This window comes from Tachypleus tridentatus, unplaced genomic scaffold (genome assembly GCF_004210375.1).
Source record: "Tachypleus tridentatus isolate NWPU-2018 unplaced genomic scaffold, ASM421037v1 Hic_cluster_2, whole genome shotgun sequence".
In the NCBI taxonomy this organism is placed as follows: Eukaryota; Metazoa; Arthropoda; class Merostomata; order Xiphosura; family Limulidae; genus Tachypleus; species Tachypleus tridentatus.
The window spans coordinates 50,349,509-50,457,478 of NW_027467782.1; the positions used below are offsets into that span (position 1 = coordinate 50,349,509).

Genomic DNA, 107,970 nt, shown 5'->3' on the forward strand with positions numbered 1-107,970 from the left:
CCATTTTTCTACTTGTTTCTCCAATATAGAAGTTGTGGCAGTTATCACATTGTATTTTTTAAATAATGTTGGTCTGGTGTTTGTCAGTGTAGTTTTTACATAGTATAGACCTCAGTTTTGTGCCTGGTTTTTGAATAAATTTGGTATTAACTGGAATGTCGTATTTTGTTACTAGTTTTTGCCAAATGTTGGTTATTTGTTTGCTGATGTCAGGAATATATGGTATACAGCAGTATATGGTTTCGTGATTTTTTGATTCGTGAGATGTGTTTATTTTACTTGGTTGATTTTGCTTTCTGTCCAGGTGTTTGCGTATAATGTTTTCTACGGTTTGTGGAGGAAACTTATTGATATTTATGAAATATTGTTTTATTTTGTCTGATTCATCGTTAATTTTATCTGGTGAGCATCGGTTTTTGGCTGTGTTTATTTGGTTTCTTAGTATGTTGAGTTTTTATTTTGTTTCATGTGCTGAGTCCCAAGGAATGTATAGTCCAGTATGGGTGATTTTTCGGTGGATTTCTGTTTTGAATTGTGTGTCGGTTCTTGTAATTTTGAGGTTAAGAAATGATATTTGATTGCTTTCTTCCTGTTCATTGCGTTCTTCCTGTCTATACTATGTAAAAAACTACACTGACAAACACCACAAAAACGTTATTTATAAAATACAATGTGATAACTGCCACGACTTCTGTATTGGAGAAACAAGTAGAAAAATGGAAACCAGATTCAAAGAACATAAAAAGTCACCTTCACTCGTTTTCGAACACTGCAAGTCAAATAAACACAACATAACCATAGAAAACACACAAATGCTAAATGAAGAAACAAACATAAACAAACGCAAAATTAAAAAAGCCTTACTTATACAACAACGTAAACCCAAAATAAACCAATATAAAAGAACGCCTTTATTCCTATATTAAATGTAATAAAATAAAATTATATTAAATATTTAAACATCTAACACCGCCCACTACATTCTGACACCCAGTTACACAACCCCTTTCAAAGATGTGGTCAGCTTTCGGTCAGTTACCTCTTTCTTCATGAACCTGACGATGACAGAAGAAGGTCGAAACGTTGTTTGCTCTTCTATGTGAAATATTTTCTCAACCCAAACGAGCTGTTTTTGCATATATATTACAATACATATATATTAGTCCACCTTCTTTCCCATGTAGAGTTGGGAGTATTTTAGTAAACACAATACATATAAATTAGTCCACCTTCTTTCCAATGAGAGAGTGGGGAGCATCTTAGTAAACACAATACATATAGATTAGTTTACCTTCTTTCCCGTGGTAGAGTGGGGAGCATCTTGGTAAACACAATATATATAAATTAGTCCACCTTCTTTCCCATGATTGGGTGGGGAGCATTCTTCTCAACGCGATACATCTAAACGGGTTCACCTCTTTTACTATGATAGGGTGGGAAACATCCGAGCTAAAACATTACATCTAAAGTGGTCCACCCTCTTTCCCATGATTGGGTGGTGGGCATCCTAGCCAACACAATACATCTAAACTGGTCCACCTCCTTTCCATACCAGATCTCCAAAGAACCAGCCTGCAGGAGATGGTATGAATGGAGTTTCTCGGCCGACTGGAATATTCATTGGCTGCTACAGCTCCTTCTGAAACAAGATAAACCTTTTAAAACAGTTAAGATGTCTTCTCTGTTCGTTTGCCTTAGAGATTTTTGTCTTTAAACAATTGCCATCTTGGCTCATGAGATTTCTCATAGTTCAGCATGTGTCTTCCAACAATCTTAGAAAAACTAACTTCCTATTTTCTCGTTCTCTCTGTGGTATTTAAAATTTGTTTTGTAGATTTACTCGTTTTTAATAACAGAGATTTGCTTTGTTTCTCGAATTACATTTTTTTCTATTTATTAACGTAGAAGTCCATATCACTATTTCTCTATCCTTTGTGAGAGAAGAATGTTTACACATAAGTGAAATTTCAACAGTGGCGAGGAGATGAAAGTTACGTATTGATGACGTGACAGCCACTTTTCATATATTAGTGAACACCATTATGTAGTCTGTAACTTTATTCACATCTATTTGACGTGACAGCCACTTTTCATATATTAGTGAACACCATCATGTAGTCTGTAACTTTATTCACATCTATTTGACGTGACAGCCACTTTTCATATATTAGTGAACACCATTATGTAGCCTGCAACTTCATTCACATATATTTGACATGACAGTCACTTTTCATATATTAGTGAACACCATCATGTAGTCTGTAACTTTATTCACATCTGTTTGACATGACAGCCACTTTTCATATATTAGTGAACACCATTATGTAGCCTGCAACTTTATTCACATATATTTGACACTCTTTCATCCCTTCGATGTCAATAGGAAATTCAGCAGAAGGTCAGCTTGTTTGTTTACGTTCATCTACTTCTAAGGCTATGTGAACTTCCCACTGAGGACAGTATTCGACCATCCTCTCATTATGTGGGCTTAATTTCTCATGTATATTCCATTCCAGGTCTTTTACCCTCTTTCACAATCCCGTTTGTATAAATCTAATCCTGATGTATTATTTGTTTTCATCAGTTACTTACATCTGCATACATACTGATTTCTTTTTTACACCAACTACATTTCCAGGACTATATGTCTGGTCCTCGTAGTCTTACTGATTCACTGATTAAGAATTATAGTTATTTTTTACATGCACTATCTAGATTCACAAACTGTGGTATAAATTTTGAATTTTTGGAAAGCTGACCCATTTATTCAGTTCAACTACCCAGTACACAATTACCCTGTCTTTTCCTGAACCTTCTTTGTTTGCCTTCTTGCACTTTACGTCTTCATTTCATGTCAGAAGTACTTCATAGAGATACTGTTCCCTTTGGAATGATTCTTGTTCCATTCTGTTTTCTGCTGTGGCTTGTTCTATACAATGTTTCTTCCTCTGGTCCCACATGTCAAATAACGGATGGATTACAACCATTCTTACACATAGGATTTCTCTCCAGTTCCTTTCTTTCTAACGATCAGTTCTAAACCTGTTCAATTTCATCCACTTTGAAATCTATTCTGTTTTCTTTAGGTGTGAAGAAATTTACCAATCATCTTACAAGGTTTTACTTGATGTCCTTAAAAAGACACGAAGGGATTTAGTTATTAATCTGTGCAAAGTTTTCATTTAGAAAAGTTCTCTTCACTTCGTTGGATCATTATTCCATATTCAGGTCTATATTACAAACGCCTTTCTTCCTATTCCCATCACAGAGTTCTCTAGATGCTTGCTTTTCTTCATCCACTGATTTTATAATTTATTGTTTCAAACACTACATCTCCGTTGACTTGGTCTGTGGTTTCGTTATTACATGCAAGATAGCCTTCTGTTTTCATACGCATGGAAAGAGTCCTCCAGTTATATCTTTGATGGTAGAAACCCGTTTTAAATGAATTGACAAAATGTTCAAATCCTTACTCACTCCAACCCAATACTTTATCCTCTTGACCCAACCATTTTCACTGTTTCCTACTGTGCTCGAGAAACTCGTTGTGGCTAGATAATCTATTACCACTGTTTTGGTTCCTTCACTTTGAATCGTACCAAACCCACACCTCTTCAGAAATGTTATGTTTACTGGTTGTGATACATCATTGAACAACAATCTCATCTTAAACATATGTACCAGCATAAGCAATTCTTACACATCAGTGTACCCGACCTCTGTTCTGTTCATTGGACATGTTTGTATTCCTTACCACTGCTAGTGAATTGTTTGATTATGATCCATTCTGATAAATTCGTGGTGATTTTTTACATCAATTATAGAGCAGGTATCAGATCTTTAATTCCTTTTTAAAACACTCGACCGTCATGATTCGGCATCCATCCAATGGATTTGCTGTATAGATTCTCATGTATTTGAAGCGATTAATTTGAAAACAGATCATTTGTATCATGATCTGCCTATCAAATAGCCGCTTCACTCACAAGTTTTCTGATGCGTATGTGTTCATTTGGGTAATTACGACTTATTTTCTCTTTAATAATGAAATTTCATGAGTGGAGCAGTATAGAGGGAGCTATTAAACAATAACATCATTATTCATTAATAAGAATCACGTGAGTTCAGATTGAAGTTGCCTAAAAACTAGTGTCACGCAGATACTCAAGGCAGATGTTCACAGAAGATATAATCTCTGTGTGAAATGGTAAGCGTCTAATGGAAACACATTTTCAAGTAAGAAAATGTTAACTTTTTCCAAAACCAGATGTCTTCTGAACTAACCAGTTGGAGATAATAAAATGGGGGTTCCAATCTTCATCTCTACATTTGACACAGTAGTTTTATGATGTGTTAAAATTTTTCCTTCTTGTTTTTACTTTAACGTTTTTCATGCTGTTTATTAATTTTTATTTTGTACAGTTATTAAGTAACTAGTTTCAAAATTCACTCATTTTCAACACATTTCTCAATCGGTCTGAATTTTCTTTCTTTTCGTTTAGATTGATGCAGTCTTAATCTGTCTACTAGTGAAGTCATTTCTTTACTGGAGGTAATAGCTGTAATGGAAGTCCTTATGCCTTTGAGTCACACTCACTTTCACATCTGTTACTGAGTATAACAGAATCAATGGAACCTGGTATCCATTACTCAATACCTATAAGATCCTACAGTGTGTTCTTTCAATACCCAAGTGTTCTGATAGTTATCTAATCAGTGAAATACTCAACCTCTGTACACATTTACCACCCATCTCAGAAAGAACAGTCATAACTTTTTGGTCTCCAATACCACATCGTTTTGCTTAGATAGTAAATTAATTCTATTTAGTTAGACCAAGTTACTTATATATGTTTCCTTCTCAAGGTTTTATACGTCACTCAGTCCACACCTGCATCTGTCCTTTTGATAACACATTTATGGCCAGCTCAAACTTAATTTCCAGTCCTTATCCTTCACAAAATACCCCCTCTTAGTACTTCCCCTTAAATATCACTCATTCATCAGACTCGGTGTCAAATTATCATTCCACTATCACCACTCTCCGGTTTCAAACGTGGCTTTTGGATTAACTGTACATGTAGCTTATTTACTTTTCATTTCTATATATCATTTTTCCTATACTATACTACACTAGAGAATGTTATAACTGTACAATCTCCTGCTGGTTAGTTTGTGGTAAAACTGGTTTTAGAAAAGTACTGGACCAACCAAATAGTATTAGTTGGTTAAGACACCCTGTCATATCTTCTTCAAAGGTTGATTCCCAGGTGGTCTGGTATAGAAAGGAGACAGACTGGTCTAGATGCACTGTGTTGGCTAGGCCATGGGAAAGGTGGACCAACCATCATATCTACAATTAAGGATGCCATCCTCTTTTTGACACCCAGTTTAGTGAAACGTACTGTCAACATGGGCGAAGACTGTATCTGGTTATGAGCGTTGTCCCACATGTGTTTTCCTCTGGGTTGAGATGTTGCACTCCAATAGAGATGCATTTGGACACTTTCCGAAGGGTGCTCATCACTGTTTCCTCAACCAAGTCAGTGTGAGTTTAGGTAAGATATCGACTCACACTTCTGGTACTTCTTTTCTGGGAAGCGGCTGCGACAGTAGAAGTAGTCACGTTCCTGTTGAAACCTTGGGTAGGTGGAACTAGTGTCTGCAGAAACTGAACAGTAAAGCCATCTTATGAGAAGTGGTATCTATCGGAAATATAATTACGGTGTAAGAGAAATATTAAGTTTTCATAAATTCACAATCAACGTACAATAACTTTTTTTTAAAAAATATAGACACTACAGATGTCAAGCAAAGCTGAAAATCGACATTACCAAAACTGTATTCAAATTTTATGTGTGTAATCTAGTGTATATATAAATAACCATAAATAAACGTATTTTCTGGTCCTTCTGTTTGTAAGTTCAAAAGTAGAATTATTTGACTTTCTTTATACAAAATATTTACCATCATAACTTATCAGAGTGTTTAACCTGTAAAGGCAGATCGCAGATATAATGACACATTTAAATGAAATAACAGTAATATCTGATTCTATGTAGTCCAAAACATCAATTATGGTAAGGATATTGTTGAAACATGTTATTGAGAAGAGATTCAAAGAGACTATATCCACATGTTCAGATTATTTATTGATACGAATAATTGAAATCATGTATATGTTTTGCAATAAGATTTGATCAAAACTGTAGGTGTGCTGTATAAATATAATTATAAAAAAACAACAATTAAAGACTGAATTATTTAAACAGTGAACAGACAGTTTGTCTGATATATTTTCATTACAATGGTTCTTAACCAATATGAGGAATTTCTTTACATTTGTTAATTTCAATACAACTACGTACTGAAAATACAAAGTACTAACTAATTTACATTTTATAGTATCTTTGTATAGTTCTACTATTATTAGATAGGCTTGTTTAAAAGATTCTAACAAACAAGTTTTAAATCTTCATAACATGTTCGATCCTACCTGATTCATTCAATACTAAATTATTATTTAACAGAAACTGATCAAGAAAACATTTCTATATTTACTGAAATATTAAAATTGTTCATGTATGATGATTTAATACATTTTATATTTTTAGTAGGATGCACAGGGTTCAGAATGTTATATTAAAATAATGTTGAATAACCAAATCAACATCTTGAATATAAGGTTCCAGTGGTACAGTAACAACATTATTTGTAATTTAGTATGTAGTTGGATGTCACTAATACTTTGTCACGTTTGGGAATGTATGTGATGATCATGAAAAATAATCATGTACATGGATTGTGAAGATATGTTCACATGAAGGACTTTTCAAGATGGAGATAATCCTTAAACTTGAATTAAGAAACAAGGCAACATACATCAACATTTTCAACAACTTTCACTAACACTATATTATTGGTATACCTTCATTAACACTATATTAGTCCTGTATGACCAGATGAGTAGTCCCAATGTGAGGGTGACGGGTTCGAATCCCTGTCCCACCAAACATGCTTGTCCTTTCAGCCAAGTGACGATCAATCTCAGTCTTCATGACTAAAAGACCAGGTGAAGAGTTGGCGGCCTTTCACTGCTAAATTAGGAACGGCTAGCGGAGATAACTCTCATGTGACTTTGAACAAAGTTCAAGCTACACCAAACCAATTAACACAATATCACTGATATAATTTATTATGTAAGGGATATATTCGACTTTATTTTGATATAGTTTCGTTGAAGTGGGTGTTTACTATAAGCTACTTTATTAATACCATTTTACGATATTAACACCAATAACAGCTTCGCTTCAGTCACAGTGACACCCATGTTAATGTCTCAGAAGTCACAGTGACACTTGTAGAGGTAACTGAAAGCGGAGCTAGTTTTACTATCTGGCATTTTGTGTGTAAATATGACGAGTTTCTGTAACGTTTATTACATACAGGAAAACCTACTGTTTACAGTTTTGACTGATGATTTACATAAGGTAAAATGCTAGTAATTTGGAATGTCTATGACGAACTCCTATTTCAACCTTGCAACAATAACCACAGACTTAGCTGCCGTTCACAGAGACACAGTTATGGACATTCCAGACACAGAATACCTAGATGTTTTCTAATAGGCTGGGTGTACAGTGTCAGACTCGTTCATTTTGGTGAGGTAGTCGAAAGTAAAGAACTGGTATAAAAATTGTTAAGCTGGACCCAGATGTGTTCTATATAATCACCTGTACTTACTTAGCAGTGTTTCATGTGTGGTGATGGTTGATATCTTTCTTTACCTAAAGAGAATCAGGTTGTTCGATAACGTTTACCACATTTTTTTGTGTTAGACCTAAATTGTTTGCTTTTGAAATTTCTCGCAAAGCTACACAAAGACTATCTGAGTTAGCCGCCCCTAATTGAGTAGTTTAAGAAACGAGGAAGGCAGCTGGTCATCATCACCTACCGCCAACTCTTGGGCTACTATTTTATCAACTAGTACTGGGATTCACTCATTTTATAACGCCACCTCGACTGAAAACGCGAGCATGCTTGTTGTGACAGGGATTCGAGCCGTTTTCTTTAGATTACAGGTCGAGTACCCTAACCACCTGGCTATACCGGGACGTTAGACATGGAATCTAGATCTAATTGTTTATCTACACAACGCTTGTATTCTAACGATACGCTACATGTACATTTTTAATTTACAGACCATATACTAGTAAAGTTTTTAATGTGTGATTGGATCCAAATATTCACATTTCGCGTAAAACAAGCACCACCTTCAGGCTGCTAAATATACTTACAGTTTCTGAGATAATATAATGTGTTGATGATATATGTGTAATTAATTTGTAAAAATGACTCAAAACTTACAAAAGTTCTATCTTCATATTGGTGAACTACTAATCCTGTTTGACAATAAAATAGTAAAAACATTAGGACCAACACGGTGATTAACTTACCAGTAGTTCACATATGAACAAAAGTTTATATATTAAGGGTGTATTTCACATGCTACCCAATATATGTAATCATAACTTATGGTTGGGATAGAGTATTGTTTTAGTTGGGCTTGGTTGGGTTTGTATCACAAAATGTCTGTTTTTGAAGCATTTGTGATTATAATATTAATATTCGTGATGTACTCCGATAAAACAGTGGTGCAAATTCAGGTGTACATCTCTAAAATCAGTGGTTCGATTATCTCGGTAGACGCAGGAGATAGCCCAATGTTCATGATAATTTCATTCTCCGAAAGAAAACATTTTAATACGTTACGAATATGTTTGTAACTACGTCAGTCACAACCACTGTCCTACAGTCGTTTGTATGGGTTGTAGTTCAACTAGAGGGTCAGGACTTGACTGTAAGTAGCACGTGCATAACAGGAATATGATGGTGTTACTCACGTGCAGCAGCCACATTATTCTGCATGGAGACACCAACAAAGATAACCAAAGGTCAACCCTGTATTTTTTAACCAACTATTATTATTTCACTATTAATTTCTAAGTATTTAACTGAAAATAGGGTTTCTGTTTTTTTATTATTTTGTTATTAGGTCCAATATAGGGGAATAAACAAAGCCGACCAGGTGCATGAAGTCACGTGCATAACCTTTATAATAATCTCATACACGTTACTCTGACACCTACATATAGACTCAAGCCAGTCACATTGACATCTATAACAGTCTCAGTAATGTTGACATTCATAACGGTCTCACACTAGCCACTCTCACCCATAAAAATAGTCAAATCAGTCACACTGACGAATATAATCGTTCATCAACTGTCATTCTGACACCCAAATCGTCTCACACCAATTATACTGGCATAAATAATATAATCAACCGTAGTTCCACTGATTCTCATCGTGGTCTTACAACAGTCACATTACCTCTAATTTAAATAATAAAACATAGATGGGGTTACCGTTATACTTTTATTAACCTCGAAGTGGTACGTTAAAAATAATATTAAACACATGTTTATTGATTCCGAAACAATTCTTTTACCAATGAATCATTTTTGAACATTTGTTTTTGTTTTGCTTTAAATCCATCAAACAAAGCAAAGCATAACTAGAAACTTTCAAATTTCCTACTCTGAATACATCATGGGTTATAAACAGGTGGTTTGTTTACTGAGTTTCTTCAACAGATGCCTTCTTTAGTCGTCCCTAATTCTTGAAGCGACAGACTAAAGTGGGTCGTCACTTTTTAACGCCTTGAAAACAGGAATGGTAGAGTTCGAATACAAGAAATCCGTTTAGCTGAGCATTTTATGTCTTAAAATTTGATTGATAAATAAAGGAAGACAAACAGAGACTTAGTAAATACATTAGATATTACACTTTATTTCAATCAAATCATACAATTAGACTGATTAGTCAGAGAAACAAGTACAATGTAATGTATTTCGATTAATTTATCACTGTGTTCAAATGTTTAGAAACGTATTATTATTTATTAGCCAGATCTAAAACTTCTGAAAAGAAATATGGCAAACAATCATCTCAACTGGTATATAAAACAATCTGGAATATATAAATCTGTCGGTTTATAACCAAATAAACATGTTTACAGTTCTTCCTCTTTGTTATAAAATTATCAAATCACTTTATCTTGTTAACAGCGATGACCAACTCAGAGTTAACTGTACGTCTTAGATTCTCGCGTCTTTTATCAGTCTCCAACGAATCATATTGGGCCTGGCATGGCCTAGCGCGTTAAGGCGTGCGCTTCGCAATCCGAGGGTCGCGTGTTCGCGCCCAAGTCGCGCCAAACATGCTCGCCCTCCTAGCCGTGGGGGCGTTATAATGTGACTATTTGTTGGTAAAAGAGTAACCCCCCAAGAGTTGGCGGTGGGTGGTGATGACTAGCTGCCTTCCCTCTAGTCTTACATTGCTAAATTAGGGACGGCTAGCACAGATAGCCCTCGAGTAGCTTTGTGCGAAATTCCAAAAAACAAACAAAAAAAAACAAACGAATCATATTATGGATAAAGACTTAATGTTAGTTTGTGTCATCTGTCTTTCTTTAACATGTCTAAGGCATCTAGAAGGAAGTGTATACATGTCAGTCTCATGTTAATTGTTTATTAATGTGAATGTTTTCACTCACCATATCAAGTTATGTTTATTAAAAAATATAATCAAACATCAAGCACGCCCTATATATTCCTGTTCTCAGTTACACAACCCCCTTCGAACATATGGTCAGCTCTTGGTCAGTTACCTCTTTCTTTCTTTGTCAATCTGACGATGACTGAAGTAGGTCGAAAAGTTGTTCGCTCCTATACATAAATATTTTCTCAACACAAACCAGCTGTTTTTACATATATAATTTACTTCATGTATTGTTTGGTTTCCATTGTGTTGAATGGTAAAAAATACATATACAACAATATTAGGGGCAGGTAACTATCACAGTGAATCAGTCAATAAAATACATTGTATAACGTTATTCTTATTGACTAATCATAAAAATCACATACAGTTAAGAACCGTGATTGGTTTAGTAATTAATTTTATGTTATTGCAGGATATTTCAACTTGTATCATCTTTATGGGAATAGATACTCTGTTACCTTAAAGTTGGAAACACGACAAAATAAACGTTTACTGGAATTAAAATATTTATAAAAATATAAGGTTTTATATAGAAAGTTTAATAGTTTATACATTTTGTTTTAAAAATGGTAGATATTTATAATAGTTTTGTAAAATGTTAACTTTTGTGAAACTAAAATAGTGTTTTCTTGGAACTGATATACAAATATATAATAAACACAAACACTTGTTAGCATGCTGTTTGACAACCTTTATCTCTATGTTTATATAGTAGTGGACACAGTAACAATAGAACAGAATTTTACATGAAAAATAAAAATAGCAAGTTAAAATAATGAATTTTAAGTTCTGTAAAACTTATTTCAGTTTAACAAAACTGGGAAATCAGTTCATATAATTTCTTGTATCTTGAGACTGGTTATTTCCATTAGTATATTAACATTTAGATACTTTTCATGTTATGGTAATTATAAGAATGCATAATTGTAAACAAACGAGAATATATTATATGTTAGTCACATTACATATGTCATCTCAGGCGTTAAAGAGGTCTCTCGCCAAACACTAGCAATATAGTTAATACGTTAAAACGTATCTGATGTATTAACCAGTCAGTGAGACCCCAGCAGTACAGCGGTATGTCTGTTTCGATATATTTCATTGTTATTGTTTGTTTTGAATTTCGCGCAAAGCTACACGAGGGCTATCTGCGCTAGTTATCCCTAATTTAGCAGTGTGAAACTAGAGGGAAGGCAGGTAATCATCACCACCCACCGCCGACTATTGGCTACTCTTTTACCAAGAAATAGTGGGAATGACCATCACATTGTAACTCTCCCACAGCTGAAAGGACAACCATGTTTGGTTCGACGGAGACTCGAACCCGCATCCCTCAGATTACGAGTCGACCGCCCTTGCCACTTGGCCATGCTGGGCATGTTCACGTTTCAAAAGAACATTCTTACAGGCCTTTCCTCTGATTTCTTGACTTCTTCCCATGAAGTAAACTGCATTTCCGTTGGGTTTTTCAGTCAATTGTGAAAGAATGAACAAAAACGATCTAGTTTCGGTTTCCTTGGTTACATTTACAAAAAGTGTATATATACATATGTTTATCTTTAAAATTAATATTTATCTTACAAAAGCTACTTTTTAAATAGTTTAATTTATATTTATTTAGTGCTTTGCACAAGTCCCTTGTTGTCCCTAAACATTATATTATGACTTTTTATCTTGATATTCCATGGTAAAGAGTAGTCCAAGAGTTACCAGAGGATGATTTTAACAAGCTGCCTCATTTGTTGTGTATTAACTTCAAAATTAGGGACGGCTGAACATCCACAAATAAATAAACATATGGGTTGTGACAGTCACTCTGGACAAGTTTTACATTATCAAGGTGACTGAACAACGTGATATTTACTGTCTGGAACACAATAGTAACAAACTGAGACTGAAGGGTATCTCAATATAACCAATCTTACTGGTGATCTTCACAAGAAGTTCAAACAGAACTCTCCAGTAAAAACTACCGTCTTTTGTGACAAATAAACTATATTTTTTACTGTACTTGTTAAAACAAAATAAATATGAAAATAGGTATTTAAAAATATGTAAATATGGATTGTAAACAAAACAAGGAAACCGGAGATACTGTAAACATTATTTACTGAAACTAAAAACTCTTATTTTGGTTTCATACTTTTACCTTTCATTATATTTGGTGTTTTCAAAATGAACTTTCTTTCCTAATTCTTTTATGGCGTTTATTTGCAGATTTTTAAATTCTCAGTTTTTACTTATTTTGTATACTGGAATATGAACAAAGTATTACTGGGTAAGGTAGCAAACTTTATACATTGTAATGATAATAAACATAACTAATATCTAGTTGATACGTTTCGTGATGATTTACTGTACTATTGACTATTTGATAGCATTTGTTTGAAATATAAAATGTTAAACTGCATATGGAGATTTGTTTGAGAATATAGTGAACATTAATATCTGCCGTGTAACGACATTATGTATGTATAGTAAAGGAAAACTATATACAAGACACAACCTCCACTACGTGAGTATAACATTTTACAAGTACGACAGCAGTATTTCAAATAAAACATGTAAGACTAAAATGTCACTATAAATATTTCTTCGTGTATTTTAAAGCAATTATTCTACCATGTGTGTAATAAAATTTGATATTATGTGTATTGATATATTTACTACTTCTCTTCATATATAATATAGGGGCTGGCTACTTAAAAACACAGTTTTTTTGTTTGGAATTAAACACAAAATTACATGGGGACCATGGGTATCGAAACTCGGTTTCTAGCGTTATAAATTCGTAGATGCACCGCTGTGCCACTAGAGGTGACCGAGTGTATAATGTAGAAAGCATTTAGTATCTACATGTTACATATAAATATATTTATCTGTTATGGGCTGATAGTTCTTCTTTCACCTTATATTTAACATTTTTAAATGGGTCGTTTTGTACTGCTTTTATTTTTACATATTTTTATATATGTATAGTCTTAGTAATAAACAACAAATGGTTTAAAGTGTTTTAATTGACTTGAATATTTACTATTTAAGGTGTTTTTCGTCGTCACATTCTATACGGTTTTGTTGTGATCCATTTTATGAAACACTACTGTGGTTCATGATAAAATTTGTTTATTATGATTTTGTTGGCTCACTTTATTTATACTGGTTTCTATTTCTCTCTTAATCCAATAATATAAAATTAAAAATCTCCCATTATGCACCATATCTTCATTGTCACTCAAATCAGAAATCAGTACAATATAAAAATACAATACTAGAAACATTGCTTTACGTGTATCATTTATGCAGCTGACCAACTGTGGTACAATTAGAAGTAATGTATTGCTGTATTTTCTTTCCGTCCGTAGCTTTCTGGTTTGTCAACACATACTTAATTATTATGTTATTCTCTGTGAAGAAGACACTATATGTATTATTTTTACACTGTTCTGTCTGAAGAAGTACAGAATTTTATTCAAGTTTCATTTTTCAAATGAATTTAAGATTGTATATGTTTTAGTATGTGTGTTACTAAAATAAAGTCTCGTCCTCTAATTGGAATAAAGCTTCTTGGTGTGATAATTTTATTTTTATGTAATATTATCTGACGTACGTTATGCAGGTGCTCTACAAACTTCACCCCTACATCACTTACTAGTAAGGTTGGTATCGAACCCTGGATACCCTGTACAATGGTCAAGTGGTTTGCTTACTGAGATAACGTACTGAATATTCAATAACTAAATACAAAGTCATTGGACAGTTTCCTATTCTATGTTATGTATCTATAAATTGTATATTAGTTGTCTTCTACTCGTTATGGTACGTCAACCTATATCCATACAGGATTTTAAAATATTTAGTATTTCCGCTATTAATTTATCTTTCTTAATTACTCAGTAGATAAATCGTTTAAAATACTAAAAACAAATATCGAGTCCAATCTATCGGTTAGTTCGTCAACTGTATTTGATAAATATCAGTTTTGGAAGATTATTCACCCATCAGTTACCTTGAAAATACATCAGCGGTATATCTTTAATACCTTTGAAAACTGTACTTATATTCAACATCAATGGTTTTAAGCTCTTCATTGACAATAATTTATCTTTATTAACCATTTTATGACAACTAATTCTGATGTTCTATCGACGTGGTTCGGTTTGAATTTCACATAAAGCTAAAGGTGGGCTATCTGCGCTACCCGTCCCTAATTTTGCAGTGTAAGACTAGAGGTAAGACAGTTAGTATCTGTGTGCTCCATTCACCCACTACATCCTCACTTAAAAATAAATAAGTCGTGTAACAACACGTACTGTCAGTCGAAGTTCCAACAGTTGAGCTAAACCAACCACTCGGCCTGCCTCCTCACCGTTACGTGATTGGTGAAGTCTTGGAGGATATTGTTGGAGTAACTAACAACAGGTGGATTAAAATAAAGAAAAAAGTTGAGGTAGAGAAGTTAGTTTAAGGTTCTATAGGTAGGGTAAGTAGAAAATAAAATTAAATAAGTAACTGTGGATACTGCTGGCATAGACACCACTACTACCAGAAAAGCTGATGATAATGTGGAAGCTGTGCCAGATCCACCCACTTAACTAGGTTCGTAAGGCACTAGACACTACTACTACCAGAAGAGCTGATGTTAATGTGGAAGCTGTGCCAGATCCACTTACTCAAGTAGGTTCGTAAGGCACTAGACACTACTACTACCAGAAGGGCTGATGTTAATGTGGAAGCTGTGCCAGATCCACTTACTCAAGTAGGTTCGTGAGGCACTAAACACTACTATTACCAGAAGGACTGATGATAATGTGGAAGCTGTGTCAGATCCACTTACTCAAGTAGGTTCGTGAGGCACTATACATTACTACTACCATAAGGGCTGATGATAATGTGAAAGCTGTGCCAGATCCACCCACTCAAGTAGGTTTGTAAGGCAGTAGACACCACTACTGCTAGAAGGGCTGATGATCATGTGGCAGCTGTGCCAGATCCACCCACTCAAGTAGGTTCGTAAGGCACGACATACTTAACGGACACGATTCCTTTTTTCACTGTAAGCTCAACGAGGATGTCGAAAGTTTTATAGATGCATTAAATGAAGCTGTTAGAATATCAGGTTAGACTGATGCACAGAAATCAGACATTTTGTGACTGAGAACAGCAGGAGAAGCAAAACGTTTCATTGAGGCATTGTGTGAAACTGTAGATTTTCAGTTTTTAATACGTATGCTGACAGAGGAATATGGTAAACTAGAAACGCCAAGCACAATCATGGCACAATTACGAAATATGAATCAAGAAAAAGGCGAGTCTGTTCGAGTGTTTGGACATAAGCTACAAGAACAAGGTAATAGATTACGTAGAACTTAGTCTGAGTATCAGCGAAGGTCGCTTAGCGATAGAGCTCGCAGTGGTGTTAATGAATCCAATACCCAACGAGCAACCTTATTAGATTTAATCGAGGATACAAGAGAGCAACAGATATATAGGTACAAGCAGTCTGTAATAAGTATGATAAGTAAGAGTATGAATGAAACAGTAAACTGGCGAAACGGACAAAATAAGTGCGAGGACTTGCAGTGTTTTAAGTGTGGTAAGGTTGGCCACATAGCAAAAAATTGTTTTATAAAACAAACTGAGTCTGTAAGTTGTTTAACTGTTGTATTTTAGTAAGGATTTTACAGCAAGGGTTAATTCAGAAGTATAAGATCTTAGTTAGACGACATCTTGTTGAGATAGAAGATTTGTTATTAGGATTAAAGGATATTAAAGATAACGTTTAGATTTCAGATCTGACTCAGTAGAAACGTGATTTAATAGATCCAGTTGGAAATGTTCTGAAAGTTTTGTTCTGAACCACAACCACAGATGATTTGCGTGAATTAAACAAGAAAGTAGAACATCAAAGACAGGTATCCAGAGAAATGATTCATTTAATAGGTAAACAGATGACTATAATGAATTCATTAAACCAGACACTTGAATTACATGAACAGGAAATTAAAAGCGTGTCTAGAGCATTAGTAAACATTACTAACAGTTTGATACATACTAGAATAAGACAGACTGAGCTTCATAAGGCAGGTATTGAAATGTTAGTTTTCAATTCTAGAATTCATAATTTCAGTTGAAAATAGTGGGACTGAGTTAGCTAAGTCAGTACAAGCATTGTGTGTAACTGTAGACAGAAAGTTGAGTTCGTACTTTATAGCTCCAAGTATATTATAAAAAGTATTAGACGATATTGAAAGTGAGTTACCTCCGTACTTACAGTCTGTAATTCCTACACATAGTAAAGAGATTTACATGTATTATAGTTAAGCTGATGTAAAAACAGCCGCAGTAAAGTATACGTAAAGAATGTTCATAGAGATACCTTTGAAAACAAACGATAGAATGTTTAAATTATATAAAATTATACCCTAATCATTAGCATTAAGCCATTCATTAGCTCTAACTTCTATGTTGACCCAACTTCAGTAATTTATTTAGTACCCGTTATGACTTGAAGTTATGCAATATTAACAAGACTTTCCAAGGGTGGAGGTCCATTTTGGGCTGTAGTTTAGCCAGTTTACCTGAACTGAGTCATTGTTTGTGGCTCTTAACATTTTTATAATATATCCATTTTTCATCTCCAGTCACTAACATGTCCAAAAAGGTGAGTTACGTTCACACGAGTGCAGAGAAGTGCAAATGTTCATTCATGCTCTAAGGTTGGCTTCCAAGTTGTTGCAGATGACAGTGAACTGTTGAATTAAGCCAGCAGCAAATCATCATTAAACTTAAGCTGTAGTCACCTGATATAAACTTCTGAAACTACGTTCGACGTTTACTTTCATTGAGAGAATCTGCACCATAAACACCTTGAATGTTGTTTTGTGGTTTCTGCTGCCTTTTTTAAACTCATAAAACATCGTATACCTCCTCAGACACATCCATCTTCGTAAGGGTTTATTTGATTAATGATCTGAAACAGTAGCGTTGGGATAGTTTCTTTTATTTGTCTGAACATTTTCATACACGTTCTACTACATATTTTAGTAATTAAAACCTTCTACAAAGACAGAAATTATGATACACTTTCTGTATTGAAATTTCGGGCATCACTTATGAGATGACTTGATAAATTATAAACAATTTTATTTAGTTTATAATGAATAATAGACAATATTTAAATCATGTAGGATTACTTTTAAACAAACATTAAGCTGAATTCGTACAAGATAAAAAAAAGAGTCCACTGTGAACAAAATCAAACAAATAAGTATTAAAACGATACAAAACACTGCTGTTTTGTATAGTGAAACAATCATTAAGAAACTCTTACTTTACTTGACTGAGGTTTAACATATATAAATATATGGACACATAACTTGTCAGTTGATTTGTTATCACGAGATACTGATATATATATGGATTTGGTATTTAGTTGAAACTTCAAAGTATGAACAAGTGTGATGTAGTGTGTGGTTCAGTTCTTTGTTTATTCAATAAAATGTATTCCTAAAGTTCATATGTGTATCATTATTTATAATTTAATGCGAAATTTATGTTGTTGCTATAGATTTAAGTATCAGTGCACAGTTGGTACAATGTATACAAGAAGGTTGACATACATATTTTTAATCTTTTTCTATAAAATGTGTCTACTCTGAGTGCATGCTTACATAATCTCAGACATTTTGTGCTAGTTCACACATCTGAGAACCTGTTTGAATCAAGTGCCAAAGAAATTTAATAAGATTTTTCATCTTATTTGCATCATGGCACATTTCAGGCTAAATTTGTTTCAAAAGTTGTTACATTTTCCTCCTCAGACCTTTACTCTTTTGCTCTGTCAAAGCCTCCATCACTTGAAAATGTGTAGCTCACAGTAAAGGTTTTCCAAAATTCTAATCAAGAGTGGCGATCGCTCTATTGTCCTGACCTCTTTCAGTTTATTTTCTAGTTATCACCACCCACCGCCAACTCTTGGGCTACTCTTGTACCAACGAATAGTGGGATTGACCGTCACATTATAACGCCCCCACGGCTGGGAGGGCGAGCATGTTTAGCGCGACTTGGGCGCGAACCCGCGACCGTCGGATTGCGAAGCGCACGCCTTAACGCGCTAGGCCATGCCGGGTCCCTTCGCGTAAAGCTACTCGGGGGCTATCCGCGCTAGCCTTCCCTAATTTAGTAGTGTAAGACCAGAAGAAAGGCAGTTAGTCATCACCACTCACCACCAGCTATTGGGCTACTCTTTTACCATCGAATAGAGGGATTGACAATACTATTATAACACCCCTGCGGCTGAAAGGGCGAACATGTTTAGTGCAACGAGGATTCGAACCCGCGACCCTCAGATTACGAGTCGAACGCCTTATATCATCTGGCCATGCCGGGCCTCCGACCTGTTTCAGATAAAGCGGTGTTTCAAAAAACTGTCATGACCTGATCTGTGATATCATAATATTCAAGCAAACTGTAAAGTCTAACTGGTTACTCATGACCTTTTGAAGAAAGTATTATTCCTAGAAGTAAGCCAATTACAAGCAATTAATTTGACTGTCAAGCCCAATATTCGTTGTTAAATGAGTAATTCAAGAGGTCGGGGGTGATAACTAGTTCCTTCCCTGTAGTCTTAATTGCTAAATTCGGAACGAATAGCGCAGATAATCCTCTTGTATGTTTGTATGAAAAACAAAATAAATCGTTTATACCTTCCCAGTGTATGCTTACTTCTGGAAGAATATGCAACATGTGATGATATTCTAAATTTATATATATTATTGTTAAAGCTTCCGATAAAAAGTAGAATTGTTATTAATTAATCGTAATTATGAGTGACAGAAAAACTAAAAGTACTCTATAATTTCTTTATCTCACGTTACCATTTCATTAATCTCGCTGTTTTTTGGCAAGAATATCTGACCTGAGCGCCTCTAATTATGTTCAGGATTTCTCAAGTCCTGTTACATATGTCGTCGAAACGCTCAGTGTAAAAGACCCTGTATTAGCATTCATATTTTCATTTACTATCTAACTGTGCTTGCGTTAATTTTATTTTTACTGAAGATATCTATGAATGTTGTAAATTTATCGAATTTAATTAATTAATTAATCAAATGTTTAATCTGTGAATTCTAAAACACATATTTTAAAGTGTTGTAATGTAGCAACAAACTGATCCACAAAAGAAAAGTCCGAGGCTTTAGATTTGTGTGTGACCCACCATAATTACAAGATAAAAGAACCTAGAAACTTAAAATTTTGTACACATACGACATGAGATATTATTACTTATCCACGCGTGTGCGCATCTTTTTAATAAGAAATGTGTGCATCTAGGTATTACTTATCTTCGTGCGTGTGGAATTGTCTGGCAAAATATTTTTATTATTCAAATTACCGAAAACCACATAGAAAGAAATGCCAGCGTCATAGTTAATCAACACTATTATAAAACTGTTTATAGTAAATGGCATCATTTAGTATTGAACTTCGGCTTAACGTTGATCTAAAATTACAAGAATTTGTTTTCAAGACTAAAATATATTTTTACAATAAAAGTCATATATAGAATCATTTTAAGCAAGAGATGGCGCTAACGTAGCAGTTCGGATGAAAATACACAAACCGTTTTAGCTCATTTATGATCGAGATTTAAATACGTAAGAGAGTGTAAACCAGAGTCTATAGGTTCAACATTAAGGACAACTATACACCGATATTCCTTTTGTAACTTTGTGAGAATTTCCAAACAAAGAAACAAAACAATATTTAGAGATAAAAACGTCAAACTTTTTTCCAGCAGTAACACCTGGAGAGAACTTTTTACAACATACAGTTTTGTATTTCTGGTACAAGGCTTTTTCACTAAAAATTAACAAAAATCAATATATCTTTAGAAAGTTCTATTGCCTCCTAGTGGCACAAAGATATGACTGCGAATTTCCAACGCTAGAATCCAGGTTTAGATATATGTGGTAACAGAGATAATCCATTATGTAGATTTGTGCTTAACTACAAATAAAGAAGAACTATAATTGTTTTTATATGAGACATAAATATATTTCCCGAAAAACATAATAAAATCACGTGATCCTTTTCTATCCTTTCTGTTAGTCAAAAACCATCAAATGTAACAAAATATTTGAAAAGAAAGTTGTCAGATGTGGTTGAAGTACACGCTGTTCACCTACACACAACTAATTAACATATTTAAAATATGGCATCTTGCTTGATGTTTATTTGTTGAATTTCTCAAAAAGCTATATCGATGCTATTTGCGCTAAATCTGAGAAGACAAACTATAGTGGAGGCAGATAGTTCACAATACCACCCTATTCCGTTTCTTGTCAGACCAAATAGTAGGATTTCACCTTCACTGTTATAATAAAAACATGTGTCCAGTGTGTGGAGCACAGCTGGTCTGGACGATGACGAAATGAATACCACAAAATATTCGTTCCAGACATGGTCATCATAACCACCATGGGTTACTTTGTTACTTACAGCAAGGCTAATTCATTATTTTGTTCCTTATGAAAGTAAGGTAATAGGTTAGGTTAGGTTACATTGAATTTTTTATTACCTTATTAGATGATTTTGGCACAAATCCTTAAATAAAAAGAGAAAAACGTCTGAAACAGATAACTAAGTAAATGTAAATCCACAAAAAAGGTGTTTTATACGTTATTAAAACACATTATGGTAACATTCCAATAGGATAATATGACAGTTGTTAAAAAGAAAATACACATATATAAAAATATATTTAAAATTAGCTACAATAAAATTGAAATATCGATAAATGTGCTGATAATACAACTAGAAAGACAGATTAAACAGTTTAAACCATATTGAAACTTTTATCTTGCATAGTTTCAGGCTAACTTAACACCACACTGAAAATAGATTGCAATAATGTATAACAGGCTAATTACAATATCCTTTAATAACCTACCCTTCTGTAGAAGTTCAGCTCATAAAATTAATTCCAATATGATACGTGTTATTAATTATTTAATAAAATTAATATTCAAGAATAAACTTGAGGTCAATAAAAATTCATTTTATGTGAAGACTGAGATATATGATACCATGTAAAATAATTTAAACATTTGTATCCAATTTTTTTGGGTCTTTCTTCTTCTATAATCTGTAACTTATAAATTACAGTGTACCTACTTATGACTTGTACACCAGAAACGCTTCAATTTCATCTGGGATAGCTTTCATACCTAAACATCCTAGAGATCCATGGTAACTTAGTAACAGCCCAAAATATATGCAGTTATCGAGATTGTTTGTATTGTGCAATGTGCATATCAGTCAATTGATCTAAGAAGTTAATCCAAGAGTTTTCAATCATTATGTATTTACATTGAGTATTTACCATTAATAAATTCTGTGATGTGGAAAGTTTTATTTCATCAATTACTTGATAGTTCAATCAAAAATACAAATACCAAGCTCTAGAAAGACGTTTTGTTGAATCTGTCAGCACAGATTTCTGTTTGTGTATTAATAAAAATTACGTTATAGATTTTACTCTGTTGTCGGCATTTTTAAAAACACCCATAACTTAAAATGTAATGTTAACCTACATGTATTAGTAGAACAAATCAGAATCATTTGAGATATTACGTTTACTTAAACCTATAACAATATATTTTTCATCTAGTACTGTCAGTGTTGATTGTACCTTGTAATTCTGGTCCAATCTAACCATTCAAGTTTATGGTATGATGCTCGTATCATTGTTTTATTAGCCATCAAAGACTGAAATTTGACAAGCAGATTGTTGAAAGTGGATTAACTTATACATTTATGTAATTTACACCGTAACTGAATATATTTTACTTATGTATATAATAACCTAGTCCTTAAGTGATATAATAATATACATTGTTACTTTGTTTTTATTATTATTCTAATAATCAGATTTCTGAAACACCTACCTACCACTACTATCACAGTAAAACGTTATATTATCTACACATTAAAATTATATAGATATGATAAAAAATCATACCTACAGTTACAGAACAACTTATTACACATTGAACTTCTAAGACAATTATCATAAACTCTTGCATTTCAAAGTTTCTAACATCAGTTTAGGGTTTAACAAACAATAAACAGAAAAAGTATTTAAACAAAGAATCACTGGTGATGAAAAATGAATTGAGAAGATATAGAATGGAACACAGCTGTGAAATGATGTCCACGTAATGAGAGAAGATACAGAATGGAACATGGCTGTGATATGATGTCCACATAATGAGAGAAGATACAGAATGGAACATAGTTGTGAAATGATGTCCCCATAATGAGAGAAGATACAGAATGAAACATAGCTGTGAAATGATGTCCACATAATGAAAGAAGATACAGAATGGAACATAGCTGTGAAATGATGTCCACATAATGAGAGAAGATACAGAATGAAACATAGCTGTGAAATGATGTCCACGTAATGAAAGAAGATACAGAATGGAACATAGCTGTGAAATGATGTCCACGTAATGAAAGAAGATACAGAATGGAACATAGCTGTGAAATGATGTCCACGTAATGAAAGAAGATACAGAATGGAACATAGCTGTGAAATGATGTCCACGTAATGAGAGAAGATACAGAATGGAACATAGCTGTTTAGACAATAACACAAATGCAGTAGGTTTAACTATGTATTGGCTTACAAAAGTATACCGTAAGTATTTACTCATTAATGTTTAAATTTTAGTAATATTTCTTAAAACATAGAAAGTAAATGAGAAATACTTTGAAAAACATTGATTTCGAGTACGTACCCGTGCTACGAAATTATTCACTCGCGCATACATACGAACTATGAACTATCTTAAGCCTTGTTTAGAATTGAGGGTGGGGTGTGTAGGACATTAACTTAAAAAAATAAATCAGATTACAGTATTAGTATTCTCAAAATCCCTGTAATTTACCAGGGTTTCTAATTAAAGTGTATGTGGGCTGAAAAAATCCCATTCCTATTCAGAGCAACGACTTATTGATTACACACCTACAGTTTCAGCAGAATTCTTTCTCACGTTTTCAAGTCACTTATAAACAACTGTCAGGATTACGTTGAGGGGAAAATTCTTTTTCTATTGGTTACCTTAAGTTACTTGGTAATAGGTGGTACTAGTTAATACCTTTCAAATGATTGGTTTAAAAGACGGAGTTACTGTAGTAATTGCTAAATATATTGTTATCTCAGCAAATCGTAGTGAAGGGCTGTTCTTATTTTATATTTATCTCAATTTCGATATTCTCATTCGTTAGATACTTGTACGTGCTGTATTGTGGGCGTAATAAAATAGAAACTGAGCAATGAGACAACTGGACGTGTTATGTGACACACAATAACCAATACTTAACATTTTGTCTTCACAGTTTTTCTTACATGAGTAAGTTAAAACATATATAATTGTAAAATTGAAATGAAACTGACGAAAGTGATTAAAATGTTATTTAATAAACTTTTGAAAATAACGCTCCAAACGTCGAGACACGTGCAATTTAACCTAGAGGGACGAATGCGTGTTTTCTTATAGCAAATCCACATTGGGCTAGCTGCCGAGCCCACTGAGGGGAATCGAACTCCTGATTTTAGCGTTGTAAATCACATCATCTATTCTTAACTGTTAAAATTGATGTTATCATCTACCATGTTTCTAATTACTTTTCAGTTATTTTCAGATCTGAAAATATTTTATAGTTTATTGTTTAGCTTTCATTCAGTTTCATATTTCACTTCTTTAATATCAAATAACATTGCATATAGAAATAGTATTATTATAAAGAACATTGCTTGAAACTATCCTTAATTTTGAAGTTAGGTTTTAAACGGTACATCTTCAATTGTAATTAACAGCTCCTCGTCTGTTAATGTAAGGAAGAAATTACTATAATTAAGTTCTGTTGAGAAGTTCCTTTTGTTTAAAATGTGGTTCCTTTACTGATGTTATTTATCTTACCAGATGTGATCACTGACACAGAGAATTTACAGATCTTATTCATATGTCCAACTTGATTTAAACCAACACACTTTTACTGTCGTTGACTATAAACACCTTTACCTTCTATTACATATCACCTATTAAACATACCAATAACTCATATATTACTTGACAACTTATATTATAGAACATGACAGTAATATCAGCCACCTCTCATAAGAAACCTCTTTTGTATAAATCAGACACAAACTTAAAAACATAATCAGTCAAATTTAAACCAACATACAACCATCATTTGATATTCAAATTGGTATGTACAGTTGTTAGAAAAACAAGTGCAACACTTGTCCTTACACTGATCACCTAGCCCAAAGTCAACTTACTGTTATTAGCTGTCCACCTGTACATCGTTTAATTTATTGTTTATTAATGAAAAAACATAACCATAAAACCAGCCACATGCTCAATGAATGCAAATGTGAAGACTCATATAACATTACGATTGGGAATTTAAAGATAATTCCTCTACAACATTACACCTCAAACAATTAGAATCAAAAATGATATTGTAAGTGATCATCTTATAAGTCACTTTGGTAATAACAAATAGTTTAGATTTTTATAAATTAAAACAACATATATATTTGTTTCTTCATGTTTTATATTTTTTTAAAAATTGTTAAAGTTATTTTTAAACTCCTTATATTAATTGTGTTTTTACATATTTCATGTAATAATATATTTATTTCCTTAGCTTTATTCAATACCTTGCTAATACTTTCTTTGACATTGTTATATTGTTATACTCGTGTTTCTATCTTGTAAAATATTATTTTCTCACCTGTTGTATTCGATTCAGAATTTCCTGTCATTAACCAGAATTCTTGTTTCTGGTTTGGAAAAGAATATTTGTTTAAAACATTACAAGAAAATAAAACCAAATTTAAGGTTATTAAACACAAAGTTTAATTTATTTTATTAACCTTCGCACTGTTCTGTTGTTTAATTTATTTTATCATCCTTCACACTGTTCTGTTGTTTAATTTATTTTATCACCCTTCACACTGTTCTGTTGTCTAATTTATTTTATTAACCTTCACACTGTCCTGCTGTCTAATTTATTTTATCATCCTTCACATTGTTCTGTTGTTTAATTTATTAACCTTCACACTGTTCTGTTGTTTTATTTATAACCTTCACACTGTTCTGTTGTTTAATTTATTTTATCAACCTTCACACTGTTCTGTTGTTTAATTTATTTTATTAACCTTCACACTGTTCTGTTGATTAATTTATTTTATCAACCTTCACACTGTTCTGCTGTCTAATTTATTTTATTAACCTTCACACTGTTCTGTTGTTTAATTTATTTTATTAATCTTCACACTGTTCTGTTGTTTAATTTATTTTATCAACCTTCACACTGTTCTGTTGTTTAATTTATTTTATCAACCGTCACACTGTTCTGTTGTTTAATTTATTTTATTAACCTTCACACTGTTCTGTTGTTTAATGTATTTTATCAATCTTCACACTGTTCTGTTGTTTAATTTATTTTATTAACCTTCACACTGTTCTGTTGTTTAATTTATTTTATCAACCTTCACACTGTTCTGTTGTTTAATTTATTTTATCAACCGTCACACTGTTCTGTTGTTTAATTTATTTTATTAACCTTCACACTGTTCTGTTGTTTAATGTATTTTATCAATCTTCACACTGTTCTGTTGTTTAATTTATTTTATCAATCTTCACACTGTTCCGTTGTTTAATTTATTTTATTAACCTTCACACTGTTCTGATGTTTAATTTATTTTATCAACCTTCACACTGTTCTGTTGTTTAATTTATTTTATTAACCTTCACACTGTTCTGTTGTTTAATTTATTTTATTAACCTTCACACTGTTCTGTTGTTTAATTTATTTTGTCAACCTTCATACTGTTCTGTTGTTTAATTTATTTTATTAACCTTCACACTGTTCTGTTTTTAATTTATTTTATCAACCTTCACACTGTTCTGCTGTCTAACTTATTTTATTAACCTTCACACTGTTCTGTTGTTTAATTTATTTTATCATCCTGTTCTGTTGTTTAATTTATTTTATCAATCTTCACACTGTTCTGTTGTTTAATTTATTTTATCATCCTGTTCTGTTGTTTAATTTTTTTTATCATCCTGTTTTGTTGTTTAAGTTATTTTATTAACCTTCACACTGTTCTGTTGTTTTATTTATTTTATTGACCTTCACACTGTTCTGTTGTTTTATTTATTTTATCAACCTTCACACTGTTCTGTTGTTTTATTTATTTTATTAACCTTCACACTGTTCTGTTATTTAATTTATTTTATCAACCTTCACACTGTTCTGTTGTTTAATTTATTTTATCAACCTTCACACTGTTCTGTTGTTTAATTTATTTTATCAACCGTCACACTGTTCTGTTGTTTAATTTATATTATTAACCTTCACACTGTTCTGTTGTTTAATGTATTTTATCAATCTTCACACTGTTCTGTTGTTTAATTTATTTTATCAACCTTCACACTGTTCTGTTGTTTAATTTATTTTATTAACCTTCACACTGTTCTGCTGTCTAATTTATTTTATCAACCTTCACACTGTTCTGCTGTCTAATTTACTTTATTAACCTTCACACTGTTCTGTTGTTTAATTTATTTTATCAACCTTCACACTGTTCTGTTGTTTTATTTATTTTATTAACCTTCACACTGTTCTGTTATTTAATTTATTTTATCAACCTTCACACTGTTCTGTTGTTTAATTTATTTTATCATCCTGTTCTGTTGTTTAAGTTATTTTATTAACCTTCACACTGTTCTGTTGTTTTATTTATTTTATTAACCTTCACACTGTTCTGTTATTTAATTTACTTTATCAACCTTCACACTGTTCTGTTGTTTAATTTATTTTATCAACCTTCACACTGTTCTGTTGTTTAATGTATTTTATCAACCTTGACACTGTTCTGCTGTCTAATTTATTTTATCAACCTTCACACTGTTCTGTTGTTTTATTTATTTTATCAACCTTCACACTGTTCTGTTGTTTTATTAATTTTATTAACCTTCACACTGTTCTGTTGGTTAATTTATTTTATTAACCTTCACACTGTTCTGTTGTTTAATGTATTTTATTAACCTTCACACTGTTCTGCTGTCTAATTTATTTTATCAACCTTCACACTGTTCTGCTGTCTAATTTATTTTATTAACCTTCACACTGTTCTGTTGTTTAATTTATTTTATCAATCTTCACATTGTTCCGTTGTTTAATTTATTTTATCAACCTTCACACTGTTCTGTTGTTTAATTTATTTTATTAACCTTCACACTGTTCTGTTGTTTAATTTATTTTATTAACCTTCACACTGTTCTGCTGTCTAATTTATTTTATTAACCTTCACACTGTTCTGTTGTTTAATTTTTTTTGTCAACCTTCATACTGTTCTGTTGTTTAATTTATTTTATTAACCTTCACACTGTTCTGTTGTTTAATTTATTTTAGCAACCTTCACACTGTTCTGCTGTCTAATTTATTTTATTAACCTTCACACTGTTCTGTTGTTTAATTTATTTTATCATCCTGTTCTGTTGTTTAATTTATTTTATCAATCTTCACACTGTTCTGTTGTTTAATTTATTTTATCATCCTGTTCTGTTGTTTAATTTTTTTTATCATCCTGTTCTGTTGTTTAAGTTATTTTATTAACCTTCACACTGTTCTGTTGTTTTATTTATTTTATTGACCTTCACACTGTTCTGTTGTTTAATTTATTTTATCAACCTTCACACTGTTCTGCTGTCTAATTTATTTTATTAACCTTCACACTGTTCTGTTGTTTAATTTATTTTATCATCCTGTTCTGTTGTTTAAGTTATTTTATTAACCTTCACACTGTTCTGTTGTTTTATTTATTTTATCAACCTTCACACTGTTCTGTTGTTTTATTTATTTTATTAACCTTCACACTGTTCTGTTATTTAATTTATTTTATCAACCTTCACACTGTTCTGTTGTTTAATTTATTTTATCATCCTGTTCTGTTGTTTAAGTTATTTTATTAACCTTCACACTGTTCTGTTGTTTTATTTATTTTATTGACCTTCACACTGTTCTGTTGTTTTATTTATTTTATTAACCTTCACACTGTTCTGTTATTTAATTTACTTTATCAACCTTCACACTGTTCTGTTGTTTAATTTATTTTATCAACCTTCACACTGTTCTGTTGTTTAATGTATTTTATCAACCTTGACACTGTTCTGCTGTCTAATTTATTTTATCAACCTTCACACTGTTCTGTTGTTTTATTTATTTTATCAACCTTCACACTGTTCTGTTGTTTTATTAATTTTATTAACCTTCACACTGTTCTGTTGGTTAATTTATTTTATTAACCTTCACACTGTTCTGTTGTTTAATGTATTTTATTAACCTTCACACTGTTCTGTTGTCTAATTTATTTTATCAACCTTCACACTGTTCTGTTGTTTAATTTATTTTATTAACCTTCACACTGTTCTGTTGTTTAATTTATTTTATCAATCTTCACATTGTTCCGTTGTTTAATTTATTTTATCAACCTTCACACTGTTCTGTTGTTTAATTTATTTTATTAACCTTCACACTGTTCTGTTGTTTAATTTATTTTATTAACCTTCACACTGTTCTGCTGTCTAATTTATTTTATTAACCTTCACACTGTTCTGTTGTTTAATTTTTTTTGTCAACCTTCATACTGTTCTGTTGTTTAATTTATTTTATTAACCTTCACACTGTTCTGTTGTTTAATTTATTTTATCAACCTTCACACTGTTCTGCTGTCTAATTTATTTTATTAACCTTCACACTGTTCTGTTGTTTAATTTATTTTATCATCCTGTTCTGTTGTTTAATTTATTTTATCAATCTTCACACTGTTCTGTTGTTTAATTTATTTTATCATCCTGTTCTGTTGTTTAATTTTTTTTTATCATCCTGTTCTGTTGTTTAAGTTATTTTATTAACCTTCACACTGTTCTGTTGTTTTATTTATTTTATTGACCTTCACACTGTTCTGTTGTTTAATTTATTTTATCAATCTTCACACTGTTCTGTTGTTTAATTTATTTTATCATCCTGTTCTGTTGTTTAATTTTTTTTATCATCCTGTTCTGTTGTTTAAGTTATTTTATTAACCTTCACACTGTTCTGTTGTTTTATTTATTTTATTGACCTTCACACTGTTCTGTTGTTTTATTTATTTTATCAACCTTCACACTGTTCTGTTGTTTTATTTATTTTATTAACCTTCACACTGTTCTGTTATTTAATTTATTTTATCAACCTTCACACTGTTCTGTTGTTTAATTTATTTTATCATCCTCTTCTGTTGTTTAAGTTATTTTATTAACCTTCACACTGTTCTGTTGTTTTATTTATTTTATTGACCTTCACACTGTTCTGTTGTTTTATTTATTTTATCAACCTTCACACTGTTCTGTTGTTTTATTTATTTTATTAACCTTCACACTGTTCTGTTATTTAATTTACTTTATCAACCTTCACACTGTTCTGTTGTTTAATTTATTTTATCAACCTTCACACTGTTCTGTTGTTTAATGTATTTTATCAACCTTGACACTGTTCTGCTGTCTAATTTATTTTATCAACCTTCACACTGTTCTGTTGTTTTATTTATTTTATCAACCTTCACACTGTTCTGTTGTTTTATTTATTTTATTAACCTTCACACTGTTCTGTTGTTTAATTTATTTTATTAACCTTCACACTGTTCTGTTGTTTTATTTATTTTATTGACCTTCACACTGTTCTGTTGTTTTATTTATTTTATTAACCTTTACACTGTTCTGTTGTTTCATTTATTTTATCAACCTTCACACTGTTCTGTTGTTTAATTTATTTTATTAACCTTCACACTGTTCTGTTGTTTAATTTATTTTATCAACCTTCACACTGTTCTGTTATTTAATTTACTTTATCAACCTTCACACTGTTCTGTTGTTTTATATAAACACAAACACACACAGTTACTTGTTTTGAATTTTGCACAAAGCTACTCGAGGGCTATCTCTTCTTGCCGTCCTTAATTTAGCAGTATAAGACTAGAGGGAAGGCAGCTAGTCATCCCACCCACCGCCAACTCTTGGGCTACTCTTTTACCAACGAATAGTGGGATTGAACGTCACATTATAACGCCCTCACGGCTGAAAGGGCGAGCATGTTTGGCGCGACGAGGATGCGAAACCGCGACTCTTAGATTACGAGGTCTTAACACGCTTGGCCATGACACAGTTACTCATTACAAGCATATTACACACATTTTCATTCATCTGTTTAGTATTCTTGAATTCATAAACAGTCTGTATCAACATTTTTGATAAATTATTACCTCTATAGGGCTACACTTAATAATGTAGGTTTAAGTCACATCTGTTCTTGTTGAAGTATACTAGACCTGACTATAATTAGCAGGGGCGTAGATCCTGGGGTTAGGTGGGATACATCCCCCCTTCATTTTAGGTGGGGAGTATGGTGCATACAATCATCCACCCCCCTACAGTTTGGTCTGTTTAATTGTTTTATTGCATCACAGGCCTACAATTTGTGTGTCTGTTCTTGTGATTCTCGTGTTCTTACCAAACGAATTACATAATTAGGCCTAGATGTAGGCTTTTTCAGTTGCCGAAATGTACATCTTTAATATAGGCGTGCTTCTAAGCTTTTCGATCTAAGCGATAGTTCGTAAGTATCAGTCAGTAGGCCTAAGTATAGGTACACGTAATCAGAGATTACCAATTGGCAAATTGAGCAGTCCACATAAATGGTTGCAAAAATCATCCCCCCCCATCGGGTGTAAAAAATCTACGCCCCGATCATTAGTTACTGTTGTTTCTATCTCTTTAATGTAGAAACTTTATATTAATATAAATCTCATGTTTACATGATTTACAAAATAAGATCTTGGCTATTTGACTTACAGAAACAAAAATGAACCTAGATCATCAACTGGCATGCTGCAATAAACCAGAGATTTACAGACTTTTTCAACGAAACATAAACCAAATCAACACCAGGAATGACAGAGACAACAAGATCTGCCACAACAAAAAACTAGAGAAACTAAGATGAAAACAACAGAAAAGACACCAACACGACAAACCATTGACTAACCTCATAATTAACAGATCCAACCGACAATTAAACACAGACGAGATACACCTACTTAACAAAGGACTCAACTTCGCAATAGCACCAAGGTACATTCCAACCTTAGAAATTAAAACATGTTTAGAAGACTTAATTAGGAGACGTGTGATACTTCCTCCAAAAAAAAAAAAAAAAAAAACTAAACCAACCAACAGAAAGAAGACAACTTCGACAATTCTATTAACATCCAACAGCCAAACATTTCAAGAAAAATTAAAAATTAATATTTTTCAGAAACACCTAAAAACAACATCTTAAACGATTTTTTCAAAGAATTTTCTCACAAAACCATCGATATAAATTTACAAAACAGAAAGCTCTGAAACAATCTTATGAAAAGAGACATTAATTCCATTAAAAACCTGAAACAAAACAAAAACATTAAAATTCTAAAAGCAGATAAAGGAAACGCTATAGTCATAATGAACACGAATTAATGCATCCTATTAGACACAAACAAATTTAAACCAATACATATAAATCCAACAAACACATGAAACGCAACTAAACAAAATACTACTACAAAAGGAATAAAGCCAACACAATTTCAAAAACACCACACCACAAATATAGGGCATCCTCAAACCTCATACACCAGATTGTCTACTACAACCAATAATGTTCACATATGAATCGTTTAATTACAATCTTGGTAAATGCATAGCATGGGCATTCTACAAATATGTAACATCAGCCAGCTTATTCATTAAAGACTTTTAATTTCAAATCTAACCTTAATCATAAAGCCTTAATGGCCAGTTTCGATGTGATATCCTTTTTTACAGAAGTTCCAACCGCTGAAGCCTGCAAGATAGCATTAGAACTCTATATCCGAGACTCTAACCCATCAATAGACTTTCCCAGCAACCGATTAGTAACCCTCATAGAATTCACCACGATGGAAACAAACTTCATGTTCAACACCTACAACTATATACAAACAAATGGCCTAAGCATGGGCAATCCAGTATCACCAGTCCTAGCCAATATTTTTATGACACAAGTTGAAACACAAGCAATTAACACATCATTACATCCACCACTATACTGGTACAGATATGTATATGACACGGTTGTGGGATTCAGATCTACAGAACATACACTTAATTTTTTCAATCACATTAACTCTATACATCCCAACATTAACTTCACATGTGAACAGGAAAAAAGCAATCAAATATCATTTCTTAACCTCAAAATTACAAGAACCGACACACAATTCAAAACAGAAATCCACCGAAAAATCACTCATACTGGACTATACATTCCTTGGGACTCAGCACATGAAACAAAACAAAAACTCACATACTAAGAAACCAAATAAACACAGCCATAAAACTATGCTCACCAGATAAAAGTAACGATGAATTAGACAAAATAAAAAATACTTTATCAACATCGACAAGTTTCCTCCACAAACCGTATAAAACATTATACGCACACACCTAGACAGAAAGCAAATTCAACTAACAACAGTAAATATACCCCACGATTTAAAAAATCACGAAACCATATACTGCTGCATACCTTATATTCCCGACGTCAGCTGAAAAATAACCAACATTTGGTTTGTTTGTTTGTTTTTTTTTTGCACAAAGCTACTCGAGGGCTATCTGTGCTAGCCGTCCCTAATTTAGCAGTGTAAGACTAGAGGGAAGGCAGCTAGTCATCACCACCCACCGCCAACTCTTAGGCTACTCTTTTATCAACGAATAGTGGGATTGACAGTCACATTATACGCCCCCACGGCTGGGAGGGCGAGCATGTTTAGCGCGACTCGGGCACGAACCCGCGACCCTCGGATTACGAGTCGCACGCCTTACGCGCTTGGCCATGCCAGGCCAACCAACATTTGGCAAAAACTACTAACAAAATATGACATTCCAGTTAATACCAAATTTATTCAAAACCAGGCACAAAACTGAGGTCTATACTATGTAAAAACTACACTGACAAACACAACACCAACATTATTTATAAAATACAATGCGATAACTGGCACGGCTTCTATATTGGAGAAACAAGTAGAAAAATGGAAACCAGATTCAGAGAACACAAAAAGTCACCTTCACACGTTTTCGAACAATGCAAATCAAATAAACACAACATAACCATGGAAAATACCCAAATACTAAATAAAGGAACAAACATAAACAAACGCAAAATTGAAGAAGCCTTACTTATACAACAACTCAAACCCAAAATAAACCAATACAAAGGAACACCTTTATACCTATATTAATGGCCATCTGTCGGTCAGTTACCTCTTTCTTTCTTTGTGAACCTGACGATAACTGAGGACGGTTGAAACATTGTTCGCTCCTGTACATAGCACTTCCTCTACTCATAACAGCTGTTTTTACATGTACAATATTCTCTACAAGTGGGTTTTCTCGTCATCATGGATTAATGTTTCAAATATCTTGGCTACTTTGCTTTAACCAACGTCTTACATAGAGATATTGTCAGTTATACTGTCTGTTTGTAGTAGGTTATGAATGTACATGTATCTGTAGAGGGTTACAGCTGGTGGCTAGAATAAAATGAAATGATTGATACCAACTGGTTTAGACATCTGCAATCAATATAATTTATCCAACTTGTTACTCAGTTTACAGTTCATGAAGTGAGTATTAGGTATGCTAAACTTGTTACTTTTAGTAAAGGTTTGGATTTTATGTGTATACTAGAAAGTTTCAGAAACACGCGTTTCTTGCTTATGTTTATTTTAGATATGAGAACACTTTTCTATGGGGAATATGACTTATATATAGTTAAGAATATGAAAGGAGATGACGTTCCTACCTATAACTGTTTTTAAAATAAAAATACTTCACCTATCTACTGTTATCAGTGTTAATAGTTTTTATTAAGTTGAAATTAAAACTCTACTAACTACAACTAATGCCTATGTAATACCTTATTAATTACAATTAACAAAGTGTTTGTTTTCTTTTCTTATGTGCAAAACTAAATACATTGTCACTTTTTAAGTGAAATTAATTGAATGACAGTGATGAAAAGAAAAGTATACTTCTGTTTAGTGTGTGATTATCAAAACATATGAGTGAAGGTGCACATGTTTTATATTATATCATGATACACAAATATAGTTTTTAAAAACTGTACTGTCCTCCAACTAATAATGTAAGGAAGCTGCTCAGTCACTGGTTAACTGTTTATGTTTGGAATGTTTCCTTATAAATCGACCTGTAACATCACTCAATACCACATCAACAACAACAACATGCAGTTGTTAAATTAGTCAACTTTATCTTCTCCCCAGATCTAAGTGAAAATGTTTGTTCTACTATTCGATAGTTAATTCAGGGAAAATATGTTTCACTACCTCTGGATTTTAGATAAATTCTATTCTTTAGATAACATACTGATCTCTAAACAGTTTTAATGAACAGCTTCAGATCATTCAGAAAATGGTTTGGAAACAAATGGGGAAAAAAAAGTGTAAAACCAAGAGCACTAAAAACACAAGCCTGTCAACACAGTGAACCACCTCACAGTTTTCTTTATCACTTTTGTACTATCTCATAAAGTGTTAATTATAATATCTTAGCTATTAAGTTGTGTTAGAAAATGGAAAGCCCAAAGCCCAAACTTGCTATACCCATCTTTATGAAACCCAATATTGCTGCTTCTTTTAAGCAATTATAGATATGATCTTAGTTTAAGAACATTTCAGAAACTGTGACAATACAATATACTGGAAACTTTATACATTAATAAAGATTTAACAATCAACACCAACAAACAAACAAAAATAATAAGGATAAAAATTAATCAACAAAACTCAGTCATGTGAAGTAACTGAGATACATAGAATGTATGTGAAATAGTGCAATTACATGTGAATGATAGTAAGTTATAAAGGGCTATATGAACATGGCAGTGTATAATGTGAATAAGTTATAAAGGACTACATGAACATGGCAGTATTTATATAATATTTTGGTAATTTTAATATCCACAATCACAAGTAGATGAAGAGAGTTTTGTAATGTTACAAGTGATAAAACAATCAAGAATACAAAACATTAACACAACAAACAAGCATACCTTCTTATGAAGTAATAAGTTGACTATATAATATCAACAAATACAATAAAGTATAAGTTCACGAAATTATCTTTTTTAATCATATTATATGCATAATGTTTTGTAATCAAAGCTGTTTTATTCAGCTATACATATTGGATGTATTTTTTATTTGTCAACTACTCTTCTTTAATGTCCTTAATATATCCAGTGATTTTTTTTCTTGATCCATTTGTAGTTTTATTACTTATTTCCACAGGAAGTTATGTCCAATAAAAATACCACATTTACACCAATATGTAAATACATTGCACAAATTCTCCTCATAAATAATATTACTATTTTGGAAGGAGTGCATTGTTTTATCCTAGATTTCATAAGTTAAAGAAAAATAATAGAAATTTGTTTGTTTATTTGAGTGTATGTGCAGATGTATTACACGTACAATTCATTATTGTGTTAATTATGGAAACTTGTCATGTTTTTCTTAAACACAAAACTACACAATATCATGTGTCTCCATTCTACAAAGTTTCATCATGAATACTCTGCCTAAACAATCTGTCAAAGATTCTTTGCTGTATCTATGTTGTTTGTAGTACAGAAAATGGAAACTAGCAGTTCATATTTGACAACAGTATTTTAAAAGAAAACTGTTTAAATGTAAATTTTCACTTTATTACTAACAGAAGAACATGTCAAATCACCATCTAATGTTTTATAATTATCAGTTGAAATTTATTTTCAAAGAAGGAGTAAGCCTTTTAAAACTGAGCTCTAATAAAATTTAATTATAGAGAAAGCAAAAAGAAACTTTTATAAAAAGTAAATAAAGACCATTGAAAACCTGTATTAAAACACTATGTTTTACATGTTCCATTAATATGTAAACTTGTATTAAAACACTATCTTTTACATGTTCCATTAATATGTAAACTTGTATTAAAACATTATGTTTTACATGTTCCATTAATATATAAACTTTTATTAAAACGGTCATACAAGTACTAGTAACTCACTGTTTTAATACAGATGAAAATAGCACTCAAATATGGTAATTCTTTAATAATAAATAACTATACTAAATTTCACTACCAGTTCTGATTCGCTGAGAATTATTTATATTCACAGATGAATACCGCATACCTTATATGTATATATATACGAATGAAGAACAGCATTATGTAAACAAAATTCAAGAACACCCTCCGTTACCATTAGAAAGGACGACAGTAATGAATGGTAGTAGAGGCATATGTTTGAATTTAAATTGTATTGTGACGTTTTTGATTTACACTAAATATATTATTGTTTTAGAGTGCTGATTTTAATTTCGTATGAGCAATTAATGTATCGCATAGTATTGTATCTATATTCATACAAACACACAAAGTAATCAAAACAACACAGGCTATATTTAACAAGCCTATCTACCAGACACAATATACTCTCAGTGACAACTTCATTAGGTACACCGGCTCTTTAACACAAATAGTGAATCATGTGGCTGTAACTCAATACATAAAGCATGCAGACATGGTCAAGAGGTTCAGTTGTTGTTCGAACAAACATTAGAATGGGGAAGATGTGTGATCTAAGCGAACTTTAACCGTGGAATAATTGTTGGTGTCAGACGTAGTGGCTCCAGCATCTCAGAAACTGCTGACCCAATGGAATTTTCACAAACTACAGTTTCTAGAGCTCATAAAGAATGGTGTGGAAAACATTCAGTTAGTGGTAGTTCTGTGAGCAAAACCACCTTGTTAATAAGAGAGATCAGAGGAGAATGACCAGACTCGTTCAAGCTAACAGAAAGACCACAAATACACAAATAACCACTCTTTACAATAGTGGTGTGCAGAAACAGATGGCTACATCAGCAGAAGACCACACCGAATTTCACTCCTTTCAGCTAAGAACAGGAAGATGAGGCTACAGTGGGCACGAGATCACCAAAAATGAACAATTGAAGATTGAAAAAACGTCGCGTGGTCTGAAGAATCTTGATTTCTCCTGCGACATGCAGATGATAGGATCAGAATTTGGCATGAACATGTATCCTTGGATCCATCCTGCCTTGTGTCAACAGTAGAGGTGGTGGTGGTGGTGGTGTGAGGAATGGTTTCTTGGTACACATCAGGCTCCTTAATACAAGTTAAGCATCATTTGAATGCCACAGCATACTTGAGCATTTTTGACAGTCCACCCATTTTATAGTGGCTACTTCCAGCAGGATAATGCGCTTTGTGCTCTATTGGATTGAGATGGAACGGGAGGTTGGCAGTATGAATGTGTGGTCAACAAATCAGCAAGAAATGCGAGATGCTATCGAGCCAGCATGACCAAAAATTTCTGAGGAATTTTTTCATCACCTTATTGAATCCATGTTGTAAAGAATTCATGCTGTTCTGGAGGCAAAAGAGAGTTCTACCCGGTACTCGGTAGATGTGTCTAATAAAGTGACCACTGAGTGTGTATACAAAGTTAAAATCAAGTGTTTATTTCCAACAAACAAGAGTGAACATAAAATAAAACTTATCTCAGAACACTACATGTGTAATGCATTTCTGGTAACTTGAGAAACAGACACCAAACAGCATTTTATTATCGAGCTGGTAATTAACTTGATATACTGCTTAACTGTAAACATTGATCACGTTCGTTAGTGTCACATTAAATAATATATTAATTAAAATATTAATATAATGAAAATATTAAACTAAAATAAATTAGTGTTTCCAGCTATTACGTTTTGATCATTTCAATTATATGATCAAATCTTTACATGATATATGTAGAGACAGATGATTCTACGTGTTCTAAAAGTGGTTAATACTGACAGATATCACTCAAACACATTGAAGTCTAAACCTGTCTAACAGTTCAGCTCCCATATCGCAGCTTTAGAACAGACGTTTGGATTAAAGTTTGTCTGTTTATCTTCAGTTCTTCTTGATGATGTCGTCAGAAAACTTGAACAACTACAGCGTGTGTGTTTTCACTTTTGTTTTGTTAAGGATGGAAGCTCGTTTGTTCGTTTGAACAACTACAGCGTGTGTGTTTTCACTTTTGTTTTGTTAAGGATGGAAGCTCGTTTGGAGTTAAGCACAAAGCTGCACAATAGACTATCTGTGCTCTTCCCACCACGGGTATCGAAACCCGGTGTGAGTCCGCAGACATATTGCTGTTCCCCTCTTTAACACACAATTAAAATACTCCGAGCTGATACCAAATTGTGCTAAAAGGATGCATCAGTTATCAACTCTATCGATATATCATTTTATTCAGCTTTGAAAGGTCTATTGACAAATAACCTACTTTTATAATTTTTTTTTTTGTAGTGAAGAAAAGCTGAGCCTGAAAGCTCCAACTGGCATTCACTAATGAAATTTCAAAATTTATTTTGTGTGCACCTATATGTTTGTTATTTATGTCTCTACAATTTTACAGTAATAACATGATAGTAATTGCTTTAAATTATATCACATACACCTCGGCGTGTTATACCATCATTCCTCCTGCTAGACAAAGTGAACTTGCTCAGCTATATACTCTCTCCTCTCTTCTAGACAAAGTGAACTCGCCTGGTTAGTGGCTATTGCCAGTCTATCCGTTTGCTGTTGTGGATGTTGACATGTTGTAAATTATCACTCTTCAGTTCCATGGTAAATATAAACATGAGCAAAGTTTTTAAGAAACGTAAGATTGACAGTGAAAATAGAGTGTACTAGGAATGTTGGGAACTTGGTTATTTAATTACAAACAATAACGGCAAGTTGTAGCGTTTGGTTTGTATGTAAATTATATCAGTGCCCAAAGAATTTAATGTGAATAGTCATTATTCAACAATGTATGAAGAAAAGTATGAAGGAGAAACTCGAAAAGTTCAGATTGTGGATTACAGCAAGAAATTAAAACAACAAACGAGTATGTTTAGCAAGTTGTCAGAAAACCAGACATCTGCTCTGAATGCTTCGTACATTGTTCTTCTCGAACTTGCAAGAGCAAAGAAACCTTTTATTGATGGCACTTTAGTAAAGAAATGTGCTGTTGAAATGGCAAAGATGTTTGGGGATGGCAAAATTGGTGATAAATTTGAATCAGTGTCGCTTCCCAACCGAACCATACAAAGAAGTGTCACTGATATGGGAGAACAATTACAAAACTTACTTGTTGGATTGGTTGAAAAAAATATTTCTCGCTTTGTCTTGACGAAAGTACTAATCAAGCAGATGTAAGTCAGCTGTTAATATTTGTACACATTATTCATGAAGATTTTTCAACGAAAGAGGAATTATTGAATGTACATAGCATCACAAAAGGAAAGGATATCTTTGAGACAGTGAAAAATTTAGTTAATAAAATCGGAGGTTTCAATAAGTGTTTAGCAATAGTGACAGATGGCGCATCTGCGATGATTGGAAAAAATTAGGCTCTCTTGGTTTTCTTAGTGAAAATGAAGTAACTTGTTCAATATTTCATAATGTTATTCATCAAGGAACTTTGTGGGAAATCAGTGAAACAAAACGAAGGTTTTAAAATTGTTGTTAAAGTTATTAACATGACAAGAGGAGGAAACAAAGCTTTTTGAAGCAGTGTTTGGAGGATATGGAGACAGAATATTGGGATTTGGCTTTTTACAACCAAATAGGTGGCTCAGTGCCGGAAAGTGTCTTGAACGATTCTTTGGAATAAGGAAAGAAATCCCTGCATTCCTCGATCAGTTTGTTTCATCGAATACAGCACAGTTGGAAGAATAGCTCAAAAGTAAGGATTTTCTGAAACAACTGGCATTTCTCACAGACATCACCACTCACCTTAATCAGTTTTATAACACGCAATGCAACTACCTTAATGTTTAGCTCACTAACTTATTCATAAGATTGTTCAACTCACTTTCTGGAATTCACTCATTCATTCAATAAATACTTTATTGGGCAATCCACAAAGTTGATTTTATATCGTTAATAATTTTCACTTACTACACGTAATTTATAGATTCTCAACTTTAATGAAATTTCTTGACATCCTAATTTCACTCTCCCTCTAGACACAAACTTCTAAATCAAAATACCAAACATATAGCTACAACAGTTTGGTTTTCCTGAACTATTTGTTTGTTTTTTGAATTTCGCGCAAAGCTACTCGAGGGCTATATGCACCAGCCATCCCAAATTTAGCAATGTAAGACTAGAGGGAAGGCACCCACCACGAAATCTTGGGCTACTCTTTTACCAACGAATAGTGGGATTGACCGTCACATTATATAGCCCGTGAACAACGTTTCGACCTTCTTTGGTCATCGTCAGGTTCGTTCCTCTACGTAAAATATTTTCTCCACCCAAACGAGCCGTTTTTACATATATATTGAAACAAAATGTTTAATCAACCGTTCTCATATTTTAGTATTACATCCACTGTTCAAATTTTGGTTAATGTAGCTCAAAGTGAAAAGTCACCGCTTTAATGATAGCCAAAATTTGAAAAACGTCAAACTTCGAAAACAAATTGAAATGAACAGAAAACAATGGCAACTAAACTTACTTTTTCACAGTTAAGAATTGTTTGGTGTATATTTTGGATTTGGATATTGCAAAAGTCAAAAATATTGCGGGGAGAAATTGCTATCTCTGACTACGTTTTTAGTTTAAACCGATAATATCAAACATTACTACCGTTAATACGAATGTGTCAAATTATATGAGATTGACTGACCCTCTTCTCAAGCTGTTAATATCACTAGGTTAAAGCTTGAAGCTTAAGGGTCTTATCATCAAATATTTCTTCTTTTGTAGAGATTATTTCTGCTTAATATTTTAATTTTTGGATAAAATATTTTTGCTTCACAAATATTTTGTGTAGTTATATCCATGCCAGTAAAAGCTTGAGAGAACGAAAATTTGAAAAGCGTGAAACTCCCAAATTTCTTGTCATCTGGTGAACTCGTATCACGCCACGCCCAGCAAGATAGAGGAAAGAGAACTTCATGCTGTGTAATTAGGGTTAAGACTGATATTGGGTATTTGCGGGTTATATGTATGTGGTTTTGCGAGTGATTTATTATATTTAACGAAAAAAGATATTTTTGTTGTGGTATGAATCAAAGTCTTATATTTTTCTTTTTGTTTAATATCTTATTTACGAATTGATCATAACATTTACATATAAGTATTCAATAAGCTTAAAATGTGTGTAGGCTTAAGCAGTAGAGCACTTTAGTAGTTAAATGGGTTTCACGTAGTTCACATACTAACTTTTGTAACGGCAGTTGTACTCATCGTATCGGGATTATATGCTAAGAAAATATTCGATCATGGCTTGTTGTCTGAGCGAAGAAGGAAAGGAGCAGAAAAGAATAAATCAAGAAATAGAAAGACAACTTCGCAAGGACAAACGTGATGCTAGAAGAGAGCTTAAGTTACTCTTACTAGGTTAGTGATTTTAGAGTTTTGCGTAATAATATATATATATTTTTTGTACGTATGTATTTACACTGTTAATGTTACTTGTAGTTGTAATGTTGGCCTGATTTTAGTCTTAGCTAAGCCTGCATAGTGTAGGCTTTATAATAAAATAACATCAGTATGGCGTGTTATTTTTATATTTTATTGAAGAAAACGTTTAACTATACCACTTACTAGTATTGCAAGTCATAGTGTAACCATGAGTAACTGTATTAACCACGTTATGACCGACTTGTTTTTAAATCGTTTGCTACCAGTACTCCTGCTATTACTAAACAGGTTAGTGGGAACTACATGTTGCATAACTTTGGGTAATTTTGGTTTCATTAGAATTAAACAGCTGTTCCAAAAAAGTTGAATGATTTATAAGAGTTAATAACTCCAGTATTAATGGCATTTTAATTTTGTTGTCAGATTCAAGTTATTTGGAACCTTATAGGTTGTGATCTACAAAATCATAAATCTACAAGTAATACGGTTTGTAAGTAGTTTAAGTGTCTTTTAAAATGCAGCTGGTATCTGTACAGATTTCATTGATTATTATAAACTGAACAGTCAAATAAACAGTATGCTAAGGATACTTGTTTTACATTTGGTAGGACGAAACCGGTTTCTCATGATAATTTTGTAACAATGTACATTTGTAATAGTTTCATTCATTATCCATTCAAACCATCTCAAAACTATATTAACTACATTTATTTTACTTCCATAACAAATGCTGTTTGTGATTCAGAATAGATGTAATTCTATTGACAAAACATTTTTTTTCATAGTCTGTTTCCTTTCATATTTTTATAAATGTCAACATTTTTATCCTTACAGGAGTTACTCAGATTTGTTTTAGTACTGCAAATTAAGTTTTAGTAGACATTTTAATTTCAAGTTAAAAAAATCTTTACCTAGTTCTGATTGATATCTCACGATACTCTATACATTATTAATAGGTGTGACCTAGAAAAAGTGCTTTATTTCTTTTGTTTTTGTAATCTTATAAGGCTATAAATATCCATGCCCATTGTTTCAGAACACTGCTTCTTGTTCAAGTTGTAGGTTTATAGTTGTCATATTGGTTACTTATAAGGACAAACATATAATCAGTTACAGGAGTGGATAATTATTGTATATTCAGCACTGTTTTCTTCAACATTCGATTACTACCATGCCTTGCATAATATTCAATTTGTATTTTCACTCAGAAGTTGCACAGAATTTTAAGTAAGATTTTTAATGACATTTTGTTGTCCATGATTTTCCAAATAAAAAGTAAAAACGCCAAAAGTGGAATCACGCAAAACCTCTTAACTGAATAGAAAAAGACATTTTTTTTCTGTTTTGCAAATAATGATTACATTAGTGAACTGTGAGTGTGTTCCAATGGCAAAAGGAAGGAAGAAGGTGGCTGTTGTTTGGTTAGGGAAGGTATTTCTTAACATTCAGGTGTTCATCATAACTTGCAATAATGTCAAAGTGATAGTATGTTTAACAGGTGGAAAAAACAACAACAAAACTCTCAGCATTCAAATACCTATCATAGTTTGCCAATATGATAGAATCTCAATCAACAGAATACAAGTAAACTTTTTGAACATTTTAGTACTGACTAAAGAATTTAATACAACATTGCAAGTTTTGTTACATGCCTTTCCTATGAGTAGGAACATGTTAGACAATCCAGGACATTGATTTATATCAATTTATTTGTAACTTAAATCAGGAATAAGTCAGTCATGTGCTACCCAAAGGAGTCTGTCTATGCTTGTAGTTACTAATTATACTATTCGTACCTTATTGTCAGAAAAGTTGTTTTGGTTTTTTTTTCTGTGAAGAACTGCACAAGGAAAGTGTTCAGATTGTGGTCTTTCATCATGAAGGATTACATGAAAAGATTTGAGTGATTATTTTGGGGAGATTTGATATAGAGAATAGTAATAATTGTAGAACAAATACTGAGTGAAATGAAGTTATGACACACCTAGGCAGTGTTTGTGAGAATAAATAGAGGTCATCTAATTGAAGGAAATTTGCAAGTGGGAACAGTATAAAATGTCATTGTTGCTGAATACTGAAGAAGTGATAGAATAGTGACAGAGAAAATATATGTAGAGAACTGTAACTGTTGATTCAAAACAGAATTTAATAATAGCCAGCATGCACAATAAAGTTCTTAACATAAAATGCTTAAGACATAATGTATTCTATTTGGATTTTGTCAGTAAAATATTACTTCTATTTCTGTTTTGGCTGAGTTGTACCATTTGACCCATGATGGTGGTAGGTCATTTAGTTGTGGGAAATATTGTGAAATTCTCAGTAAATGTTTTTTGTCTACTGTAATTATTGGATGCTAACTTGTATATTTTGTGTTGGTTTTGTGTTTACAATAGGCTTGTAAAAATTATTTTTAATGAATATTTTTATGACATGTCTAAAGCTTTTCTTGCAGTTAATTGTAAGTTTGTATGTATTTTTTTCAAACTACAGGAACAGGAGAATCTGGTAAGAGCACCTTCATTAAACAGATGCGGATCATTCATGGTGCTGGTTATTCAGATGAAGATAAGAAAGGTTTTATCAAATTGGTGTACCAGAACATAATGATGGCAATGCAGAGTATGATCAAAGCTATGGACTTACTGAAGATCTCCTATAAAGATCAGAATAACATTGTAAGTCAGGTTGTCCATGGTTTGAAAACATTAAATGTTATAAAAACAGCGTATATGTGCCTATTTTGTATATATCCTTGACCTGTAAATGTGACAAAAGACCATATTAATATTGTTGTTTTTGACAGAGGTTATATTATCTATTCTTAAAGTATATTTTTATTGCATGATTAAAATAAGAAATTATTAAAATATCAAGGATCTAATATATTTTGGAGTAAATAGAAAGTTTATGTACTTTTGGTGTTTTTATGAAAATGGAAATTTCTTCTTTTACCTGAATGTGAAAATTGTCCAATACTTTTTGTGAGAAGCATGTGGTATTAATATTTCTCTTCACATATGTTTTTTCATTTGCTTTAAGTGTTCTGCTATTCCATCAATTTTTTCTGATTACTTCAAAACTAGACTTGTATCAGAACTCTCACACATAATACAGAACTGTAATAGGTAGAGAATTCCTGGTATGTATTATCATTCGTACTCGTGGTTTGTGTTGATCTGGAGAGAGACAAAGATAGCCTTGTTTTATTGTTGTTCTTTTTTATACTGATCAAAACTTTCATAACATTTAGTTTGCCATTTGTGTAGTATTTTCTGTTTAATTTATGGATTTTCTTGCTTTTCATTACACTTTCTTATTACATGCTAATCATTGCAATTAATTAATTGGAGAACCACATAATAAATAATTATTATTGATGAAATATTTCTTATATTTGTTGTGTTAAAATTTACTATAGTTTTATAACATAGCAGTTGCTTTCTGTACATATTTATTATTTAAGGAATTATTTATTTTTTTAGGAAAATGCTGAATTAATTCGTTCTGTAGACTATGAAACAGTAACAACATTTGATAGTCCTTATGTAGAAGCAATTAAATCCTTGTGGGCAGATCCTGGGATTCAGGAATGCTATGATAGACGAAGGGAGTACCAGCTTACTGATTCAGCAAAATAGTGAGTGTTAACCAGAGTGTTGACTGTTGTACAATGTATTCTGGCTATCAAAGTAATGACATTTTAAACATAATCCATATTAGTGAAAAGTTGGTGTGTTTTCTTTACAATTTTATCACTATGTAATGTAAAGTATTTCAGCTGTATAGAAAGTTTCTTTAGAAATGTTTGTCTAATTTCAACTGATAATTATTTCTTTTGTAATTAGACCTAAAACAAAATGTTGTGTTTCTGGTTTCCTGACCCTAATAATTTTTTCAGTAAAAGATGATAAACAAATAAATTGAAATGAGTATTATTTTTTTTACTTTCCTCACTACCTTAGTTATGGTTACAGTGTTGAACCTGCTTGTGTGCTTTGTGTATAGAGAATGATACACAGTTCATCAGTACTTTCATTAACTCTGGTCCTTCTTAATATATCAACAATTAGTAAGATTATAAGTATATTGAACACAAAGAATGAGATTGTTTTAATTATCTTAATTAAATATATATTTTTATAATTGGAAGCTCATAACTAGTGAATTTCCTCATTTGCATGGTGGCAGCACAATTGTCCTTCATCTTGTTTGTTGTTGACTTCTCTGTATGCGGACTATTACTGGGTAAATACACAACATTTGGTCTTTATATGTTATATGTAACTTATTTAGGAACATGAAATAACTAATATATAAATACATTGTACGTATTGTATTTGTGTATTATGTCAATTTTTCTTTATCTCAAGCGAATCATGAAGTTTTAAACGGACGATAATATAGGCCTTGTTATTGGTTTCAATGTCATCTAGGCCTAAAAAATAAGTATAGAATACGTACATGACAAAACAAAACAATGTCAGTTTTATGGTGATAGTGAGCTTGTGACATTCGTTTATTTTTATGCTTACTAAGGCTAGGGTTTTGCCGTAGATGAGTATTCTAATTACGAAAATGATTAATTCATTGTAGCATGCCAGGGACAGATTCTACCAGGTACAGGGTCAACATTTTGTACAAACAGTGATGTGTGCAAATTTGTTGTGTATACTTTTAAAGATTTCAAAGTCATTCCAATCCAGAGAAATGAGATTTATTAGCAAAATGGTTTCACAATTGACAATATTTTAGGAGCAACATTTCTGCAACGTTCTTTTGGAAAAACATTTGTACAGGAACACAGAAAAATACAATTTTAATGATTACTAATACATGTATTGGTTAAGCTGTTTAGTGCTATTGTAACTGTATCTGTCACCCACAAATTATACAGTTATTTGGTATGCCTGGTTTAACTTTAGTATCCCTTGCTGATATCATCCTGTGTTCCTCCCCTTTAGCTTGAGCTTGGTCCATGGTCAGATACACAGGAAACTGTTCAGGGTGATTAAGGTAACATCTAGTTGTATGTTCACTTTTTTTTTTTAACTCAAGGTTTGAAAGTTTAATTTGAGCAGAAATTGTATGTTATGAGAAAGGTGTCATAGTGACACAACTTTGAAGTTATTATATCTCCACTGTTGCAGTTCAATTCATGTGTTTTGTTTGGCGAGCTGCCTTTTCCTTTGCTTCCAATGTCTGTGATGCTATCCACAGAAACACACTTGGAACTGCATTTGGTCACAAATGTTTTGCTTGAGGTTCATAACCTGAAAGAAAATTATTTATAAAAAATATGTATCACTAAAATCCACTTGTACGTGTTATGATGCTCAACTTGTCATGTTTTTAAATACTGACAACATAGGGTTCATATGAAATCATAAAGGCTCTAGAAGCATAAAAAACTGATTAGTGATAGTGGCAGGTGGTGTGTGTGTAGGTATGTGTTATTGTGCACGAGTGTGTGTGTGTTCCTTGACCCCTGTGGTGGTGGTTGAGGTAATAAGGGGAAGTAGTGGGTGTCTTTTTTTTTTTAGTATTGGAATTATAATTACCAAAAGATGTTTCACTTTGTACCAACAGATCATGGCATGCAATACAACTTGGTCTAGGGTCCCACATGTGAAACTTGACCTTAGAATCAGTTCTCCTGATGGCCAGAATCGAGTGTTTTTGAACACACTCTTTCCTTACTTGTATTAGATGGAAATCTGTGCCCACCATGATTTTTGCACAAAGGAACACAACATTCTGTTTGTGGCATACTGTTGTTTTCTGATAAACTGACATTGTCAAACACCGAAAACAACCAGACAAATGCAGAGACAAATATGGCGCTTAGACCTTCTTGATTGTGCTGCCACCCTGCGACTACATTAGAACTATGATATTAAGAGTTGACCATTGTAGTTACTCAGACTGAATATTTAAACTTTAAGTATAATCATAAACTCATTATGCAGTGAAATGTTTAAAATTAAAACTTGAAAAAATGGAAATACCTTTGAATTTTTCATTAAATAATCTCAACAATTTTCTTTGTTTATTTGTACTTTGAAGTTTACTTTTTTGAACAAAATTGTATTTTATTTTCCTATCCTTTAGCATTATTACTTATTGCAACACATGTCAATGAGCATTCTCAGGATATCCCTTGGCAACAACACTTTAGCTGTTATCAGGGTGTTGGAACATGTGACTACAACATTAAGCCTGAAAAACTGAGGCAGTTTGATTTATATTTTAGAAAATTATTAAACCTTTTCAACACACAATTAACTAAAATATAAATAAAATCCTAAGTAAAATTTAATTTTGCTATCTAACTAACATATATGTAGGTAAGAAATAATGCTAATGCACTAGCATGGACACGCAAGTAATAATGATGAAAGAAGCAATTGACAAGTTTTCTGTGTAATTCTCTGTGCCAGTTTGAAAATAACTGTTGAGAAACAGTATTTCAAAATGTGATATTTTCTGTTTGGTACAAATACTTAGCTCAACCAAGTATAATTGGTTGCTGTCTACTTGTAGAAGTATAGTATACAAAAAGAACTATTTAAACTACAAAAACAGTTTATTTAACAAAAAGACCAACTTTACAATGAATTGATCAAGGTGTTTGAAGAGGATTTGAAATTTTTCATCAGAAGGTAAATACTTCAAGTACCCATGGATATGAATTTAAAACCTAGAATTTCATAATGTATACATGTGTGTAGAGTGTTTTTTAAGACACATTTTTTATAAACCTAAGTTTATTTAATATTCTCCAAAAAGGTACATCTACTGTTTACTCTTTATTTAGAAATCAATTTCTTTCTACACTAATAAAGAAATTGATACCAGTTCAATGGTTTATAAAAAGAAATAAATGTATAGCTATATATGAGAAAATGAGGTAAACATATTTAAAAAAATTATAAAAAATATACAGTTGTGAAGAGTTGCTTTATTTTGTTACTAAATTGATACAAATGTGTAAGTAAAATGTATGTCAACAGCACAGTATTGCCACATGGTGACTACAATTATTTATAAACTTGATGCCAAAAAACATTCTGACAGAAGAGAACTAAGTCAAATATTATCTTGATGTGACCATGGTGTGAACATTATTGAAAACTAAATTAGATGTCATAGAAATTATAATATTAAAATATGGTATATTGAACAGTATGTTCCTGCTGAAGTATTAATACTTGGGCTACAACTTTGGTTTCTGTATGTCACTCTCTGTTTTTCTCTGGACTGCAATCTTTCTTGCTTGGGATGAAAACAATCTAACACTTATAAAGCTAATTTTGATGCGCATGTACTATGTTTTAAGTCTAATAATAGTTTAATAAATTTTCTATATCTGATATCTTTTCAGGTTATGATAAATACTCTATGGTGTATGTGACCAACTAGCACACACTTTTGCATGATGTAAGACAGTCTTATGTGCCTCCTATCCTTCTTATATTTGAGCAGTTTGAGAGCTATATTGAGCATCATCATGAAAAACATAAGACATAACCAGTGGATATCTAGTCTTGTAACAAGAGAACTGTATCAAACCACCATCTCTTCGATTCAGTCTGACAGGTTTCTGATCATGTTTCTGTGTGCACTGTCATAAAGCCAGAACTGACTTTCTCTGGTTGAAGTTATGCAAAGCCCTGATGTAGTTTTGCATGAAATTCTAAACAAACAAATTAATGCCTAGATTCACCTTTTATGAATTCCTTGAGAACTTGCATTTATTTTCCACTATTGATTTCTTTTGGTACTTTTCAAGTGGAAATGGAGTTACAGTAGTGTGCATTCTTAAAATTACAGATAATCACAAAGAAGTATACAAAATGACCCAAGTGGCCTGTATTATACCCTGCATCAAAACCTGAATTCCACACTAGACTTTGAGAAACAATTCCAAAAAAAAAGCTAAAGAACATTGTAGATGTACAACCATCAGTTGCTGACCTCATATGCAAATAACTCTTTCTTGATTCTTCTGCAGCCACACACACCACAAAATACAACATTGTATGAAACTTGTGTTGAGCAACCTTTGATGTGTTCTTTGAACAGATGGTAAACATTATAGAAAGTATTTTTGCAGCTGATTTATTTCACTAGATTTCATACAGCAGACATTTGACACATGTCTGGAAGGTAGATATCCAACAGTCTTCTCAGTATCCAATTATACAAAGTAACCCATACATACATTCAGCATATAATTTTAGAAGCAAATTTCTAGAGCAGTACAACATACAAAGAAGACAATTACAAGTTTTTCATCCTGATCAGTGCTATTGGAGTGCTCCACTGAAATATTGCTATGCTGTGTAACATAAAGACCCGCATGTTGTATTCTTTGCAGATGGTAAAGCTGAAGTGCCCTTGGGTGAAACCAAACTGTGCAATTTCTACAGGTGATGTGCAAGGTAAGAAGTCCTTTGGTCCTAGCTGATACAACACTTATTGTGGCATACTATAGTGTCCACCAGAGGGAAAGTTTTACTCTGACAGTGTATTTAAAGTGCTAGGTTCTGTTCATATATCTTAGTCTTTTTATCATGGAAAAGTGATAACTATCATCAATGACTTGCTATTTCAACCATCAAACCCATTTTGGCATGCTGTGAGTAATCTGAAGAAAGTTCAATAACTAGAAAACAAACTAAATATCTTCATATGCTATAGTGATTGAAGTATTTACTAAAGGAATATGTTGGAAACTGTTAAATGTTTCTTGATTTGTCTTTTTAAGTAACTGGACCTTTTTACTGTCAGATGTGCTCCAGAACAAAGTTGGTGTAACCCAGACAAGAGGGTTATATTTGTATTAAACCATGCACTCCAAAATTATGAGAGTAGTAGACAGGCTAGCAGTGATAAGCTTGAAAGTGAACTGGAAAAGTGTAACAGTATGACTGTTGTAGAGGCACGTGCAGCTAACAAACCTAACATTAAAGAAAAATGGCAAATCTAACAGATTCAAGTGGTTGAAACTGAAAGGTATATCTATACAAGTCTGTGAACCAGTCCCATCTGATGAAATTAATTATTTTCATCAACACCTGAGTTATCTGTTTCCAAGTTTAGATATTAATAAAATCTTGTACTAGCAAACTGAGAAATATACTTAGTAGATGGACAAGCACTGTCATTGAGATCACTATTCTGTTCAGTGTGGAAGTCATTCAGATTTGTGGCACCTCAAATTATGACTCTTACCATTGGTGTTGAGACCAAATGCTTGATGAATGCAAAGATTACAAGCCATAAAAAGAAATTTTTACAACAGTGTGTGACTGGTCAAGTTTTCATCATGGGAAGAAATCAACAAAGAAAGAAAACTGATTAGTATGCCAACGAAGTCTTAAGCAAAGGGCACACTTCAGTGTGTTGATTTGACTGTCTTAAAGGGTACCAATTGTGCATGCATATATTCTGCACAAAATACTTGATGTTTGGTAACATGTGAATGCAAGAAGCTATATGTGATTTACATCAAAATGAAATGAACAAAAAGACACACTGCACAAAATGCTCTGCTGCTGTCAGAGTATGATTACATCTGTAGTACTTAATCATTCCTGATAGCACCCTGTATGAAAAAGCTCTGGTGAGATTAGGTCTTGCCTGTGAGAATCCAAGACTTAAGTCTTGGTACAAGTTGGTGTTCCCTTTATGCAAAGACTGGGGATAAGGGGCTAGCTTCAGCTTGTAAAAGACTATTTAGGAAGCATTCCAAATAACTCTAGTAGAAACGCGTTTCTAGCTGTTACAACATTGAACTATATGACTTGTATCCATATAATTATGTTGAAATGATATCATGACATTTATATAATATGCTTTTTGTTGTTTAGTATTCAAGAACCCACTTAACCTGTTTTTGTCATTTTCTTGGTGGTATTATTATTATTATACACCAAGTGAAATGGACAACATAAAATTTGATCAGAAGAAAATAAAAACAAAAGAAACATCTTACGCTACATAGAAATTTTGGACATATAACCTGAGACATGCCATTTTTTTATTAATTTATTAACTTGTTTATTGGTAAGTAATGTAATAATACAAATTATTAGTGTTATTTGCACCAAATTGAGAAGTGATTTAATAGTATCACCAGAAAAACTGGATACCATTTTTAAAATTGTACAGTTTAGCTTTCCTACACTATACTTCTGAAAATGTTTTGCGTTTTCTGTTAATACCATTTTTCTAAGGATCATTGTTGGAAGTAAAGTTAGTTTTTAAAACATATTCAGTGATACACTACTTGAGTAAGGAAATGCATTATGCTAATATAATAGTTTGATACAAGCCCTATCTATAATTTTGGGGTTAAAACATCTAGATAGTGCTATGTTCTTTAGGTAGTTAAATTCAATATGTGTCCTCTCTGTAGGTGCTTAGTTATGTGGCAGGATTTATGTAGGTGAAGTGGGAAAATATTTTCTGTCATAGGTGGGATAGATCTGTGTGGTGGCAAAATGGGGTTTCCAGTATATTCTTATGGAAACTGTTATTTTCTTTTTTACATTCACATCTAAACACTGTGTTCATGTGTTAAAATTATGACAGTGGTTCTTAATGTTTAATAATTCAATAAAATTAAGTAGCATTTCTGTGGGTTGTAATTAGAAGTCTGTTTCTAGCACACAGTTGTGTCCATTTCTGTGGGTTGTAATTAGAAGTCTGTTTCTAGCACACAGTTGTGTCCATTTCTGTGGGTTGTAATTAGAAGTCTTTGTTTCTAACACACAGTTGTGTCTTTTAGGTAAAATAAACTAGGGAAATTGTTAATATATATGATTTACATGCATCTTGCCAAATCTTCTTAACATTTAACAGTTCTTTTTAGAATTGTTTTTCATTAACACACGCCATACATGTCACTTATGCATTTCTAATACAAACTTTGAAAATTTAGATTGTTAATTTTTATTTCATATTGCTGAACTTCCGAACTCTTCTGTTTGAGTGAAAAGCTTTTTCTATTGTATGTAAATTTAATATGTTAATATTATCCAGAAGATAACTTTTCCAAACAAATTTTCTGTTGGCAAAAAATAGTTTGATAAATTATTACTATTCCAAGTTAAAGTAACCCTTAAATTTCTGTGCCCAACACATTGCTTACAAATATTATGACATCTACACAACACTCTGCATTTAAAACAAACTCTTGAACTTTTTTTTTTCACAGTCCATCATGTCCTAGCCACTCTACACCTTGAGGCACATCCCTTCATTTGCCCACACAGAGATGTACTCTTCATTTTTGCCCTTCTGACTCAGTCTCACATTTTCCAAGTGAATATACCTGATACAGGAGTGGTGTAGTCTTCCATGTATCACCCTTGTATGTGGGGATACTTTTGAAGAATGTTTTTCTTTTCTCCTTGCACCAGTCCTTCCACTTATTTAGTGTGGAATACTAGTTATGTATGTGAGCTGAAGTAATGTATCTTATCAGAAGTTGTAATTTTCATACACTGAAAATACATTTCCAACGGGTATTACTTCTGCTCACATTTTGCACTCTATTTATCTACTGTCTATCAGTGCCTTGTTTTCTGCTTGAACTTGAAGTAGCAGTAGATAGATTAGGATAGGGAGAGTCAGCTGTGTGCAAGGTGCATATGTTGGTGGAGGTTTGTCACATGATTCTTTGCATGTGTGAATCAGTTAAACTATCTGAACCAAGAAGGTATGTAGAAATAAAAGGCTTGTGGCATGCAAAAGAAAATTAGGTAAATAGAGAGCAGCACTGAATGGGAAGAGATATCAATTTGGTTTGCAGAGCTATTTCACTCTATCTTTGCTTAGTATCTTGCTTGTACATTTTGCCCTTTTCCTCATTTCAAGACAAATGTACTGAAGCTGGTTGGATAAAGGTTATTGTAACAGAAAGTATTTTATCATGTGAAAGATATTTTGCAACTAGTGTGTTAAAGCATTAAACAGAGAGAAGAAACAGAATAATCTAGAATTATTAAGGTTGTTCACCATAAAATTAGTTGAGGTTTCTGTTTTAACTTTGAAATAAAAAAATGGTGATTGTGGTGCTTGATATTTAAAATATTTAGAGCACTGTGAGCAGATGTATTAATCATGTTTTTTATCTCTTGCTATTCAAGGAACATTAAAATTATATCAGTTTTTCTACAGTTTTCAGATAAATTAGCTAATTCCATGGAATGATTTGAAAAAGTAAATTAACTGTTTTTTACATTCATTAACAAAGGTTAGATATGCATCTTATAATGATTATAACTTTAAAGAAAATGACTTTTAGAGATCATACTCTGACTGAAGAGTAAATGAAAGGGTAATTTAAATTTATTTTGTATTTTCTCTGGTTGTTACAAAGATGGTCAAATGAACTGAGCCTGTAGAGTGCTAGGTTTGCAAAACTAACAGATAAAATACAAAGTTTTAGTGACAAAACTTTTGATATTCAGGTAGAAAGTTCTAAAAGTGTTATTCAAACAAAATTTGAATACTGTAAGATGAAAAGGTACATTTTTAACCTTATCATAAAAATCAACTTACACTCAGACTAGTAATAGTCTGGGTTAGTCTTTGAATCGATAAATTCCAAAACAGGCTGAGCATGGCCAGTGGATAAGGCTTTTGATTCATAATTTGTGAGTTGTGGGTTTGATTCCCTGTCATGTCAAACATACTCGCCCTTTCAGCCATGGTATTGTTATAATGTGATGGTCCCTCTCACTATGCATTGGTAAAAGAGTAGCCCAAGAGTTGGCAGTGGATAGTGATGACTGTTTCAGAAACAAAAACAGATTCACAGGTAAATATTTAGTAAAAACTCATTTTTTTGTACAAAAATCTTTTATAATGCTTATTAAAAACTTGTCAAATGTTGTGAAGTTATTATTAAATGTTATAATTTTCATACTTTTATAGTTGTTCAAAATGACCAAGCCCATATAAAGAGTAATTAATATAAACTGTAAATCTCCAGTGGTTCACTGAGGTACAGTGTGGTACAATGCATCACACATCATCACTGTATAAATGAGGTGATACTGCTTTTGTGTTTCCTTTTGTTAAAGCTGTTAACAATGATGCTGGAATAGTTTTCTAGTATGATCTGAAGTGAGAGATAATGCCCTCTTAGGGGTTGACTATTAAGTTTTCCTCCTATTCATTCCCATAATACCTAACTGTATTTTAAAAGTAAATATCTTTAAATTAGGACATTTTAGCTTTCTGATTTCATTAACAAACTTGTTGCAAACTTCAGTGATTTTCTCACAGGAAGTGTAAGATAATATTGTAGAAGAGTTACAACTTCCAAATATATAATAAACATTTTGATTTCAATAATTTGTACAATTTTTTTTAGGTTCTTCTTCTGGATAAAATTAATTTTCAAATACCATGTTACAGTTATCTCAGTGACATAGACAGAATAGCAACCTCAGATTATCTTCCAACCCAACAAGATATTCTGAGAGTCCGAGTCCCTACAACAGGCATTATTGAATATCCCTTTGATCTTGACTCCATTATCTTCAGGTTAGTACATGATTTGTAAAGATTAGTAGTCACACTAAAAATAAATATTTAAACGTGGGTCAAAATATTTAATATTAATTGTTGTATATTTTTATTTGCTAGCACTTTGCGATAGTAATTTCTGTATATATTCATATTTGAAATACTGTAAGAGTTCTTATGGTAGTTGTATTAAGTTTCTTGTTATCCAGCTTAAAAATATACAGTTTTCTTTTAATTTTAGCAAACCTTAATGTTAAAACAGAAAAGCAACAAAGCATGAAACTAATCCAAAATATAGTATGTCAAAAACTTGCCATAAACTACATAAATAGGCTTCATTTTTAAGCTGAGAAAAGAAAAATCAGTTACAACAATGATATGTGATTCTTGCATCTCTTTTTTTTTTCCACCATAAGTTCCTAAGAAATGTATAGACAGTAAATACTCAGTTGAATTTTCTTTCTAAAAAGTTTTATATTTTTTGAAAATATAAAAATGTTTTTTGAGATATTTGTTTATGCTCTTATAAATTAGAATGGTTGATGTTGGTGGACAGAGATCTGAAAGAAGAAAGTGGATCCATTGTTTTGAAAATGTCACTTCTATTATCTTCCTTGTTGCCTTAAGTGAATATGATCAGATCCTTTTTGAGTCTGATAATGAAGTAAGTTTGAAAGACAAAAGTTGTTTTGTTTCTCAAGTGTATTGAATTTGGAAGTGCTTCCTGTAAGATTTTTTAAAGCTCAAATGGCTGAAATTAAAAAATTAATGCATGTTATTCTTTTGTTTGCAAAAGTTCATGTCCAGTGATGTTGATAAAATATGTTTTATTTATGTATTTTGATAAGATTGTAATGTATACATTAATAAAACATATTAGGCACATCAAGGAACAATTTTGTTACTACAGCTATATAAGTATACAATAATCACTTTGAAAGCTAAATTTATTCTTCAGTTTGATATTTTTGTATGTTTACCTTCCTTCATTATTTCAAGTCTCCTTTCAGATGTACTTTAGCATTCAACTGAAATATACGACTTTTAAAGGAAGACTGTATCTATACTATTGTAGCTTTGAGAACATTATTCATTTTTTACTTTAACTGTTGCTACAGTTTTTGATTTACTATCTGTAAATAGTAATAAATTTACATCATAGTTTAATATTTCAATTTTCAGATGTGATATAGGAGTATTAGTTTATTTCACTTTTTCTCTACACGGACAAGTTAGTGTAACATGAATACATTACCAGCTGATATAACATATTTCATGTAGGAGTGGTTTGTGTTTGTAGAACTGTAATTATCAAAACATTTACCAGTTGAAATTAGTAAGGAATTACTGACGTCTGATTTTTTTTAGTTGTAAACTTCACAATTACATGTTACATAAAGTATTATGCTTTTTTTGTATTGTAGAAATACATGATTTCACAGATACTGTTGTAGAAACAAACACACACACTCTGTAGAAATACATGATTTCACAGATACTGTTGTAAAAACAAACACACACTCTGTAGAAATACATTTCACAGATATTGTTGTAAAAACACACACACACACTGTAGAAATACATGATTTCACAGATACTGTTGTAAAAACAAACACACACACTCTGTAGAAATACATGATTTCACAGATACTGTTGTAAAAACAAACACACACACACACTGTAGAAATACATGATTTCACAGATACTGTTGTAAAAACAAACACACTCTCTCATCACATTCATCACTTTTGTTTTGATGATGATATAAACGTTTTCCATATTTTGTGAAAATCATTCATGTATGTTAGAACTCCCTAGATCTGCCATATCAGTAGGTGAGTAGCAGAACAATTACATGGTTATGTGTAGGTAAATGCATGGGTAAACATGTTGCCTTTGTGATTCAATTTGTTTTATTTAGTATCTAATTTTAGGTTTAATTTAATATGTAGTTTTAGCTTTAGTATCTAAAAGCTGGGCTTAAAGGATTTGATCTTTAAATATGTTTAGTTTTGTTAATTTTTCAGAATCGAATGGAAGAAAGTAAAGCACTTTTCAAGACAATTATAACATATCCTTGGTTTCAAAATTCATCAGTCATCCTGTTTCTAAACAAGAAGGACTTACTAGAGGAAAAAATTATGTTCTCTCACGTTGTTGATTATTTTCCTGAATTTGATGGTAAGTGTCTTTCTAACACTCATTCTCTACATTTGTTTAACCAGTGTTAGTTTTTATTCACTTATCTGTTTTCAAGTAGAGAATGTTTAGGTACAATTAATACATATTTCAATTTGGTATTTATACAAGTCACAAGTACCATAGCAATTTTGAAAACACCTTGAAATAGGACTTTTGGTTTGGTTTTTAATTTAAAGACAAGTATTTAATCACTTCAGTGAGTTAGTTATTACTGTAAACAAACAGGATGTACAACCATAATCTGATGAAGACAAAAGTGAAAATCTGAAACTGTGAGTTCACATATAATAGTTTTTAAGTTATAAGAAACAAACATTTTATCCACAAATCTTTCCTCAGAAGTACAGCTAAATCTGGCTTAAGTATTTGTATTTGCTTCATGATTGGTTATATTCATAAGAATTATTGTAACAGTTGTTCTAGTATTAAAACATTTAAAGTTGTATTTGTAGTTGGAGTATTAACATTTACTTTTTGTGTTACTGTTTAGTTTGTAATATTCAGTTGGTTTAATTTAACAACTGTATGATGGTTGCATTAATATTTAGTTGGTTTTATCTTGTTCACATAACTCTGTAGCTGTTGCAGTAATATTCAGCTGTTTTAGTCTTGCTCACATAACTGTAAGGGTTGCAGTAATATTCAGTTAGCTTTGTCTTGTTCATATAACTTTAATGGATGCAGTAATTTGATCTCTGTGTGCACACCAGACTTGTAACATTTATTAAAAGCTTGTTAAATTTTATGAAGACACTGATACATTGAGTTATAGTATGTATAGCTACATGATTGCATGATTGTCATAAGGTTGATCAAAATGACCAAACCTGTATAGAAGATTCACTCTTTTCATTTAAATACAATTCACTATAGTACATAACTATAGTTGGTTAACATGTATAAATAACACCTATAAGATGACATTAATACTTAATGTTTCCATCATCTTTACTTTTAAATGTTTCCAGTGTCTTTAAAAACGTCCATATTGAATATCATTATAAAATTTAGCATATGTAGTTTTATGTTTATAATGATTAATCAGTAATTAATAAAACTGTCAAACTGATAGCTTCCAGTTATGCAATAACTGTATTTAAACAAATTTCACATTGATTTGTTTCTTTTGTCAGTCAACTTGGTAAATATAGTTTTAATGAGCAGGTCAATTCAGATTGAATAAGAAAATTTTGTTTTGATGGTGATTTAACCTTTTCCTTGGATTTCACATGCCTGGTAATTGTAGGCACATTGTAGATTTTGTTCATAATTAGATATATATAGGTACTTTACTACCTGAGTACTACGTTAAATGTCAAATCAAATGAGAGGTACAAGACTTTTGTTATAGAACTCACTAACTTGCTGTTTGTTTTTTTCTTAATTTTCTTTGCTTGTAACAAGAAGAAATGTGATTTTGTTTTACTGTTCTGCAAATACCAGACCTTAAGGCTTGTAAGTGGCCATATGTTTACAAGTCAATGTGCATTTTTTGTTAGATTAAATTCAACTTATGTTTGAAGGCCAGAATGTTAGAAATATCTATAGATCAATGAATATTATTGAAAATTACATACAATAATAATTTTACATCCTTAAACTTGAAAAGGTTCTTTCAATTTATAATATCTGTGCTTTTGTTTTTGTGCGCTTATACTCAAACATCTGATACTTGTGTTTTGATGGATATTTTAAGGCCTGCTTTAATGATGAGAGAAGGTTCATTATTGACTCCAGTAACCTTAGAAGCAGTTAAACCCTCTGAACAATAGAGTAATGGAAAATAGCTTTTGGGTAATTTCTTTAACAAACCTGTGAAGTCAACTATCTGTCATTAAGTAGGTTCATTGTACTGCAGTATAACCCCACCAGGTTAAGTATATCATGTCATGAATATCATAAGAGTAGCTGCATAATAATAATAAATAAATAAAAAAATATATAGAAGCCTTATGTACTTCTTCTGTAATAAGGTTTTCTTCAGATTGAAGAAGGTTACAGTGTATAATCATAAAAGCCTTTTTTTTTCTAGAATCTGGCAAGAGCTGTGCAAACATCTTACCCTTACATGCAATCCATACATGTGTTAACATCCATCACCGAGAGCTGGCTGGTTCAGTTATGGTAATGGTTGTTATAGTAACTACAGACAGTCCAATGGACTATTTTGCCAGATAAAGGGATAAAAAAACACCTTGAAATAGGACTTTTGGTTTGGTTTTTAATTTAAAGACAAGTATTTAATCACTTCAGTGAGTCAGTTATTACTGTAAACAAACAGGATGTACAACTATAATTTGATGAAGACATTAGGGATTTAGTAACAAAAGAAGGAAGGAGAACATTATTTCAGATTGTACCCTATACAGTATTGTGTCCTAAACTCTCTGAAAGATTTTTCCATTAATATACTGAGTATTTGTTTGTAATAGTTTGTGTGCAAAGTTGTTTTTATGTTAGGATTAAAGAAAACTTATCCTCATCTAAAATGTCTTGGATTTTCTTTGTGTAATCCCTAAAACCTCCTAAATACAATGTTGAGTTGTTTTTATTCAGTAAAACTCTATATTTTATCTGTTATTTTCTCTACTGTAACTCAAAATGGGATTGGTCAATTTGACCAACCTTATTACTACCAGAAATAAATTGAAATGAACCTAAATTACCCTTTCTTCTTTCTAGAATGACTTCATATTGTAACATGAAACTACATTTGTTTATCCTAAGTGGTTTTAACCTTATAACAGTGTACATTTATTTATAATTAACTTCATATTGTAACATGAAACTACATTTGTTTATCCTAAGTAGTTTTAACCTTATAACAGTGTACATTTATTTATAATTAACTTCATATTGTAACATGAAACTACATTTGTTTATCCTAAGTAGCTTTAACGTTGTAACAGTGTACATTTGTTTATAATTAACTTTTATTGTTTTATTGCACTTTCAATCAGTCTAACTACTATCCACACCACTATAACTTGTAAATCACTTGGGGTAGGTGAAGCTTATATTACATTATTGAATTACATTACCCACTTGCTACTCTCATGCTTGCCTCATGCCTCTTGAAAAAATTTTATAATGTTATTTATTTTACCTAAACTGATCTTGACTAACCTAGATTCCTAATTTTATATTTTTGTTATGTTTATAATAATAAAGAGTATATATGAAAAACAAGAAATAAAGAACTTAATCATTTTTCCTTGCTGTCATTTGTTAAGCCTACCTTATATATTAATGGTAGGAATGTGTTAAATATTTTTTTTATTTAATTAAATAATTCACCAAGAACAAAGATTTTATAACATGTAAAAAGTAGAAATTTTTCTGGCTTTGTAACTATGCAAAAAGAGCTGTTACAAATTCATCCAAGCTAGTCACAAACTTTATTAACTAGAACATTATTTGTACTCTGAGAGAAATTGCCTGTTACTGTTGAGAACACATTATGCAGTCTGTCATTTTATAGATGAAAACCTTGACTTTCTAACAACTTAATGTATAATTAAATGTAAGAGAGAACTATGAATGTATCCTGAAAGACAGGATGTGGCAGGAAGGGTCTGATTTTCTGTTGATAGCTCTGTAATCAAACAAAATTAAAACTAAAAAAATTGTGTTTTGTCTGAGCAGTGGTAATTCTGGAGTGAGTGATTTACATTTAATCTCTCACTTTTTAAAGGAGATGTGAAAAAATAGAGAAGACAAGATACATGGAAAAAATGTTTTAAGATACTGACTGGCTATCACATTTTTCCTCTTTTATAAACAAGGCTCATCACTGAACTAAATGATATGGCAGTAAAATTATCATTAATTGTTTAAGGAAGTAAGATCATGCTGCTAAAAATGTATAAATGCCATGTTTGAGAAGAAGTGATAATAGGTAATGGTAGAATACAACATGTGTTTAAAAAGTATTCAGTACTATGTCGAAGTTAGCATGCTTTTTACAAAATTTCACTTAAGTTTGACACTATTAAAAAGACAGAGAGAAAGAAAAATACAAATTTTGCTTCCCACTAATAAAGATAAAGAAAAGACAAGATCAGCTCATAATGTGCTATGACCCAACAGTATATAGGTGAAAATAATCAGTAAAATGCTGTTGTAAGTAAACTAGTCGAGGTTTGACTTGTACAGACTGTAAAAGTATGAAAATTAATTTTGTCTAAATCAGAAGGATAAACAGTTACGATTGTCACAATGTAATGATTTCCAAACTGTTAAGAGTTTGCTATTTGTTGGAATATAAATTGCATTGTGAAATTAAATCATCAATTTGAACACATTTTACATGTTTGTGGAAAAACTGTAAACCACTTATCTGAAGATGTGATGTTAGTTATTTTTTTGTTGGAATGATTATTGGCTTATGAAAATGGAGTTCTTCAGTTTTAGTTTTTAAAAGTCATATAATGGACTTCAGAAACAGAAGTATATTCCTTACTTAATATGGATTGCAACTGAAATAAGCAACTTGGCATAAAGACAGAATTTCATATTAGAATAATAAAAGATGGAAATGTTTTTTAATGCTGTTTTGAAAATTTTAGTGTAGTCTTTTCTTGGAATTAGTGGAATTCCAGAAATATTAGAATCATGGTTTACACCTTATTTGAATATTAGTATCAAATGTTTACCATTTAGGCCCTAAGCAAGACCACATTGCAGCACGTGAGTTCATTCTGCAGATGTACCTGGATCAAAGTCCAGACCCGGATCACATGGTGTACTCACACTTCACTTGTGCCACAGGTAAGTGTAACATTTTCTAACATTAAACTTGTGTTTCTCTTTTGAAACTTGTGCTGGTCATATTGAAAACATTGTTTGCTCTTTTTGTGAAATACTTAAGAAACATTGCAAGAAAATCATTGAAATTTCACTTATTAGGCTTAGGTAACCTGTTTGTCTGATGTCTTATTATTTCATGAAATGTTTTCTCAATGTATTTGTTTTGTGAAGTGCCTTGTGAAAACTTTGATGAATAAAACTAATGAATAACATTATTTCATTCATTGAAGATTTTGCATTGATTGAATTACCCATTTTTCTTCATGTTGTCCAAAAACCAAAGCATGTATTATTAAGCATGTGGAGGCTATCAAAATCCTTTTATATTTGGTACTTGTAGCAGCAAATTAAACTATTTTTTACACTACCTATCATTTCAAAAAAATTAAAGATGTTTTTGCTGTATTTAAGCTTGATTACATGTGACACAATAAACAAAAAAAAACAGTTTTGTTTTACATTTGTGAATTTTTAAAAGTGTATATACAGTTTTAATAAATTTTGTTGTTGGTTGCTAGGTTTTAGGTTTTGTTATACTTAAACATTATGTGTTGAAATGAAGGTTAGCATTTTAGATGTTTTAACCTTTTTTTAACTCAAACATTGAGCATCTTTTATCATTTTTGTCATTGAATGTACATAGCACTAATGTGGCATTAAGCATTTATTTACCATTCTGAAACTCTGCTGAGAATGTAAGGATATAAGCAATAAGACTTTAAATAGCTACTACTGTTTTCCACCACTTACACAAGACACCTGATTTATCACAGCATTTGTTCTTCAGACACTTTTCTGATCAAATTATTTGCATTAATGTTGTATTTTATGGTGTGTTTGAGCCTCTTATAATTGGTGGATATTCTTATGTTATACTATGTGTATGAATGGTTTTATGTGTTTTGAAATACAATGTTCTTGCATTTGACTTAAAGTGAGATGTTAGGCTTAATGACAGTACAGGTACCAAGCAAGCTGTTTTTAAACAATTCAAGTTTGGCACTCCAAACACAATAAGTTATATCTAAAATACAAACAAAAGTTGTAGTTTAATTGTAACCAAATTTCATTTGAAGTTTCAGAAATATTGTGAAAAAACAAACTAAAAATTTAAAAAATCGATTATTGGTTCAAAAATTTACGTCAAAACAAATTGGTTGTTCCATCTTCTTATTTGTTACAGAGGAATTTCAATTTAAATACTTTGATGTAAATGGAAGCGTTAGTTTATTGCCGATATATCTTTTTCTTTTTTCATAACTCTGTTCCCTGATCTTAGGTAAAGCAGGAATAAGTTTATCTTATTATATTCTATCTGTCTGTTTGTATTGTGTACACTTAACAGGTTAAATACAAACTCAAATTCAGCAGTAAATTGTGGTTATAACTTTTGATGATCTCTGTTACCCACTAAAATAATTAGTTTCCAAGGCCTATCTGCACATACGACCAACTTGTTTTAGTGGGTAAAAAGGCTCATATGGTCTTGTATAACCAGGTGTTCCACCAAGCTACTACAATTCTTCATGTTCTAAAAGATATAAAAAAATATATATGAATAAAAAACCTATTCATGCAAAAATTATTCTTTCCCTATATATGACACAATTTTAGTATGGCTACCTTGAATAGTTTTGTCTTCTTTTTTGTTATTTATCTGTTCACAAAACTGTTTACATGGAGTTAGTTTGAAGGTGATCACATCTTTTGTTAACAAAACGGTTTACATGGAGTTAGTTTGAAGGTGGTCACATCTTTTGTTAACAAAACTGTTTACATGGAGTTAGTTTGAAGGTGGTCACATCTTTTGTTAACAAAACAGTTTACATGGAGTGAGTTTGAAGGTGATCACATCTTTTGTTAACAAAACTGTTTACATGGAGTTTGAAGGTGGTCACATCTTTTGTTAACAAAACTATTTATATTTTGAAACTTGCCAATACAGTCACCTTTCAGCAGTTTTCTTTATACAGAAATGACAGGCTGTGTGATGGACGAGTGTATGATGAGGTGGCACTGTTGGTTGACCAGTCTGTGCCCACCCTGTCTTTGCCACTCTAAACACTTTTGGAGGCCGTAGTCATCCGTGTTTCTTTGGGTCGTACCGTCACTGTTTGTTCTCTCTAGCTGTTGCCTGGAGAGACCTATGATCAATCAGACCTTGATGCTCTCATTGAACAGTTGGCAATATAATTTTGTCCCCCTCTCGAACTTGCTCTCTGATGGCCAGGAAGTAGCTGATACCTGCAGCATTGCCAATACTCTCAGTGAAAGCTTTTACCAGGTATCTAGCACTTCTGCTTGATCCTCCACCTTCTTAGCCATCAAGACTCGGGTAGAGCAATCACCTCTTTCCTTTTGAGCTGATTGTGTTTATAATTACAATAGTCCCTTTACATTGGTGGAACTCAAACTGGCTCTTCATCAGTCTTGCAATACATCAGTTGGACCTGATGATGTACACTATGGAATGCTGCATCATCTATCTCCTGCTTCTCTTGCTCTTCTTCTGATTAATTTTAACTGGATCAGGTAGGAGAATGTTTTTCCTGATGCCTACCTTTTTTTAAGCCTTGGAAGGATCCCAAGATTCCTTCAAACTACCGTCCAATTGCTTTGACGAGCTGTCTCTGTAAGACCTTAGAGAAGGTGGTTAACGCTCGTCTTGTTTGGTTCCTCGAATTCAGCAACCTCCTCTTGTCCTCTCCATGTGGGTTCTGGAGACAGTGCTCCACCATGAACCACCTGATTTGACTTGATACATCAATCAGAGAAGCCTTTCTCAGGATGTTGTCATTTGAGAAAGCCTTCTCTGATTGTCGTATCAAGTCAATATTTTTTGACATTGAGAAGGCTTACGATACAACATGGAGGTATGGCATTTTGTGAGACCTCCATTTATATGGGTTACTTGGCCATCTGTCCATTTTTATTAGAAATATTTTAATGGACAGGTGATTCCAAGTTTGCAACTATCTTTACCATATGCTTTGAAACTTCGATCGTTACCACAGCATCCAACCTAGGGTTGTGTTTTAAAGATTAATGCCATCACTGAACAACTCCCTCTTACTCTTGCAAATGCACTCTATGTCGACGACTTTCACATCTCATGTCATTCGTTGAACATGAGGTATATTGAGTGGCAGCTACAGACTGTCATCAGTTGTTTACTGAAGTAGACCATGGCAAACAGCTTTAACTTCTCTCTCCCTAAAACCATATCAGAGAAGTTGTGCCTGCCTGTTGTTCCTGAAACAAAGTTCTTGGTGCTTATCTTTGACCGTAAGCTGACCTTTATACCACACATCAAGCAGCTACAGGTCAAATGTACAAGAGCACTGAACATCCTCCATGTCCTCTCTTCCACCACTTGGGGAGCGGATCAATGTTCTATGCTAAAGATATATTGTGCTCTTATTCGATCGAAACTCGACTATGGATCACTGGTCTATGGCTCTGCTAGGACCTCGGCCTTAAAGATGCTGGACCCCATTCATTGTCGAGGACTTTGGCTCAGCACTGGGGCTTTCTGCACTTCCCCAGTTCAGAGCTTATACATAGATGCTCATGAACCTTCTTTGCACCTCTGCCATTTACAACTGTCTTTACTATATGCTTCAAAACTTCATTCCTTACCAAAGCATCCCACCTGTGGTGTGTTTTCCTAGCTCGGTGGGCCATACTTTTTCAGAACAGACGATCTGTCATTGCTCCTTTTGGCCTTTGTATCAAGGTGCAGTTGGATTAATTGGGTTTGTCCTAGGATAATATTGCTGTATCCACTGGTCAGCCCATCTTACCATGACTTCTTACAATCCTCAAATGTTACCTATCTTTGTCATCTGAGAAAACTTCAAGTTTGTATATACCTTCACATCGATCCAACAGACTCATGCCAAATATCTAGAATATTTTAGAATATGCTAAAAATAATAAAGTGAAAAATTTGTGTGTACTCTGCATGGACATAATGAAATATCAGTTTGGATGAAAACCCATCCGCACCCTGCAAAGTAGTTACCTGGATATAAAACAGACAGTATATTTATATAGATTATTATCCACTAATCTGAAAGTCTTTTTGTTCATAGAACAAAAAGGGAAAAAACAAACACCGAATAATATCACCAGTTAATTTTTTTTATTGAAACAAAGTATTTTAATAAACAAATTTCTTGAAACATTTGTCAATAACAGGGTACCAGACTGTTGAACTTTGTAGTTGTTCAATGTTAAGGCAAATTCCAATGTCTTAAGTGTGCTCTTGGAGATTATACAATAGTTACATGCAACAAAAATTAATCATGTCTTTATTCAAGTACATTGGTATTTAATGGCAGAGTAATAAAATTATAATTATATTATAATTGCTCAATCCATCATAAATTTTCATGTTAATAAGAGATTGGTGGATGAAAAGGAATATAACATTAAAATAGCATATTATTGAGGAGGAGCATATAACAAACAAGTCTCTAATTAGATATATTACACCTTGAAATAGTATATTATTGTAGAGGAGCACATAGGAAAGATGTTTCTATTTACATACATTACAATCTTGAAATAGTATATTATTGTGGAGGAGCACATAGGAAAAATGTTTCTATTTACATACATTACAATCTTGAAATAGTATATTATTGTGGAGGAGCACATAGGAAAGATGTTTCTATTTACATACATTACAATCTTGAAATAGTATATTATTGTGAAGGAGCACATAGGAAAGATGTTTCTATTTACATACATTACAATCTTGAAATAGTATATTATTGTGGAGGAGCGCATAGGAAAGATGTTTCTATTTACATATATTACACCTTGAAATAGTATATTATTGTGGAGGAGCACATAGGAAAGATGTTTCTATTTACATATATTACACCTTGAAATAGTATATTATTGTGGAGGAGCACATAGGAAAGATGTTTCTATTTACATACATTACACCTTGAAATAGTATATTATTGTGGAGGAGCACATAGGAAAGATGTTTCTATTTACATACATTACACCTTGAAATAGTATATTATTGTGGAGGAGCACATAGGAAAGATGTTTCTATTTACATACATTACACCTTGAAATAGTATATTATTGTGGAGGAGCACACAGGAAAGATGTTTCTATTTACAGACATTACAATCTTGAAATAGTATATTATTGTGGAGGAGCACATAGGAAAGATGTTTCTATTTACATACATTACAATCTTGAAATAGTATATTATTGTGGAGGAGCACATAGGAATGATGTTTCTATTTACATACATTACAATCTTGAAATAGTATATTATTGTGGAGGAGCACATAGGAAAGATGTTTCTATTTACATACATTACAATCTTGAAATAGTATATTATTGTGGAGGAGCACATAGGAAAGATGTTTCTATTTACATACATTACAATCTTGAAATAGTATATTATTGTGGAGGAGCACATAGGAAAGATGTTTCTATTTACATACATTACAATCTTGAAATAGTATATTATTGTGGAGGAGCACATAGGAAAGATGTTTCTATTTACATACATTACAATCTTGAAATAGTATATTATTGTGGAGGAGCACATAGGAAAGATGTTTCTATTTACATACATTACAATCTTGAAATAGTATATTATTGTGGAGGAGCACATAGGAAAGATGTTTCTATTTACATACATTACAATCTTGAAATAGTATATTATTGTGGAGGAGCACATAGGAAAGATGTTTCTATTTACATACATTACAATCTTGAAATAGTATATTATTGTGGAGGAGCACACAGGAAAGATGTTTCTATTTACATACATTACAATCTTGAAATAGTATATTATTGTGGAGGAGCACATAGGAAAGATGTTTCTATTTACATACATTACAATCTTGAAATAGTATATTATTGTGGAGGAGCACATAGGAAAGATGTTTCTATTTACATACATTACAATCTTGAAATAGTATATTATTGTGGAGGAGCACATAGGAAAGATGTTTCTATTTACATACATTACAATCTTGAAATAGTATATTATTGTGGAGGAGCACATAGGAAAGATGTTTCTATTTACATACATTACACCTTGAAATAGTATATTATTGTGGAGGAGCACACAGGAAAGATGTTTCTATTTACAGACATTACAATCTTGAAATAGTATATTATTGTGGAGGAGCACATAGGAAAGATGTTTCTATTTACATACATTACAATCTTGAAATAGTATATTATTGTGGAGGAGCACATAGGAAAGATGTTTCTATTTACATACATTACAATCTTGAAATAGTATATTATTGTGGAGGAGCACATAGGAAAGATGTTTCTATTTACATACATTACAATCTTGAAATAGTATATTATTGTGGAGGAGCACATAGGAAAGATGTTTCTATTTACATACATTACAATCTTGAAATAGTATATTATTGTGGAGGAGCACATAGGAAAGATGTTTCTATTTACATACATTACACCTTGAAATAGTATATTATTGTGGAGGAGCACATAGGAAAGATGTTTCTATTTACATACATTACACCTTGAAATAGTATATTATTGTGGAGGAGCACATAGGAAAGATGTTTCTATTTACATACATTACACCTTGAAATAGTATATTATTGTGGAGGAGCACATAGGAAAGATGTTTCTATTTACATACATTACAATCTTGAAATAGTATATTATTGTGGAGGAGCACATAGGAAAGATGTTTCTATTTACATACATTACAATTGAAATAGTATATTATTGTGGAGGAGCTTGAAATAGTATATTATTGTGGAGGAGCACATAGGAAAGATGTTTCTATTTACATACATTACAATCTTGAAATAGTATATTATTGTGGAGGAGCACATAGGAAAGATGTTTCTATTTACATACATTACAATCTTGAAATAGTATATTATTGTGGAGGAGCACATAGGAAAGATGTTTCTATTTACATACATTACAATCTTGAAATAGTATATTATTGTGGAGGAGCACATAGGAAAGATGTTTCTATTTACATACATTACAATCTTGAAATAGTATATTATTGTGGAGGAGCACATAGGAAAGATGTTTCTATTTACATACATTACAATCTTGAAATAGTATATTATTGTGGAGGAGCACATAGGAAAGATGTTTCTATTTACATACATTACAATCTTGAAATAGTATATTATTGTGGAGGAGCACATAGGAAAGATGTTTCTATTTACATACATTACAATCTTGAAATAGTATATTATTGTGGAGGAGCACATAGGAAAGATGTTTCTATTTACATACATTACAATCTTGAAATAGTATATTATTGTGGAGGAGCACATAGGAAAGATGTTTCTATTTACATACATTACACCTTGAAATAGTATATTATTGTGGAGGAGCACATAGGAAAGATGTTTCTATTTACATACATTACACCTTGAAATAGTATATTATTGTGGAGGAGCACATAGGAAAGATGTTTCTATTTACATACATTACACCTTGAAATAGTATATTATTGTGGAGGAGCACATAGGAAAGATGTTTCTATTTACATACATTACAAATAGTTGAAATAGTATATTATTGTGGAGGAGCACATAGGAAAGATGTTTCTATTTACATACATTACAATCTTGAAATAGTATATTATTGTGGAGGAGCACATAGGAAAGATGTTTCTATTTACATACATTACACCTTGAAATAGTATATTATTGTGGAGGAGCACATAGGAAAGATGTTTCTATTTACATACATTACAATCTTGAAATAGTATATTATTGTGGAGGAGCACATAGGAAAGATGTTTCTATTTACATACATTACAATCTTGAAATAGTATATTATTGTGGAGGAGCACATAGGAAAGATGTTTCTATTTACATACATTACAATCTTGAAATAGTATATTATTGTGGAGGAGCACATAGGAAAGATGTTTCTATTTACATACATTACAATCCTTGAAATAGTATATTATTGTGGAGGAGCACATAGGAAAGATGTTTCTATTTACATACATTACAATCTTGAAATAGTATATTATTGTGGAGGAGCACATAGGAAAGATGTTTCTATTTACATACATTACAATCTTGAAATAGTATATTATTGTGGAGGAGCACATAGGAAAGATGTTTCTATTTACATACATTACAATCTTGAAATAGTATATTATTGTGGAGGAGCACATAGGAAAGATGTTTCTATTTACATACATTACAATCTTGAAATAGTATATTATTGTGGAGGAGCACATAGGAAAGATGTTTCTATTTACATACATTACAATCTTGAAATAGTATATTATTGTGGAGGAGCACATAGGAAAGATGTTTCTATTTACATACATTACACCTTGAAATAGTATATTATTGTGGAGGAGCACATAGGAAAGATGTTTCTATTTACATACATTACAATCTTGAAATAGTATATTATTGTGGAGGAGCACATAGGAAAGATGTTTCTATTTACATACATTACAATCTTGAAATAGTATATTATTGTGGAGGAGCACATAGGAAAGATGTTTCTATTTACATACATTACAATCTTGAAATAGTATATTATTGTGGAGGAGCACATAGGAAAGATGTTTCTATTTACATACATTACAATCTTGAAATAGTATATTATTGTGGAGGAGCACATAGGAAAGATGTTTCTATTTACATACATTACAATCTTGAAATAGTATATTATTGTGGAGGAGCACATAGGAAAGATGTTTCTATTTACATACATTACACCTTGAAATAGTATATTATTGTGGAGGAGCACATAGGAAAGATGTTTCTATTTACATACATTACAATCTTGAAATAGTATATTATTGTGGAGGAGCACATAGGAAAGATGTTTCTATTTACATACATTACACCTTGAAATAGTATATTATTGTGGAGGAGCACATAGGAAAGATGTTTCTATTTACATACATTACATTGAAATAGTATATTATTGTGGAGGAGCACATAGGAAAGATGTTTCTATTTACATTGAAATAGTATATTATTGTGGAGGAGCACATAGGAAAGATGTTTCTATTTACATACATTACAATCTTGAAATAGTATATTATTGTGGAGGAGCACATAGGAAAGATGTTTCTATTTACATACATTACACCTTGAAATAGTATATTATTGTGGAGGAGCACATAGGAAAGATGTTTCTATTTACATACATTACACCTTGAAATAGTATATTATTGTGGAGGAGCACATAGGAAAGATGTTTCTATTTACATACATTACAATCTTGAAATAGTATATTATTGTGGAGGAGCACATAGGAAAGATGTTTCTATTTACATACATTACAATCTTGAAATAGTATATTATTGTGGAGGAGCACATAGGAAAGATGTTTCTATTTACATACATTACACCTTGAAATAGTATATTATTGTGGAGGAGCACATAGGAAAGATGTTTCTATTTACATACATTACAATCTTGAAATAGTATATTATTGTGGAGGAGCACATAGGAAAGATGTTTCTATTTACATACATTACACCTTGAAATAGTATATTATTGTGGAGGAGCACATAGGAAAGATGTTTCTATTTACATACATTACAATCTTGAAATAGTATATTATTGTGGAGGAGCACATAGGAAAGATGTTTCTATTTACATACATTACAATCTTGAAATAGTATATTATTGTGGAGGAGCACATAGGAAAGATGTTTCTATTTACATACATTACAATCTTGAAATAGTATATTATTGTGGAGGAGCACATAGGAAAGATGTTTCTATTTACATACATTACAATCTTGAAATAGTATATTATTGTGGAGGAGCACATAGGAAAGATGTTTCTATTTACATACATTACAATCTTGAAATAGTATATTATTGTGGAGGAGCACATAGGAAAGATGTTTCTATTTACATACATTACAATCTTGAAATAGTATATTATTGTGGAGGAGCACATAGGAAAGATGTTTCTATTTACATACATTACAATCTTGAAATAGTATATTATTGTGGAGGAGCACATAGGAAAGATGTTTCTATTTACATACATTACAATCTTGAAATAGTATATTATTGTGGAGGAGCACATAGGAAAGATGTTTCTATTTACATACATTACAATCTTGAAATAGTATATTATTGTGGAGGAGCACATAGGAAAGATGTTTCTATTTACATACATTACAATCTTGAAATAGTATATTATTGTGGAGGAGCACATAGGAAAGATGTTTCTATTTACATACATTACAATCTTGAAATAGTATATTATTGTGGAGGAGCACATAGGAAAGATGTTTCTATTTACATACATTACAATCTTGAAATAGTATATTATTGTGGAGGAGCACATAGGAAAGATGTTTCTATTTACATACATTACAATCTTGAAATAGTATATTATTGTGGAGGAGCACATAGGAAAGATGTTTCTATTTACATACATTACACCTTGAAATAGTATATTATTGTGGAGGAGCACATAGGAAAGATGTTTCTATTTACATACATTACAATCTTGAAATAGTATATTATTGTGGAGGAGCACATAGGAAAGATGTTTCTATTTACATACATTACAATCTTGAAATAGTATATTATTGTGGAGGAGCACATAGGAAAGATGTTTCTATTTACATACATTACACCTTGAAATAGTATATTATTGTGGAGGAGCACATAGGAAAGATGTTTCTATTTACATACATTACATAAATAGTATATTATTGTGGAGGAGCACATAGGAAAGATGTTTCTATTTACATACATTACACATTGAAATAGTATATTATTGTGGAGGAGCACATAGGAAAGATGTTTCTATTTACATACATTACACCTTGAAATAGTATATTATTGTGGAGGAGCACATAGGAAAGATGTTTCTATTTACATACATTACAATCTTGAAATAGTATATTATTGTGGAGGAGCACATAGGAAAGATGTTTCTATTTACATACATTACAATCTTGAAATAGTATATTATTGTGGAGGAGCACATAGGAAAGATGTTTCTATTTACATACATTACACCTTGAAATAGTATATTATTGTGGAGGAGCACATAGGAAAGATGTTTCTATTTACATACATTACAATCTTGAAATAGTATATTATTGTGGAGGAGCACATAGGAAAGATGTTTCTATTTACATACATTACAATCTTGAAATAGTATATTATTGTGGAGGAGCACATAGGAAAGATGTTTCTATTTACATACATTACAATCTTGAAATAGTATATTATTGTGGAGGAGCACATAGGAAAGATGTTTCTATTTACATACATTACAATCTTGAAATAGTATATTATTGTGGAGGAGCACATAGGAAAGATGTTTCTATTTACATACATTACACCTTGAAATAGTATATTATTGTGGAGGAGCACATAGGAAAGATGTTTCTATTTACATACATTACACCTTGAAATAGTATATTATTGTGGAGGAGCACATAGGAATGATGTTTCTATTTACATACATTACAATCTTGAAATAGTATATTATTGTGGAGGAGCACATAGGAAAGATGTTTCTATTTACATACATTACACCTTGAAATAGTATATTATTGTGGATGAGCACATAGATAAGATGTTTCTATTTACATACATTACACCTTGAAATAGTATATTATTGTGGAGGAGCACATAGGAAAGATGTTTCTATTTACATACATTACACCTTGAAATAGTATATTATTGTGGAGGAGCACATAGGAAAGATGTTTCTATTTACATACATTACACCTTGAAATAGTATATTATTGTGGAGGAGCACACAGGAAAGATGTTTCTATTTACAGACATTACAATCTTGAAATAGTATATTATTGTGGAGGAGCACATAGGAAAGATGTTTCTATTTACATACATTACAATCTTGAAATAGTATATTATTGTGGAGGAGCACATAGGAAAGATGTTTCTATTTACATATATTACACCTTGAAATAGTATATTATTGTGGAGGAGCACATAGGAAAGATGTTTCTATTTACATACATTACACCTTGAAATAGTATATTATTGTGGAGGAGCACATAGGAAAGATGTTTCTATTTACATACATTACACCTTGAAATAGTATATTATTGTGGAGGAGCACATAGGAAAGATGTTTCTATTTACATACATTACAATCTTGAAATAGTATATTATTGTGGAGGAGCACATAGGAAAGATGTTTCTATTTACATACATTACACCTTGAAATAGTATATTATTGTGGAGGAGCACATAGGAAAGATGTTTCTATTTACATACATTACAATCTTGAAATAGTATATTATTGTGGAGGAGCACATAGGAAAGATGTTTCTATTTACATACATTACAATCTTGAAATAGTATATTATTGTGGAGGAGCACATAGGAAAGATGTTTCTATTTACATACATTACACCTTGAAATAGTATATTATTGTGGAGGAGCACATAGGAAAGATGTTTCTATTTACATACATTACACCTTGAAATAGTATATTATTGTGGAGGAACACATAGGAAAGATGTTTCTATTTACATACATTACACCTTGAAATAGTATATTATTGTGGAGGAGCACATAGGAAAGATGTTTCTATTTACATACATTACACCTTGAAATAGTATATTATTGAGGAGAAGCATATAATAAACAAGTCTTTACTTGCATATAACATGGTGTATTTGAGTAACACTGAAATAAAATTTTTAATGAGACATTTTGTTAATTAGAAAATAAAATATCTGTGCTAAACTAATTTGTATGTGCATTATTTACACAGCATGGAAAATTGAAATTACATTGTTATACACTATGAACAGAAACTAATTGGTGATCTGTATTTTTTCATTAAAGAAAATATTTTAAAGTAATTTTATACTTACTCATATGAAATAGAACATGGGTAATCTTAGTTTTTTTTATTTACCCTGAACTAAGAAAGTTATCAAAACATTTTAGGTATCAGTTACAAAATCGTTAAGGAGCCATTGAATAAGGCATAACTGAATCAGTTCTATCTGCTAATACATTGAAGCTGAATTTGAAAACTCAGTTCTCCTTACAAATTCTTTACTTAAATGTTGCTTTTACCATCTTCATTCTCTTGTCATTTCTTTCTCTACTTGTTTTCAGTAACTGAAGAAACACTTATACTGCTTATTCTAGTATTGCTACAGTTGGTCAGTTACTAGTAAACAGAATAGCTGACCTAAAGTTGTCTGTTGTCTAAGGAACAAGAATATAAAGAATAGTCAAATCCATATTTCAGAAACACTTAAGCCATATTCCTGAGCTGTACTTAGTAACAGAGAGTGGTGGACATTTGTTACATCCAAAATGTATTCTCAATACCAAAACTCAAAAACGCAAACTAACGTGGCAGGGGTTTAGTTTAGAGAGAGAGAAATCAGGAGAGTTCTCTCTCCAACTGGGGTGTTCAGGAACGTTGTGGTTCCTCTTCGTCCCCTTTCATGAATTGTTATTAGGTTTAGTTTTATTTATTTTACTAAATAATTTTTTACTTTTTTTTTTTTTTTGGTGGAGGATGTCACTCTAAATGTTATCTTGGACGGAGGCAAAGGCAGCAACGGAGAGAAGGGCCAGGTCCCGTCCCGAAAGGAAGAAGTCAAGCAAATATGAACATGAATTCAATTCAAACGACCTGACTCAGGGTCTGGCAATAAAGTTGCCTGGGCTGGGATCTAAAAATCCAATGTGGGGAAACGGGAGTGCCCCGAGAAAACCCACTTTCACAGGACAGGCGCCAAAAATTTTGCCTGTCGTGTGCCCGATATCTGAAAGAAAAAAAGGAATACATATTATTGACATGAATTTATTTCTTTAGATACTTTGTTGTGTAATTTGTGATTCTTGAAATATGTTGTAAGGTGAAATGTATTTTGTTGGTGCACTAGTTAATTTGTATAGTGATGCCGTTAGTTTGTTTCTATTTTCTGCTTTTACATAATATTTGTGTGATATTTCCGTTAGTCTTTCTCTTAGTGTTGGTAAATTGCTAATTTGATGTATATAATTTACTGGCGTGAATGACGGTAGACTGAATGCAGATCTTAGTATTCTGTTCTGTTGAACTTGGATTTTCTGGAGTGTGTTGTTTGACATATTGTATGTTACTTGACATCCGTACTCTATTAGTGGACGGATGTAAGCCTTGTATATTTGGATAATGGTGTTTGGTGAACATTTTGATTGTCTACTGGTTAGAGTCATTAGGTGTGAAATCCTTTTTCTAATTGATGAGTGTATATTGTTTACATGTTTTATCCATGTTAGTTTTGTGTCGAAAGTGATGCCAAGGAATGTGATGTTTTTGCTCATATTAATGGTTGTATTTCCGAGAGATAATTTTATTTTTTTTAGATTTTTTCTTTGCTTTTTTAATTTCCTGTAGAAGGTGATTGCTTGTGTTTTGGCTGGATTTAACACAACTCTCCACTTGTTGCTCCATGTTGAGACGTTGTTTAGTGATTCTTGTACGCGAGACATGGCCATCACTGGGTTTCTGGAGGTGCTCCAGATAGCGATGTCGTCTGCGTATTGTGAATTATGCGTGTATGTTAGATTTGGGAAAGGTATGTCACTGATGAAAATTATGTATAGAAGTGGAAAGAGGACTGATCCTTGGGGCACTCCTGCAGTTATATTAAATGATTTGGATATAATTTTATTGACTTTTACTTGTGCTGTTCTATCTGTTAAGAAATTTGAAATCCATTTAATTATCGTGGGATTTATTTGCAGGTGTTTTAGTTTGTATTTGATAGCATTGTGCCATATGCTGTCGAATGCTTTTTTGACATCTAGGAATACCCCGATGGTTACTTGATTATTGTTGAAAGCTTTATAGATTGATTTGGTGAGTCGTGTGAGGTGATCTGTTGTTTGCCTATTTTTCCTGGAGGCATTTTGAGATTCTGGAAGGATGTTATTCGATTCGCAAAAATGGAGGAGATGGTTGGAGATAATACTCTCCATCAGTTTGCCAAGGCAGCTTAACAGACTGATGGGGCGGAAATTATCTGGATTGGTTCTATTGGTTTGTTTCTTTGGGATCGTGGTTATGATGGCTTTTTTCCAAGTGTCAGGGTAATATCCAGTCGCTAGTGAAATGTTCATGATGTTTGTGAGGTGTTGTAACAGCAGAGTAGAGCTTTTTTTCAGAATAATGTTTGGTATTTGGTCATGTCCGGGGGAAGTATTCTTCAAGTTCTTGATATTAATTTTTAGTTCGGTTATGGTTATTTTTCTATTAATTGAACTTGAATATGCTTCTAGTGTCTCGCCAGGGAATCGTGGTGAGAATGAAGCTTGGTTTGTATTAATGAACTTGTTGACATGATCTTGGTGTTGTGTGTCAAAGTCTACTGAATTTAGGTCGCTAAAGGAGGATTTGTAGTAGTAAGCTAATATGAATTAACCAGACAAATCGCTCCACCAACTAAGAACGGCCATGCGCCACCACCCACTGTTTAAGAACGTTATCTGTCTCTGTCTCTGATCGAGGAGAATCGGAGGAATGACAGCATAACTCTTCACTTTCTTATCTTCAAGCTCCTGCTCATGAATTCCATCCACTATCTCTTCCAATTCAGCTTTGCTTCTTACTCTCTGTCCTACCCGAGAGAACCTTTCTTTGTCTTCACGTTGTTTCTTCAGTTCAGGAAACTGTTTTTCAAAAAATTCTCTCTGTTTAGTTTCTTTCACCTTTCGATTACCACTGCTGAGCCCTTCAGTATGAGGCAAGGGAACATAAAAAATACCAAAACATTCAGAACCTTACTTATATACTACATAACCTATCCTCACTTAACAGGCTTTGTTAGATTCTTAACCTAACCTATCATTACTGACACGCTTCATGTTAGATCCTTAACCTAACATTACTGACAGACTTTAGGTGGTTCTAACCTATCCTGACTTGACAAGCTTCATGTTACAGCTTTAACCTAACCTAACATTACTGATGGACTTAATGTTAGTCCTAACTTAAATTTTCTGATAGGCTTCATTTTGTAGTTCTAACCATACTAATGAACTACCATACAGCAGTATTTAGATCCACAACTACTTGTATCTAATGTATCTAACATACAGCAGTGTTTCAATCCATTACTACTTGTATCTGATGAACTAACATACAGCAGTGTTTAGATTCATTGCTACTTGTATCTAATGTATCTAACATACAGCAGTGTTTCAATCCATTACTACTTGTATCTAATGGACTAACATACAGCAGTGTTTAGATCCACAACTACTGCTAATGTATCTCAAGCAATAGATTTTAATCTTTTCTCAACTGATGCTTAGGTAGTTCTTATCCCAAAATTATTTGGAATATTTAGCACAGTAACAGTATTTAATGTGTGTTATATTATAAAACATTTTACTTTAGTAAGTATATCTTAAAATTTGTTTGTTTTCAACCAACTTGCAGTGTTGCTGAACCCTCCCCCGTCAATTGGTGTTTGGGAACTGCTGGTTGATAGATCAAACATACAGTGAAATCTGTTATATATTAAAATTTTACACAGTTCAGTGGTTCACTTCTTTTCTTCTAATAGAGAATCTATATGTTCCTGAAAGTGTGCTGAAAAATTAGGTTTCATTTCTTGAAGACCAATGAAGTGTAGTATCCTAATTTATTAATGCTAATCATCTCTTCCATTAATCATTCTTATGAGATGATCATGGTGTTAACCTTCCTGTAGAACCAATAAGTTGTGTAGTTTGGGTCACTAAAGTACAATTGAGGTTATAAAATCTCTTTGAAAGCCATTTGATTCTTGTATTTTTTGATAATTAATAAGATGTGAAGCTTAGTTATATTTAACTAATTGTGATTACATTGCAGTAATAAATCAACCAACCAGCCGAGAATCTAGTGTATGTAGTATCTGGGGAAGAATGAGTGTGTATTCATGCATGTATTTATAATGCTATTACTTATAATATTGTACTTGTTAGGCTAAAATAGGTGTGTAAGTATTATGAACTATGGGAAATGTCTTAAGGAAGTCAAAATGTCACTTAACTTTTTTTCTGTGTTATTGTTTATTCCCAGCCGATTCATTTGGTCTCAAACAATCTTAGCAAGTTGATTATTTACACAATGTTGAATGTGCTGAAGGAATTCTAGATAAAAATATGGAAGTTGCTAGATTTCTTTTTTCAAACAACTATGCTTTTCTCCTGTTTGTTGAGATGTAGGAAGTTCAAAGAAACTTTGTTTTAATGTGTTGATATAAAGTTTATGTTGAAGTTATTACTTTGATTGCTGTTAAACTTGCATTGTGTTAAATAAGTTTAAACACTTCCCATTAGTTTATGAGTATTTCAGTTTTTGCTCATTAATTATGAGCTGAACATTATAGGGAAAATGATGTTAGCAGACATAAAGGTTAGAAATGTATACTGTACTTTGGTCTTATAAGAGCATGTTTCATGCTTCAGTATTCAGTCAGATGTTTGATGTGTTTATATAGAGAGGTAAATATTTTAAATTTGGATATGGAATATTCTTCTCCAGGTTGTTTTTTAAATGTGTCTGTGAGAAAGTCATGATAGGTTTATTTTGATCCTCCCCTCATATCCATGAGATTAAATCTGTGATTGATTGTAATTATTGTAATTTATTAAACTTCAATATCAAAACATTCATTTATTCATTTAAAGTGCTTCATTAGTTGTTATTTGATAACTTGTCACACCTGGGATAATTTTCAAAGAAAGTAGCAGACACATCTCGTTCAGTGTGATATTGTATAAATGTTTAATTAATGAACAGTAAGCCCAAAATATTCTTCCCTTAAGTATATGAACTGTCAAAGAACATGGTGCAATCAACATGCATTGTTTTTTAACACTATCTTAGTATGGCTTCAAAGCTTGTCATTGGTCTAGTTTTTTTATATGATTGTTTCAATCCTTGTACTTAACACATTATTTTTCTTTCTAGATACTGAAAACATACGCTTTGTATTTGCTGCAGTGAAGGACACCATCCTACAACTAAATCTGAAAGAATATAACCTGGTGTAGGTGAGACCATTAGCTCACAAAAGGCTCATCTCTGGCAACTTTTGTACTTCATTTTCTGGCTTATTTTTTATCCAGAAATAGGCCTTGATTTCATAATGGAATTTAAGTTTATCTGTGTGTGTGAGTGTGTGTTCACATCTAATGACTTTGGTATTCTGCACATTTCTGCTTTTCTTGTCCTATTGGACATAGCACAACTGACTACATCTCTCAAACTATAAGCTGGATTTGACTTGTGGACAGTGTATGTGCTTCCTAACTGTAGTGCTCTCTGTATACTTACTTTCTTATTGATCTGATTGCTCAGCTACATTGATGACTGTCTATGGAGTTTGTTTTTTTATCTCAGATTTTAAAGAAGACTTTATAAAACTAACATTCTTTTTGTGTCTGTTGTTTCTATGAAAGGAAAGTAGTGAAACGACCATTTTTTGCCAAATAAGAAGACAAATAAAGGCTGCTATATGTTTATTAGTCTTTTCTATGTTAATTTTCTGCACTGGATCTTGAAATGAGAGATGAATCCGCCCACTTGCATCCTTAGTAAATGGAAGGAAAAGGTTTTTGACTTTTGTGCTTGGAGGTCTGCAGATATAACTTTCAAATATTAATTAATTGTAAAGGTACACTTTTGATTTAAGAGTATCTTTTAGAAAGAATACAGTGAAGATGATGACTAATGTATATCAGATTCTAGTCATCTTTCTATATGTATATGTACTTCAACTTTTGTTCATTTGAGTATTTACCCTTTGAAAATGTCCTATTTATACTATGGGAAATAATAAATGTACATATATTTTCATCACATAATTGCCTTTCAAACAAGGAACAGGCTGAGTTAATTTATTTTTATTCTTAACTCATCAGAGAATTAAGTTTGGATTATTATTACTTTTATTCAGCTGGCATGTTTAAATTTTCATTGTGATTAAAGTCAAACTGTACATTATGTGAAAACCCATAATTTATATTCTGCAATTCTCTGATCATGTGCTTGTGTAATTTTAGTTTATTATGTCCAGGACACTGGATTTGGGAAGGATTATGTAGTTTGGTGCTGGAAACAGTTTTGCGTAGGTTATTTCACTTTTATCTTGCGTCATCCAAAAATGTAATAAGGCTTATACGCTAGTTATCGTAAGCCCAGGTGATAAAGTGCCCAAGATGGATTATCACATAAATGCTGAATAAAATTTGGTTTAAATGTAGTGAATTAGTACAGGTTATTCATTGTATTACTGTTTTTAACATGCATAGAAATCTGCTGAAATACCATGAACTTCAACATTTTTAAACTCTCTTTGCAATTGTTTCTGTAATTGTGTCCAACTTACTTTATATTAACTTATTATGAATATCCATAATAAAAATTATCATAAAGAATGTCATAGCAGTTCTGTATTTTGTAGATTAAAATGTACTTGATGTTTTGTTTTTATATATTCAATCTATGCTGCAGTGTGTGTTACAAATTGTCAGTTTCCTTAGTTATTTTGTCTTAAAGAAATTTCTCTTGTTGTCTATCAGTAGATTTCTTGTGATGTTCAGTTTAGCACCAGTTGATAGTAGAGATAAGAGTTTCACTTTGAACCATCTGGTAAATGTTCAGAGGCAACTAGTTTTTGGAACAATAACTACACCAGTTAGTATTAGGTCATTTAGGAAGGAACATATTGAAAACTTCATATTTGTTGTCATTTCTAAAATTAAAACTCAGACACACAAACAAAAATGCATTAATCTTTTATACCCGAAATCTTAATGTTTATCTGTGTTATTTTTTATATTAATTAGTTCTCTAATTATAATGGTCGTATTGTTACCTTGTCAATGCCAAGAGTGTTGAAATATATTCCTTTTATGATTTTCTTGAAAAATGTTATTTTTGTTTTGTAAATTTCACTATTCAAGCAAAAATTTTTGCCATTAAAAATTTATGATGGAGAAAAAACTTTCAGTTTATAAACAAAAATAAGTTCCTAGAGATCAGAATCTCTTTCTCTTAAAATGATTGGTCTAAAATTGTATTTTTTAAAATATTTATGTAATTTTGATTCTATTTAGCCTTATTTTATACTTAAGAATAATTTCAGGATATTGATGTTAAAAGTGTCAATGCAGCATGTAATTAACAGATCTGATGTTCTTAGATTGTTCCATAACTTTGATTTCTCTTCCTAAAAAGCTGGTATATCATGAATTCTGATGTTTATATTAAGTGTACTAAGTTACAGGTTTTGTTATTATTGCCACATCTAACTATCATGTTGTAAGGAAATGAAGATTGTTGTTGGCACCAGTTTGACTTTATATTAATGGAACTGTTTTTTTTAATTATGTATTCTAAACACATTTAGAACAGTTATTTATATTTAGAAGTGAGTTGCTTTTCTTGAACATAAAAGTAATAAAGAAACAAGATAGGAGAATTATTGTTATTTGGCAGTCTGTAGTCTAAGATGTGTTTTTTGTATGATTTAACTTTAATTCAACTATGCTTTTGTTCCAGGGCAAAAAAGTGTTCTATTTTTATATGTATTTAGAGAGTATAAAACAGTTTAAATAAAGTACTGTGATGAAATGATTGCTTGTTTAAACAAGTGAAGTGTAAGAGAATAGGATTTATTGTTACAAATGTGTGAAGCATTTGAAATAGGTTTTTCTCTGTAGTTTTTCAATGGTCATCATTACTTAGAAAATATTAAAGCATTTGATTGTTGATGTGTGAATAAAGACTACAATATTTTCCCTCCAAATATATAAATGTAGCAAGAAAAGTTTCATGTTACTTGAATTCTGACATCAGACAGTGTAATTCTTATACACAGTTTTGTGAAATTCAAAATAAGGAAATAAAGCCTTTAAGGTTTTTTAGGATTAATTAAGGATTTTTAATTAGGATTTTTAAATATAGGGTAGAGCTAAAATCATATATGTAGGTCCTCCATGACTAGGATTTATTTTAAGTTACAATAATTGGATACAGTCATATCAGTAACATTGTAATTGTTGAGTTGGAATTGTTCTAAATTTACATCATCACAATAATTGTTTTGTTGATTTGTAACAGTTGGAGCATGATAGTAATATAAATGGAACACATTTAGAGATATCATGGTGGTACACTGCTTTGATACAGAATCTAATTGTATTAAACAAGTACAGATATAAAATTATTCACAAAATTATGGATAACACACAATAACAAGTTTAATAAAAATATTTTCAAGGCATTTTTATATTCATTACTGAAAAAAGATCTTTATGTGCCATCTTACTCAAGTATAGATGTGGAGAATATAAATGTTCTAATATAAAAATGTAAACTACGTATTTGAATGAAAAACAATAGACAGAAGAATAAAAATGAAAAGAGAGATAATTTTCAATCTGAAGATAGTGTCTTTACCTGTTACAAGAGAATGTTCAAACTGAAAATAGTGTCTTTATCTGTTATACGAGAATGTTCAACCTGAAGTTCCTATCTTCATCTGTTAAAACAGAATATCCAAACTAACAATGGTATCAGTTTAAGACAAAATGACATTTCAGTTACTTTAGTGAGTTTTTCACATTTTGTGGTTAAACAGAATTTTAAGGATAGACTTGCACAATATTACTTTAGCCATCAAAGACTACTTTAGTGAGTTTTCCACATTTTGTGGTTAAACAGAATTTCAAGGATAGACTTGCACAATATTACTTTAGCCATCAAAGACTATTTTCTTCTAAAATACATGTATTTCACTGAAAATCCTGTGAATAATTTATATAATTTGTGTTTAGTGAAAAACGTTTATCCGTAATTGTACTATTGTGGAAATAAATACTGATTAATGTAGTTGAGACTTGAAAATGTTAGTTTATTAAGTTAGGAACTATGAAGTGATTAGCTTCAAACAATATTATGAGACACACAAATTAGTGAAAAGTTTGTTTTTATTAAGGAAGAAAAATCAATGTGGGATGGTGTCATTTCAGGAAACAAGAAATTAGATTTAATCTTTATATTGAAATGCTTTTGTCTTGTGAAAAAATATGTTTTGAATAAAAGGAAAATGTTTTTCTCTTCTTATGAAACTAAAGGTTAGTTGATTTTTGTTATTATTATTAAAGTACTCAGTTAACATTTAGTAAGAAATTTTCATTATACCCTGTTATTAATATTTTAGGAAAGTCTGTAATACATGTCTCTATGCACTGATATGTTTTCAGTGTAATGGCCTGATAACCACTGACTCTTTACATTATTTAAACAAACTTGAGGAAGGGGATTTTGTGAAGTTGGTGCAGTGTTTTTGTGGAATATTAATTACAAGTGCCCAGACACAACGTTTTATATGTATATGTGTTGTGTGATGATGACTGTGACATACCAAGTATATTCTTATACATGCATCATTTGTAGAAAAGAATTTGATATTATGCCACGTGTTTATAGCTGTATTTTGTTTATGTATCATTTGAAGCGAGAACTTTACAATGATAGACAATATATGCCATAGAGTTTTAAAGAGGCCATATTTATGTCTTAGTTGAAGCAAGAGCTTTATAGAGCTGCATAATAGATGATAGAAATCCCAAGGCCTTATAACGATTGATAACAAATGGCATAAATACTTGATAGTCCATATAAAGTAGTGCTGTTTGTGTCTGGTGTCACAAGTTTTTTTGTGGAGAACTTGAATCAGTTTTGATAGAATCTCATTGAATGACTCCCCAAATATCCAGTTTAAATGGATAAACAACAGTCAGTTCAACAATTCCAGTTTGATAGCCATTTCAATTTTATCACTTTGCTGATGTGAATGGGGACTGAACTGTGCAATACGAATGGTAGCAAAAAAGGGACTTTTAATGCCACATGTAGCATTGATACCTTTGCTAGTAATGTGTATTTATGTTTTACTTGAAGTTACAGCTTTATTATGTTTTACAACAAACACAAATCTCAGAGCATTGCACTTCTAGCCGAGGAATCCACAACACTACATTTTTATATTTTAGTTGAAGTAAGAGTGTAGTAGAGCTGGCATTATTGTAACAGGAAGGTGAATGCCAATAATCTTCAGCAGCAATATTATTTGAAGCATGATTTTTCATTAGAGAAGTTTTTGTATATAAGTAGTTAGTGAAAACAACTTGCTGTTGTGAATCACAGGTTCCTCTTGTTCGCATATGTATATATATGCTTGAAGAAAGAACTTTAAAATATTGCAATGGGTTTCTGTTATCTCCAATTTATATTACCTGACAAGATATTTTCAATCATTTTAATATTGTGATGAATTACGTTTCAGATGATTCATGAAATAGTTATCATAATGTGCTAAATCTAAACACTGTAGGAAACACAATAGTATCATCTCTCCTGGAACATTGTGCCACCCACATCACTGATCATTCAATTAATGAAAACAGAAAGGAGATAGTTTCCAGGTTTTGTAAAATTCTTGCACGATTGCTACATCTTTTAGCAGTAAGGCTTATAAAACAAAAAACCGAGTTAGGCACAACACAGATAGCCTATTGTGTTGGTTTGCATGTAACAACAAACTAACTTTGTACGGTGTTTGACTAAGCCACATAGTATATTAAATTATCTAAGTAAACAATGACATTGTCTTTGGGGAAGTAAAGCAGCACTGAAGTGAAACGACAGCAGTTGGAACATATCTCAGAGTTGTTAATACTACGTGGGAAACCTGGGGATATATTGAAAACATTTTTCAACTGTGTTAGCTGAAAGAAAAGAAACTTGATATGTTTTACATACCATAACTAGGTCTCACATGATTAGGACGTTTGACTCTTCATCACCGAATATGCTCGCTCTTTCATCCATGGGGCTTTATAATGTTAAGATCAATCCCACTCTGCATTAGTAACAATAGCTCAAGAGCTGTTTTTGCTATTGCTCAACTTCCGAATCTTATAATGCAAAAAAAAAATCTGTTATGTATTTGTAGTATCATGCTCTTGTTCTCGTTAGAAACGCATGTAGCGTATGAAGTGCAGATAGGAAACACAACCTATTATAAAAAATAATTGATTACGTAAGTAATAATATAAAATTCAATAACACTTAACAAAGACTTGTTCACTAGAGACAACGTAATGTCTCTGGAAATGTTCTTTAACAATCTGTATAATAAGTTATACAAAATGAAATTTTAATGAGATGGAGGAGTATCCATAAGTTTCAGAGGTGTCTTTGATCCACGCTTGAAATCAAATTTGTGAGAAAGAAATTCTGCTGGCAAAGCCTTCCAATATGCAGATCAGTTGGAAACCTTTCCCTAAAGTTTGAAGACTCGGTGGTTTTACCTCGCCTATTTCCTTGTTTGCGTAACCAGTCAGGGAAATGCCATCCACTCTACCACAATCAAACATGTCTGCAACAAACACCTTAGCTGCAGATTTATTCAAGCTGATATCCCATCATGCGCACCATCAGAGATTTTGTAATTATAAAAACAACATCTGTCTGCGCCAAAGATTTTCGTACAATTAAAATTCTTTAGAACATCGAAGACTCCCAGGAGCGGTTTGACAATTATCACCAGCACTTCTTTATCACAAGTTAAGGCTTTCTCTTGAACTGTGGTATCGTTGAACTTTAACATCATCTGAAGCTTCTGAAATTCCTTCTAACGTTTGTTCCGAATCTATACACTATCTAGTGTGTAACATGCTTTAAACGCCTGGGTTGAGCATTAGTAAGCGATAGCTTGCTGACCTTGTGAAACACTGTTTGTCTTAATAAACTGTTGTTAAATATTAATAAGTTTTAATTGTAATATACTTCAAAGTTTTGATTGTAAAAACAATGGTATGTGAACTAAGTACATGTGAAAACAATCTTAGTTTACAAATATCAAGACAATTTTGATCAGGAACTAGTTTTGCTTTTAACTATATTCATATTCGAGTTCTTTGTGAACCTCCAAGAGTTATTAACGGGGAGGAGTACATAATTTATTGTGTACTATCTTTGCATATGATCAATATTCTAATGTCATGAAAAAACGATTAAAAACCTTTCCATTTCACTAATCACATACAGAAGTAACGACACCTGCACTTGTCTTGACAGTAAGAGACAGAATTTAGCGTAGTGGAACATTTTATTTACATAAAAAGTAAGTTTTAATAGAAATTTGAAAAGTTACCTTAATATACTAGAAAGTAAGTCTGTTCATCTCTTAAGTTATAAAAGGTCACATTCATAATATTTGCACATTTCGTTAGTTGTTCTATCTTCTTATAAAGTTATTCAAAAAATTCAGAAATATCCTCTATCTCAGATATTTCTATAACATGTTTTGTAGTGGATATCAAACAATTTAAAATGTATTTTTGAGAGATTGTTTAGGCAGAGTATTCAATATTGAACAGTCACTACAAATGTGGAGGACAACGTTTCAAAAGCCTTTCGTCTCTTTTTTTTTTGGGGGGGAGGAGGGGACGGTATAAGTATTGTAAGGTAGGATCATTCCACATTTTCTTAAATGAAACTAACTGGAATACCTGTCCTTTGGACAGATGAAATAAAATATCGTCTGTAACAAAGGATAACAAAATGTGTGCCAATTTTTTTCTTAGCATAATAAACACCAAAAGTGTAATAAAGATACATATGGGTACCAATATTGGAAAGAAAGACGTACTGTTTTCAAGTATTCTTTCAATAATGAGTGCACCTGTAATCGAAACGTTATACCTCTTAAAACTAATCTTACTATAAAACTGTAAATTGTGTTAAACTATACGTTATAGAAAAAGTAAACTCAAAACGAAACTATTATTTTTAGAATATTCAAAGTTTCTTAGTTTAAATTTCACGCAAAGCTACACGAGAGCTATCTGCGCTAACCGTCCATAATTTAGCAGTGTAAGACTAGAGGGAAGGCAGCTAGTCATCACCACCCACCGCCAACTCTTGGGCTACTCTTTTACCAACGAATAGTGGGATTGATCGTAACATTATGACGCCCCCACGGCTGAGAGGGTGAGTATGTTTGGTGCGAGTCGAATGCCTTAACACGCTTGGCCATGCCGGGCCAAGACTAGAGGGAAGGGAGCTTGTCATCACCACCCACTGCCAACTGTTGGGCTATTCTTTTACCAACAAATAGTGGGACTGACCGTAAATAATAACGCTCCCCCGGCTGAAAGGGCAAATATGTTTGGTGTGACGGGGATTCGAACCCGCCGCGCCCCTCAGATTACGAGTCGAGTGCCTTATCTACCTGGCTATGCAAATATTCAACGTAAAAACCTCTGATTAATTATGTTGTATCATTGGTAGTTGCTCGTAAACTTTATTTCAAAGATGGTTTTAGTAGGAATAATAGTACTAACTTTTAATCTTTAGTTTTGTATTTTAGCATAAAACTAAACAAAGAACTATCTACACTCTATCGGAGGCGGAAAATCGAATCTTGAATTTTAACGTTGTAAATCCGCAAACTTACTGCTGACCTGTTGGGAGAAATGCATCATCTTAGAATCTGTTTGTGGCTAAAACGTCGTCCGTCACAAAGTTTTTGGTTGATACAGTTCAACTATTTTAAACTTCAACGACAGAACCTGTGAAATATTGTTCTATTGTCTTTCACTATAATAAAAAGTATTCTCGTTATTCGAGTATAATTTGCTAACAGTAATTTCTTTCACATTCATAAATGAAAGCTTTGTATCAGTGAAATAAGTAGTAATTTTTATTTTCTAATTTTTAAAAAGTAGTCTCACAACTTTAAACGTATTCTGAATTTGTCATATGTATTTATAAACGATATAAAACACCAAAAGTGATTATATATTATTTTCGTACGAGTACGTTGTGTTTCATGAGTTTTGCCACCTTAAGGCAACGATATACAACTAAACCTAAATAATGATAAAGTTGCAATTGGTAAATTTATGCAAGTATTTTCAGTTTGTTTTGTAACTTAACTCTGGATATGAACATTGAATTATAAGAACCTTCACAAACTGTAATTATGGGTGGTTGGAAGTTGGAGGTGTTCAAAATGGGTATTTATATGTTATTTCCTGTTGGTTTGTTTTATTATTTTAATCAGCCACAACACTTTGAAGACTGGGTGGTTAAGACTCGTAGAGAAATGTATCCACCGGAAAGTAAAATGCACAGAAAAGAAATAGAAGAATGCATTAGAGAATTTCATAAAAAGAAAGATGAAGAACTACGTAAACTTCTAGAAGGAGAAAATGCCAAAGAATAAATTTCTATAAAGGTATACATAACTATAGAATCAATATAATTATAGTCTGTTTATATTTTGTACTGGATATTTCGTATATTTCGAACATAATGAGATCACAATGACACACTGCCGTTCGTTAATTATCACGAAATTAGTATTTGCGCAGTTGTTTTTGTATTTTTTAAATATTGTCACTAATACCGTTGGAAAATATTCCTTAAATATGATATTGTGAAAATACTGACCCAAGTAAATTTATAATTTAGGCCTAATTACTACTAGTAGCACTAGTGACTGTAGAGAGGTTCTTGAACTTACCATCCTGTCATGTTAAAACCAACTAGTTGATAGACTGCATGCTGTTTTAATTTTATATTTGTATTATTTTGTGATATTTAGTATTTGCAACATTTGTACATTTTAAGCATATTATTATTAATAATACTATATTAGAAATAAATAATTCTGCTAAAAATTAGATCTGGGGACTTGCAGATTCTGGTAGAGTACATTTTGGCCAGATAAATTTGAGTTCCATTGAATATCTATAAAATTAGAGCTATGTTGCTTTTTTAACCCATCACATGTAGCAAAACAATCAAGGTAAAACTGTGATTTTTATGCCCAAAAATCTAATATGAAATGTAGACTGCTAAACTACAGTTTTACTTACAATAGTTATAATTAATAAACATAATGCATTAGTGTTATAGCTATGTTATATTATAAATCTAAACTTTTCAAAGATATGTAAGGCCCACTAACTAACTAACTTGGCAGTGGTTTTGGTTTTATGTCTCCCAAGCCCTGACGATTTTCATTGATCAATAAAGGAAATGATTTGGCATGGGGTGTAGTGCTTATTTGTATAATGAATATTAAAATTTGCTGGTGTTGCTGACTGTGAGGATGCTAGATTATTGAGTGGGTTGGGTAAATAAAGGGCAGATGGCTTTTTGTTATATGTGAGACATTACAGTTTAAATTTAACTTTATCAGGATAACCTTAATAGTCTTATAAATAAAAAATATCTTGGATTTCTAGTTCATCAGTCTCTTAAGTTATTCAAGCTAGTGGCACGATAGATAGAATTTTAGTTTGTATTTACAGAAATATTGAATACTAACCAGTGACTTAGGTCATATTTAAAGCTTTGTTCAGGTTTAGGCTTAGGAAGGACATTGAATTTTTGGAAAAGGTTCAGAGGAAGGCAATCACAATGAAAGTTTAAGTTTTATCTTAGTGAAAGAAGGGTCAGAGGAGGCCTGATTGAGGTGTTTAAGATTGTTAAGGGAATTCCTAGACTTATCAGAGGATTGAAGTGGTTTCTCTTGATGACGAGAAACTCATTTGAACTAAAAATGTATCTCAGAAAGGCTGGTGTGGGTTCCTAGGTCAAAATGTTGTTCTCTGCTCTAATAGTAAAAGCATTAACATCCATACCAGTCATTCTGATATACATTGAAGTGATTTATTTTTGGAAGAAGAGAGATAAATAATCTGTGAAAACATGTAGCTTTCCAAAAGATAAATCATTTCATTATGTTTATAAATTGATAGTGTTGATAAATCATCTTTCTATACTTGGTGGTGAGAATGGTAGGACTAGAGAACACACACATAAATTTTGGTAGAGTAGGAGTTAGTTTTTAGAGCAAGTTTCTTTAAGATGTGGTGGATGTAATTAATTTTAAGGAGTTAGAAGATTAGATAAATATTTGAATGATGAGGGTGTGGTTTGAGTGCCATATTTTGAAGTTTAGTAGGTGAAATAGCAGGACTTGGTTTGAGTGCCATATTTTGAAGTTTAGTAGGTGAGATAGCAGGACTTGGTTTGAGTGTTACATTTTAAAGTTTAGTAGGTGAGATAGAAGGACTTGGTTTGAGTGTTACATTTTAAAGTTTAGTAGGTGAGATAGAAGGACTTGGTTTGAGTGTTACATTTTAAAGTTTAGTAGGTGAGATAGAAGGACTTGGTTTGAGTGTTACATTTTAAAGTTTAGTAGATGAGATAGAAGGACTTGGTTTGAGTGTTACATTTTAAAGTTTAGTAGGTGAGATAGAAGGACTTGGTTTGAGTGTTACATTTTAAAGTTTAGTAGGTGAGATAGAAGGACTTGGTTTGAGTGTTACATTTTAAAGTTTAGTAGGTGAGATAGCAGAACTTGGTTTGAGTGTTACATTTTAAAGTTTAGTAGGTGAGATAGCATTAAATGCTGTAAGTATTTGTAAAAGGTGTTACATAACCAACAAAATGACAAAATCAGTAATGCTGTAAGAATTTGTAAAAGGTGTTACATAACCAACAAAATGACAAAATCAGTAATGCTGTAAGAATTTGTAAAAGGTGTTACATAACCAACAAAATGACAAAATCAGTAATGCTGTAAGAATTTGTAAAAAGTGTTACATAGCCAACAAAATGACAAAATCAGTAATGCTGTAAGATGATGATTGAAACTTGGTTTGAGTGTTACATTTTAAAGTTTGGTAGGTGAGATAGCAGAACTTGGTTTGAGTGTTACATTTTAAAGTTTGGTAGGTGAGATAGCAGAACTTGGTTTGAGTGTTACATTTTAAAGTTTGGTAGGTGAGATAGCAGAACTTGGTTTGAGTGTTACATTTTAAAGTTTGGTAGGTGAGATAGCAGAACTTGGTTTGAGTGTTACATTTTAAAGTTTGATAGGTGAGATAGCAGAACTTGGTTTGAGTGTTACATTTTAAAGTTTGGTAGGTGAGATAGCAGAACTTGGTTTGAGTATTACATTTTAAAGTTTGGTAGGTGAGATAGCAGAACTTGGTTTGAGTGTTATATTTTCATTTTAAAGTTTCGTAGGTGGGATATTGCCTATGCTCCATTTAATTATATTTGTGTAACTATATCTGACTGTGCTGGTAATGATAAATTATCAGCAGAATTTCAATTATTTTTCACATTTTAAATTTGATTTTGTGTTATCTAGTTTCTGTTAACATAAAATGTACAAATGATTTTAAGGCCATTAAAGAAATAAGTTAAAGGTTTTTGCTATAGCTATACCAATATCATTAAAAGCTAATATGACTGGTTTGTTTTAAAAGAAACAGGTGTGTCTCTAATTATATGTTGAAAAATGTTTATTAGGTACATACACTTAGAAATTTATGTATACACTAAGAAGCCATATTTATTTTATTATTTTTCATATTCATTTGTGGCTCTCAAATACTGATGACTGTATTTATGAATGATATATGATTGTTATTACACTTTTACCTTCATTTTACTTTTTTAAGTTTGTATATTTTCTTTCTTTTCAGGTTGAATGAATGCTAAGGCTTAGGTAGAGACAAAATAGGTATATGTTTAATATTTCCACAGAAGTGTAGTCTTCTTTTGTGTTACAAGATCTATAAACAAATTGCAGTGTTTAAAAAATTTCACCATGAAACTGCATTTTCCTCTTCAGTGAAGTCATTCTCACCTTACAAATATCAGGAATATTATATTTCATCATAAAATATTTATGAAAAGAAAATTTAAATTTAAATATGTACATTGAATAAATTAACAGTAGCATTGTGACTTCTATGCCTTAAACATTCAATGCATTATTAGGAAAACCATAATTGTGGAAGTGAAATAAAACTGAGTTGTAGCTTGCTTCCTTTTGAATGGTGTTACAGTATGGATCTTGTTTTGAATTTAACAAAACTCTTTTTATATTTTGTGTAGTATAATTGTTTTTACACTACAATATATGGAATTGCATCCTAAATGGTTTTAACTTGTGTTGATAGTTATATCATATAACTTCAGTTTAACTAATTAACTAATATTAATTTGTGGTCAAAGCAAGCTATTTACATAGAACTAAAAATAAATGTGGTAATGAAAATAGTTAATTAAATCTGTTGTTTTTACTTACAATGACAAAAATGCATTGTTTCATTAATTACATGTTCTTGTTGTAAGTGACAATTCTGACTGTAACCAAAGTAATATTATTTATTGTTCTGTTTTTTAAATGAAAACTGCTTATACGTTTACTATAGCATAGACAAGAACCAAAGTATACAAATTTAGACTAAAGTTCATAAACATAAGCCAACTTGGAAGAACTTATTTTATCTTTATTGAAGAGAAAGCAGATGCTGTTACAGAGAAGAGGAAGAAGAAGTCAATTCTAAGTCTGTGGTATGGCAAGTCATGCAGTCATTTCAGGGCTAGTAGTGAAACTATGTCAGTGTAAATGTTCTTCTTCTGTGTCTAAATTGTCTACTAATCAAAATCTGTATGTGTATATCACATGCTAAGCTGTGGTAAACCTTCATAAAATCACACAAGTTGAAACACATAAGTTGATCAAAGATTAAAGACTTTTTCCAAATAAGCAGATTGGACAAAAAGATAAAATACTATGAAAGTGAAGTGGAAGTTAAACTATTCTGCATCAGTAAGATGACAAAATTGGTAATGCTGTAAGTATTTGTAAAAGGTGTTACATAGCCAACAAATGACAAAATCAGTAATGCTGTAAGAATTTGTAAAAGATGTTACATAACCAACAAAATGACAAAATCAGTAATGCTGTAAGAATTTGTAAAAGATGTTACATAGCCAACAAAATGACAAAATCAGTAATGCTGTAAGAATTTGTAAAAGATGTTACATAGCCAACAAAATGACAAAATCAGTAATGCTGTAAGAATTTGTAAAAGATGTTACATAGCCAACAAAATGACAAAATCAGTAATGATGTAAGAATTTGTAAAAGATGTTACATAGCCAACAAAATGACAAAATCAGTAATGCTGTAAGAATTTGTAAAAGATGTTACATAGCCAACAAAATGACAAAATCAGTAATGCTGTAAGAATTTGTAAAAGATGTTACATAGCCAACAAAATGACAAAATCAGTAATGCTGTAAGAATTGGTAAAAGATGTTACATAGCCAACAAAATGACAAAATCAGTAATGCTGTAAGAATTTGAAAAAGATGTTACATAGCCAACAAAATGACAAAATCAGTAATGCTGTAAGAATTTGAAAAAGATGTTACATAGCCAACAAAATGACAAAATCAGTAATGCAGTAAGAATTTGAAAAAGATGTTACATAGCCAACAAAATGACAAAATCAGTAATGCTGTAAGAATTTGTAAAAGATGTTACATAGCCAACAAAATGACAAAATCAGTAATGCTGTAAGAATTTGTAAAAGATGTTACATAGCCAATAAAATGACAAAATCAGTAATGCTGTAAGAATTTGTAAAAGATGTTACATAGCCAACAAAATGACAAAATCAGTAATGCTGTAAGAATTTGTAAAAGATGTTACATAGCCAACAAAATGACAAAATCAGTAATGCTGTAAGAATTTGTAAAAGATGTTACATAGCCAACAAAATGACAAAATCAGTAATGCTGTAAGAATTTGTAAAAGATGTTACATAGCCAACAAAATGACAAAATCAGTAATGCTGTAAGAATTTGAAAAGATGTTACATAGCCAACAAAATGACAAAATCAGTAATGCTGTAAGAATTTGTAAAAGATGTTACATAGCCAACAAAATGACAAAATCAGTAATGCTGTAAGAATTTGTAAAAGATGTTACATAGCCAACAAAATGACAAAATCAGTAATGATGTAAGAATTTGTAAAAGATGTTACATAGCCAACAAAATGACAAAATCAGTAATGATGTAAGAATTTGAAAAAGATGTTACATAGCCAACAAAATGACAAAATCAGTAATGCTGTAAGAATTTGTAAAAGATGTTACATAGCCAACAAAATGACAAAATCAGTAATGCAGTAAGAATTTGAAAAAGATGTTACATAGCCAACAGAATGACAAAATCAGTGATGCTGTAAGGATTTCTAGGTGTTACATAGCCAAGAGAATGACAAAATCAGTAATGCTGTAAGAATTTGAAAAAGTTGTTACATAGCCAACAAAATGACAAAATCAGTAATGCTGTAAGAATTTGAAAAGATGTTACATAGCCAACAAAATGACAAAATCAGTAATGCAGTAAGAATTTGAAAAAGATGTTACATAGCCAACAAAATGACAAAAACAGTAATGTTGTAAAAATTTGTAAAATATGTTACATAGCCAACAGAATGACAAAATCGGTGATGCTGTAAGGATTTCTAGGTGTTACATAGCCAAGAGAATGACAAAATCAGTAATGCTGTAAGAATTTGAAAAAGATGTTACATAGCCAACAAAATGACAAAATCAGTAATGCTGTAAGAATTTGAAAAAGATGTTACATAGCCAACAAAATGACAAAATCAGTAATGCAGTAAGAATTTGAAAAAGATGTTACATAGCCAACAAAATGACAAAATCAGTAATGCAGTAAGAATTTGTAAAAGATGTTACATAGCCAACAGAATGACAAAATTGGTGATGCTGTAAGGATTTCTAGGTGTTACATAGCCAAGAGAATGACAAAATCAGTAATGTTGGAAGAATTTGTAAAAGATGTTACATAGCCAACAAAATGACAAAATCAGTAATGCAGTAAGAATTTGAAAAAGATGTTACATACCAACAAAATGACGAAAACAGTAATGCTGTAAAAATTTGTAAAAGATGTTACATAGCCAACAGAATGACAAAATTGGTGATGCTGTAAGGATTTCTAGGTGTTACATAGCCAACAAAATGACAAAATCAGTAATGCTGTAAGAATTTGTAAAAGATGTTACATAGCCAACAAAATGACAAAATCAGTAATGCTGTAAGAATTTATAAAAGATGTTACATAGCCGACAAAATCAGTAATGCTGTAAGAATTTGTAAAAGATGTTACATAGCTAACAAAATGACAAAAACAGTAATGCTGTAAAAATTTGTAAAAGATGTTACATAGCCAACAAAATGACAAAATCAGTAATGCAGTGAGATAGAAGGACTGTAAGAATTTGTAAAAGATGTTACATAGCCAACAAAGTGACAAAATCAGTAATGCTGTAAGAATTTGTAAAAGATGTTACATAGCCAACAAAATGGCAAAATCAGTAATGCTGTAAGAATTTGTAAAAGATGTTACATAGCCAACAAAATGACAAAATCAGTAATGCTGTAAGAATTTGAAAAAGATGTTACATAGCCAACAAAATGACAAAATCAGTAATGCTGTAAGAATTTGAAAAAGATGTTACATAACCAACAAAATGACAAAATCAGTAATGCAGTAAGAATTTGAAAAAGATGTTACATAACCAACAAAATGACAAAATCAGTAATGCTGTAAAAATTTGTAAAAGATGTTACATAGCCAACAGAATGACAAAATTGGTGATGCTGTAAGGATTTCTAGGTGTTACATAGCCAAGAGAATGACAAAATCAGTAATGCTGTAAGAATTTGTAAAAGATGTTACATAGCCAACAAAATGACAAAATCAGTAATGCTGTAAGAATTTGAAAAAGATGTTACATAGCCAACAAAATGACAAAATCAGTAATGCAGTAAGAATTTGAAAAAGATGTTACATAGCCAACAAAATGACAAAATCAGTAATGCAGTAAGAATTTTAAAAAGATGTTACATAGCCAACAGAATGACAAAATTGGTGATGCTGTAAGGATTTCTAGGTGTTACATAGCCAACAAAATGACAAAATCAGTAATGCTGTAAGAATTTGTAAAAGATGTTACATAGCCAACAAAATGACAAAATCAGTAATGCTGTAAGAATTTGAAAAGATGTTACATAGCCAACAAAATGACAAAATCAGTAATGCAGTAAGAATTTGAAAAAGATGTTACATAGCCAACAAAATGACAAAACAGTAATGCTGTAAAATTTGTAAAAGATGTTACATAGCCAACAGAATGACAAAATTGGTGATGCTGTAAGGATTTCTAGGTGTTACATAGCCAAGAGAATGACAAAATCAGTAATGCTGTAAGAATTTGTAAAAGATGTTACATAGCCAACAAAATGACAAAATCAGTAATGCTGTAAGAATTTGAAAAAGATGTTACATAGCCAACAAAATGACAAAATCAGTAATGCAGTAAGAATTTGAAAAAGATGTTACATAGCCAACAAAATGACGAAAACAGTAATGCTGTAAAAATTTGTGAAAGATGTTACATAGCCAACAAAATGACAAAATCAGTAATGCAGTAAGAATTTGAAAAGATGTTACATAGCCAACAAAATGACAAAACAGTAATGCTGTAAAAATTTGTAAAAGATGTTACATAGCCAACAGAATGACAAAATTGGTGATACTGTAAGGATTTCTAGGTGTTACATAGCCAAGAGAATGACAAAATCAGTAATGCTGTAAGAATTTGTAAAAGATGTTACATAGCCAACAAAATGACAAAATCAGTAATGCTGTAAGAATTTGAAAAAGATGTTACATAGCCAACAAAATGACAAAATCAGTAATGCAGTAAGAATTTTAATGCTGTAAAATTTACATAGCCAAGAGAATGACAAAATCAAAAAAGAATTTGATGTTACATAGCCAACAGAATGACAAAATCGGTGATGCTGTAAGGATTTCTAGGTGTTACATAGCCAAGAGAATGACAAAATCAGTAATGCTGTAAGAATTTGTAAAAGATGTTACATAGCCAACAAAATGACAAAATCAGTAATGCTGTAAGAATTTGAAAGAGATGTTACATAGCCAACAAAATGACAAAATCAGTAATACAGTAAGAATTTGAAAAAGATGTTACATAGCCAACAAAATGACGAAAACAGTAATGCTGTAAAAATTTGTAAAAGATGTTACATAGCCAACAGAATGACAAAATTGGTGATGCTGTAAGGATTTCTAGGTGTTACATAGCCAAGAGAATGACAAAATCAGTAATGTTGGAAGAATTTGTAAAAGATGTTACATAGCCAACAAAATGACAAAATCAGTAATGCTGTAAGAATTTGAAAAAGATGTTACATAGCCAACAAAATGACAAAATCAGTAATGCAGTAAGAATTTGAAAAAGATGTTACATAGCCAACAAAATTACGAAAACAGTAATGCTGTAAAAATTTGTAAAAGATGTTACATAGCCAACAGAATGACAAAATTGGTGATGCTGTAAGGATTTCTAGGTGTTACATAGCCAAGAGAATGACAAAATCAGTAATGTTGGAAGAATTTGTAAAAGATGTTACATAGCCAACAAAATGACAAAATCAGTAATGCTGTAAGAATTTGAAAAAGATGTTACATAGCCAACAAAATGACAAAATCAGTAATGCTGTAAGAATTTGAAAAAGATGTTACATAGCCAACAGAATGACAAAATTGGTGATGCTGTAAGGATTTCTAGGTGTTACATAGCCAAGAGAATGACAAAATCAGTAATGCTGTAAGAATTTGTAAAAGATGTTACATAGCTAACAAAATGACAAAAACAGTAATGCTGTAAAAATTTGTAAAAGATGTTACATAGCCAACAAAATCACAAAATTGGTAATGCTGTAAAAATTTTAAAAATAAAAAGTAACTTCACCAACATATTTAAATATTAGTATAGGGCAGAAACTTCATGTTTACAGAAGTAACTTTTAGTAATAAACAAGCAGCATTGAAGATAACCTGGATATGTTGAAACAAGTAGAGACCTTCCTTTAAATAGAGATTTTAAGTTGTGTATCTCGAACAGTTGATTGTGTGAATATCTTAAGAAAGTTTATACAGGTTTCTTGAACTGCCATGTTTATAGACAAGAAACTTCCAGTGTACGATACAGATACAAAGAAAGAGAAACACATTTTAATATTTTCTTAATCATACGAGATATGAAACATTGATTTAGAAGCTTCAAAAGTAATATTTTTTCTTGGTTATGGTACACAATTCTAAACTTGTATGGTAGTACTTTATATCTACATGTACACGTGTTTGTGTTTATTGTAATAAATTATTGTAGTTTATTTGAAGATACAGTTTTTAAAGAGTAAACAGTATAGTACTGATTAAAATGTGAATTGTTCAGTAGGGAATCTGTATTCTTTTTACTTGATCTGTAGTGTTTATAGCAGAGATATCTGTATTTCCTACACAGTTCTTCTTTCTTTGTTTTTCTCTAGTGGTTTGGATTCTTTCATTATTTTCATGTATTTATTTAAATCATTACTGAAGAAAATAGACCGGAAATTACACGTATTACTGACTAGTATGATACAGAGTAATAAATTTGTTTAAATCAAGTAAGAGAAATTATTGTCTTGACATCTTTTGATTATTAGGTTTTGAACACTTGTAAAGTAAATCATAGCTTAAATACCTAAATCTAGAAATAACAACAGATTTTAACTTGAGCTCAGAACATTAAATGGATGCAATTATGTAACCTCAATATTTGAAGGAAAATATCTACAACAGTAGTATGTTCCATTTCTCTAAGGTGCTTATAGAGTTTATCTGAATAATAGGGAATATACTATTAAATAGGCTCAATAGTGATATGCTTTACTTGTATAAGGTGTTTATAGAGTTGTTTATCTGTAGAATTGGGAATATAGTATTATATATGCACAACAGTGAGGTATGCTGTATTTGTGTGAGGTGCTTATGGAGTTTATCTGCAGAACAGGAAATATATTGTTATATATACAAAACACTGATATGCTCTACTTGTATAAGGTTCTTATAGAGTTGTTTGTCTGTAGAATGGGTAATATACTGTTTTATATACACAACAGTGAGGTATACCCCATTTGTGCAAGATGCTTATAGAGCTGTTTATCTGTAGAATAAGGAATATACTATTATATATACACAACAGTTAGGTATGCTGTATTTGTACAAGATGCTTAGATTTTTTTCTGTAGAATAGGGAATATAGTATTGTATATACACAACAATGATACGCCCTATTTTTATAAGGTGCTTATAGAGTTGTTTATGTGTAGAATAGGGAATATACTGTGAAAGACAGTTTATAATAATAGTTTCAACATAAGTATGACAAATATATTACTACATGGCTTAGTATTATATATGTATCAACCAGTGGAATTTTTATTGTTCTGTGTTAAAGCTTAGTTTAAAAAATAACTAGTTCACTAGTTATTTAACCAAATCATTTGGAAGATGATTTATGAAGGTAAAAGTGTTATGTTTATTTAAGTTTGTATTTCTTATTTAGCATTAAATGCTGATTGTAATTGCCATTAGATGTTGGAACTTTATGTATGACTGAAATATGGATGTTGCATTGAAGTAAAATATTGCTGTATAGAAATTATTTTCTTTTATTACATTAATTTTAATTTTTGTAAATACTAGAATAGTTTAAAGGTGTCATTTTTGTATTCCACTGAAGCATATAGTCCACTGTGTAGCTTTATGCATAACTCCAACAAACAAATGGTTCATATTTTATTTAAAATACAGTTTGTCCATTACTTATGTTTAGCAACAAACAATGTACTTAGCATTTCACTATTATTTAAATAATATAAATTGCCTACTTATCAGAAGAACTTGTTATTGTATATACAGAACAAAGAAAAAAATATTAACAGAAAAACTAAACAGCTTTAGCTGTATCCACTAGAAATCGAGAGTGCTCAAACACTGAATGATAAAAAATTGAAATAAATGACATTTTAATTTTGCTGGATGAAGATGAACACCTCTGAACTCATAATTTTTCTTGTACAGTCGTTAATGTATGTGGTACGATTTGAAAAGTTGAATAAACAAAATCACAAATTTATACCAGTTTGATGTATTTCATTTGGATTTCTTACAAAAATTTTCCAATCCTATTTTCACCATATTGCTATTACATCTCATGTCATATGGGAAGATCTATTGCTAGTGTCAATTGGAAGCTTACCAATTCTTTGGGTTTTCTCATTTTTCAGCATGAAGTTTTTCTTGAACTGGAAGTTGACCCAAAAATTGAGAAGTGGCCAATTTAGTAATACTTTTAACAAGGTTGACTTTTCTATGTGTATCAAAGAATCACCACAGATTTGAGATTTTCGTGTAGCTACTTTACGAGTTTGGTCGACATAACATTTTGAGGTCTGAGTTTAAAAGCATCATTTTCCCATGAAAAGCAACTTGTTTGCAGTTCAAAGTAAGTGAAGTTGTTGCCTGAAAAAATTTAGTTTCTTGGCTGACTTTAGATCAGAAGGTCTTGTAGGAAATGCACATCAGAGTTGATGAATAGACATACTTCACAGTGTTTTGATGCTGGAAGCCAAACCATCTGTTTAGTGGTTAAATATTTTCAGAAGGCAATGTACCTGTCTGCTGGATTCGTTACGTTTTGATGGTTAATTAAGTTTTATTATTGAGGAACTGTTCGAAGTGTTTAATTTTTCTATCACATTTTACAAAATAATAGGTGACTTTAATTACATTGTAGGAAAATCATTAACCTGGGTTTCTGTGAGTCAAGTTAGAATTAAAGGAGTCATAGTATACACACACACACACGGCGGAAAGAGTGTTGTCGTTTATTTTAATCTTATTCGTTTCGTAATACATGTTCTCAAAATGTCAAAATTTGGTTTATACTTGTGCTATATTTTTACTTAATTATTTGGCCACTAGATGTCACCAAATTACATGTTATTAAATTGCCAAACAGAAAGTAGAAAATCTCAGATTCGTATGAAATATAACATTTTATATCGTATAACATAATGAGGCTTACGTAAGGCTGACAAGTTTTCTAAACTCAGTGCGGATTTACACGTCTTACTGAACACCAGAATGCTTAGAACCTCCGAAGTATAGCTTTCGTAGTTCATTATTTAATATTGAATTCTGTTCAAAAACCTGGCTAGCATTCCACAAAACTGGTAATAATTATAGACTTTTAAAAAACAACAACAACATTGGCTAAACTTGGAACACGGAAGTAAAAAATGAAAATCTGAATAAATATTCCAAACACAAGATATTACGTCATACAATTTCATTACGTATGAACACGGCCCGGCAGGGCCTAGCGCGTAAGGCGTGCGACTCGTAATCCGAGGGTCGCGGGTTCGCGCCCGCGTCGCGCTAAACATGCTCGCCCTCCCAGCCGTGGGGGTGTATAATGTTACGGTCAATCCCACTATTCGTTGGTAAAAGAGTAGCCCAAGAGTTGGCGGTGGGTGGTGATGACTAGCTGCCTTCCCTCTAGTCTTACACTGCTAAATTAGGGACGGCTAGCACAGATAGCCCTCGAGTAGCTTTGTGCGAAATTCCAAAAACAAACAAACAAACGTATGAACACGGTAAAATATCTAAGCATATTTCCCTACAATTGGCAACGAGCTCGAATTATGATTATTTATATCTTTATATAAAGTAATGTAAACATAGCCAAATGTAAGAATACATATATATCTGATAACGTCAACTTGCTTTAATTAAGATAACTTGTATCTTTGTATAAAGTAACATATCTATTAAAATGTAGGAATTCATTATCCTAAAAGAGCAGTTAACTCTATGATTATTAATATCTTTCTCTGAAATGGTGTATCGACGGATATATATATACATGAACACAAAATTAGCAACAAGCGTCATTTATTGGGTTTCATGTATTGTCCTGGTCTCATCACTGATAAATACAGAATATTTTGTTTTTGGACTTGCATATGTACAGTATGAATTAATTATTCAAAGAACTAAATTATAATAAAAGACGACGTAGAGGTCTAATCGGTTCTTAGATTCGTTACTTCCGCTGAAACGAGCTAGTTTCTCGTTTATTAACAGCTTATCAGCGCTGTTTCTGAACAAATTAACAAGGTACGTTTTGTATAGTAGAATCCTTGTAGTTTCGTTTTGACGTCCATTATTTATCACTAAAATTCATGTTGTGAAGAAGAAAAGAAATAATAACAAACTCCTTGTAAAATAACGTGTTCGGTAATGAGTCATGTTTTAAATCAGCCGTAAAAGGCTGATGCCACACGTTCGTAGAAATCTTGTTCAACCTCGAACATTATTTTGCAAAGATTTTGTTTGTTTGGAAATTTCGCACAAAGCTACTCGAGGGGTATCTGTGCTAGCCGTCCCTAATTTAGCAGTGTAAGACTAGAGGGAAGGCAGCTAGTCATCACCACCCACCGCCAACTCTTGGGCTACTCTTTTACCAACGAATAGTGGGATTGACCGTCACATTATACACCCCCACGGCTGGGAGGGCGAGCATGTTTAGCGGGCGCGAACCCGCGACCCTCGGATTACGAGTCGCACGCCTTACGCGCTAGGCCATGCCGGGCCATTTTGCAAAGAATGTTAGCATAATGTTTAAGGACAACAAGGGCCTGTCTAGGCTGTTCCTTTGTTTGTTTGTTTGGGAATTTCGCACAAAGCTACTCGAGGGCTATCTGTGCTAGCCGTCCCTAATTTAGCAGAGTAAGACTAGAGAGAAGGCAGCGAGTCATCACCACCCACCGCCAACTCTTGGGTTACTCTTTTACCAACGAATAGTGGGATTGACCGTCACATTATACACCCCTACGGCTGGGAGGGCGAGCATGTTTAGCGCGACGCGGGCGCGAACCCGCGACCCTCGGATTACGAGTCGCACTCCTTACGCGCTTGGCCATGCGCAAAAATCGGTTAATTATATGTATATAAATATTCTATGAAAAAATAATACCTTGGCCTGGCATAGCCAGATGGTTAAGGCACTTGATTAGTAATTTGAGAGTCGCAGATTCGAATCCCTGTCACACCACACTACTCACCCTTTCAGCTGTGAGTATGTTATAAACCTACGGTCAATCCCATTATTCGTTGGTAAAAAGAGTTGGCGGTGATGACAAGCTATCTAGCCTAACAATACTAAATTAGGGATTCAAACAATATCTTACGATTTATAGCTATATTTCATTAACAGATTAACTCTAACTTGTATCACTTCCCGTTTTTATAAATGACATGAATACGTGATGACATTACATCACGTCTCTTCCTAACTGCTACAGTACGTGCGCCTACAAGATGCAGAAAGCATAATCTGAACTTTGTCTAGTCTACCTCAGTTTCTACTGCCACTGTACTTGACCGTTGGCCAATTAAATTAGTTATATTACGGTTATAACGTTTTGCCTTTCAACGAAATATAGCATGAATAGAAAATAGTTTAGTTGGTGTTTGGAACGGGTTGCTTTCAAATGTTGTAGAGGCAAATGTAAGTATGATCGATTAAGAGAAACCTTAACAACTACATGAATGATACAGGCTGGCTTTAAGGTGTTATTATTTAATTAATAGTTATACTTTCGTTCAAAGGATGGAACAGCCTATAGGCCTGGCATGGCCAAGCGCGTAAGGAGTGCGACTCGTAATCCGAGGATCCTTTGTTTGTTCTCAAACCCCATGCCGTGGGGGTGTATAATGTGACGGTCAATCCCACTATTCGTTGGTAAAAGAGTGGCCCAAGAGTTGGCGGTGGGTGGTGATGACTAGCTGCCTTCCCTCTAGTCTTACACTACTAAATTAGGGACGGCTAGCACAGATAGCCCTCGAGTAGCTTTGTGCGAAATTTCAAAAAAACAAAACAAAACAAACCGATTTTTGGAACGGCACACTGAATTCAAGATATTTTAAACACAAACAAGAAAAAATAACGTACAATGCAGTTTGTGAACAGAAAGATTGTAAATATAAATTTGCCGTTTTTTCATTAAATTCAAAAGTTCAGAATGGTTTAGTTAGAACTAATATATCTAAAGCTGTAAAAATTACCATAACTCTATGTACATGATGATTCTGAATTGCCTGTTTATAGATTATATAAATATACTGTTTCCCTTATGTTCTCTGTGTGTATACAGAGAGATAATCACAAATAAAGCTTCTTACACATCTTTGTATAATCACTCAAAGGGCAGGAAAACTTACTCCGAGCCCACTTTCCGATCCCAAGAGAAGTAAGATGAAAAACTGAAGGAAACCTGTGCTAATTCTTCCATGGCAGCATCGAAGCATTCATTGGATATGTGAATGAAATATTATGAAATGAGTTTTCCTATTTCAGATACAGAAGCTCAGTTGAAAATAAGTATAGGTATGGAAGACAGATTTAAATACATGCAGAAAACAGATTAAAGTATAGGTATGGAAGGCAGATTTAAATACATGCAGAAAACATATTAAACTATAGGTATGGAAGACAGATTTAAATACATGCAGGGAAGAGATTAAAGTATTGGTATGGAAGGCAGATTTAAATACATGCAGGAAAGAGATTAATGTATAGGTATGGAAGGCAGATTTAAATACATGCAGGAAAGAGATTAAAGTATACGTATGGAAGGCAGATTTGAATACATGCAGGGAAGAGATTAAAGTATAGGTATGGAAGGCAAATTTAAATACATCCAGAAAACAGATTAAAGTATAGGTATGGAAGGCAAATTTAAATACATGCAGGAAAGAGTTTAAAGTATAGGTATGGAAGGCAAATTTAAATACATCCAGAAAGCAGATTAAAGTATAGGTATGGAAGGCAGATTTAAATACATGCAGGAAAGAGATTAAAGAAGGCAACATGAGATCTTTTTCTTATGCTTTCTCCTCCACGCCTTTTCACAGAAGGTGTTTATTAGTTTTGTATATGTTCCAATGAGGCAAGTCTTGTTTAGTTTTGCATTTCTTAACAGATCGTTTTATTACGATATTTAAGCCTTTCGTTTGTTTGTTTAGTTGTTAAAAGGATTTAGCACCTTCTCACCTTCAACTGTTATGTTCCAGATATAATGTTTCGAAGATCATGTTACTCTGGTAAATTGTTTTGCTCAAAACGATGAATCTTTTATCAAAAGCTCATCTTACTCAAAAAATTAGTCTGTTGTCTCAGAAGACAAGTTTAGTAAATTGATTTACTCAAAACTTGTGTCTGGTGGACTAAATATACCCGAAACAAAAAAATCCCATAAATCTAGTATTTAGTTTAACAGAAAGATAAACTTCCCAACAGGGGTTTTCAGGGATATTGATATACCACAAGGATTTTGATGTTGAGAATTTGGATTAAATTTTCGGTCAGACTTGTTTTTGTTTAACTCCATTGATACTGAAGATTGAAGTAGTGAAAATAGTTCCAGAGAAGAGTGACCGTAGGAGTCCAGTCGGATCAAGGTGGCAAAGAGAAAGTAATAAATTCCGGTGATTGAAATACGGAAAGAAGGAAGTGGACAAACTATCACTCAAACATCCAGTGTTTGTGGCCAAGGAGTGGCTGGGATCTAAATATTATGTTCAATAGTTACCTTGAACTGTCTAGTGGACTATACTTTATGTCTCAATAGTTACCTTGAACTGTGTAGTGGACTATACTTTGTCTCAATAGTTACCTTGAAGTGTCTAGTGGACTATACTTTATGTCTCAATAGTTACCTTGAACTGTCTAGTGGACTATACTTTATGTCTCAATAGTTACCTTGAAGTGTCTAGTGGACTAAACTTTATGTCTCAATAGTTACATTGAACTGTTTGGTGGACTATACGTTGTGTCTCGATAGTTACTTTGAAGAGTCTGGTGGACTATACGTTACGTCTCAATACTTACTTTTATATATATTTACTAAATGAAAAGAAAGACTAATGGAAGACGATTATGATAAAGCTTACACAATTAGGGATAATTTGTTATATTGATGAAACATTTAAAATAATTTGAAATAGCTAATCCAATGCAATAATTTGGTTTTAATGCGTGAAAAAAAGACAATCACCTGCTGTTCTATCAGCCTTTTAAAACAACGTGTTTTCTATGAAAATTTCCTGTCAAAATAGTTCTGATTAAATCATAGAATTTACCGTGATTTATACTTTCTGAGTGCTCTCCACTGACC

At 32.0% G+C, this 107,970-nt stretch overlaps 1 protein-coding gene and 1 long non-coding RNA gene across 6 annotated transcripts; both read left to right on the forward strand.

Moving 5' to 3' along the window:
• The first annotated feature begins 41,590 nt into the window (after positions 1 to 41,590).
• On the forward strand, positions 41,591 to 83,688 carry LOC143243081 (guanine nucleotide-binding protein G(q) subunit alpha). 5 transcript variants are annotated; one of them, XM_076486815.1, is made up of 9 exons: positions 41,591 to 41,919; positions 42,152 to 42,314; positions 44,832 to 45,016; positions 45,824 to 45,978; positions 55,773 to 55,901; positions 56,418 to 56,547; positions 57,911 to 58,064; positions 62,748 to 62,855; positions 80,847 to 83,688. In XM_076486815.1, the coding sequence occupies exons 2-9, from the start codon at positions 42,176 to 42,178 to the stop codon at positions 80,927 to 80,929; spliced, it is 1,083 nt and encodes a 360-aa protein (XP_076342930.1). In that variant the 5' UTR covers positions 41,591 to 41,919; positions 42,152 to 42,175; the 3' UTR covers positions 80,930 to 83,688. The 5 variants fall into 5 exon arrangements, with proteins under 5 accessions (XP_076342930.1, XP_076342933.1, XP_076342932.1 ...); XM_076486817.1 differs by having other exon boundaries at positions 41,630 to 41,976; XM_076486816.1 differs by having other exon boundaries at positions 41,631 to 41,876.
• Positions 83,689 to 93,466: 9,778 nt separating this feature from the next.
• LOC143242435 (uncharacterized) lies at positions 93,467 to 97,945 on the forward strand. The gene is made up of 3 exons (XR_013022691.1): positions 93,467 to 94,641; positions 96,037 to 96,809; positions 97,434 to 97,945. It is a non-coding gene; the product is annotated as an uncharacterized LOC143242435 (long non-coding RNA).
• Positions 97,946 to 107,970: the final 10,025 nt, after the last annotated feature.

What these genes read in the sequence shown, in the direction of transcription:
- LOC143243081 (XM_076486815.1), top strand. Translation starts at nt 42,176, where the DNA reads ATGCTAAGAAAATATTCGATCATGGCTTGTTGTCTGAGCGAAGAAGGA. An exon ending in ATAAAGATCAGAATAACATT is followed by an intron (nt 45,017 to 45,823) that starts GTAAGTCAGGTT and finishes TTATTTTTTTAG; the next exon opens with GAAAATGCTGAATTAATTCG. An exon ending in TTATTTTCCTGAATTTGATG is followed by an intron (nt 58,065 to 62,747) that starts GTAAGTGTCTTT and finishes TTTACCATTTAG; the next exon opens with GCCCTAAGCAAGACCACATT.